Source organism: Oncorhynchus gorbuscha, linkage group LG08, assembly GCF_021184085.1.
Source record: "Oncorhynchus gorbuscha isolate QuinsamMale2020 ecotype Even-year linkage group LG08, OgorEven_v1.0, whole genome shotgun sequence".
Lineage (NCBI taxonomy): Eukaryota > Metazoa > Chordata > Actinopteri > Salmoniformes > Salmonidae > Oncorhynchus > Oncorhynchus gorbuscha.
In genome coordinates this window covers 45297256-45404708 of record NC_060180.1, presented here as the reverse complement: position 1 = coordinate 45404708, position 107453 = coordinate 45297256, and the positions used below count along the sequence as shown (strand labels likewise).

At 42.0% G+C, this 107453-nt stretch overlaps 4 protein-coding genes, 1 long non-coding RNA gene and 1 pseudogene across 10 annotated transcripts; 3 read left to right on the top strand and 3 right to left on the bottom strand.

The window, feature by feature from the left end:
• Window positions 1–1269: 1269 nt before the first annotated feature.
• mcoln3a (mucolipin TRP cation channel 3a) lies at window positions 1270–7633 on the bottom strand. 3 transcript variants are annotated; one of them, XM_046359618.1, is made up of 13 exons: window positions 7344–7633; window positions 6325–6596; window positions 5862–6029; window positions 5297–5450; window positions 4218–4299; window positions 4021–4117; window positions 3623–3722; window positions 3117–3226; window positions 2780–2929; window positions 2583–2696; window positions 2305–2427; window positions 1878–2084; window positions 1270–1643 (listed from the first exon to the last, which is right to left on the bottom strand). In XM_046359618.1, exons 2-13 carry the CDS (start codon window positions 6559–6561, stop codon window positions 1515–1517), a joined length of 1671 nt encoding a protein of 556 aa, XP_046215574.1. In that variant the 5' UTR covers window positions 6562–6596; window positions 7344–7633; the 3' UTR covers window positions 1270–1514. The 3 variants fall into 3 exon arrangements, with proteins under 3 accessions (XP_046215574.1, XP_046215576.1, XP_046215577.1); XM_046359620.1 differs by having other exon boundaries at window positions 2595–2696; window positions 7344–7628; XM_046359621.1 differs by lacking the exon at window positions 2583–2696 and having other exon boundaries at window positions 7344–7632.
• Window positions 7634–9850: 2217 nt separating this feature from the next.
• Window positions 9851–12444, bottom strand: LOC124040882 (B-cell lymphoma/leukemia 10-like). 2 transcript variants are annotated; one of them, XM_046357992.1, is made up of 4 exons: window positions 12156–12444; window positions 11530–11659; window positions 10981–11269; window positions 9851–10778 (listed from the first exon to the last, which is right to left on the bottom strand). In XM_046357992.1, exons 2-4 carry the CDS (start codon window positions 11530–11532, stop codon window positions 10318–10320), a joined length of 753 nt encoding a protein of 250 aa, XP_046213948.1. In that variant the 5' UTR covers window positions 11533–11659; window positions 12156–12444; the 3' UTR covers window positions 9851–10317. The 2 variants fall into 2 exon arrangements, with proteins under 2 accessions (XP_046213948.1, XP_046213947.1); XM_046357991.1 differs by lacking the exon at window positions 11530–11659.
• A 26359-nt stretch (window positions 12445–38803) lies between these two features.
• LOC124040881 lies at window positions 38804–42202 on the top strand (annotated as a pseudogene).
• An 8165-nt stretch (window positions 42203–50367) lies between these two features.
• Window positions 50368–53354, top strand: LOC124041714. Its single transcript, XR_006839980.1, has 2 exons — window positions 50368–50514; window positions 53041–53354. It is a non-coding gene; the product is annotated as an uncharacterized LOC124041714 (long non-coding RNA).
• On the bottom strand, window positions 50527–68200 carry LOC124041712 (outer dense fiber protein 2-like). Of its 3 annotated transcripts, XM_046359615.1 has the most exons (17): window positions 67562–68200; window positions 66840–66968; window positions 66612–66741; window positions 66335–66466; window positions 66027–66101; window positions 65412–65483; window positions 63887–64003; window positions 63333–63518; window positions 59112–59221; window positions 58807–58942; window positions 57356–57466; window positions 57117–57221; window positions 54783–54941; window positions 54067–54167; window positions 53675–53837; window positions 53011–53136; window positions 50527–50925 (listed from the first exon to the last, which is right to left on the bottom strand). In XM_046359615.1, the coding sequence occupies exons 2-17, from the start codon at window positions 66962–66964 to the stop codon at window positions 50746–50748; spliced, it is 2028 nt and encodes a 675-aa protein (XP_046215571.1). In that variant the 5' UTR covers window positions 66965–66968; window positions 67562–68200; the 3' UTR covers window positions 50527–50745. The 3 variants fall into 3 exon arrangements, with proteins under 3 accessions (XP_046215571.1, XP_046215572.1, XP_046215573.1); XM_046359616.1 differs by lacking the exon at window positions 54783–54941 and having other exon boundaries at window positions 67562–68155; XM_046359617.1 differs by lacking the exons at window positions 66840–66968; window positions 67562–68200 and having other exon boundaries at window positions 66607–66742.
• Window positions 68201–75448: 7248 nt separating this feature from the next.
• On the top strand, window positions 75449–79368 carry LOC124040658 (protein BCAP-like). The gene is made up of 3 exons (XM_046357738.1): window positions 75449–75463; window positions 75670–75855; window positions 79252–79368. The coding sequence occupies exons 1-3, from the start codon at window positions 75449–75451 to the stop codon at window positions 79348–79350; spliced, it is 300 nt and encodes a 99-aa protein (XP_046213694.1). The 3' UTR covers window positions 79351–79368.
• Window positions 79369–107453: the final 28085 nt, after the last annotated feature.

Here is a 107453-nt window from a genome sequence, read left to right as displayed (position 1 = left end):
TTTCCAATACCATTCGGATGCATTTTTTTACCTACTGCTGCAAAGACAAATTGTTACACCTTTCCCATAGTCAAGTCATTTGAAACATATTCAAAAAACAAATGTTAAGTGGGAAAAAATGAAAACTAGAACGAGAACGTTCTAAGTGCATAAACCCATTTGAACTTGGCGCTGTAAGGTGTGGTATAGTCTAGCCAGCAATAATGGCACGCAAGCAAAAAAAAACAACACTGTCAGACGTCTTAAAGTAAATTATGTTGTCACATCATTGTTCAGTGAGTATAGTCATTTGTCTGATGATCATAATACATGTATTTGATGATGTGTTCTGACTCAATCTTGGTAAAATAGTATTATTCTATCATGAGTGTATTCAAATAGCTACAGTTTTCTTAAAATTGAATTCAGAAGTGTTAGATATAACCTTACTGCTGAACTCAATCTGGGTTCAGCAGTAAGGTTATATCTAACACTTCTGAATTCAATTTTAAGAAAACTGTAGCTATTTGAATACACTCATGATAGAATAATTTCAGAGCCACAAGTTTATACTGTATCTGAGATTGTACCCCCCTAAATAAACTGATTTACAAATGTCTCAGGATTTTGATACTTGGCACTTTAGGTATCTTTAAGGTGTGGACCTTAATGGGATATGAAAGAAGAATTCACTACAACACAGTGCTGAGATCTGGGATGTGAGAATGTTGATCATCTTTATTTCAGAACTATGCTTTGCGTAGACAGACCTTTATAGTCCCACGGTCACGATCTCTAAATACATAATGTCTATTTGTTTGGCCCGTGACCCACCATATTATATATTGGCCCACCAAGCCCAAAAGTTTGAGAACACCTGCTCTAGTGTAATTGTGTTTCCATCAGGAGTGTGACACTAAAGACTTGGGGCGAGCAGAATCAACAACCTCTGCATCATTCAAGACAGTTGCTTTGTGAGAAGGTGTTGAAGTTCACTGTTAGCCATTGTTATGTAAATTAAAGCCGAAAAGTACACAGGGCCTGGGCTTGGCCCCAAGTCTGGGCATGTCCCTCGGAGCCATGACCCAGTGAGATCCGGGTGCCGGGCCCATGTAGTCGGAAACCGAAAAATCTGTCTTTTGGGTGAAACACCAGGATAAACCCTAATTGGAAACTCGCCATTAGCCCACTGATTTAGCCTACCTATGAGTGATATGAGTGAATGCATACGTTTACTCTACTATGTTACCTAGTAAATGCAAGCACAAACAATATCACGTTACATTAAAATACCACCCATTGTGCAATTTAATTGTTCATACATAATTACATAATACAATCAAATATAAAAAAGTATACTATTGATCAACATATACAAACTTTAAACAATTTTCAAAATACATTTCAAAATACATTTCCCAACACATGAATAGAGCTTTAATGCCTACTAACATATGACTCACACACACACAGACACACACACGCACGCACACGCACACACGCACACACGCACACACACACACACTTTATAGGGTCTATCCAAAGCAGTAGCAGCAGCAGGTGGGTTCCTTGTCTATCTTGTACTTCCCAGAGTCAGGCTGGTCTCTACACTCAGCCACAAAGGCCTTCAGCTGGGACACCAGGACTCTGTCCTTCTGGTGTTGCTGAAAATAAACAGTATGGCAGTAAACTTTTTGAACATTTACATACAGTACTATACTATCACCATGTTACATAACCACTGTTTTGTGTGCTGTAACATTAAATATACCAGGAAGGAGATGCAACATTATACCAGATCATTGAATTACCATCTTTTCTCATTGAACAGGCATGCAGAAGATAAACAGGGACGGTTACTTTTGAATATGTCATGCCATGTTAATTCAAAAGCTGACCTTGATGGTCTCGTATGTGTCTGTGATGAGGGCAATGAACAGACTGAGCACCATGTAAATGAAGAGAGAGAGGAAGGAGTAGAGGTAGAGCCTGCTGAACAGCCACACCATGTATCTCTTCTCTCTCATCTTCTGGAAAGTGGAGTACAAGTCATCACCGTTGATCAGAGAGAACAGGCACTCCGTCACCTTGTCCAAGGTCCGGAACTGGCAGAAAATCAATTGGTAACACTTTGCATTAAGGTATGTTGTGCTATAAAGGATTATAAACTTGTATTAGTTATACGTAATAAACCCTTGTAACACGTTGGTTCAAATTGTAGCCCTTCATATACTAGACTGACTTTATATATGTGGATTCTAAAATATTTTGGGCCTACATATACAGGTACCGTATACCTTTTTGGTTTTTAGTGTACCTACTTACTTTCTCATGATACGGCCCCAGAACAATCCAGCCACAGAAACAGTAGCCCAGGTAGATCAAGCCAGCGCAGCAGGAGAAGCGGATCACATTTGGAAACGCTGCCCGTAGGGCCAGAATTAGGATCTAGGAGGAACAAGGAACCTTACTCATCTATGTTTCACTATTTGAATATGTGCTGTCCTTTATGAATGCCATGTACTGTAATGTTCCTATTCAAAGAACAAATCATTGCTGGTGTGCTGATGGAGCATTGCTGTTAAATTGAGCTCATTTCTTACGTTAGTCCTTACGTTATATTTCTTAAAGAAACCCAGGTAGCGGATAACTCCAACCCAGACAAGCATTGTGGATGTCCCAAGCAAAATACTGCAGACATCATAGTTTGTAAGGTCCTGACAAATACAGAAATATGAATGTCATATTGGACATACAGACACATGAACAAAAGTTATGTGCTCAGGTGTAGTCACTACACCTTAGTCTGTATTCCTATTTTGAGGGCGGATCCAGCGATGGTCAGTGTATCGCTGACGATGATCAGAATATACCAGCCGTTCACAAACTCCATGCGCTCAGACCAGGACACAGTTTTACCAAAGTATGTGTGGAAGAATGCAGTGTAATGCTGAATGAGAGAAACACACACCATAAGCAAAAACACATCAATATTAACGCTATTGTTACAGTGAGTAGGCGATCATGAGATGGGTATGCTTCTACTTGTATATTGTATGAATGCCTGACCGTATTCATGGTATGTACAATCCTAATATTTAACCTATTACCCTTATAGAATGGTCTTCATAACTTACAAACTGGAGCTGAGATCCTTTGCAGACTGAGCGTGTGCACAAGATGAGAGAGGTAAAGCAGGCGAGGATGACGAGGGAATCAAACAGCAAGAGGTGGTTGTTCTTCCCAGCTGCAAATTCAATCAATCAGTAAATTAGATAGTGACACTTTTTCCCCATGCATATAGGATGGAGGCTGACAGATTACTGCCACTGCAAATGGTAGGATCTCTACTGTAAATGTATGAAATATGCACTGTAGTAATGAACATGCTGAGCAACCGATTATGAACATTTCCTAAATGTTTTAAATTGTGCCTCCTTCTGGCATTGAGAGGCACAGCCCATGTTAGAACTACAGTATGTTACAAATAAGGAGACGTGACAGTCTGACTCAGCTCACTAAACACTCTAAATCTTAACTACTGAGGTCACAAAGAATGTAGCTATTACTCAGACAAATCATATGCTGACTGAACATTATTTTACTTTTTTAACATACTGGGATGATCTTATCATATACTTACAAGTGCTTTCAACATTCCAGTCTTTACATTCATTGATTCCAACATTATTTTCTAAGTTAATCTTTATCCTCCCACTGTGTGCACGATTGTCAAACATTATCTGCCAAAAATAAAGTCAGACAGAGACATCATTTGCTTGTGAGTTCTAGCAAGGATGACTGAATCCAGGTTTCAGCAGCTGGATTTCTACTGGTTTAAGTAACATTTTAAATGCACCATTACTAGAAAATGGAGAATTGACTAGTTATTCCATGACACAAATGAATCCGTTAACTTTGTTGACTCGCTACTGGTTTCCATTTGTCTTCTCCATTGACACAGAGGACATCTGCATCACACTTAAAAGCCTAAAAGAGCTTGAAGAAGTTGTTTCCTGAGTCATACAACCCACCACCTACAATTATACTAAAGGCATAACAGTCTGGGAGCTCGTGGTGGCGCACTGTCTGCAGGTTGATGGCTTTCAACGTGAGGTAGATGTTTACTGACAACAGCCTGAGTGAGAGACAAAGAAACATTTGTGATTATAGACTACAACAAAAGAAACCTAGTGTAGGGGGCCAACTGTAGTTTGACTGTTGGTCTGGTCAGTCACCTTTTCAAATCCAGAGAAAAGTTAATGTCTCTTGACAAAGTTTTATCCTCCAATGGCTCCAGAGGATATACGGAAATACATTCTGTGAGGAAAAAACAGAAAGGTCTTCATAATATACCTTCATCCAGTGGAAACCCTTGTAATGGTTGCAAGCAATTCCCAAACTTCCTGTTTCTGCAGTCACACGAATGAACTGACAATGTGATAAATACTATACACTGAGTGTACATAACATTAGGAACACCTGCTCTTTCCATGACATAGACTGACCAGGTGAATCCAGGTGAAAGCTATGATCGCTTATTGATGCCACCTGTCAAATCCACTTCAAACAGTGTAGATGAAGGGGAGGAGACAGGTTAAAAAATATTTTTAAGCCTTGAGACAATTGAGACATGTATTGTGTATGTGTGCCATTCAGAGGGTGAATTGGCAAGACAACATTTTTAAGTGCCTTTGAATGGTAGTAGATGCCAGGCGCACCAGTTTGAGGGTGTCAAGAACTGCAATGCTGCTGGGTTTTTCATGCTCAACAGTTTTCCGTGTGTATCAAGAATGGTCCACCACCCAAAGGACATTCAGCCAACTTGACAACAGCTGTGGGAAACATTGGAGTCAACATGGGCCAGCAAACCTGTGGAAAACTTTCAACACCTTCTAGAGACCATGTCCTGACAAATTGAGGCTGTTCTGAGGGCATAAGAGTGTGCAACTCAAAATTAGGGGGTTGTTCCTAATTTTTTGTACACTCAGTGTAAATCTACTACAACAACAACACACAATCTGGGCACTGACAGCTGTGAGAAGCCAGATATCTGTAAATAGGACAAACAGTCCACGGTCAGTGTTTAGTTGAGCATGTAAGCAGATATCTAACAGCTGGAATGGATTCATCTAACAAAATGACTTACATACTGTTTATTCCCAGTCAATGTGGGCACATACATTAAAACTTAACATTATTCTCCCTTATCATATTTATTTTAAAGATATCTAAACCATGTTATTATCCTCTCTTATAGAACACTTGAAGCTATCACAAAAAAATAAATACATAATGAAATGGTGTGCTCTTGTACCTTTGTCTACATGTGGGTCTATATCAAAGGTGTCGTTGCCAGGGGAGATGCTGCCTTTCCTGAAGAACTCCTGACAAAGGGTCAGAGGGGTGTACTCGCCCTCTATCTTCTCATACGCATGGTTCCCTACCGTCAGGTTCTGCAGGTTTATAAACTGAAACAAGGAAAATATAGTGAGACATGATATACAACCGTGTTCTTGGCCAGATTTGTCACAGGTGGTGCAAATGAGGAAATTGACTAAATTGTTGGGTTGTCAACATGTTTAGGGTAGCTATAGTTTCACTATAATAATAATAATAATATATGCCATTTAGCAGACGCTTTTATCCAAAGCGACTTACAGTCATGTGTGCATACATTCTACGTACTATAAACAACACCGTGCTCCACTGTTTGATAAGTCTCATATGACTGTGTAAAAATGTTAGATGACACGCCGGGAATCAGCTACTGTATCCTTTAAATACTGTGCTGTAATCTACATGACATATCATTTACACTGGTAGCGAACAAGCAGTGAGAAAGACTTTGCTCTTTTTAGGCCATTTGAAGTCTACATTACCCTATCGATGACGTAATAGATGTGGTCGTACACATCTGTTTTGGTGTACACTGCGTATCTGTCCACACGTTGGTCCTTATATTCTTTCAGGAAGAGGTGTTTAAACACCATCAGGTTTTCCTCTTTAAAGGTCACCATCATCTCGTTACTCAATCCAAAAGACACCAACTGAGGAAAACAAACATGTAATAGATACATACATCAATTATGCGTAACACAAAGCATTTGAGATTTTTTTTTCATTTTATTAAAGTGAATAAAATATTTGGGATTTTAGACATGGTCTTTCTAGGGACTTCCATTATTGTGTAATGCCACTTTGGCTCACAGTCATGGTTTAATGGGGAAATGGTTAAATCTATGGGTATTTCACTTCTCTAGGCGGGTATATTGTACCTATATTTTACATGACCGACAGTAGTAGCCTAATTCTCCTCCTACACTGTATTCTACAGTAGCCTACCTGGAACGTGATGATGGCAATTTTCAGAATCTGTAACATTAGTTTCCATGGTTTCCGGCCCCTGGCTCTATATTTTTCACAGGGGTTCATAAAGAAGTACTTGAGCCTCCTCCTGAAGTGTTCCACCACTTTGGAATCACCGGGGCTCTGGCTGGAGATGGGGCACCGGGTGCAGTGGCCATTTGGGCTCCTCTCCTCTGCTGGCCCCTGGGGCACAAGGGGCTCCACGTCATCCATCGGGGCAAGGAGATCCTTCTATACTGTAGACTATACTGTAGATACCACTCGATTAGTCACACACAGATTTGACATGACAGCCAAAGTCAAGGGAAGAAGTGGCAGTGGTTAAAATGAATCAGCATTCTGATTGTCATTTCAGCTGGTGTTTAGTCAAACACAGGATTTCACCATCTTGGAATTATGAACGAGTACTGGGCTACTGAAACTAATATAGAGAGAGTCAGGCAGAGTCAAACAGACATGTTTCTGAAAGCGCAGAGTAATGTGATGAAAGAGAAAGAGTTCAGCCATTCCTTTCATTTTGATCTTCATCTAAACAGGTTGGACTGCATTCAATGACTTCTGTCGCTGTCACTTTTTATGCTCCCATGGGCTCCATAAATGACACTAAAACAGGATAAATTACACTGGTCTGTGACATCTACGAACACTTCTTATTTTCCATTACTCATTAACATGAAGATGTAGGCCTACAGCAGAGCAAACACATAAACAACTTTAAAAATACCTTTCTATTGGTAATACGTAGGAAAATGTCATGTGGTCCACATAAAGTTGCTGTTCAACGACAATTGATACAGTTCTGTCTAACACAAGTGGCAAAAAAACAAACATTTACTGTCCCAAATCACCAAATATAAATCAAGATACAACCTCGTTATTTGATCTAACTATTTAAATGTCTTCATCTTTGTCTTTGTCATCATCATCAACAATTTGCTAGGTTATTCCTACTAAAAGTTGGAACATAAATGGAACGGCGACGGTTTATAATTTACCTGTGATCCAGAGATGCACCTGCCGCGCTCTACTGAGCAGATTTAGTGCGTGAACAAGCACGTTTTTTTTCTGTCAACATCGGATAGAACAGACACGGAGACACTCGATCACTGTGACTGCCATTCTCTCGCGTCATTCTGCGGTTTTCCTCTTTTTCCATAGTAGCGGGAAGATGTTTGGGGGGGATAAAAAAGATCCCCGTGCTAAAGACGGCAATAGGTCCGCAAATAAAGAACTAGAAAAGGCCCAGTGCACTACTTTTGTGGAAAAGAAGGATGTTCTAACTAAAAAATGTTTTGCCCGTGCTTACAGATGACTATATTGGTCCGCTAACACAGGATTAGTAAAGGCCCAACACCACTTGTGGGAAAAATTTAACCGCATTTTTTAAAAATATATATTTTTTATATTTCATTTTAATCACCCTCAGCACCCCCCCACCTCCAAAAAAAACGAGTTCCCAAATACAGAAGGCCTACATTTACAAAAATAACTGAGTTTTGAAGTATGACTGAAAAGCTCAAGTTTCATGCATGTAATTGCCTAATTTACTTCTCAGGATTATACAATCATAATTAAAGTTGGGCAATCAAAAAATAAGGATAGCATGTATTTCTATGAGCCATTAGATCTTTAACAAACATGAACACATTTGACCGGAAATGAGAAATGTCTCCTGTGTCTCATATTCCTTTGATTTATTTATAGTTCTAAATGATCAAGATCTTCAACCTGAAAAGTACAGACACATCAATTATCAAAATGATTAAAATGACAATCTTTTTGATCATAAGTAACACCATTGTACCATGACTCATTAATGCCCTATCACAATAAGAAAATGTATCATTAATAATATAAGTAAAAACAAACCATTTCAATGTAGGCCTACCACATTTTGTAACTATAGTTTGGTGTGCCTAAATGCATATGATGAACAACTTATTCCAGTGTTTTGTGTAAATGCAGAGAAGTTGTCTTCTGATGATCTGTGATCCTTACAAGGACAAATCCCTACTGTAGCTGGCATGGTGTGGCATGTTGATGCTAGCATAGATATATCATGACAGTTAATCATGAACTCACACACCCATAATTCATAGGAAAGGAGCAGTGTTGGAGAATGACGACATACTTCGACCTTAGTCCAAGTCCAGAATAAAGTGAACCTAGTGCCTTCAGAAACTATTCACACCACTTTACTTTTTACACATTTTGTTTTGATACAGCCTGCATTTAAAATGGATTAAATTGAGATTTCTTCTGTCATTGGCATACACACAATACCCCATAATGTCAGTGTTTTCGAAATGTTTACAAATGTATTAAAAATGAAAAGATGAAATGTCTTGAGTCAATAAGTATTAAACCCCTTTATTATGGCACGCCTAAATCAATTCAGGAGTAAAAATTGCATAATAAGTTGCACGGGCTCTGTGTGAAATAATAGTGCTTAACATGATTTTTGAATAACTACCTCATGACTTGAATGACTGTACCTAACACATACAATTCTCTGTAAGGTCCCTCAGTCAATGTTGTGGGGTTGTGGGGACCAGTATGACCCCCCCACCCCCCCAAAAAAAACAATGTAAGCACAAAATACTGTAAGTCGCTATGGCTAAGAGCATCTACTGAAATGTAAAAAATGTAAACCACAAAGAGCAGGGAGGTTTTCCAATGCCTTGCAAAGAAGGACACCTACTGACAGATGGGTAAAAGAAAAGCAGACATTGAATATCACTTTCAGCATAATTACACTTTGTATGGTATATCAATACACCCAGTCACTACAAAGATACAGGCATCCTTCCTAACGCAGTTGCCGGAGAGGAAAGAAACTGCTCAGGGGTTTCACCATGAGTTTAATGACTGTGATAGGAGAGAACTGGGGATGGATCAACATTGTAGTTACTCCACAATATTAATATAATTGACAGAATACATACATTCCAAAACATGCATCCTGTTTGCAACAAGGCACAGAAAAATGTGGCAAAGCAATTAACTTTTTGTCCAGAATACAAAGTGTTATGTTTGGGTCAAATCCAATACAACACATTACTGAGTGCCACTCTCCAAATTTTCAAGCAGAGTGGTGGCTGCATGTTATGGGTATGCTTGTAATTGTTAAGGACTCGTTATTCGTTAAGGACAATAAACAGAATGTAGCTAAGCACAGGCAAATCCTATAGTTAAACCTGGTTATCAAGAAGACAGTGAAAGTTCCTGACTGGCAGAGTTACAGCTTAGACTTAAATCTACTTGCAAATCTAGGGCAAAACTGAAAATGGTAAGTCTAGCAAAGATCAACAACAAATTTGACAGAGCTCGAAGAATTCTGAAAACAATAATGGCCAAATGTTGCACAATCCAAGTGTGGAAAGCTCTTAGAGACTTACCCAGAAAGACTCACTGCCAAAGATGCTTCTATAAAGTATTGACTCGGGGGTGTGAATAATTATGTAAATGGAATATTTCTATATTTGATTTTCAATAAATTTGCAAAAACTGTCATTGTGGGGTATTGTGTGTAAACAGGCAAGATTTTTATTTGATTTAATATATTTTGAATTCAGGCTGTACCACAATAAGTCAAGGGGTATGAATACTTTCTGAAGGCACTGTTATGTCTCAACCCAACTCTCTATGCGTAAGGAAGGGGCATTTTACAAATGAGGACTTGATAGAAGCAGAGTAAAATTCATGAGGGTACAGCTTATGATTGAGGCATCATTAGTAAGCACTTACTTATTTCATATTGAACCCAAAACAGGTTTGTCCAGCTTTCGGTTTGACCCAGTGGATAATGTAAGGCATGGAACATACTTTACAAGTTGATATTTGATTAAAGTTACACTCAACTAAAACCATTGATAAAACACATACACTGATACGTACAACACATTTGAAGAGTGAATGTTTGTTATGAGTAATGCTGGGAAGTAGTCCAGGGCGGGGGGGGGGGTCTCATTAAGATTTTGGTGGGAGCTGAGGTGAAGGGTCCCTGTATGACATGAAAGTGGGTGTGGAGCGTGACCTCAGGGGCTGGAAGTTGACATCCCCTCCGCTGATCGCCGTGCTCCTGTGTGGTCCAGCGTCCATGTTAGATGAGGCCTCTGGCAGTAGTAGCACTTCCTGCGGTAGGGGGGGAGCCCCTGGGTCTCCAGGCCTAGGCAGTGTGGAAGAGACCTGGGATGAAGACACAGCCATGCTACCCCCTCGCATGGATGACAACACGTCCTTCCCATGGCAGGAGGCAACAGGCTGGTTGAGGAACCTTAGGGCGTCAGAGGTGGATGGGCTCCCTTCTCCGTTGTATAACATGGTGGATGCCAGGTTGGACTCATATGACAGTGTCTTGGAGAGGTCTTTATTGACCCCTGATGTGTCCTGAGTTGGCAGGAAGCCCGAGGTGGAACTGGATGCCCCTGCTGTAGAGGGCCAATGGGAGATGGTCATGATAATGGTACTAAGACAGTGAAAGACCACTGAGCTAAAGCCTATTAGCTCGGGGAGCTAACACACATCGTCAGGTCTCAGGCAAGGTTACTCGTCACTCAAGTGTGGTTCACCGAACCTCCTCTATTAAATAATACAAATAAAAAACAACACTTGAACACACACACAACGTACCTCTGAGAGATTCTATCTTCTCGTTCTTCACCTTCTGCACTTCATCAGTGATCTTGGTAATCAGGAAGTTGAGCGTACGTCCTTGTTGGATGGACTCGATCAGGGCATCCAGCCCCCGAGGGTTCTCAGCCAGGTAGTCCAGGAGCAAGCCCGTTTTCTTGGTCTGCGTGATCCTGCAGCTGATCTCCTCTGTGTCGTCTCGCGTCAGGATCTTCCGCGAGCGCAGGTAGTCAAAATGACGGTCAGCCCGGATCTTTTCACAAAGGTACGGCCGCAGCCTCGTCAGGACCTAGACAGAGAACAGCAAGATGGAAACTGTGGGGTGTTGAAGGATGCTTTCTCGACCATCTGTATGTTATATAGGGCCAGTATTAATTGATATATGTTTTATCAAGTGTGTGTGACCAGAGGACTGACTACTGATGGCTATAATGTAAATGCACTGAAGGACAGGTAAACATGTGTGGGAAAATAATTATTAGAGTATGGACATGCCTTTGTTAATCATTAATATTAATGGGTTATGTAGTGGCTTCCTTTTCTCTTTACCATAGCCACTGCCCTAGCCTGAAGAGGGGTTGTTTCGTACACATACAGTCCACACTATGTTTCCAAATGGCCAAAACATTCAATGAGATCCAGGGATATGGTGCAACAAAAAGGTTTATTCTTCTAATATCTAACAAAAACAAAAAAGATTATCCAATCAACTTAAATCAGATATTACTTGACATGGAAATACATAATGTGACCTGTTTGTAATGTCTGTATGGTCAAAAAACTATACCGCTCCCGCATCTAGCAAGGACTCCTTGCAAAAACTTACCACAGTACAATGAATGAGCATAATATTTCATCATATACATTCATATTTAATATATTTACACAAATGTACATGGAGCTCTGTATGTTCTGTCTTTTATACAAATATGTCCAAATCGGCTCTAATAGGTTAGGTATAATACGAGAAGGAAGAATTTTATTTACACTATACATACACACATAGGCTTCTGTGAAAATGGGGTAGCCTATAGAGGGTGCGGCATAAATAGGTTACTTTCACTTCTTTATTATGCGCAATTCAACATTTTAAGTGAATAACTTTATGGTAAATAATTCTTGTAAAACCAATTCACTAACAGTTGAATTGACAGTCAGACAAATAGGCCACTTACTTCCTTTTTTATATCGGCCATTTCATCTTCTGTCAGGTGAGGAACATCCATCCTACTCACCCTACCTAAAGTGTCAAATTCAAGTCTTCCGGGTACTTTACGAGATTAAAATGGCACACTAAAAATATTTAAACCAAAAGATAGGCTCCGGTACACGGATATTGTATTTTCCAGTGCGTAACTCTTGTCTAATATCCTATAGTCTAGTTATTTGCTGATACAAAACAGAAGCTTCCAGAGCCTCGGTAAATATAAGTTTCTCATGAGTGAACCGCTGCCAATTATTACTTCCTGATTGCATGGATGAGTTTACGCAAGTCATGTATGGGCAAGTGAATGATGAGTGTTTTTTAAATATTTTTTTTTATGATGCGTGTTTTTCATTCAGTTGTGCTATACTATTCAGCTACTATCGCATCACCACTGTTTTTTTCCATTAGGGGATTTAACAACATATTCCAGTGTTCAAATAATCTATTGTTATTCTCTGATTTTTTTTTTTTGCTTGACATGGTCAAATGACTGAAGCATAAAGTGGGACCTGTTTTTCTAATTTGGCGAACAGAAACTAGATGTGAAGCTAGCCACAATAGAATTTGGAGAGAGCTGAGGCGACACAGCCTCGCCTGCCCAAATTGACGACGTTGTCGCGCAGCTCAGAGTCGATTGGAGACGAATGGGTTCAGTCAGTAGTCCTGATGAGACCTTCCTAGCTAGCTAGTTTATGCTGGCTAGCTATCAACATCAACAGCATGGCTTAATTAAAAGTCGATGGGCGAGGGGAGAGAGAATATTGGACACCATCTGGAATCTGGACGTCACCATGAAAGGCCAATTAGCTAACATAACGAAAGAAAACGGTGTTAATAACCAAGTGTTGTGTTGCAACCTGGTCTCAGTACATTTCGTATTATTCTGTATGTAAATTCGAGAAAGGTTTGAGTATGATATGTTACTTTTCGTAAGGTATGTATTAATTTGTGGATGTCCATCACTCATTTCGTATGATATGTTACAAATGACAATTTGCATTATATGTTACGAATTTTCAAAATGTACAATATGGTACAGATTTGCCAAAGGTATGATATGTTACGAATTCTAACTAGGTGGCTAACGTTAGCTAGGCTAGGAGTTAGGGGTAAGGTTAGGTTGAAGGGTTAGCTAAAAGAGTTAACCTTTTCACACATACCAACAGAAGGGTGTGATCATTCTACAGTGCTCCCTGCAGCATATATTCAAACAGGTGTGATTAGAATGCTTATTTAGAACATCCAGTTTTGATTGACAGCATTTGAGCTGGCTACACAAATTTTTCAAACGTTTTGCACACACACAGTCCTTATTTCCTGAATGTGACCAGTTTATTTTTGGAATCAATGTTCAGACATTCACAGAAGTAGCAACAGCATAACACAATTCTCATCCAAACCGGAATATGTAGGCTACATTTGTCCTAGTGTGAAATGGCTAGCTAGTTAACGGGGTGCGCGCTAATAGAGTTTCAATCGGTGATGTCACTTGCTCTGAGACCTTGAAGTAGTTGTTTCCCTTTTGTGGAGCAATGGGTAACGATGCTTCGAGGGTGACTGTTGTCTATGTGTGCAGAGGGTCCCTGGTTTGAGGCGAGGAGAGGGACGGAAGCTATACTGTTACATTGCAATAAGCATTCGAATCACACCGGTTTGAGTGTACGCTGCAGGGACCACTGCATAATGATCACACCCGTTTGTTGGTACGTGTGAAAAGGTTAACCCCCCTTTTGACCTCTTCATTCTAACATCTTTGGTCTGGCAGATGTTTACGTGACACCCAGAATGCATTGTAACAAAGTTGGCGCCACACATGGCTGGCAAATAGCTTAGCATTAGCTCATTGTAATCAGTACAACCTTCAAAAAAATATTTTACACACATCATGGGTGTCCATTACAGTCTATGCAATAATCAGAATGCATTATTTGACACCAGTACTTAAAAACATGTTAATAAAACTGTAAATACATTATGCTCCATACATATGCTACAATAGAAACAACAACACGATATACAGAAAATAAGGCACTTACTTTGATAGGAACGCACACATGTCCAAAGTTATTATTTGTAAGGAAACCAATGAAGGCAATGCAAGTGCCAGCCAGAAAATGTGCCAGTTCGTGCAAGACTGCGCAAATGTCTGCATACTTTATCTGCGGAAACACTGGAATTAGTGCTTGAGCTCTCCTGGAAGAGTGTCCGGCTCAGTAAAGCCTCAAACATAAATTGTTCTCAACACTGAAATGGCCTACTTCAATGTGAATCAATGAGGAGACAGAACACACCTCAATTAAAACTGTCAGAAAATAATAATAATTAGAAATGTACAAGTTAGTACAACTAGCCTATAGATAATTAGCATGCAGCACACATTAACTGTCCTGTTGTGTAACAATCAAATTTTGGAACAGTGAGTGCATTCTGACATCACGTGAATAAAACAACTCACGCTGGGGTGACCGTTAGAGATATTTGGAACTGACACGTGAAAAGGTTAAGGTAAGGGGAAGGGTTAGCTAACATGCTAAGTAGTTGCAAAGTAGCTAAAAAGGAGCAAGTAGTTGAAAAGTTTCTAACTAGCTAAAATTGTCTGTGATGAGATTCGAACAGGCAACATTTGGGTTGCTAGACATTCGAGTTATACGTCAAATCAAATCAAATCAATTTTTATTTGTCACATACACATGGTTAGCAGATGTTAATGCGAGTGTAGCGAAATGCTTGTGCTTCTAGTTCCGACAATGCAGTGATAACCAACAAGTAATCTAACTAACAATTCCAAAACTACTGTCTTATACACAGTGTAAGGGGATAAAGAATATGTACATAAGGATATATGAATGAGTGATGGTACAGAGCAGCATACAGTAGATGGTATCGAGTACAGTATATACATATGAGATGAGTATGTAGACAAAGTAAACAAAGTGGCATAGTTAAAGTGGCTAGTGATACATGTATTACATAAGGATGCAGTCGATGATGTAGAGTACAGTATATACGTATGCATATGAGATGAATAATGTAGGGTAAGTAACATTATATAAGGTAGCATTGTTTAAAGTGGCTAGTGATATATTTACATCATTTCCCATCAATTCCCATTATTAGAGTGGCTGGAGTTGGGTCACCCCTACCAACCACCATCTTTTAGTTTTTGGCTTAAGTAACAAGCTGTCTTCAGTAACCATACCACATGTAACACATCTACTAATGAGTGTCCTGGAGATCTCTTTACTACGTTACATCTAGTGAGACCAGGCTGGTATATTGGGTTGCTCATCATTAGCCAGACTAGATGTTTCTAGCCACAACCAGGAACTAACTAGCTGGGGATTCCTGGCAATGTAAATAGTTTGTATGTATGCTTGTTCTTTGTGACTATTCCTCTTCTGTTTGATATTTGTTTATTAATCATAAAAATGAATTTGATTAAAAAAGGAGAAAAAAAAGGAGGCTGGGGTAGGCTCATTATCAAGACCCCATTCAACTCTCGCGGTGCGACATCAATTTTGGGCACCAGGCGTGCCCACATAGCGTCCACCTGGAATGTGCGGTTCACCTTCAAAATAAAAGCCCCTAATTGAAACCGATGCAAATGGTAACAAATAGTGGAATCATGCCATTTTTGCATTAGATCATGCTAATCACGGTTGGAATGTTGTTATAGAAATTAAATAAAACACAATTATTAGTTCATTTGTAGAAATCAGTTGAAATCGCACTGTGGATGTAGTAGACTTCAGAATTGCATTCATTGTACGGTCTTACCTATGGATTGTGGATCAATGAAATGGGGTATCAGTATACTCATTGATACCCACAGAACACAACTGTGAAGAGATTACACAAATATTAGCATCATAGCTCATATTGTGGGACTCTGAAACCACTGTGAAATGAGACACATTAAGCGTATCAATCAACTTACTATGTGTATTGGACATTCACATTGCACTGTACAGCCTTACCTATGAATTGTGGATAAATTGGGTATCAGTCTTCTCAGTGACAACCACAGAACACAACAGTGAAGATTACACACATATTAGCATCATGGCTGATATTGTGGGACTTTGACTAGCATTACTCTACTATTTGTAGCCATTTGCATAACTTTTGATATGTGACTTTTAATTTGAAGACAAACAGCAAATTCCACTATTGTGGCGAGCTTCACATAGGTGAAACTAGAGGCCATGAGTAACTTGGTCAAAAAGAATGGCACCAAATTGGCCTATATGTAACACTGTTATAAACAGTCTCACTTAAACCCTCATATCTGCTGCCCCCTTTGAACTAGAGACTTGAAACTTTGTTTGTATGTGTCTTTCCTCATGCTGAACAAATTTGCCTCAAGAAGCCATAAGGTCTGTTAGGATTGATTTTCCTCCATCTTGGACATTTTTGAAAACCTTTGAAAACGTCTTCTCATGAACCAGTCCAAATAACACCAATTCGTTATGTAGGCATTTGGCACACCTCTTCAGGGGTGTAGGAATGGGTGGGGAGCCAGGCCCACCCAATCAGATTGAGCAAAAACCTAAACTGTATACATTATTAAAATACCCAGTACTTCAGTCTTTTAATGGTGTTGAGAAACAAATGTTGCTGCATTCAAATATGGCTGGACTGTACTTATAGATGCACGTCAGCGCATATGCTTATGCTAAGAATACTTTTAAAATATTCTTCTCACGAACCATAACTCAGATTGACTCCAATGAATTAGTCTCTAATGAATTTGACAATGATAAGTTGCTGCATTCAAAGTTGTCCACGCTACACCACTAGATGGCACCATATCACACCAGGGCTATAAGAACTGAACAGATGGACATGGGGCCATGAAACTTGGTATGTAAACCTAGTGGTGGAAAATGTATCAAATTGTCATACCTGAGTAAAAGTAAAGATACCTTAATAGAAAATGACTCAAGTAAAAGTCACCCAGTAAAATACTACTTGAGTAAAAGTCTAAAAGTATTTGGTTTTAAATATACTTAAGTGTCAAAAGTAAATGTAATTGCTAAAATATACTTAATTATCAAAAGTTAAAGTATAAATCACTTCACATTCCTTATATTAAGCAAACCAGACAGCACCATTTTCTTTTTTTAAGGATAGCCAGGGGCACACTCCAACACTCAGATATAATTTACAAACAAAGCATTTGTGTTTAGTGAGTCTGTCAGATTAGACGCAGTAGGGAGGTCCAGGGATGTTCTCTTGAGAAGTGCGAGAATTTGACTATTTTCCTGTCCTGCTAAGCATTCGAAATGTAATGAGTACTTTTGGGTGTCAGGGAAAATGAATGGAGTAAACAGTAAATTATTTTCTTTAGGAATGTACTGAAGTAAAAGTAAAAGTTTTTCAAATATTAATAGTAAAGTAAAGTACAGATACCCCCCAAAAACTACTTAAGTAGTACTTTAAAGTATTTTTACTTAAGTATTTTACACCGGTGTAAACCTTGTGTATGTCCTTAGAAGTTGTGTGAATATAAAGTCACCGCAACCTTAGAAGGCACCCCAAGACCAGTTGGTGGCACTTTAGATATCATTGGCACCAGTGGCACAATAGGATACTGTAGGGCTGGCACAAAGTGCTTCTTCTTGTCAACTGTATGCAATAATTTCCTCTGTGTTGTCTTAGGAATTCAGCATTCTCTGTTTTATCTCTCCAACCCCCATTGTGTCACCTCTGAGAAGCAGAGGTTACATCATGTAGGGTTGATATCTGATGTAGGGTTGATATCTGATTGGAGGAACTTTACAGTAACACTATTGATCAACAACTCAGATTTAGAATCCAAGCAACTCAGATGCTTATAAAAGGGTCTTAGATTCATTGTTCTTTCTCCACTTTGTTCCTGAACTGCTGTGGTGAGATCTCTTTCTTTCGCGCTCAGTCCCATGGACTTTTGGGGCATGGCCTTTCAGGCTATGATTTCTCTCTTTCTCTCTCATCATGCTTAGAATAATGCTTTGTTAATGTCGGTATTGCCATGCAACTTAAGCTTTATGTCGTGCATGGGAATCCTTTCATTTGACAAAGTAATTAAATAATACTTGTATTTAAAAATTTCCATTCTCAGACATTCCTTACTTGCCTATTACTTTAACCCAATAGTGTTCTTGCATATTTCTCAATCATCTTTATGAAGTCAGATAAATATTTTAATAGGCTAATTACTTCGTCTTATTATGAGTCGCATGTGAGGTGTTTATAATATCATACAGTATACACATGTCAGAAATTGCTGCCCACTACAATACTATAGCAATAACTATTGATCAAGTGGACTTTGTCTCGTGCAAATTAATGTTAGATTTAAACGATGCAAACGGACAGTGTGAAATATCATGATTACTATATTTGTTTAATCACATAATGTTGCCCTTATTGTAGAACCTGGAAGTCCTGCTGCTTGAGCAGTCAGCGTATTGCAGCTGTGAGAGTGTATTGAGGTATTTTAGAACACCGATGTGAACTGTACCAACTGAGATTTAAATAATTTACAAAAAAAACACATTTTGATCTAATAAAGTCCCAGAATTCAAAGATGACTGTAACAAACCAAGACACAAATGGTCACGACTCCCACTGAAGGTGGCTCCCCTTCCCATTCGGGTGGAGCTCGGCGGTCGTCGTCACCGGCCTATTAGCTGCCACTGATTTTTTTTCTTCTCCTCCCCCTCCTTGTCTGTTTATTAGTTACACCTGTTATCAATTAGGTTATTAGTTGGGCTTTATTAGCCAGCCGGCCCGCCTGCTGGGTGTGCGGGATTGTTTCATGTGTACTCGTTGTACACGCATGTATGTCACGGTTGTTCATGAACGTGAGCTGTTTTTGATACTGTTTAGTTGCCCTGTGTTTTGGGGTATTTGTTTTGAGTGGCGTCTGTTTTCACATGGTCGGTGTATAAAGAAATCGCCTACTCTGAACTCTCTGTCTCCTGCGTCTGACTCCTTCCTCCACTACACCCCGGGCATTACACTAATGCTGAAAAAATTTCACAAATCTTAACATAAACGTTAGTCAAATTGACCCGAGAATTGGTATATAAACTCAGTACATTAAGTAATGACTTTAAGATTGATTACCTGTTGCAATGCGAAGATGCATGCAAACCAACCTACAGCATTAGACTACACTTCACTAGCATCATCCTTATGGCATTGCAAGATAAACATGGTAATCTTTTCACTGCACATAACGGAAGATACTGTAGTTCCTACGTGATAAGAGTGCTTGCTTTGTTATCCAACTGATTGTGTCTGTGCTGTCATCCTGTCAACCCCTTTCATTGCTACTTGTAACTATATTTTCATTGTCATATTTTTTTACAAAACATTTTTAAAATACAGGATTACTTGATATGGAGGCTATGGGATGGGGCTATAACAGTAAATAATAGTCATTCTGAGCTACAGTTAACCGCCAAAATAACGAAACACTTGAGTAAATGAGGGATACTAAGTATATTGAAAACAAAGTATATCTCAACATGCTTAGGGTCATGTATTAAAATGCTGTGCAGGCCATTATTTTGGCAACCATGGCCATGCCCCTATAGGATGACAATGCCCCTATCTACAGGGCACGAGTGGTCACTGAATGGTTTGGATGAGCATGAAAGTGATGTAAACCATGGTTGGTGTTTCCTTTATTTTGTCAGTTACCTGTATATGCACTGAGTGTACAAAACATTAAGAACACCTGCTCTTTCCGTGACATAGACGGAACAGGTGAAAGCTATGATCCCTTATTGATGTCACGTGTTAAATCCACTCCAATCAAGTGTAGATGAAGTGTAGGAGACCGTTTTAAAGAATGATTTTTAAGCCTTAAGGTAAATGAGACATGGATTGTATATGTGTGCCATTCAGAAGGTGAATGGTCAAGACAAAATATTAAATTGCTTTTGAACGGGGTATGGTGGTAGGTGCCAGGCGCACCGGTTTGAGTGTGTCAAGAACTGCAGCGCTGTTTAGTTTTTCACGCTCAACACTTTCCCGTGTGTATCAGGAATAGTCCACCACCCAAAAGCCAACTTGACACAACTGTGGGAAGCATTGGAGTCAAAATGGGCCAGCATCCCTGTGGAACGCTTTCGACACCTTGCAAAGTCCATGACCCGACGAATTGAGGCTGTTTTGAGGGTAAAATGGGTTGCAAACTCAGTATTAGGAAGGTGTTCTTAATGTTTGTATACTCAGTGTATATTAGTACTGGTATCTTTACTGTAGAGTAGTCTGCTGCACCTTGACATGACCAGGTAATATTGCAGTCATCACATCACCATTATACTTCTACTTATGTAATGCATATTCATGTGTAATGCATAATTCATTAAGTCTTAGTAAATGTGTACTTGATAAATGTATATTTACTCCTGTTGGGTTCAGTTGCTGAGAGGGTGTCTGCCTTTATTACTGTTGATGTAGTTAGGATGACACAGTGTGCCTGAGGTCTAATATCAAAAAGGCTGCTCTACATGTTATGAGGAGATTATACATTTTCTGAGGCTGTCCTAGGGCTATGAGGACACGTCTAGGCTAAGTATATTTGTAATTTGCCTTGGCAACCTGAAAACACATGTCATGTTGAATAAGGAGTCGTGTAGAAGATATAATTTGTGTTCAAGTATCCATAACAGTACATAATGAAAAAGTGATATAATTGTTTACTATAGGTCCCACAAAGAGTGGGTAAGGTACAGCTCTGACCAGGTTAAAGTAAGCCAACAAGAGCAAGTATTGGCGGAGGATGGTGAAGTTTCCTCTACTCTTATTGCCAGTTTAACCGCTTTGCATGAGAAGGCAAACATAGCATTCCAGAAGGCAGAAAATACATTCAAAATTGGTACAACTTCTGCCTTCTCAGTTTTCAGTTTAATCATGATATTACAGGACTCCCCTGAAGACTGATTGCTTCCCTGAAGTTATTGTTGCTATGCTTGTTGTGTCATACTGTGCCCTGAAATGTAAAAATGGTGTTGTTTGGGAGGAGTGCAAGGGCGAATTGAGTTATTGCACACACGCACTTCACAGAGTAGGTGTTCCCTAATGGAAATATGGAAATACATGCTAGGACGTGCCAATAGCCTCACGCTAGCTCGTGCTTTGCTCTGCCCTGCTCCCTGCTTGTTCTGAATGCTAGGATTAGTTTGCTCCCATTGGAAACAACAGACCATGGTCTATCTTGGGTTAGTTATCAAAAATGATTTGGTTGAGCCATTCCTATAGTGAAAATAAATGGGGAAAAGAATAGTGCTTTGGGATAAAAGCTGATTTTGATTTATTTTAATGAATCTTTATTTAAACTCTGAAAATAAGGTCTGAGGTTAACACAGGCTTAGGAGATCTTATACATTTTGTTCTATGACATATCAGTCAGTTAACATGACCTTTATGAATTATGGAGCCTTTATATGCTTTGTGAGGTTAGCTGATGAAGATTATCTCAAAGAACAAAATGTATAAGATCTCCTAAGCCTGTGTTTACCAGAAACCTTATTTTTGGCGTTTATAGAAAAACCCTACAAAAACTCAATTTTCCCATAGGCTTTTCCCAATGAACCATGGCGCAGAGTTAGTGTACAAAGGGACGCCATTACTATTGATCTCTATTGCTTCAAGTAGGCCTATAGATAATCTACCATTTAAAAAATGAAACAATTCAAATAATTAAACATGACGTAGAAAGTTAAGCAACGTTGCCATAGACCTAATATGTTGACCTTTAGGTTATTGGTTAGGCTACATTGAAATGCGTGAGCTTTTAGATATAAGCCTAATAGATATGAAAATTGAAGTGGCTCAGATGTAGCCTAATGGCTTAATTGTAGGTAGGTCTATTGATTGTGCATACAGTGCCTTCAGAAAGTATTCACACTCCTTTACTTTTCCCAAATGCTGTTGTGTTACAGCCTGCATTTAAAATGGATTAAAGAGAATTGTATTGTCACTGGTCTACACACAGTACCCCATAATGTCAAAGTGGAATTATGTTGTTAGAAATGTTTACAAAGCTGGAATGTCTTGAGTCAATACGTATTCAACCCAATAACACTTGAAACTTAAAACTCTAGGTACAATAAAGGCCTGTACAGTAAGTCCCAGATGCTTAGGTATGAGAATGTGTTCCTCCATGACATGACAGCGGTAGAATTTACAGACCAGTCCTTGTAGGAACAGTCCAGGCAATGGTTATAAAACATGAACAAAATCAACTCCCTCGAAACACAGCTAGTTCTCTTCTCAGTGTTAGGAAACAGCCAAAAGACCGGACTGTATTGTGATTAGCAGCATGTGTTTAGCAGCAGGTCATACAGTGTTTAATGCCGAGTCAGCAACGGGGAATGCCAGACGAACACTATGTTCCTGTTCTGAGTGCCCATGGCATGCAGCAAAAGGAAAGGGACCCAAAATGAGGAAAACAAATGTATAGAAATTGTGTACGAACTAGATTTGCAATCACATCTTGAAAATGTACACTACAGACATTCCTGTGTACCTCATAAAACCTGTCAGTCAGACCCATAAAAACACACAGTATGTTCAAACCACCTTCTCACTAGATGTGCTACTGTACAACATTAATAAATCATGTGCATTTTGGTGGGATACTAAACGGTCTACCAATTACACAGTGAATATCCTACAAGAAAATGGAATTGATTGACTTCAATCCTGTTTACGAAACACACAACACAGAAAAATGACGGTCACACAGAGACTGTGTGTGTGTGTGTGTGTGGGGTTTACTGGTACAATATTAATGTAAATTTAAACAGTTTATACCACATGTATATTCGTAGGCTCACACGAAATTAAATAATAATACATGCATACATACTGAGAAATTATCATATTAATCGCACAGGATTTTGTAATTATACCTATGTTATGTAGAGAAATGAAAAACAAAACATGTCTCAGTCTAATACCCACGCATCCTCCCCCCACCCGGAAACCACGTTTTCCACCCCTCAGCCAAGGTTTCTTATCAACCGAGGATACTTTTACATCCACCCTCCTGCCCCCCTGTCCTGGCGACTAGAGAAAACCCTCCTCATACCACCCCTTCCCTGTGGGCAAGAAAGTGAAAAAAGTAAATATATACGGTGCATTCGGTAAGTATTCAGACTTTTTCCACATTTTGTTATGTTACAGTCTTATTCTAGAATTGATTAAATCGCTTTTTCCCTCACATCAATATGCACACAATACCCCATAATGACAAAGCAAAAACTGGTTTTTAGAAATGTTTGCAAATGTATTAAAAATATAAACCTTAAGTGGCACATTTACATAAGTATTCAGACCCTTTACTCTACTTTGTTGAAGCGATTACAGCCTCAAGTCTTCTTGGGTATGACGCTAAAAGCTTGGCACACCTGTATTTGGGGAGTTTGTCCCATTCTTCTCTGCATATCGTCCCAAGCTCTGTCAGGTTGGATGGGAGAGCATTGCTACATGTTCGATCGGGTTCAAGTCCTGGCTCTGGCTGGGCCACTCAAGGACATTTAGAGACTTGTCCTGAAGCAGCTCCTGCATTGGCTTGGCTGTGTGCTTAGGGTCATTGTCCTGTTGGAAGGTGAACATTTGCCCCCAGTCTGAGGTCCTGAGCGCTCTGTATGATCTCTCTGTAATTTGCTCTGTTCATCTTTGCCTCGATCCTGACTAGTCTCCCAGTCCCTGCCGCTAAAAAACATCCCCACAGCATGATGCTGCCATCACCATGCTTCACTGTAGGGATGGTATTGGCCAGGTGATGAGCGGTGCCTGGTTTCCTCCAGATGGGACGCTTGTCATATAGGCCAAAGAGTTCAATCTTGATTTCATCAGACCAGAGAATCTTGTTTTTCATTGTCTGAGAGTCTTTTAGGTGTCATTTGGTAAACTCCAAGAGGGCTGTCATGTGCCTTTTACTGAGGAGTGACTTCCGTCTGGCCAATCTACCATAAAGGCCGGATTGGTGGAGTGCTGCAGAGATTGTGGTCCTTCTGGAAGGTTCTCCCATCTCCACAGAGTAGACCAAGGCCCTTCTCTACCCTGACCAAGGCCCTTCTCCACCTATTGCTCAGTTTGGCCGGGCGGCCAGCTCTAGGAAGACGCTTAGTGGTTCCAAACTTCTTCCATTTAAGAATGATGGAGGCCACTGTGTTCTTGTGGATCTTCAATGCTGCAGAAATGTTTTGGTACCCTTCCCCAGATATGTGCCTCGACACAATCCTGTCTCGGAGCTCTACGGACAATTCCTTTGACGTCATGGCTTGGTTTTTGCTCTGACATGGACTGTCAACTGTGGGACCTTCTATAGAGAGTTGGGTGTCTTTCCTAATCATGTCCAATCAATTGAATTTACCATAGCATGACTTTAATCAAGTTGTAGAAACATCTCAAGGATGATGAATGGAAATAGGATGCACCTGAGCTCAATTTCGAGTCTCATAGCAAAGGGTCTGATTTATGTAAATAAGTTATTACATTTTTGCAAAAATGTAATCTATTTCAGAATAAAGTTGTAACTTAAGGAACTGTGGAAAAGGTGAAGGGGTCTGAATCCTTTCTGAATGCATTGCACATAAAGTGGGTAAAACAGTATGTTATAATATTTAAGTGACCACTGTTATATTACTGCTGTTATGACCAGTGTTTCATGTCTATGTACCTAAGCAGCAGCCTCTAAGGTGCAGGGTTCAGTAACCGGGTGGTAGCCCGCAAGTGACAGTGATGAAAGTTCATGGCAGGTTACTGGGCGGAGGCCGGCTAGTGGTGACTATGTAACAGTCTGATGGCCTTGAGATGGAAGCTGTTTTTCAGTATCTTGTCTCAACTTTGACGCATTGGGGTGAACAGGCTGTGGCTCGGGTGGCTAAGGTCCTGGATGATCTTTTTAGCCTTCCTGTGACACCGGTGCTATAGATGTCCTGGAGGGAAGGCAGTGTGCCCCCATTGGAGAGCGGTTGCGGATGGTGCTTTTACCGTACCAGGCGGTGATACAGCTCGACAGGATGCTCTCAATGGTGAATCTGTAAAAGTTTGTGAGGGTCTTAGGTGCCAAGCTGAATTTCTTTAGCTTCCTGAGTTTGAAGAGGTGCATTTGCATCTTCTTCACCACTGTCTGTGTGGGTGGACCATTTCAGATTGCCAGTGATGTGTACGCTTAGGAACTTTAAGCTTTTCACCTTCTCCAATGCGGCCCAATTGATGTGGATGGGGGCGTGCTCCCTCTGCTGTCTCCGGAAGTCCACAATCAGCTCCTTCATTTTGTTGACATTGAGGGAGAGCTTATTTTCCTGGCACCACCCCGCCAGGGCCCTCACCTCCTCCCTGTAGTCTTTCTTGTCGTTGTTGGGAATCAAGCCTCCACTGTCTGCAAACTTGATGATTGAGTTGGAGACATGCGTGGCCACGCAGTCATGGGTGAATAGGGAGTACAGGAGGGGGCTGAGCATGCACCCTTGTGGGGCTCCTATGTTGAGGATTAGCGTAGTGTAGGTGTTGTTGCCTACCGTCACCACCTGGGGAGGCCTGTCATGAAGTCCAGTACTCAGTTGCACAAGGCAGGGTTCAGATCCAGGTTCATAGACTAATGCTGAGTTATAGTCGATGAACAACATTCTTACATAGGTATTCCTCTTGTCCAGATGGGAGAGGGCAGTGTGGTGGCAATTGCAACTTCCGTGGCGCTATTGCAGTGGGTCTAGGTTGTCGGGTAAGGTGGAGATGATATGGTCCTTAACTAACTTCTCAAAGCACTTCATGATGACACTTGTGAGTGCTACGAGGCGATAGTCATTTATACTGAATACAAATATAAACGCAACATGCAACAATTTCAATGATTTTATTGACTTACGGAAATCATAAGGAAATCAGTCAATTGAAACAAATTAATTAAGCCCGAATATATGGATTTCACATGACAGGGCTTAGGCACAGCCATGGGTGGGCCTGAGAGGATATAGGCCCAGCCGCTTGGGAGCCAGGCCCACCCACTGGGGAGCCAGGCCAGCCAATCAGAATTGGTTTTTCCCCACAAAATCACTTTATTACAGACATAAATGCTCTTCAGTTTCATCAGCTGTCCGTGTGGCTGGTCTCGGATGATCCCGCAGGTGAAGAAGCCGGATGTGGAGGTCCTGAGCTAGCGTGGTTACTTGTGGTCTGAAGTTTAGAGGCCGATTGGACGTACTGCCAATTGACTTTGGATGCGGCTTATGGTAGAGAAATTAACATTAAATTCTCTGGCAACAGCCATGGTGGACATTCCTGCAATCAGCATGCCAATTGCACACTCCTTCAAAACTTTACACATCTGTGGCATTGTGTTGTGTGACAAAACTTTACATTTTAGAGTGGTCTTTTATTGTCCCCAGTACAAGTTACACCTGTGTAATGATCATGCTGTTTAATCAGCTTACTGATATGCCACACTTGTCAGTTGGATGGATTATCTTGGCAAAGGAGAAATGCTCACTAACATTTAACATTTGAGAGAAATAAGCTTATTGTGCTTACAGAACATTTCTGGGAACTTTAATTTCAGCTTATGAAACATGGGACCAACACTTAGCATGTTGCGTTTATATTTTTGTTCGGTATAGTTCAGTTACCTTCGCTTTCTTGGGTACAGGAACAATGGTGGATATCTTGAAGCAAGTGGGGACAGAAGATGGTGTCCTTTGGTTGTGTATCTGACTCCTCAATTGTATACCTGTTTACGAATGTTGTATAACTTGAATTCCTGGCTCCGGTTGGAGATTGAACAACCACATTGTTTCCTTCTTTATTGATCACAGTGTGAGGTATCTTGTTGAAAGTTGTTGTCAACTTGTCTGTTTTGTCCTGTTTTAGGAGAACCTGGTCTCCTCAGAGTGTTTGGCTCTGCGATGGTTGTAGATCTTGGATTTCCCTTTCTGCTCAGCATCATAGTGTCTCCAGGTCACTCTGTGGTGTAGCTACAGTTTACATACACTTAGGTTGGAGTCATTAAAACATGTTTTTCAACCACTCCACAAATGTCTTGCAAACAAACTATAGTTTTGGCAAGTCGGTTAGGACATCTGCTTTGTGCATGACACAAGTCATTTTTCCAACAATTGTTTACAGACAGATTATTTCACTTATAATTCACTGTATCACAATTCCAGTGTGTCAGAAGTGTACATACACGAAGTTGACTGTGCCTTTAAACAGCTTGGAAAATTCCAGAAAATGCTGTTTGCAACTGCACATGGGGACAAAGATCGTACTTTTTGGAGAAATGTCCTCTGGTCTGATGAAACAAAAATAGAACTGTTTCGTTATGTTTGGAGGAAAAAGGGGGAGGCTTGCAAGCCAAAGAACACCATCCCAACTGTGAAGCACGGGGTGGCAGCATAATGTTGTGGGGGTGCTTTACTGCAGGAGGAACTGGTGCACTTTACAAAATAGATGGCATCATGAGGTTGGACAATGATGTGAATATATTGAAGCAACATTTCAAGACATCAGTCAGGAAGTTAAAGCTTGGTCGCAAATAAGTCTTCCAAATGGACAATCAAGCATACATCCAAAGTTGTGGCAAAATGACTTAAGGACAACAAAGTCAACGTATTGGAGTGGCCATCACAAAGCCCTGACCTCAATCACATTGAACATTTGTGGGCAGAACTGAAAAAGTGTGTGCGAGCAAGGAGGCCTTCAAACCTGACTCAGTTACACCAGCTCTGTCAAGAGGAATGGGCCAAAATTCACCCAATTTATTGTGGGAAGCTTGTGGAAGGCTACCTGAAAGGTTTGACCCAAGTTAAACAATTTAAAGAAAATGCTACCAAATACTAATTGAGTGTATGTAAACCTCTGACCCACTGGGAATGTGATGAAAGAAATAAAAGCTGAAACAAATCACTCTCTCTGCTATTATTCATATTTCACATTCTTAAAACATTCTTAAAATAAAGTGGTGATCCTAACTAATCTAAGACAGGGAATTTTTACTGGGATTAAATGTCAGGAATTGTGAAAAACGGAGTTTGAATGTATTTGGCTAAGGTGTATGTAAACTTCCGACTTCCAACTGTATATCCAGATGCGAGTGCAATGCTTTGAGCGAGGACTGTAAAAATGCCTCTCAAGTCTTATGATCAGGGGTTAGATCAAATTCCCTGCCATATACAAAAGGGTGCATCATGCTCAGTTTGTGAATATTTTCTTCACACTGACAGACTCCTGCTCACATAAAAGACTGGAACCATTTCTCTGTATTGTTCTTGCACGAGCACAGTTCCTAGGACCCACAGGACCTGCATCTGCTATTGCTTTTGTGGAAGTGTCTTTGTCAAAGTACGCCAATGTCACGACTTCAGACAGTTTCTCTTTTAATGTCTGAAATGCCTTCTGTTTCAGTCCGAGGTGGAATGTTGTATCCTTCTTGGTCAATTTCCACAGAGACTCTGAGAGTGTAGAGAACTGGGGAACGAACCTACTGCTATAGCACACTGAGCCTTGAAAGCTACAACCCTCTGATGCCGCCCCAGGCTCCGTCCTCAACCACTGCTCTCACTCTTTCAGCTATTGGCTCAATGCCCTTCTGTGAGAGTAACATGCCCATAAACACCAATTTGTCTATGTTGAACTGACATTTCTTTGAGTTGAGAGTCAGCCCACAGTTCTCCAGCCTATTGGGGACAGCATGTAGCCACTGGTCATGGGTCTCCTTGTCCGGGGCGTGGACGTTGATGTCATCCGATATGTTCTCCACCCCCTCGATGCCTGCCAGTGCTGTTGCGATTTCATGTTGATACTGCTCACTCGCCGATTAAACTCCAAATATGAGTCTTTTATATCTGTATATCCCATTATGCACGGAAAACGTTGTTATGCCTCCCGACTCTGGTGTTGGCTCCAATTGATAATAGCCCCATTTAAGATCCAGTTTACTGAACATGACAGACCCATTCATTCCTTGCAAAAGTTCATCTACTGTGGGGATTTGGTACCTGCCACGTATGATTGCTGTGTTCGCTTGTCTCATTCCCAGACACAGTCTTATGTCGCCGTCCGGTTTTGGCACTACCACTACCGGATTCACCCATGGTGTGGCACCATCCACTCTCTCCATTAAGTTTTGTAGTTCCTCTGTCTTTTTCACCATAGCTTCTCTCAGGCGGTATGGTTTACTCCTAAGGGCCTGTGCTACTGCTGTCACATTTTTTATCAACATGTAGGCTGATCTGCTTTGTGTTTAGCTTACCCACCCCTTCAAACAACTTGGGGTATTGGTGATTTATCTGTGTTTTCACATTTGTCACTGCTGCTATGTCAACACCGACTTTTAGCACACCCAATTTGATGGCAGTCTCTTTACCTAGCAACGGTTACCTTACAATTAACTCAGCCTGTGTGCTGCGCTTGCTCGCCTGTCTTTATTTGGCATGTGAAAACCCCTTTTACTGGTAATGAAATGCTTGATGAGTATGCATTAGCTTTTTATCAGTCAGTGATGAACGGCACCTGATCTCCTTGGCTTTCAACATTTCCCATGTGCTCTCATCTACTATGTTACTGGTGGCCCCAGAGTCATTTAACATGAATAAATTGACCCCTCCCACTGAGGACGTGATCCCATCTGTGTTACTGTTCTCATTTACCACAAATGCATAGTCTCGGTTTTGTTCCTCTGAAATAACATATTTCACAGTCTGTGTCGAGTAACCTTTGGTCTTGCACATTTTTGCAAAATGGTCCTTCCCATTACATTTCTTGCAGGTCTGCCCAGGTGCTGGACAAGAAAGGTCCTTTGCAAAACGATCTGCATGTCCACAATGATATCACTTCTTTTCGTCTTTTCCTTCTGCATTCTGTCTCCGCCTCTTTTTGTGTTATTTCCCCTCCTTTTTGAAAAAATCTTTAGCATCTGTACTCACATGCATTGCGGACATTTGCACTTCAATTCTTTCATTGTGCGACTAGCTCTAATGACCGCGCTAATGTTAGCCCATCGCCCTCCTCCAATAGTTTTCAGCGCACACATTCCGTATTACACTTGCTCAGTATAGCATCTCTAATCTGATTGTCCTTATCTCCAGCAAAGACACAGTCTTTAGCTGCTTGTCTAAGACGAGTAACAAATTGCTAAATTTCTCAGCAGTTTTCTGTGTCAGTTGATAAAAGGTCTGTCTCGCGAACACTGTGTTCACCTGTGGCACGAAGTATGCATTTAACACAGCCACAGCCCTGACCTTGTCAGTTGGTTCTCCGGTGTCTGCGAGTGTGGAGAAAATGTCCTGCACATCTGTCCCAGCATGATGTAGATGCAAAGCTCTCCTCCGTTGTTTTGTAACCGCATCAACGTCACCGGGTGGTATTAATCCTTTTACCATCCGTGAACAGCTCAAACGCCATCATCCACTTGGTCCAGCGTGGACCTAGGGTAGCAGGCTCACTGTAGCAGTCAAACTTTGGTACAGTGTTTTTCATCTTGACGACACAAACTCACTTTTCAGATTTAACTATAATTTTCAAACGTTATCCTCGTCGCCATTGTTCAATCCTATACTTACAACTTGTGCGAAGTACTGAATTAAATCAACCAGACTCAAGTGGTAAACGTCAATATGTCTTTACTCCATCACTGTCCGTGTAACAAACCCCACATTCCTTTACTGATTTGGTGACTTCCTATATCTGTACGTCACATCAAAACACTAATCCACTGTTCAAAATCCACAGTAATTCAGTTTTGACTTATTACCTAATATGGTTCCATAAATATCATTCAACAATGCGTGGGAAGTGGGGCTATGTAGGAAAAAGTTCTACTCAAAACCCCAAATTCAGCAATTTTATTGTTCAGAGCTTTGTGATGCATGCTCCTCAAATATTAGGTCTGCTGTTTGCCTGGATTTGACTCGACTGACCCATATGCACTCTCAAGTTAGACAAGGACTAAATTAAAAGGTATGCCAGTCTGTTTTGCTAAGTTCCCTACTCACGCAAATCATCCTGAAGTAAAGGACAGGAATGAAGGGTGGAAAGTATTTTCCCACCTCATAATTGCTGTTGTTCTTTGATGTGGGTATAAGGGTATATTTCCAAAGGCACCTGCCAGGTTCATCCTGAATGGAATGTTCCTTCAGGCATTCCTCAAGCACATTCTGTAATCTCCTTTAGTCTTCTCTCAATCCGGACTCACTCTGGCTGAACAAAAAATTCCAGGAGGGGTCAAACATTCCAAACTCTCTTAGGCAAAGTACTCCTCTTGTTAAGAAAGACATTTGGGTTAGACATACATTTACTTATCCACCCACACCCAGATGGGTGACTGACAGGCATTTCAAATATGATTAGAGATAATAATAATAATTGTAATAACTTTTCAATTCAGTTAAAAATATATATATTTTTTAAGTACTAACAAAGAAAAAAGACAGTAAGAAGGAGAATTAAAATAAAATATCTGAGATATAAGATGAGGCTAAACCAGGCCTTAATAAACGTGATTAATAACATTTTGAAATATATTCTAAAGTGACTGGTAGCCAGTGTAGAGAAGCTAAATAGGTGTGATATGGTTGCATTTTCTGGTGCCGAGCTGCAGCATTTTGAACTAACTGTAGACGACGGAGTGATTTATGACTGAGACATATACAAAGAGTTACAGTAATATAGGTGTGAGGAAATAAAAACACAACTTTCTTTAGATCAGTGACTGAAATAAAATACATGACTTTAGATATATAGGACTGGGCAACCTTCTTTACAAGGTTTAGGTCAAAGTCAACAAAATCGGCAAGATTTTTGGCCATAGCCTTTACATTGGTGGACAAATGTCCAAGGTTATTCACAATCTGTGTTCTAGCAAGGTGGGGGCCAAATAATAAAAAACGGATATAATTGAGCTCGAAAACTTGTGAAGGCTAGCTACGCTAGCGTGGTCGCTGAGTCTGATCGGTAAATAAAGCTGTGTGTCATCCGCATAGCAGTGAAACTGAATGTTATGCTTGCGGATGATGTCACCAAGGGGAAGCATTTACAGGGAAAAAAAGGAAGGGGCCCAGAATTTACCCCTGAGGGACACCATAGTGAATAGTTGCTGGGGACAATACTGAACCACCCATGCTCACTGAGAAACACCAGCCACATGAATATGACCTGAACTAGTCAATACTATTGATCATAACATCCTCGTTGACCGACTGGAGAGGTGGTTGGGAATCTTGCCCGGAGATTCCCAACCACCTCTCCAGTCGGTCAACGAGGATGTTATGATCAATAGTATCACATGTGGAAATGAGATCCAAAAGAACTAGAATAGAGCATTCACTGGCATCAGCAGCCAACTGGAGGTCATTACTGTCTTTCAATAAAGCAGTTTCCGTACTGTGAAGTTTGCAGAAGCCTGACTGGAATTTTTCAAATACGTTGTTTTTGTTCAAATAAGCCACCAATTGCTTGAAAACAACTTTTTTTTTAAAAGTTTAGAGATCGTGCCTTCAGAAGCCAGCAGCATACTCCCCTGCATCCCAGTGCTGGCCTGCTTCTGAAACTAAGCAGGGTTGGTACTGCTCGGTCCCTGGATGGGAGACCAGATGCTGCTGGAAGTGGTGTTGGAGGGCCAGTAGGAGGCCCTTTCCTCTGGTCTAAAAAAATATCCCAATGATTGGGGTAAACTGAACCAGGGTGTCTGTAGTGACGCCTCTAGCACTGAGATGCAGTGCCTTAGACCACTGCACCACTCGGGTGCCCTGTGTAGGGTGCTGTCTTTCAGATGGGACGTTAAATGTGTGTCCTGACTCTCTGTGGTCACTTATTGCAAGAGTAGGGATGTTAACCCCCGGTGTCCTGGCTAAATTCACAATCTGGCCCTCATACAATCACCTAATCATCCCCAGATTACAATTGGCTCATTCATCCCCCTCTTCCCTGTAAAAATTCCCCAGGTCGTTGCTGTGAATGTGTTCTCAGTCAACTTACCTGGTTAAAGAAAATATAATTACCCATTTTGTCATGTTACAGCAAGGTGAGACTCTGGCAAACAGTTTATTCTTGGTTTTAACTGGTGCCACCGAGTCTAAAGTAGCCTGACATATGTCATGAAAACTGTTCAGCAACTCATCGGTGTGATGACAAAGAACAAGAACATCAGTAGAGGATACTAAAAGCCTTCACGAATGTTCTAGCAGTTGTGGAGAAAAGGATGTGTGGGCGAGTGGTGACAGATATTTGTAGGAGGAGGAGAAAGCATTTTAATAGTTCTAAGCCCTTAGATCGCAATATCTATTTACTAAGCTAAGATGGTCGCAAAATGGATCCTTTAGCCACTTGATTTTGAACTTTAGGACCCCATAGGTATACAAAGTATTTGATGAAACATTAAATTTGGCCCCTTCTGCTTTAGCCCATAGAAATGCATTGAATAACACATTCATACATGGAAAAACAGAAAGTCCAAAAATAAATAATAAGGAACAAGGTTTTGAACTGTCTGTCCTATATCTGAGATATAAGTAAAAGGAATATTGAAAAATATATAATAATGTACAGCCCGGTACTGGGTTGGTTACCTTCAATTGACTCCCCTGAAGCTGGTAGGCGTCATAGAGCAGAACAATCGACACATTTACGCACATGAGCGTCTCCTGTGTCGATATTGGTGTCATATGGTTCATTCCTAACGGTCAATTTTGTGAGAAGACCTCTTCGAAATGAGGACGTTCAAGATAGAGAGTTCAGACAACTGCCATAAAGCTTGTGGATGTCATAGAGCCAAACAACTGTGAGAGTCTCCCCTTTCGATATTGGTGACATATTCATTTGTGGCTCACACCGTTCTGGTTTTACAGACAATTTCGTGAATATTTTCTTGTCCGGATCCTCTCATGTGTAGAAAAAGGCAGCTCTCACAAGCCCCATGTTATGGAATAGGTGCAAACTTTAAATCAGCGGAAACAGTGGATTGGGCTGCAGGGACCAAAGTAAGTCTCTAGCATAAACACGTGTCAATCGACTCAAAATATTGTTTTTACTATACTGAGATGGTCATAGACACACACATCAATAGTTTACAAATTATCAGTATTCAGACCATAGGACAGCACGAGATCAATAGTATAGCCTTTGTTGTGTATAGGCCCTGTGGCATGTAGAATAAAGTTAAAGGACTCGAACAGGTTAAGAAACTCCCCAACAAGTGCATTATTTGGATAACACACATTGTTAAGATCTCCAAGAATAATAAGCCTGTCATATTTAGCGTAGCAAAAGATAGCAGGTCAGAGAATTCTGCAATGAACAAACTATTTGGTTTAGGAGGCCAGTACACTAAAATATACAAAGTGGGCTGTTTCTTGTTCAAGCTAAAGATAAGGATCTAAAACTAGGAAAATTTGACACATGACACAGGGCTACATACAGTACATTCCGAAAGTATTCAGACCCATTCCTTTTTTCCACATTTTAACATGGATAAAATATTTTTTCCCTCCAGAATCTACACACCATACCCCATAATCACAAAGCGTAAACAGTTTTTAGACATTTTTACAATTGCATAAAACATTTAAAAACGATACCTTATTTACATAAGTATTCAGACCCTTTACTATGAGACTCTAAATTGAGCTCAGGTACATCCTGTCTCCATTGATCATCCTTGAGATGTTTCAACGACTTGATTGGACTCCACCTGTGGTAAATTCAATTGATTGGACTTGATTTGGAAAGGCACACACCTGTCTATATAAGGTCCCAGAGTTGACAAGGCATGTCAGAGCAAAACCCAACTCATGAGGTCCAAGGAATTGTTCGAAAGAGCTCTGAGACAGGATTCTGTCGAGGCACAGATCTGGGGAAGGGTAACAAAAAATGTCTGCGGTATTGAAGGTCCCAAAGAACACAGTGGCCTCCATCGTTCTTTAATGGTAGAAGTTTGGAACCACCAAGACTCTTCCTAGAGCTGGCCCCCTGGCCAAACTGTACAATTAGGGGAGAAGGGCCTTGGTCAGGGAGGTTACGAAGAACTCGAGGGTGACTCTAACAGAGCTCTACAGTTCCTCTGCGGACAAGGGAGAACCTTCCAGAAGGACCACCATTTCTGCAGCACCCCACCAATCAGGCCTTTATGGTAGAGTGGCCAGATGGAAGCCACTCCTCAGTAAAAGGCACATGACAGCCCACTTGGAGTTTGCCAAAAGGCACCCAATGACTCTCAGAGCATAAGAAACAAGATTCTCTGGTTTGATGAAACCAAGATTGAACTATGAAAACGGATTTCTTATAATTGAGCTCAAAAACTTGTGAAGGCTAGCTACGCTAGCTTGGTCGCTGAGTCTGATCGGTAAATAAAGCTGTGTGTCATCCGCATAGCAGTGAAACTGAATGTTATGCTTGCGGATGATGACACCAAGGGGAAGCATTTACAGGGAAAAAAGGAAGGGGCCCAGAATTTACCCCTGAGGGACACCATAGTGAATAGGTGCTAGGGACAATACTGAACCACCCATGCTCACTGAGAAACACCAGCCACATGAATATGACCTGAATTAGTCAATACTATTGATCATAACATCCTCGTTGACTGACTGGAGAGGTGGTTGGGAATCTTGCCCGGAGATTCCCAACCACCTCTCCAGTCGGTCAACGAGGATGTTATGATCAATAGTATCACATGCGGAAATGAGATCCAAAAGAACTAGAATAGAGCATTCACTGGCATCAGCAGCCAACTGGAGGTCATTACTGTCTTTCAATAAAGCAGTTTCCGTACTGTGAAGTTTGCAGAAGCCTGACTGGAATTTTTCAAATAAATTGTTTATATTCAAATAAGCCACCAATTGCTTGAAAACAACTTTTTTTTAAGTTTAGAGATCGTGCCTTCAGAAGCCAGCAGCATACTCCCCTGCATCCCAGTGCTGGCCTGCTTCTGAAACTAAGCAGGGTTGGTACTGGTCGGTCCCTGGATGGGAGACCAGATGCTGCTGGAAGTGGTGTTGGAGGGCCAGTAGGAGGCCCTTTCCTCTGGTCTAAAAAAAATTGATAAAATATTTTTTTCCCTCCTGAAACTACACACCATACCCCATAATCATAAAGCGTAAACAGTTTTTAGAAATGTTTACAAATGCATAAAAAATAAAAAAGATACCTTATTTACATAAGTATTCAGACCCTTTACTATGAGACTCTAAATTGAGCTCAGGTACATCCTGTCTCCATTGATCATCCTTGAGATGTTTCAACGACTTGATTGGACTCCACCTGTGGTAAATTCAATTGATTGGACTTGATTTGGAAAGGCACACACCTGTCTATATAAGGTCCCAGAGTTGACAAGGCATGTCAGAGCAAAAAACAACTCATGAGGTCCAAGGAATTGTTCGAAAGAGCTCTGAGACAGGATTCTGTCGAGGCACAGATCTGGGGAAGGGTAACAAAAAATGTTTGCGGTATCGAAGGTCCCAAAGAACACAGTGGCCTCCATCGTTCTTTAATGGTAGAAGTTTGGAACCACCAAGACTCTTCCTAGAGCTGGCCGCCCGGCCAAACTGTACAATCAGGGGAGAAGGGCCTTGGTCAGGGAGGTTACGAAGAACTCGAGGGTCACTCTGACAGAGCTCTACAGTTCCTCTGCGGACAAGGGAGAACCTTCCAGAAGGACCACCATTTCTGCAGCACCCCACCAATCAGGCCTTTATGGTAGAGTGGCCAGATGGAAGCCACTCCTCAGTAAAAGGCACAATGACAGCCCACTTGGAGTTTGCCAAAAGGCACCCAATGACTCTCAGAGCATAAGAAACAAGATTATCTGGTTTGATGAAACCAAGATTGAACTCTTTGGCCTGAATGCCAAGCAACGCATCTGGAGGAGACCTGGCACCATCCCTACGGTGAAGCATGGTGGTGGCAGCATCATGCTGTGGGGATGTTTTTCAGCGGCAGGGACTGGGAGACTAGTCAGGATCGAGGCAATGATGAACGAAGCAAAGTACAGAGAGAGCCTTGATGAAAACCTGTTCTAGAGCGCCCAGGACCTCAGACTGGGGCAACGACCAGAAGCACACAGCCAAGACAATACATGAGTGGTTTTGGGACAAGTCTCTGAATGTCCTTGAGTGGCCCAGCCAGAGCCCGGACTTGAACCTGATCGAACATCTCTGAAGAGACCTGAAAATAGCTGTGCAGCGACGCTCCCCATCCAACCTGACAGAGCTTGAGAGGATCTACAGAGAAGAATGGGAGAAACTCCACAAATACAGGTGTGCCAAGCTTGTAGCTTCATGCCCAAGAAGAGTCGAAGCTGTAATCGCTGCCAAAAGGGTTTCAACAAAGTACTGAGTAAAGGGTCTGAATACACTTTTTTTTGTTTTTCTATTTGCACAAAAAAAAAAGTTAATATGGGTGTGTGTAGATTGGTGAGGGGAAAAAACGATTTAATCCATTTTAGAATAAGGCTGTAACTTAATTTTTTTTTTAACTTAAAAAAAAAGTCTAGGGGCCTGAATACTTGTCTCTATGAATACACTTGTCTCTATGAATGAAGGCTACCCCACCACCTTATCCAGACGGCCTGAATTGCTGTAGATAAGTAAAGGCTGGAGGAGTAGTTTCATTAAGACAACTAAAATCCTCGGGTTTAACTCAGGCTTCAGTAAAGCATGAAAATATCAATGTCATTGGAAATAATAAGATCACTGAACAACTTATTATTCAGATATCTTACATTCACTAAACCGATCGAGACATGAATAGCTTGCCGGATTAACAGAGGCATTCAGGGGAAACATAAATTAGGTCACTTACATTAACCGCACTACGGGACATAGTATGCTATCTCGGTTGCTAATTATGACAGGAAGGACTGGAGCAACACCAGACCAAGACAGCAATAATAAGATAATTAATTTGAAAACAAACAGTGACCACAGCTTGAGGGCAATATTCTAAACACCTGGGCTGACCTAACCCTAGGGAGACCGATTTCTTCCATTCAGTTAGCCATAGAAATATGTCGCTCATCTTGTAATATTTAGGCTTACTTTCATCCTAGCTCTCTAAGGAAATGGTTAAGAGTGCTGATCCATCACATTTAGCCCCTCCCAGGGCATCTCATATTCTCATAGTATCATCTGATGAGCTGTTTTCATCACGAATATGAACAGATAAAAAGTACCAGTTCCCCAGGGATCACAGGTATCTTTATACAGGTATTTTGATACCAATTGTGCATTTATTCCTTGTCATTATCTTTCTATAATCTTTCTTTCTGCATTTGTTGGAAAGTGTCCAAGCATTTCACTGTTAGTCTACACCATGTTGTTTACAAGGCATGTGACAATTACAATTTGGGGCCCACTTTAGGACAGGAAAGACAACACATAAATATCTTAAAATAAATAGCCTAGTTTCCGACATGAAATAGCCTGTAACATGGTCATGGAAACCCTGTAAGAATTAAAGTAGACAGGGTGGTATTTGGCTTGAATGGAGGAAGCATTGGGAGACATTTCTCGCATAGCTTTGGAACAGTTCACCCGTCAGCTAACGCACACGTCAGATCTTTTTCGGATATAAAAGAGGAGAGGGGGACACCAGAGAACCCAGTAAGTCTGTAGGTAGTTTACATTGCGTATTCCGTGTGCAAACGCGTGGATTGATCCATCTAAATTAGCCTCTATCTTTGCTAAAATTGTACCAATACTATGTCAGTAGACATGAAGATTTTGGCGCTTTCCTTTGTTGTTTTCCTCTATGGGAGATTAAATTCGGTAAGAAAACATATAGCCTAATTCATGATCATTCATAGCCTACAAGAATATGCGTGATTGATTGCCAATGCCCAGGGTGGGTGGTGCTTGATGGCGATTAAGATCCCCACTCCATCCTACAGTCGAATATATTTTTTTTAGGAGAAATCACAAATTAAGTCAACATTTCTCTTATAACATGTTTCTGGTATTTTAGGCATCAGCATCTTGTCCCTCCGAATGTTCGTGTCCTCGTGAGGTAGGCCTACCCAGGTGCGAACCAGGAATCAGCTTTGTGTCAGACGGCTGTGGATGCTGCAAAGTCTGCGCTCGGCAGCTCAATGAAGACTGCAGCAAGACAGAGCCATGCGACGACATCAAGGGACTGGAGTGCAATCTTGGGGCTGCTTCTGGCACAGCTAAAGGCATCTGTCGTGGTATGATACAGTTGTATAGGAAACCATAATTCTGATACCCTGCTGCGGTCATTGATAGTCCATTACTTCTACAAATCTAGCTCCTATGGGTTTTGATGTAGAGATGTAGTTTAAAAAAACCGTGTTTATTGTTTTAAATAAGGAATTATGCTTCTGGTTTATTTACGGAGCATTCTCTATCATTAGAATATTACACTTGACTAGGGTTGCAAAGCTACCGGTAATTTACCAAAATTAGCAGAATCTTCAGTAATTCGGTAATTAAAAGGTAATATACTCGAATAACTTATAAAATATATATTCATATATAGCATTCATTTTTATATCTGTGTCCATATTGTCGATGTTTCTTGTGGATAGACCATATGGTTCAAGAGAAAATAGCCTAATTGATGAAAAAAGCATATATTCAACAATGGCATTATTTTTTACTTAACTTTTCAACTATTGACTATTTTCACAACTGCCACAAATTTAGCGCCAAAACAAAGACATTAAAATAAATACAAATGTGTAAAAACCCTCATTAAACACCAATGGTATTCACTAAGTTGATGGTTTATATTGAGGATAATTTTTAAAGCTTTGTCATTTTTATTTATATTTTAAAATATTATTTTTTAATTTGATATATTATACATGTAAAAGACTACACAGAGGGCCAGAGATAATTACAGACACCTGTGATAATCTGAAGGACCCCAAAAAAGGCCACTAGATCTCATCTGATACAATTCCCCCAAATATTTGAAAGTTAACACAATTCTGGTTATTTTCCTGGTAATGTTCGAAAGTTTCCAGTAATATACGCTGCCTTTGTAACCCTGCTCTTGACTCACATAGTAACAGTCTCCCCATCTGATTCTCCAAACAGCCAAAACAGATGGAAGACCCTGCGAGTACAACAGCAAGATCTACCAGAATGGAGAGAGCTTCCTTTCCAACTGCAAGCACCAGTGTACGTGCATGGATGGTGCCGTGGGGTGTATGCCCCTGTGCCCCCAGCAGCTCTCCCTGACCAAACTGGGCTGTGCCAAACCCAAGCTGGTCAAAGTACCTGGTCGCTACTGTGAGGAGCTAGTCTGCCCTGAGGAGGGGAACGTGTTGGGCTCAGCCTCAGCAGACAAGGTCAGAAAAGATGGCCGCCAGGATAAACATTCCGAAGATGACCTCACAAACAAGAACGAGCTGGTGTCTGTCGACAGAGGAGGACTCAAGTCTTTACCTGGTGAGTCAATTGAACTCTGTTTATTCCAGTGATTAGGTTAGTGGATTTATTGAGCTCCAATTAATGTCCAGCCTCAGTTAACATCCAGACGGAGTTAAATGCAAATTCCATTTATCAACAATCGATGTGTCATCCAGGGGTGTAGCCAGAAATTTGTTGGGGGTGGGCCTGCATAAATTTGGATGGGCCAAGTAGTATTTTTGTAATAATAATGTATCATTGTTTTGCTTTTTCTCAATCTGATTGGGTGGGCCTGGCTCCCCAGTGGGCAGGCTTGTGCCCACCCATGCCTTCGCCCCTGTTATCATCTCACATTAGATTTAAACCAGTAGAGGATGCTGAGGGGAGGACGGTTCATAGTAATGGCTGGAACAGAGTGAATGGAATGGCATCAAACCATGTGTGTGATGTATTTGTTTCCATTCAACTTATTCTGTTCCAGCCAATACCACGAGCCTGTCCTCCCCAATTAAGGTGCCACCAACCTCCTGTGATTTAAACTCATGTCCAATTTGCTTGAAGTTTTGTGGGACCTGGCCTCCATTGCACATTGAATAATTGTCTGGCCATCTTTTCCCCACAGCTTTCAGAAGTAAGCCTGAGAGTCGCCTGATGTCCAAGGGGAACAAGAGGTGTGTGACTCAGACCACAGCCTGGTCCCCCTGTGCCAAGTCCCATGGCACAGGAGTATCCTCCCGGCTCACCAACAACAACAGCCAGTGCAAGCTGGTGAAGGAGACTCGTCTCTGTGAGTTCCGCCTTGCTCCCAGTCAGCCTACTCCAGCCTCAAGGTATACATCAAATCAAACCGACAATGCCATGCCATGCCATCACCTGGGTGACACTGAATCATAAGGACATGTATGTCTAGTCCATCAACATTCGGATCACACATTGTTCTTCTTCTCCTCTCACCAACAGAAGGGTAAGGGGTGCAGTCGTATTGAAAAGGCCAGCCCTCCATTGAAACAGACCTACGCAGATTGCAGCAGTGTGAATAAGTTCCGTCCCAGGTACTGTGATTCCTGTCTGGACGGGCGCTGCTGCACCTCTCAGCAGACCCAGACTATGACGGTCTGCTTTGAGGACGGAGACACCTTCAGCAAGGATGTCATAGTCAGAGTCCTGTCCATGTGACTTCAACTGTTCCCATTGCAATGAGAGGCCCTGTATGTTCTACAGACTCTCCAATGATATCCACAAGTCCAGAGACTGAAGGGAAGGTTGAGGGAATAAAAGTGTGGGAGATGAGAATTAGGATAACTCCAGATGTGCACCGTTATGTTGGAGACATTTATTCAGAGGATTTTTTAAATGAATTGCTTCGTAATATTGGAGCGTTACTTGTTGCTTCGATATGGAGCGTAATGCTATGTTGAAATATTTCACTTCATTGACAACTTATGTTGTGTTTATTCAAACAAGGAATGAGATGCACTAGAGTTTTGAATGCATGCCTATGTTTTTGTGTATCTATTCAAAAAAAAGTACATTCAACATGAAAACTTTGAAAAGACAGTAGTAATATTTAGTAATAAATAGTAATATTTATCTATAACATTTTTACGTTTTATTAAGATGTGATAGGCCATAATGGAAAATTATATTTGAGCATTTATTTTGTTTTATGTATGTAATTAATAAAATATGTATTTATGGAACCTGATGCTCTGTCGTGAATGAGTAGATATCACATAATCCTATTGTGGCGCCGGAGGAGATGGCTGCCGTTTTACGGGCTTTTAACCAATTGTGCATGTTTTTTCTGCATTATTTGTAACTTATTTTGTACATAATTTTTCTGCCACCATCTTTTATGACCAAAAATAACTTCAGGATATCAGAACAGCGATTTCCCGCCTCGTACTGGACGGAGATTTACTTTAACGAGTCGGACGCAAAAGATTTACTTCAGACACTGGACAAGGCCCAAATCCCCGTCATTCGCATTAAGAAGAGATGGAGATATAAGGGTCATAGGTTGGGGTGCATTTTAAGAATCCGACAGCGAGTGGGTAACCCACCTCTACCATCAGGTCTATTAGCCAACATGCAATCACTGGATAATAAACGTGATGAGCTCCGATCAAGACTATCCTACCAACGGGACATTAAAAACTGTAATATCTTATGTTTCACTGAGTCGTGGCTGAACGACGACATGGATGACATTCAGCTGAATGGGTTTATGCTGCATCGGCAAGATAGAACATCTGCCTCCGGTAGGACAAGGGGTGGCGGTCTGTGTCTATTTGTCAATCACAGCTGGTGCACAAAATCAAATATTAATGAAGTTTCGAGGTTTGCTAGCCTGAGGTTTAGTATCTCATGATAAGCTGTAGAACACACTATTTACCAAGAGAGTTTTCATCTATATTTTAGCTGTCTATTTACCACCACAAACCGATGCTGGCACTAAGACCGCACTCAACAAGCTGTAAAAGGCCATAAGCAAACATGGAAATGTTCATCCAGAGGCGGTGCTCCTAGTGGCCGGGGACTTTAATACAGGAATCTTAAATCCATGTTTCCTCATTTCTACCAGCATGTTACATGTACAACCAGAAAAAAATCTATACCGCCTTTACTCCACACACAGAGACGTGTACAAAGCTCTCCTTCACCCTCCATTTGGCAAATCTGACCATAACTCTATCCTCCTGATTCCTGCTAACAAGCAAAAACTAAAGCAGGAATTACCAGTGACTCGCTCAAAACGGAAGTGGTCAGATGACACAGATGCTAAGCTACAGGACTGTTTTGCAAGCACAGACAGGAATATGTTCAGGGATTCTTCCGATGGCACTGTGGAGTTCACCGCATTGGTCACTGGCTTCATCAATAAGTGCATCGATGACGTCGTCCCACAGTGACCGTATGTACCCCAACCAGAAGCCATGGATTACAGGCAACATCCGGACTGAGCTAAAGGGTAGAGTTTCCACTTTCAAGAAGCGGGACTCTAACCCAGACGCTTATAAGAAATCCCGCTATGTCCTCCAATGAACCATCAAACAGGCAAAGCATCAATAAAGGTATAAGATTGAATCCTACCACACCGGCTCTGACACTTGTCGGATGTGGCAGGGATTGCAAACTATTATGGATTACAAAGGGAAGCACAGCCGTGAGCTTCCCAGTGACACAAGCCTACCAGACGAGCTAAATTACTTCTATACTTGCTTCGTGGCAAGTAACACTGAAACATGCATGAGAGTATCAACTGTTCCAGACGACTGTGTGATCATGCTCTCCGTAGCCGATGTGAGTAAAACCTTTAAATAGGTCAACATTCACAAGGCCGCAGGACCAGACAGATTACCAGGACATGTACTCCGAGCATGCGCTGACCAACTGGCAAGTGTCTTCACTGACATCTTCAACCTCTCCCTGACTTGAGTCTGTAATACCAACACGTTTCAAGCAGACCACCATAGTCCCTGTGCCCAAGAACACCAAGGCAACCTGCCTAAATGACTACCGACCTGTAGCACTCACGTCTGTTGTCATGAAGTACTTTGAAATGCGGGTCACATCAACACCATTATCCCAGGAACCCTAGACCCACTCCAATTTGCATACAGCCCCAACAAATCCAGAGATGATACGATCTCGATAGCACTCCACACTGCCCTTTCCCACCTGGACAAAAGGAACACCTACATGAGAATGCTATTCATTGACTACAACTCAGTATTCAACACCATAGTTCCCTCAAAGCTCATCACTAAGCTAAGGACCCTGTGATTAAACACCTCTCTCTGCAAGTGGATCATAGACTTCCTAACGGGCCGCCCCCCAGGTGGCAAGGGTCGGTAACAACACATCTGCCATGCTGATCCTCAAAACAGGGGTCCCTCAGGGGTTCATGCTCAGTCCCCTCCTGTTCACCCATGACTGCATGGCCAAGCACGACACCAACACAATCATTAAACTTGCTGATGACACAACAGTGGCCTGCTCACTGACAATGATGAAACAATGAAACAGCCTATAGGGAAGAGGTCAGAGACCTGGCAGTGTGGTGCCAGGATAACAACCTCTACCACAATGTGATCAAGACAAAGGAGATGATCATGGACTACATGAAAAGGAGGGCCGAGCACATCACCATTCTCATTGAAGGGGCTGTGGTGGACCAGGTTGAGAGCTTCAAGTTCATTGGTGTCCACATCACCAACAAACTGTCATGGTCCAAACACACACAGTTGTGAAGAGGGCACGACAAAGCCTATTCCCCCTCAGGAGACAGGAGAAAGATTTGGCATGGGCCCTCAGATCCTCAAAAAGTTATACAACTGCTCCTCCGAGAACTGGTTGCATCACCGCCTGGTATGGCAAGTGCTCAGCCGCTGACCGCAATGCACTACAGAGGGCATCCAGTACCTCTATACCAGGCGATGTAAGATAAAAATTGCCAAAGACTACAGCCACCCAAGTCATAGACTGTTCTCTCTGCCACTGCATGGCAAGCGGTACCAGAGCATCAAGTCTAGGTCCAAAATGCTTCTATCCTCAGGCCATAAGATTCCTGAACATCTAACCAAATGGCTACACTGACTATTTGCATTGTCCCCCGCACCCGATTTTTACGCTGCTGCTACTCTGTTTATTATCTATGCATAGTCACTTTACCTACATGTACACATTACCTCAATGAACCGGTGCCCCTGCCCCTGTAGCCTCGTTATTGTTATTTTATTGTTGTTCTTTAATTATTTTTTATTTGTCTATTTTCTTATTTTTTCATTTATTTATTGTTTTCTTCTGTTTATTTAGTGAATACTTTAACACTTATTTTTTTCTTATAACTGCATCACTGGTTAAGGGCTTGTAAGTAAGCATTTTACTGTAAGGCCTACCTACACCTGTTGTATTTGACGCATGTGACAAATTCAATGTGATTTGATCAAAGTGGTTTAGTGTTTGGTACCCCGTTGTACAGTAGTTCTAACTTAGGTCTATTGGCATGGATTTCCCTAGTTTAATCTATCCCCTATCCAGTTATTTTAGAATATGGTTTCCAATAGCTTGTCCGACTCCATACTTAGGCAAGGGATACCTGCCCTGCTGTGTTTCTGGCTGACCCACTTCTGAGGCGATCTAGATTTGAATGGATGGATCAAATGTGTACATTTCTTTCATTTAGTAGTTTATTGTGTTGGTAAATCACATAGTACCATCTAATCCAGCTCCTACATTACACTCAGTGCCCACAAACATCAAACCCTCATAAAACCTCTATATACATCCATAACTGACATCAAGTCTATTTTCATACAGCAGGTGTCTATAAACAGATATGTGGGTCAGAATCCAACTGCTGAGGAGACTGGTAGACACATAAGATGAGGGACTGCCAAATCTGATGTACTGTGTGTGTGTGTGTGTGTGTGTGTGTGTGTGTGTGTGTGTGTGTGTGTGTGTGTGTGTGTGTGTGTGTGTGTGTGTGTGTGTGTGTGTGTGTGTGTGTGTGTGTGTGTGTGTGTGTGTGTGTGTGTGTGTGTGTGTGTGTCAGTACAATACCTTCCCTTCTGCTCAACATGTCAGGCATCAGCATGAAAGCGAGAATATATTCCAGTAAATAGATGGGTGTGTGAGAGTGTGTGTGTGTGAGTGAGAGATGCATACACCCAAGCATGACTGACAGTATTAAATATACAAGTTCTGACTTGGACCGGGGGGGGGGGGATTAGGGCATTGACGCACACAGAAGTGAAATACGTCCATCTCGTGTTTGTGGAGTACAATGGAGCTTTGTCTGTGAAAACTTGAGGAGGGATGCCTGCTTTGTGGAAGAGGTCCACATCTAAGCTTTGCAGAATTCCATACTCCTTGGACAGCCTCCAAGGTCTATTCCAAGTTCACGTCTACTGATCCTAACAGCATATTCATTAGCTAAGAGCTGACTCGTGAGGTTTTGGTCAATTTAATTTCAATCAATTCAAAAATAAAACAAATTGGAATTTGATATTTATTTCCAAAATTGAAATGGAACTGACCCCAACCCTGTGAGGCAGAGAACTTGACTGACATTATTAGCCTCTTCCCTATACCCTAGGGTTTAATGAGTTTACATAATATCAACTCACCGCCAGACAAATCCAGGCAGGATGATGACTCAAACCAACACTTAACAGTCCCATAATCATGACATAACCAAACGGTGGCCCAGTACACTGAGTATTCTGTACAACTAATCAATTGCAGTTTTTCTTCTCTTCATGGTCAAGGCAGTCAAAGCGTAAGCATTGACGTGTTTCCTATACCCACCACAAAACCTTCTCTTCTGTGAATGCTGTAAAAGAGAGGTTAGAAACCTCTAAATTACAGCCTCTCCAGTCTCTGGCTGTAATTTAGAAATCCTGGATCTGTGCCTTTAACGATGAATGGCAAAGACAAATAGAATGAAGTCATCATCACACTCTTTGGTCCAACTTATGACTTCCAGCTAATACACCCTAACAAAGAATGTATGGCTATCTAATAATCAGTGAAAGGCAACACTGGACAACAGTAATTAGTGATTAGGCCCAATGGGAATGACACTGTCCATCTCTGACTCTCACAAGGAGGAACAAATGTTCCTGGATGTCATCACACATGTCAAGTCAAGCTTATGTAACAAAGCAATGAGATGTGCCAAGGTTCCTGTTGGTAGGCCAGTCTAGTTGAGTGCAAGTTATTTAGACTGGAATCCTTTCAGTATACCCCAAAAACCTTTACAACTCAACACATCAAAAGTGAAACAGAAAGAGGCCAAGAGGGGAAGTAAAGAAGCATCCTGTGGTTCACGTTGCAGCTACTTTTTAAATGTATTTTTATTTATTGTCTTTTACATACAGTACCAGTCAAAAGTTTGGATACACCTACTTATTCAAGGGTTTTTCTTTATTTTCACTATTTCTACAATGTAAAATAATAGTGAAGACATCAAAACTATGAAATAACACATATGGAATCATGTAGTATCCAAAAAAGGTGTTCATATATTTAAGATTCTTCAAAGTAGCCACCCTTTGCCTCGATGACAGCTTTTCAAACTCTTGTCATTCTCTCAACCAGCTTCACCTGGAATGATTTTCCAACAGTCTTGAAGGAGTTCCCACATATGCTGAGCACTTGTCCAACTCATCCCAAACAATTTCAATTGGGTTGAGGTCGGGTGATTGTGGAGGCCAGGTCATCTGATGCAGCACTCGGACGCAATCATTCTCCTTCTTGGTCAAATAGCCCTTACACAGCCTGGGTGTGTGTTGGGTCATTTTTCTGTTGAAAAAAATGATAGTCCCACTAGCCGCAAACCAGATGGGATGGCGTATTGCTGCAGATTGCTGTGGTAGCCATGCTGGTTAAGTGTGCCTTGAATTCTAAATAAATCAGTGTCACCAGCAAATCACCCCAACACCATCACACCTCCTCCTCCATGCTTCACCATCGAAACCACACATGCGGAGATTATCCGTTCACCTACTCTGCGTCTCACAAAGACACAGAGTTTGGAACCAAAAATCTCAAATTTGGTCTGAGCCTAAATTTGGACTCAGACGAAAGGACAGATTTCCACTAGTGTAATGTCCATTGCTCGTGTTTCTTGACCCAAGCAAGTCACCTCTTATTGGTGTCCTTTAGTAGTAGTTTGCAGCAATTCGACTATGAAGGCCTGATACCTGCAGTCTCCTCCGAACAGTTGATGTTGCGATGTGTCTGTTACTTGAACTCTGAAGCATTTATTTGGGCTGCAATCTGAGGTGCAATTAACTCTAATGAACGTATCCTCTGTAGCAGAGGTAACTCTGGGTTTTCCTTCCCCGTGGCCGTTCCCATGAGAGCCAGTTTTGTCATAGCGCTTGGTTTTTGCGACTGTACTTTCAAAGTCTTGTCATTTTCCGTACTGACTGACCTTCATGTCTTAAAGTAATGATGGACAGTAGTTTCTCTTTGCTTATTTGAGTTGTTCTTGCCATAATATGGACTTGGCCTTTTACCAAATAAGGCTGTTCTGTATACCACCCCTACCTTGGCACACCACAACTGATTGGCTCAAACGCATTAAGAAAATAAATTCCACAAATTAAGTTAGGGCCCACCTGCTAATTGAAATACATTCCAGGTGACTACCTCGTGAGGCTGGTTGAGAGAGTGTGCAAAGCGGTCATTAAGGCAAAGGGTAGCTACTTTAAAGAATCTCAAATATAAAATATACACTGCTCAAAAAAATAAAGGGAACACTTAACAATGTAACTCCAAGTCAATCACAATTTTGTCCACTTAGGAAGCAACACTGATTGACAATAAATTTCACATGCTGTTGTGCAAATGGAATAGACAACAGGTGGAAATTATAGTCAATTAGCAAGACACCCCCAATTAAGTAGTGGTTCTGCAGGTGGTGACCACAGACCACTTCTCAGTTCCTATGCTTCCTGGCTGATGTTTTGGTCACTTTTGAATGCTGGCGGTGCTTTCACTCTAGTGGTAGCATGAGACGGAGTCTACAACCCACACAAGTGGCTCAGGTAGTGCAGCTCATCCAGGATGGCACATCAATGCGAGCTGTGGAAAGAAGGTTTGCTGTGTCTGTCAGCGTATTGTCCAGAGCATGGAGGCGCTACCAGGAGACAGGCCAGTACATCAGGAGATGTGGAGGAGGCCATAGGAGGGCAACAACCCAGCAGCAGGACCGTTAGCTCCGCATTTGTGCAAGGAGGAGCACTGCCAGAGCCCTGCAAAATTACCTCCAGCAGGCCACAAATGTGCATGTGTCTGCTCAAATGATCAGAAACAGACTCCATGAGGGTCGCCAGAGGTAGCCTGACTGCGATTAGGTACCGAGATGAGATCCTCAGACCCCTTGTGAGACCATATGCTGGTGCGGGTGGCCCTGGGTTCCTCCTCATGCAAGACAATGCTAGACCTCATGTGGCTGGAGTGTGTCAGCAGTTCCTGCAAGAGGAAGGCAGTGATGCTATAGACTGGCCCGCCCGTTCCCCAGACATGAATCCAATTGAGCACATCTGGGACATCATGTCTCGCTCCATCCACCAACGCCACATTGCACCAGACTGTCCAGGAGTTGGAGGATGCTTTAGTCCAGGTCTGGGAGGAGATCCCTCAGGAGACCATCCGCCACCACATCAGGAGTATGCCCAGGCGTTGTAGGGAGGTCATACAGGCACGTGGAGGCCACACACACTACTGATCCTCATTTGAACTTGTTTTAAGGACATTACATCAAAGTTGGATCAACCTGTAGTGTGGTTTTCCACTTTAATTTTGAGTGCGACTCCAAATCCAGACCTCCATGGGTTGATAAATTTGATTTCCATTGATAATTTGTGTCAGCACATTCAACTATGTAATGAAAAAAGTATTTCATAAGAATATTTAATTCATTCAGATCTAGGATGTGTTATTTTAGTGTTCCCTTTATTTTTTTGAGCAGTGTATTTTGATTTGTTTAACACTTTTTTGGTTACTACATGACTCCATATGTGATATTTCATAATTTTGATGTCTTCCCTATTATTCTACAATGTAGAAAACAGTAAAAGTAATGAAAAACCCTTGAATGAGTAGGTGTGTCCAAACTTTGACTGGTACTATAACCAAGACTGTTTGTTGGTTCTATATTGGATATCTGGAGATCCTGTGATCCTGACAACTGAAGCAACTGCACCTTGTTTTCAGATGTTGGCATTACATCAGATTGTTTCCTCTCCTCCTAATGTTATGCAAAGTGTTGACAGACAACTCCTGAGCAAAGCCCTGGATACAGTGAGATCCCAAACAGAACATGAAACTGGCTCTCAGAGGCTCCCACGTCCTGCACAGCACGAAGAGTGATATACAAACTTAAGACTAGAGAAAAACACATCGGCTGTGGCGGTTCTGTAATTGGATTCTGTGATGAAAATGGTCTGTACAATATGCCATTATAAACTTTATTGAAATTCTATTTATAAATGGACAAAAAAAAGTATTAGCTGATCTATATAAACATTTACATGGACTTTAGCGAACATAAAATGTATATGTGACGATTCATTGCTTCTCAAACACATTATTCCTAAATAATGCTCATATATTGTACATGATTGAACCTATAATACACATTACACACCACAAACACACATACCGGAGTAATCATCATTTTAAAAAGTAGGATGATCCAAAACTAGACGGTGCCTGTGGTAGTCCCTCGTCAAACATGGTGGCGTAAGAGTTTTTGAGGAAGTCTACGTAGTTCTGAATGCTCTGTTTGTGGCTTTTTGACTGGTCCAGGCTGAGCTGCAGGTCCTTTAGACGCACCTCAAATTGCTTCTCAGCCTGCAGAGCAACACAACCAATCAATCTCTTTATTGTCCAAATTTGCTCATACACATAGGACAATAAGGCTTTACACTCAAACTCAAAACAACAGTTAAACACTTAACATGATTTCATTCACCAAGGAATCAATCCATTGACCTGACAAATGTACAGTATGTACTACTATGCCTTAAAATAGAAAAATGGTCTGATTCATTGCGTATTGTATGGCATCAAAAAGTAATGTAATGTGTTCTCATTAGCTTTGAGGGATATGGGGGAAAATGTCACATGGTTTGCAGTAGGCTATAGTAGCAACAATATCCCCCATCTACACACAATACCCTATAAATGACAAAGTGAAAGCATGTTTTTCGAGATTTTAGCAATTGTATTCAAAATGAAAATCTCATTTACATAAGTATTCACACCCCTGAGTCAATACTTGTAATTCTTCAAGCTCTGTCAAATTGGTTGTTGATCATTGCTAGAGAACCTTTTTCAGGTCTTGCCATAGATTTTCAAGTAGATTTAAGTAAAAACTGTAACTCGGGCACTCAGGAACATTCACAGTCTTCTTGGTAAGTAACACCTTTGTAGATTTGGCCTTGGTATGCAACTCCAATGTAGATTTGGCCTTGTGTTTTAGGTTATTGTCCTGCTGAAATGTGAATTCACCTCCCAGTGTCTGGTGGAATGCAGACAAACAGGTTTTTGCCTGTGCTTAGCTCCATTCAGTTTCTTTTTATCCTGAGAAACTCCCCAGCCCTTAATGATAATTATTTTATTTATCCGTTATTTTACCAGGTAAGTTGACTGAGAACATGTTCTCATTTGCAGCAACGACCTGGGGAATAGTTACAGGGGAGAGGAGGGGGATTAATGAGCCAATTGTAAACTGGGGATTATTAGGTGACCATGATGGTTTTGAGGGCCAGATTGGGAATTTAGCCAGGACACCGGGGTTAACACCCCTACTCTTACGATAAGTGCCATGGGATCTTTAATGACCTCAGAGTGTCAGGACACCCGTTTAACGTCCCATCCGAAAGACTGCACCCTACACAGGGCAGTGTCCCCAATCACTGCCCTGGGGCATTGGGATATTATTTTTTTTAGACCAGAGGAAAGAGTGCCTCCTACTGGCCCTCCAATAACATGATGCAGCCACCACTATGCTTGAAAATATGGAGTGGTACTCAGTAATGTGTTGTGATGGATTTGCCCCAAACATAACACTTTGTGTTCAGGACAAAAAGTGAATTGCTTTGCCACAATTTTTTTGCAGTATTACTTTAATGCCTTGTTGCAAACAGGATGCATTTTTTAAAATATTTTATTCTGTACATGCTTCCTTCTTTTCACCCTGTCAATTAGCTTAGCATTGTGGAGTAACTGGAATGTTTGTTGATCCATCCTCACTTTTCCCCTATCACAGCCATTAAACTCAAAATGTTTTTAAAAATTGCATCATGGTGAAATCACTGAGCGGTTTCCTTCCTCTTTGGCAACTGAATTAGGAAGGAAGCCTGTATCTTTGTAGTGACTGGGTGTATTGATACACCATCCAAAGTGGAATTAATAACTTCACCATACTCAAAGGGATATTCAAGGTCTGCTTTTTTTTTTTTTTTTAAACCAATCTACCAATAGGTTCCCTTCTTTGCGAGGCATTGGAAAACCTCCCTGGTCTTTGGTTGAATCTGTGTTTGAGGGACCTTACAGATAATTGTATGTGTGCGGTCCAGAGATGATGTTGTCATTCAAAAATTACATTAAAAACTATTATTACACAGAGTCCATGCAACTTATTATGGGACTTGTCAAGCCCATTTCTACTCCTTCATTTATTTAGGCTTGCCATTTAAAAAAAGAAGTAAAATACTTAAGACATTTTAGCTTTTCATTTTTTATTACATTTGTCAAAATGTTGAAAAACATAATTCCACTGACAATATGGGGTATTATGTGTAGGCCAGTCACACAAAAAAAAAAAAAAAAACTTAGATTTTAAATTTGTCTGTAACGCAACACAATGTGGAAAAAGTCTAGGGATGTGAATTCTTTCTGAAGGCACTGTATGTGATTGTGTCTGGTACTTACTGACTGCTTGCTTTGTTTCATATGTTTCAGCTCATTCTCTCGTCTGCTCTTCTCAGCCTCCAGCTCCAGGATTCTGGTCTGAAGGGAACTTTCTCTGGAGACGGCTTTGTCTTTGACTTTGGAAACCTCGGCATGAGATAAATAAAGATTATGAGATGTGTCAAAAAGAAAACCACACATATCGACAGGAACTCATCCCCTAAAAACTCTTCAATTCGCTTCTGTGCCTTTCCATTCCCCTTCGGGGAACATTGGTTCCACTTAATATGAACCTTTATTCTGAGCATTTGAATTTGCTTCTATGTACACATACACTGGATTTGAATAAAACCATATGCTGAGTGTATGAGCATTACATACTGTCCACATCCACACATTAAAATATCCTATCCAGGTGCAATCATACAGTAACCTAGGGGTTAAAGTAAAAAATAATCCCACCACTGAAACTTAGGCCGATCTCAGATCCATTGTCTGGGGCCAGGTTAACCTGCATAATGAACATCATTCTTTTAAGGAAATAGGATCATTTTGTACATGTTTTAAAACTTCAAGTTTGACCAATTCCAGTCCTTTTCAATCTAAAACTTAAACAAACAAAAACAACGACAAAAATGACGAGGAAAATCCGTCGCAGTGACGGAGAAATTTAACCCCAGAGTACCTGTTGCCTGACATCGGCCACTGCTGCCTCCAGTTGTCTGTTGAGAGCCTGGCAGTCTGCTGAGCGCTGTTCTAGCTGCCTGCTGCTGTAGTGTAGCGACTCCTCCTGCCCTGCCAGCCTACGGACCAGCTCCTGGTTCTCCCCATGAAGCTCCTCCATCTGCCTGGAATACATCATCGGCAATGCATAAGGAACCCATTCATAACACATTCGTAACCCATACCCAAGTCACAAGCAGTACATTAACATTTCAGAACTCACTCAGGGCAGGCGTAAAAACGTATATAAAAAAACAATACATCTTCAATGTCGCTAATGTACTTTGACATGAGAAATACAGAGTTCTTTCAAAATAAAAATTCCAATTCTTTCAAAAGAAGAAATAATCTTACCTTTGAAGAGCCTCCCATTTTTGCCGTAGCTGTGAGTTGGCCTCGTGGATAGACTCCTTCATGTCCATCGACGACCTCGTCTTCTCCCCCTGTCTCTCCACCTGGACGCACAATAATCATACCTTGGAGGTTAGGCAAAAAAAAAACATGTAGTTGGACTATGACTCAATGATATGACAGATGCTGAATGTATGTTCATTTGAATAGTCTTGACTAACGGGGACTTGAATGGGGGTTCACACATATACAGCGCAACACTAAAGAGTTGCACCACGCAATTACTGAAATTACATTGGCTTATCAAGTCACCAACACAGCACACAACACTGTACAACGGTGATATGAGGAACATTCAAAAAAAGGCAAGCGTTGATTGGACAGCGCCGAAACATTCATAGAAACACATTTTAAAACAGTTGAAGGTGATCATCACAGCTTTACAAAACACACAAAACTACAAAAAGGGGCACATAGGGCTTTCGACCTAACTTTTTTTTTTACTGCAATCCAAGTACATCCAATCACAAACTTCAACACCAACTCAAAGCAGGAACCGAGGGATGCACTAGAATAACATGGAGATGTAATTCTAACAGTATAACGGGAAACCATACATGGGGTTTGACTGACATCTGGTGGTAGATACTGTACTCCACCACCTCAGTGCTTACTTGCCCATCGACAAATGACATTTCGTCATACGGCTATACGCACACCTTAACCTGCAGTTGTCTAATGGCCTCTGCCTTGTCTGCACATCTCTTCTCCGAGCGCCTCAGGTTGTCCTGGCACTCCGCCAGGCTCTGCTCCGCGGTGCCCAGTAACTCGGGGTACTCTTCCAGTTCCCTCACGCGCCCCTCCAGCTCCAACCTCACCTGGGGTCCCGGGGGAGGGGCGTGCAGGCCGGTAAGGCAGGGGAGCAGAGAAATGTTAGTGACTGATTGGCTGCACCTCTCCGAGTAGCTTTCACCGACTGGACCCTGACAGGGAACTGAAGCATAGGTAATGTATGCAGAAGCAGGGCATGGCCATTCACCACAGATGTGTTTTTTTTTTCCCCTCAGAGAGAATATTTTGAAGGCTTTCAGCAAAATGTGGTTTAATCAGAAGCAGCAGTTAAGTTCCAGTCCTGTTAAACTGACGTGTCGATAGTTGAACCATAGATTAGGATGCAGACTAGGGAACCCCAGTGATCACTGAATTCTAAAATGACAGCATACGTTGGTTTTTACGCCGAGGATAAATGTGAAGCTGTGCACTTTGAAATGGTTAACAGCACATGCGTGGGTACGGGAAAGACCAGAAACAACTACAAATGTTAGTAAACAAATATCAAAACATACAGGATATCACATTCATCTTAATTTTACTGAACCAAGTAGTGTTTGTGTCTCAAACTATTTCAAGCAATTTGATATTCTACTCTGTTGAGTGAGCCCTCTCTTGCTTTAATTATGAACGACACAAACCAATTTAAAGAGATACCTTGGGATTTTTGGCAACGAGACCCTTTATCTACTTCCCTAGAGTGAGATGAACTTGTAGATACCATTTTAATGTCTCGGTGTCCAGTATGAAGGAATTTAGAGCTAGTTTTGCGAGAAAATGCTAACTAGCTTTAGCGCAATAACTGAAAGTCTATGGTTATCTACTAGCATGCCAGCTCATTGCCAAAATCCAGAATGATCCCTTTAAGACAAAGCTGCTGCTACTCTCTGTTGACCATATATGCATAGTCACATTAACTATACATTCATGTACATAATACCTCAATCAGCCTGACTAACCGGTGCCTGTATGTAGCCTCGCTACTGTTATAGCCTCGATACTGTATAAAGCCTCACTACTGTTATAGCCTCGATACTGTATAAAGGCTCGCTACTGTTGTAGCCTCGCTACTGTTATAGCCTCGATACTGTATAAAGCCTCGATACTGTATAAAGCCTCGATACTGTATAAAGGCTCGCTACTGTTTATAGCCTCGATACGGTATGTAGGCTCGCTACGGTATGTAGCTCGCTACGGTATGTAGCCTCGATACGGTATGTAGCCTCGATACGGTATGTAGCCTCGATACGGTATGTAGCCTCGCTACGGTATGTAGCCTCGATACGGTATGTAGCCTCGATACGGTATGTAGCCTCGATACGGTATGTAGCCTCGATACGGTATGTAGCCTCGATACGGTATGTAGCCTCGATACGGTATGTAGCCTCGATACGGTATGTAGCCTCGATACGGTATGTAGCCTCGATACGGTATGTAGCCTCGATACGGTATGTAGCCTCGATACGGTATGTAGCCTCGATACGGTATGTAGCCTCGCTACTGTTATAGCCCCGATACTGTATAAAGCCTCGCTACTGTTATTTTTCACTGTCTTTTTACTGTCGTTTTTATTTTTCTACTTACCCATTGTTCACCTAATACCTTTTTTTGCACTGTTGGTTAGAGTCTGTAAGTAAGCATTTCACTGTAAGGTCTACACCGGTTGTATTCGGCATTTCACTGTAAGGTCTACACCGGTTGTATTCGGCATTTCACTGTAAGGTCTACACCGGTTGTATTCGGCATTTCACTGTAAGGTCTACACCGGTTGTATTCGGCATTTCACTGTAAGGTCTACACCGGTTGTATTCGGCATTTCACTGTAAGGTCTACACCGGTTGTATTCGGCATTTCACTGTAAGGTCTACACCGGTTGTATTCGGCATTTCACTGTAAGGTCTACACCGGTTGTATTTTCACTGGGTCATTTCACTGTAAGGTCTACACCGGTTGTATTCGGCATTTCACTGTAAGGTCTACACCGGTTGTATTCGGCATTTCACTGTAAGGTCTACACCGGTTGTATTCGGCATTTCACTGTAAGGTCTACACCGGTTGTATTCGGCATTTCACTGTAAGGTCTACACCGGTTGTATTCGGCATTTCACTGTAAGGTCTACACCGGTTGTATTCGGCATTTCACTGTAAGGTCTACACCGGTTGTATTCGGCGCACGTGACAAAGAAAACTTTGATTTGAATGTAGCCAACAGAAGACTTCACCTTTTTCACTTCCGCATCTCTTCCTTCGCTGGTGTTCTCTGCTTCCCTCAGAAAACCATCCAACTTCATCTTCAGATCCTCCACCTCCAGTTGAAGCTCTGCCACCTGAGAGATGTGAGGCAATAGGAGGCGAATAAAACAGACAGCTGCTGCCTTACCCTTTTAGTCTCTCAATAGATTCCTATAGGATTCAGTGGGTATGGGAACTTGGGAAGTGTGATGGGGTGCGGGATCCCTGCCTGACTCTGATGCTGTTCTGCTTGGTCTTTCCTCTCCTGTGAGACGGCGCTCTCCTCTTTCAGCGCCGCTTTAGAATGGACCAGCTGCAGCTCCAACTCAACGATGGACGCCTGGAACCGGAGATAAATACACAAATAGAATCCTAAACATGGTGGGAACAAACCACACACTAATAACCATAAATACACCCCCCCTCCATAGGTGTTCGGACAGTGACGCTAACATTTTAAAAATGTGGCTCTGGGCTCCAGCGTTTTAGATTCGAGATCAGGCGACGTTTTATTTTGAGGGTATATTCATACAAATCTGTTTGACTGTTTGGAAATGGAATCACTTTATGTATCTAGTCCCCCCAGTTGAAGAAGTCATAAGTATTTGGACAAATTCCCTCAAAGTGTATTAAAGTGATCAAAAGTGTAGTGTTTGGTCCGGCATTCCTGCCACACAATGACTACGTCAAGCTTGTGAGACTGTTGTAGTTGTGTTTTAGATCATGTTTTGCCTAATAGGAACTGCACGATAAGTAATTCTTTCTAAGTGAGTAGGTAAAATGTTTCTGAACACATGTAAATGAATCCTGATAATGCCGTGATTAGGAAAAATCATGAATGAATCATGAATAATGATGAGTGAGAAGATTACAGAGGATACAACAAAACATGCTAACCGCTCATCATTACCAATAACAGGGAAGGTTAGCATTTTCAGAGGGTATGCTATTTCTACCACTGTAAGCCTTACTACTCGTGATTATCCGCGATTCATTCATGATTATCCATGATCATAGTAGCATACACATTAATGTAGAAGTGTTCAGAAACTATTCTTACTTTCACCATTCAGTTCCTTTTGGGTAAAAATATAACCCGAAACACAACCAAAACAAACTGCAAATGCATGCAACAAGTTTGTAGTCACAAGCTTGAGGTAGTCATTGAGTGCAAGGAATATGGGACCAAATACCAAACTTTTAACCACTTTAATACACTATATGTGAATTTGGCCAAATGGGTGGACTAGACATATAAAGTGTTTTCATTTCTAAATGATAAAACATGCATGGAAAAACCCTCAAATAAAAAAAGGTGAGATTCTGTACTGTCGCCTCATATGAAACATTTGACCTCAAATCCAAAATGCTGGAGTATAGAGCCAAATGTAAAATGTTAGCGTGACTGTCCAAATACATATAGAGGGAAGTGTAGAAACAAATCATCCTGCTTTAAGGTGGGAAGACGTTTTACATGTTAGAATAAACAGAAAAGGTACACAAATTCAAAAGCAGTAGAGCTAGGTTTGTTATCTAAGCAATTAGATGTAAAGGTTTACAAAATGTGTATATAGATGTGGTAGTTGGGGCTAATCCATGGCTCAAGGTGAAGTAAATCAATCATTTTTGGTTGGTGCATACACAACTTAAAAGGTCTATATTGGTGTTTAATTGTCCTACCTTGAGGGTTGCGTTCTCAAGGCCAATGTCTCCGTTTTCAGCGTAGAGTTTTTCCACTTTTAGCAGTAAGACCTCGTTTGCAGCAGTGAATTCGTCACTCTCCTTCTGTAGCTTTGCAGTAATGTCGGCTATTTGGCTGTAATGAAACATCAATAAGCAATTGCCACTTGCCCACTTCTACTTTCTGTGAGGAGAAAATGTGAAAAGCTTTGCAAATGAAAAGAACAACATTGATTGCCTCAAAGACCTGGATTAACAATATGCCAGCCTTTTTTGTGTCCAGGTCAAAATGAGAAACGACATACCCTTTCAGTAGTCCTATCTGTGCATCAAGCAGAATTCTCGCGTTTGTCTTCTGCTCCTGTTGTCTCCTCCACGTGTCCCTCTCTGAACAAGCCTCCGCCAGCTGAACATCCTACATGTCATCATGCCACATAACATAAATCAGTTTACTGTCACTGGCAAGGAACAACGGAATACCTGGGTCGCGTTCAGTAGGGAACACCGTAACAAAAGTTATAAAAAGCCTTCCATCTTCATTTTAAGGATGGAACCGTTAGACGAAAATACAATGAGTGCACAAAACATTAGGAACTCACTCGGCTCTTTCTATGACAGACTGCCCAGGTGAATGCTATGATAACTTAATGTCACCTGTTAAATTCACTTCAAATCAGTGTAGATGAAGGACAGGTTAAAGAAGGAGTTTTAAGCCTTGAGACATGGATTGTGTATGTGTGCCAATCAGAGGGTGAATGGTCAAGACAAAATATTTCAGTGCCTTTGAATGGGGTATCGTAGCAGTTGCCAGACGCACCGGTTTGAGTGCGTCAAGAACTACAACACTGCTGGGTTTTTCATGCTCAACAGTTTCCCTTGTGTATCAAGAATGGTCCACCACCCAAAGGACATCCAGCCAACTTAACAACTGTGGGAAGCATTGGAGTCAACATGGGCCAGCATCCCTGTGGAACGCTTTTGATACCTTATAGAGTCCATGCCCTGACGAATTGAGGCCGTTCTGAGGGCAAAAGGGGGTGCAACTCAATATCAGGAAGGTGTTCCTAATGTTTTGTACACTCAGTGTATAACAAACAATCAGAAAATACAACGTCTACACATCGATCAGGAAGAACACAACTTAGCAATATATGCAGACGATGAGATTCTCTACTGAGCAAACCGACCAGTCAGTTCCCACCACTATGGATGAAGCACAACAAGTGTCGTAGCTCAGTACAGACTAAATACAGTGAAATCAGACAGAATGATGGTGGGTTAACCAATATCCCAAGACATCAAAACAAAGTTTAAACTTAAATGGGATCAAAACAAACTCAAATACTAAGATCTGATGAAACTGCATCAGTATAAGTTAGGAACACTGGAAATTCAGCATAAACAGGACCTACAAAAGATGGAAATTAGTACCTTTAACAAGAACAGGAAGAATGGAAAACGATTCAAATTAACATTCTCCCAAGAAGTGTATTCCTGTTCCAGAATCAACCAATAACTATTACTCCAAATACTTTTAAAAAGGTGGGACACATTCCTGAGGAAATTCATCTGGGGAGCAAGAAAAGCCCGTGTCAAGCTTAAAACAATTAAACATAAAACAAGCCCAGGCCGACCAACTAAAATCCATTATTGAATGGATGAATCCAGCATCAACCGCTACATGTAGACAGACGGATAAGCAAACTGTGCCAGTGGAGAAAAAGTTGTGAGTGGCAGTGAAGAGGAACGTCGGGGGGGATGAATTCAAATGGAGCCCTTAGAAAGTTTATACCCAAAATTATTATTTTCGGATATAAAGACGATGCTGTATCAACAAAAAAAAAAACCCGTAATTTCTCAGAACAAGAATAGACTGACACGTTTCAGAATAAAGTTCTAAAGAAGGCCAGTTGTATTTAAGCAGGACAACCGTTTTCAGCTGTGCTAACATAATTGCAAAAGGGTTTTCTAATGATCAATTAGCCTTTTAAAATGATCAACTTGGATTAGCTAACACAACTTGCCATTAGAACACAGGAGTGGTGGTTGCTGATAATGGGCCTCTGTATGCCTGTGTAGATATTCATATTTTTGTTAAATGAGCCGTTTCCAGCTACAATAGTCATTTACAACATTAACGATGTCTACACTGCATTTCTGATCAATTTGATGTTATTTTAATTCATGGACAAAAAAAAACGTGCCTTTCTTTCAAAAACAAGGACCTTTCCAAGTGACCCCAAACTTTTGAACGGTAGTGTACGCAAATGCCAACAAAATAACTTTTTGGTCAGTGTGTGTGTGTGTCTCAAAAATGTAACTGTACTATAATACTTTTCCCCCTTCTGATGACCAGGTGGCGAATCGCATCTCTGCATGTCTGGCAGACATATCAGTGTGGATGACGGATCACCACCTCAAGCTGAACTTCGGCAAGACGGAGCTGCTCTTCCTCCCGGGGAAGGACTGCCCGTTCCATGATCTCGCCATCACGGTTGACAACTCCATTGTGTCCTCCTCCCAGAGCGCTAAGAACCGTGGCGTGATCCTGGACAGCACCCTGTCGTTCTCAACTAACATCAAGGCGGTGGCCCATTCCTGTAGGTTCATGCTCTACAACATCCGCAGAGTACGACCCTGCCTCACACAGGAAGCGGCGCAGGTCCTAATCCAGGCACTTGTCATCTCCCGTCTGGATTACTGCAACTCGCTGTTGGCTGGGCTCCCTGCCTGTGCCATTAAACCCCTACAACTCATCCAGAACGCCGCAGCCCGTCTAGTGTTCAACCTTCCCAAGTTCTCTCACGTCACCCCGCTCCTCCGCTCTCTCCACTGGCTTCCAGTTGAAGCTCGCATCCGCTACAAGACCATGGTGCTTGCCTACGGAGCTGTGAGGGGAACGGCACCTCAGTACCTCCAGGCTCTGATCAGGCCCTACACCCAAATAAGGGCACTGCGTTCATCCATCTCTGGCCTGCTCGCCTCCCTACCACTGAGGAAGTACAGTTCCCGCTCAGCTCAGTCAAAACGGTTCGCTGCTCTGGCTCCCCAATGTTGGAACAAACTCCCTCATGACACCAGGACAGCGGAGTCAATCACCACCTTCCGGAGACACCTGAAACCCCACCTCTTTAAGGAATACTTAGGATAGGATAAAGTAATCCTTCTCACCCCCCCTTAAAATATTTAGATGCACTATTGTAAAGTGGCTGTTCCACTGGATGTCATAAGGTGAATGCACCAATTTGTAAGTCGCTCTGGATAAGAGCATCTGCTAAATGACTTAAATGTAATGTAATGTACTTAAAAGGCCTTTCTTTTATTATATTGGTATTGTTTTTTTTTTGGCTGTAATGTAACAAAATGTGGCAAACGTCAAGGGGTCTGAAAACATTCCAAAGCCACTGTACATCCTTTAATTAGATGGAAAAGACATCTGAGAAAGTAAATGCCAAGAATGTGCTGGGGCACAGAATTATCGGAGAAGAAACAAAAGATGAGAACATTATAGTGAAAACCAATTGGTTAGACGAGCTGCAAATAGTAACAACCGCAGAGGAATGGGAGGACATATCTAGAAGAACAAGTCCAAGACAACTAACTCTACTCTGTAGGGAATTCGCTTGGGAAATTCAGTCAAGATGTTTCATAACTCCTATAATACAACAACAATACAACTGTGACATCACACCAAATTGCTGGCGTAACTGTGGGGAGAGCAGGGCTAATCACATCCACATACTATTTTCCTGCCCAGTCCTCAATAATTTCTGGACCGAAGTATATAAAGTACTGGATGATACGCTTGAACACTCACGTTCTCTAAATCCAGAACACATGTTCCTTGGGAGAACCCTTCATACACTGGTCCTCCAAAATGATAAGTACCTTTTCAGAATTCTGAGAATAACAGCACTTAAACAGATGACTAGAAAATGGTTAAACCCCTGGCACCACAAATAAGCAATTGAAAAGAAACAATTAATGAAATCTACAGTATGGTAAATGATAACTCATAGAATAAGAAACCAAATAACTCTGAGATACGATGGGAAAAAAAGTATAGAAAACTGACATTATATTGTCAAACATTTATAGGCCCTAACAGGAGATAAGATGTACATGTTTGAAAGAGATGGGTGTTTGTGTGTCGGTGGATGTGTGTGAGAATGGGTGCATGTATGCGACTGTAGAAGTGCAGATGTGTGTAAGCATGTGTGGGTGTGTGTCCGCGTACCATTATATTGTTTTATGAAATGCTGACTGTCGGTGTGTTGAGATTAATTATTTCCTTTTCATGTTGGGAGGGGGGGGGTAAATGTGTATATCTCTTGTTGGGATTCTGTTGTGATCTAAAACCAATAAATAAAAAGTATTACAAAAATACAACTAAAAAAGCTGTGGTGTTATTGGACAAGTACATGTAGTATCTCCTGGTTTCAAAACATGTTCTCCAGCCTGAACTAAACCCTGGGGACGAGAAAATGATGACCACCAAACTGACTCCCAACATTACCCATACATACCTTCTCCCTCAGCTGAGTGTAACATTTATCCACAGCAGCTTCGAACCTCTCTGCCCTCTGTTTCTGGGCACGGGTCGCCTTCTTCAGGCCCTCTTTCTCCTGTTCTGCCTTCTCAGACACACTGGAGATCTCCCCCCTCAGACCATCTATCTCCAGCTTCTGCTCAGTTAGCTGCCTCTCCAAACCCTGGGAGAAAGAAAGACAGGGAACAAACACTGACTGTTTAACCTTTCAACATATCTAAATAATTATCTCTAGCCTGGTGAAAACAAGATAGGATTTCACTCATGGACGACGTCCGTCTTGAATGGGTTGTAGAAGACTATTCTTTGTGAAACAGAAATGTCTACTTTTTACTGTCTTTCTTCCCAACAGTCCCAGACATCACACACACAGGCTGGAAGCATAATACTGACTGCAAACTACCTCCTTTACTTTACCGGTGTCTTATTCTACAGACAGAATGGTTAAGGCTTAGAAATACCTTTCCCAACTCAGACAATATAGTGATTGATTGACTGACTAATAGACTGATGCCTGAACTTGTGTGTTACCCGGAGCTGCACGGTGAGACGGTTGTTGTCGGCCTCTTTGCTGTGTAGCTGGCCCTGCAGGTGAGCACGTGTGGTCTCCACAGACTTGGTGGCATGGACCGCATTCTCGGTGTTCTCCTGTGGAGCATCAAAGCAGAAAGAGCTGGTGTGAGGGCACTGCTTTCGAACAGTATGATTTATTCCTTTGTCAATGTGTTTTATCGTTGTACAAAATGTAGTTACATCCAAAATGATTGGCACGCTTGATGAAGATGAGCAAACAAACACTGTATAAAATAAATACAAATAATGAGATACTATATATTGTAGGCTCAAACAACATTTTTTATTAGATTATTTTACATTAATAGAATTGCTTGCAAGGATAAGGGTGGTTGGCCTTTTTCTATAATGTCTTATGATATTGAAGAACACATTGGGTAGGGATCTTAGACCAACCATTCCGTCATATAGAATCTTTCCAGTTCCTCGATATCCTTCATTCTGCGCTTATGCACAGCCTTCAATTCAAACCACAGGTTTCCAATGAAAATGACCACTGCAAAATGTTGATTTTCTGGTAAGAGAGGCAACCAGGTGTTCTTGTAAATGACCTACTACTTGGTAGAGTTCATGATGCCGTTGACAAGGGCCCCAGAACCATTGGAAGCAAAACAGCACCATAACATCAAAGATCCACCACCATATCCTGCAGAAGGAATGAGGTTATTTTCTGCATATGCATCCTTCTTTAGAGGCCAAACCCACCACCGGTGTGAAAGTCCAAAGAGCTTGATTTTCATCTGACCATAACACTGGTTCCAATCCAAGTGCCAATGACCTTTAGCAAACTCCAGGCATTGAAATTGGTTGGTTTCTCTCAATGAAGGCTCTTTTTATGGCAACCCTTCCAGACTATTGGCATGGAAGTGGTGTCTAATTGTAGATTTGGAGACTTTGTGACTCCACAATGCGTTCTGTAATTTTCCAATACTGGCCCTTGGACTTCTTTTGCCTCCCGAACCATCTTCCCTACTGTGCGTTGGGACAAGATGCACTTAGGTCCTCTAGAAGGCAAATTTACCACTGTTCCAGTGGTTTTGAACTTCTTAATTGTTGCCCTAATAGTGATATATTTGTTTTTTCAGTCATTGTTTTGTACCCATTGCCTGATTTAACAATAATTTTTCTCTTTTCATTCCTGAGTGCTTTGCCTTTCCCCTTGGTGATGGATGACAAATGGATTTCACATGCGTGTTACCTCATTTTTATACCCCAGTGAAACAGGAAGCCATGAAAGGCCACAATACAGTTCCTTAAGCTGAGATTGACTTAAAAAGTAGAATGTTAATAAATATGATAATAATTAATTTTTTTGTATTGTATTGCAATTGTATAAAATAATATAATTTCCCAATTTTTTGGAGCATAAAATATAACTTGGTATTATTTATTTTATACAGTAATTTTTTGCTAATCTTTATCAAGGGTGCCAATAATTTCAGATGTGACTGTATTTCATGTGAAATTAAAGGCCAAAGCTCACCATTTCTTTCTTCCGCATACCCATCAGTTCATCCACCATTTTGTCTTTATCGTTCAAATTTCTTTTCAAATGCTGGTGGAAACAAAAGAACAAGAACTTTTATCTTACTTACAGTACAACAGTAAGATGACATATGTGTATAGTGAACAGGAGCAGATGCTTTTCTATCCCAAGTGTCTTACAAAGGTAGCACACAAGTTCAGTACATGTGGCCCATGCAGGATTGAATCAAATCCCCAAGCTTAATCTTTCAAGCACCATGTTTCAACCCATTGAGCCATCTGAACTACTGCACTGAATTACCCTACCCTCTAGGCGGCAGGTAGCACAGCAGTCAAGAGAGTTGGGCCAGTAACCGAAAGGTTGCTGGATAGAATCCCAGAGTCGACTAGGTGAAAGATCTGTCCTTGAACAAGGCACTTAACCCTAATTGCTCCTGTAAATCACTCTGGATAAGAGTGTCTGCTAAATGACTAAAATGTAAAATGTATAACATGTTGGCAGACCATATAAAATCTTCAGCCTTGGCACCGCTATGTTAATTTTTCACTGTTTAAATACAGGTCTGGAGTGTCTGAAGTTCTCTTTTTTTTACCCAAATGAGGAGCAATTTACCAGATTATCACATTCAGCCTGCGTAAGCTTCTTTAGTAAGAGATCAATGTGTTTGTCTGTCTCTATTCGAGATGCCTAATAAAAAAGGAGACAAAAAGAGGTAGTCAAAACATGTTATTTCACACAACAGATAAAAAGACAAAGTTGCAGTTGACTTTAGTCCACAAGTACAGTTTAATGCATTATGTTGCAGTTATAATGCATTGTAAAAATTGTCATAAGCATGACCCCCTTGTAAATTGCAACCTGACAGGTCCCCAAAGTAGTAGTCATTAGCCATCAGATTATAACTGGTTGATAAGACCAACCTCTGCATCCTGCAGGTCTTGGAGTTGCTGTCGAACAGACTTGTTAATCCGTTTAAAGACCTCCAACTTCTCCAGCAGAAGGCCTCTCTGCCTTGACATCCGCCGGTTATCAGAGGCAGAGTGTCTTGAGTCCTTTAAAATAGAAGGATGAATTCAATTTGACTTTGGACACATTAACAAGTTGTTAATGAATTGAACATTTTGATATCGGGTTGTGCATCTCAAAATAAAGACAGGTACACTGTAAGCACATCAATTACAAAGGACTTCACATTACGGCAAAATCATCCTCCAGGATCTCCTTGAACGACATGAGCTGTACGGCTGCAGAGTTGGCCGCTGCTTCTGCATTCATCAATGTTTTCATCAGGGGACTTTTGCCGCCGGTGGCTCCATAGTCTCCATAACTAAGTATAACGACAAAAGAGAGCGGATTAGAAATCCGTTGGATCCACACTGAAAGCTGTTTGTGGGCTAGTGTGCGTATGTGTCTCATGGACCTCACCAGTTACTCTCCATCTCTGGGGTTTTGGTGTAGACACTGCTGCGTATCCTGCTCCCTCTCCCAGGCTCTGAGAAGCAGTCTAGATCGTCATCTAGAGAGTCCTGGAAGGGATCCTCAGAAGACATGGCTCTGGTGGATCAGAGGACTGGCTATATGGTTAGGGTTACATGACTGCTTGCCTATAATAATCCCATTCTCATTTTCTAGTAAAATACACTAGACAACTATAATGACAAGGAAATTATGAAAAATATTGGTGCATAGACAGCATACGATAAAATAGACAGTCAACAATATAATGCACGTATAGCTACAGTATAATTTTATTTAACTAACCGGTCCAAGACAACATTTAACTGTTCCATTTCATCTCAATCAATGACTAGCTATTTCCTTTAATATTATGTATTGTCAGGCTACAAACAGTGCGTGCTCTTTTTACCATTAGCTTCTAGCTGAGCTGATCCATTCTGACCTTGATTTCAGAGTTAAAGAACAGTAGCTAGCTAACATTAGCAACACAACCTTTGGTATCTACAGTATGCTAGCAAGCTGAATAGAACAAGTTCAAGTTAGCTACTGTACCTAGCTAATTTGGCCAGTTAGTTAGAATTGCGAAGATGGAAAGCAAATTCAAACCGAAGACACATATCCTACGATCAAGAAGTATCTAGCTAGATTGGTATGGTGAGATTTCGAATTAAATGTTGTTGTTTTTTTACCTTCATTCACTACCGTGCCTTTTGTTTTGTGCTACTGCTATTCAACAGTTGATGCTCTCTGTAGAAAACGGTTGTCACGAGTTACCACAGCCACAAAGTTGCTAAATCGTACAATTTTATGAAAATAAAAATGAGCTTTTTGGTCTTAATTAAAGTTAGGGTTAGGCATACAGTTAGCAGTGTGGTTAAGGTTAGGTTTAAAATCTGATTTTAATAAGATACATTGTAGAAATAGGCGGAGTTTATGACTTTCTGTTTGTGGTAATTAGTGACGACCGTAGGAAACGAATGTCGTTCGTTGCATCCATTGGTTGATTTGAGTCCCGCCTATTTGTTCTGCGATTTGTGATTGGCTAAGGCATTGGACGTATGGACCTAACGTAAACAAACACAACTAGACTAGAGCGTGATTGTTGTTAGCAAACCAAATGAACGTTGGAGGTTGATTTAATCCATCCATATGGATTTACTGTGTTAAAATATTTGGAGTCAAACCGAATGAATGCTGCACGGGATTCAAATGCTAGTACCAAAGACAGTTTGAGTACTCTGTGCTAGTACAGTGAAGTCAAGTGGCATCCAAGTTTGGAGGTGACCATAGAGGACTCATCTTTGTATAGGTGCCATTATAGGGTCCAAAACAGCATGGGCAGCGCCATTAAGGCTATCTCCTTTTTGAAGTTGTCCATTTTCTTCACGATTGGCTGAACCCTCCTGATGACCTGGTTGGACATGACTCCACTTAGTTCCACTCATTTGACTACATTAAAATTGTGTAAGCCGTCAATGGTAGTCTGGGTACCAGTCTTATTAGCTAACATCCCACTCCTGCCATTTGCCAAAGTAAATAGCCTTTATGCAATCACAACATTCGATATGCAGCTGGATTTATGGTGCAGTTTCTAATTAGTAGCTAGAAATAACATTAATATATTCCATTCCAACGTTATGGAACATAGGGTGTAAAGCAACCGTTAGGTTACCTGCTGCGGTCATTCTCCTGTGAGATGGTAGTGTCAATGCAATATCATGTTGTTCAAAGATGCTCGAGAGGAATCTGTAACGAGAGAGAAATAATGATATGGAAAATATTACCCTACAAGATTCAATCGAGCTAAGATTTCTTCAGTTGCATCCCATTAATGAGAGAAAAGAAATGCAAAACTGGCATTCCTTGCCAGTGGTGATTTTAGCATGTACATCTTGGTGGGGCATTTTTATTTATTTATTATATATAAAAAATTATGCATGCCAGCAAAGCCACTACACAACACTAAACAATACATTAATTGCACTTTAATGGTGGCAAACGGTGCCTACAAACTGTTAAGGCCTACACAAAGCTGTCTCAACAGCAGTCCCAACACCTTACCACTGCTAAGCCTTGTCTGACAGCAAAACGGTTCATTCAGCCTAATTTACTTCCTTTTTAAAAACATAGCTGACATGGCTGACTTGTTTAAACAAATGTGGTTTCTACTGACAATTGAGCAGTGGTGGAAAAAGTACCCAATTGTCATACTTGAGTAAAAGTAAAGATACATTAATAGAAAAGGACTGTCACCCATAAAAGTGAATGTCACCCATAAAATACTATTTGAGTAAAAGTCCAAAAGTATTTGGTTTTAAATATACTTAAGTGTTAAAAGTCCATTTAATTGTAAACATATACTTAAGTATCAAAAGTAAAAGTATAAATAATTTCAAGTTACTTCTATTAGGCAATCCAAACCGCACAATTTACAATTTAAAATGTACATATAGTTAAGGGCACACTCCGACATAATTTATAAATTAAGCATTTGTGCTTAGTGAGTCTGCCAGATAAGAGGCAGTAGGGTGACCAGGGATGTTCTCTTTTCCTGTCCTGTTAAGCATTCAAAATATAACGAGTACTTTTGGGTGTCAGGGGAAATGTATGGAGTAATAAGTACATTATTTTATTCAGGAATGTAGTGGAGTAAAAGTAGAAGTTGTCAAAAAAATATAAATAGTAAAGTACAGGTACCCAAAAAAACTACTTAAGTAGTACTTTAAAGTATTTTTACTTGAATACTTTACACAACTGCAATTGAGATGTACAAACTATGGCATAAGGGAACAACGAGTGGATAAGAGGCAATCCGTAATTCCGATTAAGACATTAATGAGCAAGCTAGGATGGACGTGTCAATATAACCATTTGTGCTTCACTTTTGAAATGTACAGTGACAGAAATCAGAACATGGGCCGTTCTTACAGTATTCTCCCTGTACACCAAGTCAGAACCATAGGATAAATAACGGGGGCATATAAGCAGACTATGAAAGCGCTTACATTATTCGTTGATTACATTTCTCTAAAGCAGGCTATAGGCTACACGTGCACATGCACCACCAAGTCAGAACAGTAGGCGAAATTAAGAGGGTAAAAGAGACCAAATTATTAACGTGAGGCTCATGGGCTACTAACAGCTTACTACACAACATACACTTAGTATTATTTTCTTAGCTACAGTATACATATCTCCCTGGTATATTACACAATTTATGCAGCAGCATACAAAACATTTTTGGACTCACCTTGTTGTGCTGTGCTCACTTCCTTCCAAACCACTCATTGTTGAATTTGCGATTTCCAAATTGTTGTGTAATGTTTATGTCCAATGGCTGATGAGCACTGATACGTTGTATCTATAATTTCTGTTAATTATTTATCTTCATATGACAAGGATTGAAAATAATTTGCCATTTTGACATCATTTTATCTATGGCCAATGACCTTGAGGCTTCATGGATGGGCACTTCAAATCAATTCATCATCACATTTTATTGGTCACATAGACATGGTTAAAAGGTGTTAATGAGAGTGTAGCGAAATACTTGTGCTTCTAGTTTCGACAGTGCAGTAATATCTAACAAGTAATCTCACAATTTCACAACAACTACCTACACAAATGTAAAGGGATGGAATAAGAATATGTACATTTCAATATATGGATGAGAGATGGCCGAGTGGCATAGGCAAAACGTAATAGATGGTATAAAATACTCATATATGGATGAGAGATGGCCGAGTGGCATAGGCAAAACGTAATAGATGGTATAAAATACAGTATATATATATGAGATATGTAAGATATGTAAACATTATTAGTGGCATTTTTAAAAGTGACTAGTGATCCATTTATTAAAGTGGCTAATGATTTGATTCTGTATGTAGGCAGCAGCCTCTCTGTGTTAGTGATGGCTGTTTAACAGTCTGATGGCCTTGAGATAGAAGCTTTTCAGTCTCTTGGTCCCAGCTATCATGCACCTGTACTGGCCTTGTCTTCTGGATGGTAAGCGGGGTGAACAGGCTTGGGTGGTTGTTGTCCTTTATGAACTTTTTGGCCTTCCTGTGACATTGAGTGCTATAGGTGTCCTGGAGGGCAGTTAGTTTGCCCCCGGTGATGCGTTGGGCAGACCGCACCACCCTCTGGAGAGCCGACAAGATCCTCTCAATTGTGCATCTAAAAGTTTGTGAGGGTTTTAGGGGATAATTTCAGTTCATCCGTGATGTGTACGCCAAGGAATTTAAAACATTCCACCTTCTCCACTACTGTCCCGTAGATGTGGATAGGTGGGTTCTCCCTCTGCTGTTTCCTGAAGTCCACGATCATCTCCTTTGTTTTGTTGAAGTTGAGTGAGAGGTTGTTTTCCTGACACCACACTCCGAGTGCCCTCACCTCCTCCGTGAACACTGTCTCGTAGTTGTTGGTAATCAAGTCCACTACTGTTGTGTCATCTGCAAACTTGATGATTGAGTTGGAGGCATGCATGGCCGTGCAGTCATGGGTGAACAGAGAGTACAGGAGGGGGCTGAGCACGCACCCTTGTGGGTCCCCAGTGTTAAGGATCAGCGAAGTGGAGATGTTGTTTCCTACCTTCACCACCTGGGGGCGGTCCGTCAGAAAGTCCAGGACCCAGGGCCTCAAGCGTCATGATGAGCTTTGAGGGTACTATGGTGTTGAATGGTGAGCTGTAGTCAATGAACAGCATTCTGACATAGGTATGTTCCCCGGGTTCCTCTCTTACTATAGCAGCTGAAGTGGGGACCTGGATCTCCCCTTTATGGGAGTACCATCTCGCATTGCTCCTTGTTGCAACTTTGGTTGAAGGCCTCAGGTTGGGTTCTTCCTGCTTGGTCAGGGCCTGTAGTGGATTTAGGTCATCAAATACAATTCTTCCTGGTGATGTTGTCCTAACCAAACAAAAAAACAAAAAAAAACTCCTCTTGTCCAGATGGGATAGGGCAGTGTGCAGTGTGATGGCAATTATATCGTCTGCGGACCTGTTGGTGCGGTATGCAAACCGAAGTGGGTCTAGGGTGGCAGGTAAGTTGGAGCTGATTTGATCCTTTACTAGTCTCTCAAAGCACTTCATGATGACAAAAGTGAGTGCTACGGGGCGATAGTCATTTAGTTCAGTTATCATTTAGTTGCTTTCTTGGGTACTGGAACAATGGTGGCCATCTTGAAGCATGTGGCGACAGCAGACTGAGGTAGGGAGTGATTGAATATGTCTGTAAACACACTAGCCAGCTGGTCTGTGCACGCTCTGAGGATGCAGCTAGGGATGCCGTCTTGGCCAGCAGCCTTGAGAGGGTTAACACTTTTAAATATCTTAGGTTGGCCACGGAGAAGGAGAGAGGGGGTCCGCAGTCCTTGGTAGCGGGCCGCGTCGGTGGCACTGTATTATCCTCAAAACGGGCAAAGAAGGTGTTTAGTTTGTCTGGAAGCAAGGCGTGTACAAGGGAGGGTGGGGTAGTGATGCCTTGTATGCATCGCAGAAGTTAGAGAAGCAGTGGCCCAGTGTATTTCCTGCGTGCGTGCCACAGTCAATGTGCTGATAGTATTTAGGTAGCCTTGTTCTCAAATTAGCTTGTTTTAAAATCCCCAGGTAAAATAAAAGCAGCTCAGGATATTTGGTTTCCAGTTTAGATTGAGTCCAGTGAAGTTCCTTGAGGGCCATCATGGTATCTGCTAGGAGGGTTATATACACGGCTGTGACTATAATCTAGGAGAATTATCTTGGGAGCTAATGTGGTTGGCATTTGATGGTAAGGAATTCTAGATCAGGTGAACAAAAATACTTGAGTTCATGTATGTTATGATTACACCATGAATCATGAAGCATCCACCTCCACCCTTCTTCTTCCCAGAGAGATGTTTATTTCCGTTGGTGCAATGCATGAAGAAACCTGGTGGCTGTACCGACTCCGACAACATATCCCGAGAGAGCCATGTTTCCGTGAAACAGAGAATGTTACAATCTCCAATGTCTCTCTGGAAGGCAACCCTTGCCCTAATTTCGTCCACCTTGTTGTCTAGAGACTAGACATTGGGGAGTAATATACTCTGAAGTGGTGGGTGGTGTGCATGCCTCCGAAGTCTGACCAAGAGGCCGCTCTGTCTACCCCTTCTGCGGGTACATTGTTTTGGGTCAGCCTCTGGGATTAGATCCAATGTCCTGGGTGGTTGTCCGAACAAAGGAAAGTCTTATTCCTGGTCGTAATGTTGGTAAGTTGACGTCGCTCCTATATCCAATAGTTATTCCTGGATGTACACTCAGCAAAAAAAGAAACGTCCTCTTACTGTCAAATGTATTTATTTTCAACAAACTTAACATGTGTAAATATTTGTAAGAACATAACAAGATTCAACAACTGAGCCATAAACTGAACAAGTTCCAAAGACATGTGACTAACAGAAATGGTATAATGTGTCCCTGAACAAAGGGGGGGTCAAAATCAAATTAACAGTCAGTATCTGGTGTGGCCACCAGCTGCATTAAGTACTGCAGTGCATCTCCTCCTCATGGACTGCACCAGATTTTCCAGTTATTGCTGTCAGATGTTACCCCACTCTTCCACCAAGGCACCTGCAAGTTCCCGGACATTTCTGAGGGGAATAGCCCTAGCCCTCACCCACCAATCCAAAAGGTCCTAACCGTGCTCAATGGGATTGAGATCCGGGCTCTTCGCTGGTCATGGCAGAACACTGACATTCCTGATTGCAAGAAATCACGCACAGAACGAGCAGTATGGCTGGTGGCATTGTCATGCTGGAGGGTCATGTCAGGATGAGCCTGCAGGAAGGGTACCACATGAGGTAGGAGGATGTCTTCCTGTAATGCACAGCGGTGAGATGACCTGCAATGACAACAAGCTTAGTCCGATGATGCTGTGACACACCGCCCCAGACCATGACGGACCCTCCACCTCCAAATCGACCCAGAGTACAGACCTCGGTGTAATGCTCATTCCTTCGACGATAAACGGGAATCCGACCATCACTGTTGGTGACAGAAAACCGTGATTCGTCAGTGAAGAACACTTTTTGCCAGTCCTGTCTGGTCCAGTGACGGTGGGTTTGTTCCCATAGGCGATGTTGTGCCGGTGAAGTCTGGTGAGGACCTGCCTTACAACAGGCCTACAAGCCCTCAGTCTAGCCTCTCTCAGCACTGATGGAGGGATTGTGCGTTCCTGGTGTAACTCGGGCAGTTGTTGTTGCCTTCCTGTACCTGTCCCGCAGGTGTGATGTTCGGATGCACCGATCCTGTGCAGGTGTTGTTACACATGGTCTGCCACTGCGAGGACCATCAGCTGTCCATCCTATCACCCTGTAGCGCTGTCTTAGGCGTCTCACAGTACGGACATTGCAATTTATTGCCCTGGCCACATTTCCAGTCCTCATGTCTCCTTGCAGCATGCCTAAGGCACGTTCATGGAGATGATCAGGGACCCTGGTGCTCTTTCTTTTGGTGTTTTTCAGAGTCAGTAGAAAGGCCTCTTGAGTGTCCTTTTTCATAACTGTGACCTTAATTGCCTACTGTCTGTAAGCTGTTAGTGTCTTAACGACCGTTCCACAGGTGCATGTTCATGAATTGTTTATGGTTCATTGAACAAGCATGGGAAACTGCGTTTAAACCCTTCACAATGACGATCTGTGAAATTATTTGGATTTTTACGAATCATCTTTGAAAGACAGGGTCCTGAAAAAGGGCCATTTTGCTTTTTGCTGAGTTTATGTTATAACACTTAAGATTTTCTGGGCTAACAATGTAAGAAATAATATATTTAAAAAAATAAATACTGCATAGTTTCCTAAGCACTCAAAGCGAGGCGACCATCTCTGTCTGCGCCACCTTGCTAATGTAATTCTGTGTCAGCACCCAAAGGGCTAGTAACTTTGAGCTCTCCCCTTAGACTTCGCTGTGACGTAGTTTCCCCATGAGTGACAAAACACTGAGCCAATCACGGCGCAACGCTCCGTATTTTCTGCTATCTTGCCACACCACCACAGAAAGCTCTGAGCTGGTATGAAATACCTGCATTTTGGAGCTCCTTACTCAAGAAAACAAAAAAGAGACCATGTTTGTATGGAGCTTTATTAACTCAATGATATACACTACTGTTCAAAAGTTTGGAGTCACTTAGAAATGTCCTTGTTTTTGAAAGAAGAGCACATTTTTCTCCATTAAAATAACATCAGATTGATCAGTAACACAGTGTAGATACTGTTAACGTTGTAAATGACTATTGTAGCTGGAAACGGCTGATTTACTATGGAATATCTACATAGGCGTACGGAGGCCCACAGGAGAACACCGAGAATGCGGTCCATGCCACCAAGTCTGTGGAGACCACACACGCTCACCTGCAGGGCCAGCTACACAGCAAAGTGGCCGACAACAACCATCTCACCGTGCAGCTCCGGGTAACACATAAGTTCAGGCATCAGTCTATTAGTCAGTCAATCAATCACTACATTGTCTGAGTTGGGAAAGGTGTATTTCTAAGCCTTAACCATTCTGTCTGTAGAATAAGACACCGGTAAAGTAAAGGAGGTAGTTTGCAGTCAGTATTATGCTTCCAGCCTGTGTGTGTGATGTCTGGGACTGTTGGGAAGAAAGACAGTAAAAAGTAGACATTTCTGTTTCACAAAGAATAGTCTTCTACAACCCATTCAAGACGGACGTCGTCCATGAGTGAAATCCTATCTTGTTTTCACCAGGCTAGAGATAATTATTTAGATATGTTGAAAGGTTAAACAGTCAGTGTTTGTTCCCTGTCTTTCTTTCTCCCAGGGTTTGGAGAGGCAGCTGACTGAGCAGAAGCTGGAGATAGATGGTGTGAGGGGGGAGATCTCCAGTGTGTCTGAGAAGGCAGAACAGGAGAAAGAGGGCCTGAAGAAGGCGACCCGTGTCCAGAAACAGAGGGCCGAGAGTTTCGAAGCTGCTGTGTATAAATGTTACTCTCAGCTGAGGGAGAAGGTATGTATGGGTAATGTTGGGAGTCAGTTTGGTGGTCATCATTTTCTCGTCCCCAGGGTTTAGTTCAGGCTGGAGAACATGTTTTGAAACCAGGAGATACTACATGTACTTGTCCAATAACACCACAGCTTTTTTAGTTGTATTTTTGTAATACATTTTATTTATTGGTTTTAGATAACAACAGAATCCCAACAAGATATATACACATTTACCCCCCCCCCCCTCCCAACATGAAAAGGAAATAATTAATCTCAACACACCGACAGTCAGCATTTCATAAAACAATATAATGGTACGCGGACACGCACCCACACATGCTTACACACATCTGCACTTCTACAGTCGCATACATGCACCCATTCTCACACACATCCACCGACACACAAACACCCATCTCTTTCAAACATGTACATCTTATCTCCTGTTAGGGCCTATAAATGTTTGACAATATAATGTCAGTTTTCTATACTTTTTTCCCATCGTATCTCAGAGTTATTTGGTTTCTTATTCTATGAGTTATCATTTACCATACTGTAGATTTCATTAATTGTTTCTTTCCAATTGCTTATTTGTGGTGCCAGGGGTTTAACCATTTTCTAGTCATCTGTTTAAGTGCTGTTATTGTCAGAATTCTGAAAAGGTACTTATCATTTTGGAGGACCAGTATATGAGGGGTTCTCCCAAGGAACATGTGTTCTGGATTTAGAGAACGTGAGTGTTCAAGCATATCATCCAGTACTTTATATACTTCGGTCCAGAAATGATTGAGGACTGGGCAGGAAAATAGTATGTGGATGTGATTAGCCCTGCTCTCCCCACAGTTACGCCAGCAATTTGGTGTGATGTCACAGTTGTATTGTTGTTGTATTATAGGAGTTATGAAACATCTTGACTGAATTTCCCAAGAGAATTCCCTACAGAGTAGAGTTAGTTGTCTTGGACTTGTTCTTAAAGATATGTCCTCCCATTCCTCTGCGGTTGTTACTATTTGCAGCTCGTCTAACCAATTGGTTTTCACTATAATGTTCTCATCTTTTGTTTCTTCTCTGATAATTCTGTGCCCCAGCACATTCTTGGCATTTACTTTCTTAGATGTCTTTTCTATCTAATTAAATGATGTATGTTTTCAGACCCCTTGATGTTTTCCACATTTTGTTACATTACAGCCTTATTCTACAATTGATTAAATTAGGGATGTGTCAGGATTTGGCCAGGGTTGTTCCGGTTTTTGGTCACTAGATGCCCCCATTGTGCCTTTTGACCTTTTGTTTTCCCTTGATTCCCCATTATTATTTGCACCTGTGCCTCTTTTCCCCTGATTGTATTTAAACCCTTTGTTTTCATCTGTTCTTTGCTCTGTGTTTGTATGTTAGCACCCAGCCCTAGTACTCTGTAAACTCTTGTTGATCCCGGTGGACTCTCTTGTGGAATTCTGTTTTTTGTTCTTGTTTGTTTGTTTGTTTTTGAGTATCTTTTGAGGCTTTTTGTGCTTTACCTTCCACCTTGTGGATTTACCTTTTTGTCTTGGAGGATTACCTTTGTTCTTGTGGAATTCCTTTTGAGGTTGTGGAGTTACATGTTTTCCTGAAGAACTTCACTTTTTACTTCATTAAATACACCGTCTCAAGTACTGCTGTTTCTGCCTCATCTTCTGGCACAGCCAGAAGAGGACTGGCCACCCCACATAGCCCGGTTCCTCTCTAGGTTTCTTCCTAGGTTTTGGCCTTTCTAGGGAGTTTTTCCTAGCCACCGTGCTTTTACACCTGCATTGTTTGCTGTTTGGGGTTTTAGGCTGGGTTTCTGTACAGCACTTTGAGATATCAGCTGATGTACGAAGGGCTATATAAATAAATTTGATTTGATTTGATTTGATTCTGGGTTCTGCCGACTATTCGTGGCTCAGTTGGTTAAGTGACTGTTTCTCACTCCGGAGACCCGGGTTCGTAACCGGGTCCTGACAGGATCCACCAATATGATATATTTGCCTGATACCGATATCCAATATTTTCCTTGTTAAAAAACCCGATACCGATATTAACATTTTTAACAGCTTTTTAAGTATTATAGTACAGTTAAATATTTGAGACACACACACACACAGTTATTGCAGTTATACACAGTTATACACACAGTTATTTTGTTGGCATTGGCATACACTACCGTTCAAAAGTTTGGGGTCACTTAGAAATGTCCTTGTTTTTGAAAGAAAAGCATATTTTTTTGTCCATTAAAAGAACATTAAATTGATCAGAAACACAGTATAGACATTGTTAATGTTGTAAATGACTATTGTAGCTGGAAACAGCTGATTTAATGGAATATCTACGTAGGTGTACAGAGGCCCATTATCAGCAACCATCACTCCTGTGCTCCAATGGCACGTTGTGTTAGCTAATCCAAGTTGATCATTTTAAAAGGCTAATTGATCATTAGAAAACCCCTTTGCAATTATGTTAGCACAGCTGAAAACTGTTGTCCTGATTAAAGAACCAATCAAACTGGCCTTCTTCAGAACTTTCTTTTGAAACATGTCAGTCTATTCTTGTTCTGAGAAATGAAGGCTATTCCATGTGAGAAATTGCCAAGAAACTGAAGATCTCGAACAACACTGTGTACTACTCCCTTCACAGACCAGCTCAAACTGACTCTAACCAGAATAGAGAGAAGAGTGGGAGACCCCGGTGCAGAACTGAGCAAGAGGACAAGTACATTAGAGGTTCTAGTTTGAGAAACAGATGCCTCACAAGTCCTCAACTGGCAGCGTCATTAAATAGTACCTGCAAAACACCAGTCTCAACGTCAACAGTGAAGAGGCGACTCCGGGATGCTGGCCTTCTAGGTAGAGTTGCAAAGAATAAGCCATATCTCAGACTGGCCAATAATTTGTATTTATTAAGATGGGCAAAAGAACAAAGACATTGGACAGAGGGACTCTGCCTAGATTGCCAGCATCCCAGAGTCGCCTCTTCGAAGACCCCGCTTTTACGATGCTGCTACTCTTAGGTTTATTATCTATGGATAGTCACTTTAATTCTACCTACATGTACATATTACCTCAATTACCTTGACTAACCGGTGCCCCCGCACATTGACTCTGTACTGATACCCCTGTATATAGCCTTGCTATTGTTATTTTACTGCTGCTCTTTAATGATTTGTTTACTTGTATTTTTTTATTTCTTACTTATCTATTTTCTACTGAACAGTTATTTTTCTTAAAACTGCATTGTTGGTTGTAAGTGAGCATTTCACTGTAAGGTCTACCTTACCTTTTGTATTAAGAGCATGTGACAAATACAATTTTATTTGTTATAATAAACCTGAGCTGATATGGCACTATAAGGCTGTGACTGGATGGTTCCATTGTAACTAATGATAGGCTGTTCCACGACCTAGAAAACCATCACTGGCCCAGGGAGGTATGACATCCAGGATTTCACTGAGAACCGGGAGAAGAAGCCATGCACTGTGAGACGTGACATCAGTAAGGTTTAAAGACTTCATGAAGGTACTGCAGTAACCTACCACTAGAGGGAGACACATACTCATATACAAGGCATTGTTTACCTCTGTGAAAGGAGGCATGTGATCATTGGGAATGGTCATCAAATTTTAATCAAACTAATCAAATATTTACAGTATTTAGTACCCTTTTACTAGAACATTTGCAGGCTTGGGGAGTAACGGATTACAACAAACTGCAATAGTTACATTACCAGCAAAAATATTGTAATCAGATTACAGATACTTTTGAAAAAGTAGATGATTACCTCGAGGATTACTTTTAAATTCAGAAAAACAATCTTTGACACTTCCAATCAGCGTTGAAAAAAAGCTCAAGTTTATGTTTGTTCCACCTGAGCGAGTCTGACCACAGGTCAGTAACCACTATGATGACACACCAACTGTGTTTGATGCATCTCAGGAAAAGGGCAGGAATAGGCTTTTGTAGGCTACAGTCCAAGCTATTTCTTCCAATGGTGCGACTGCTCTCGTCATCCAAAGATTATCCAACTTGAATAAACGCTTGGAGTTAAGGATGACAGCAGTAGCTAAGTCTGTAGCTCAGTTGGTAGAGCATGGCGCTTGTAACGCCAGGGTATTGGGTTCGATCCCCGGGACCACCCATACGTAGAATGTATGCACACATGACTGTAAGTCGCTTTGGATAAAAGCGTCTGCTAAATGGCATATATTATATTATTATCTACGGTGATACGGGTATCACTTATTACTGATATCTACATAGCGCATTGATGTGAATCACACTCCTGCTCTCTCATTTAGTTATGGGCGCCTTATGGATTGTGGATGTTGTTGATGGCTTTTCACAAATCTAAATGTGTATTTTAACTCAATAATGGTTGAATTCAAGAAGTTTTAAGCTGCCTTTTCAATCATTGTTTTTGAAATCAGTGGACCGCCAGTGAAAAATGCATCGCTTCTTAGTGCGGATCCAAGCCTATGGAATACATTTTTTTCTTCTTCAATAGTGCTCAAAGCATGCCATTCCATGAGCGCAGCATTTATTTTTCAACTCGAATCAATGAGCCCAATTAGTCCTCCATGACAACAAAATCATAAACAACAGAGTAGGGCTGGCTAATAAGTCCTTAGTATTGGGGTCATGCTCAGGTAAAATAATTTGGCTAATCTATACTTATTTATATTATCTTATGGCTAATTTATACTTATATACCATATTTCCAAGTCCTATTTTTGAAGATCAAGGGGTATAACATTTATTGGAATGACTGGAATTTTTTATGTAAAGATATAATTTAATCGTATTTTTATATGTAGTAGAAATCAATGGGTTAGAAGAAGCCTCCATAACCAACCCATAAAGTAACATTTAACATCCATATATGACCAGCTATGTAAACTTTAACATAGATTTATCCTGCAATAGATGTTGTTCAATTGGTAACATTCATTTTGGTCTTCTTCTAATGCCTCTTAAAGGGAAATTAATCTAAAAGTAACTGAATGTAATCAGATTACGTTACTGAGTCTGGGTAATCCAAAAGTTACGTTACTGATGATGACAATTTTGGACAGGTAACTAGTAACTGTAACTGATTACATTTAGAATGTAACCTACCCAACCCTGAACATTTGTCAAGTGCTTTACAGTAACCCAGCCTAGACCCCAAAGAAGGGAGCAGTAGTACAGTGGCATGGAAAAACTCCCTAGAAGAAAGAAAACTTGAGAGGAACCAGTTTCCATTTGCGTCACCGGTCAGAAGATTGTTGATTATTATAGTAATGCTATTTTTGTACTTTCTCAATTGACAGAAGCAGACTACTCCAGGCCCAGGGGCTTATGGGAATGGGGGCATCCCGTCTCGGCTGCTGGATGAGAGTATCACAATTCCAGTGTGTCAGAAGTTTACATACACTAAGTTGACTGTGCCTTTAGCCTTTAAACAGCTTGGAAAATTTCAGAAAATGAAGCTTCTTATATGCTAATTGACATCATTTGAGTCAATTGGAGGTGTACCTGTGGATGTATTTCAAGGCCTACCTTCAAACTCAGTGCCTCTTTGCTTGACATCATGGGAAAATCCAAATAAATCAGCCAAGACCTCAGAATTTATTTTAGATCTCCACAAGTATGGTTCATCCTTGGGAGCAATTTCCAAATGCGTGAAGGTACCACGTTCATCTGTACAAACAATAGTACACAAGTATAAGCACCATGGGACCACGCAGCCATCATACCACTCAGGAAGGAGACGTGCTCTGTCTCCTAGAGATGATTGCACTTTGGTACAAATCAATCCCAGAACAACAGCAATGCTGGAGGAAAATGCTGGAGGAATCAGGTACAAAAGTATCTATATCCACAGTAAAACAAGTCCTATGGGTCTCGACCCCACCCTGTGCAACTGGGTACTGGACTTCCTGACGGGCCGCCCCCAGGTGGTGAGGGTAGGCAACAACATCTCCACCCCGCTGATCCTCAACACACAAGGGTGCGTTCTGAGCCCTCTCCTGTACTCCCTGTTCACCCACGACTGCGTGGCCACGCACGCCTCCAACTCAATCATCAAGTTTGCGGACGACACAACAGTGATAGGCTTGATTACCAACAACGACGAGACGGCCTACAGGGAGGAGGTGAGGGCCCTCGGAGTGTGGTGTCAGGAAAATAACCTCACACACAACGTCAACAAAACTAAGGAGATGATTGTGGACTTCAGGAAACAGCAGAGGGAACACCCCCCTATCCACATCGATGGAACAGTAGTGGAGAGGGTAGTAAGTTTTAAGTTCCTCGGCATACACATCACAGACAAACTGAATTGGTCCACTCACACAGACAGCATCCTGAAGAAGGCGCAGCAGCGCCTCTTCAACCTCAGGAGGCTGAAGAAATTTGGCTTGTCACCAAAAGCACTCACAAACTTCTACAGATGCACAATCGAGAGCATCCTGGCGGGCTGTATCACCACCTGGTACGGCAACTGCTCCGCCCACAACAGTAAGGCTCTCCAGAGGGTAGTGAGGTCTGCACAACGCATCACCGGGGGCAAACTACCTGCCCTCCAGGACACGTACACCACCCGATGTTACAGGAAGGCCATAAAGATCATCAAGGACAAAAACCACCCGAGCCACTGCCTGTTCACCCCGCTATCATCCAGAAGGCGAGGTCAGTACAGGTGCATCAAAACTGGGACCGAGAGACTGAAAAACAGCTTCTATCTCAAGGCCATCACATCAGACTGTTAAACAGCCACCACTAACATTGAGTGGCTGCTGCCAACACACTGACACTGACTCAACTCCAGCCACTTTAATAATGGGAATTGATGGGAAATGATGTAAAATATATCACTAGCCACTTTAAACAATGCTACTCGATACCATCTACTGTATCTTGCCTATGCTGCTCTGTACCATCACTCATTCATATATCTTTATGTACATATTCTTTATCCCCTTACACTGTGTATAAGACAGTAGTTTTGGAATTGTTAGTTAGATTACTTATTGGTTATTACTGCATTGTCGGAACTAGAAGCACAAGCATTTCGCTACACTCGCATTAACATCTGCTAACCATGTGTATGTGACAAATACATTTGATTTGATTTGATTTGAATAAATAAGCCAGACTACGGTTTGCAACTGCATGTGGGGACAAAGATCGTACTTTTTGGAGAAATGTCCTCTGGTCTGATGAAATGACCATCGTTATTTTTGGAAGAAAAATGCATGTGAAGCATGGGGGTGGCAGCATCATGTTGTGGGGGTGCTTTGCTGCAGGAGGGACTGGTGCACTTCACAAAATAGATGCCATCATGAGGTAGGAAAATTGTGGATATATTGAAGCAACATCTCAAGACATGTTAAAGCTTGGTCGCAAATGGGTCTTCCAAATGGACAATGACCCCAAGCATACTTCCAAAGTTGTGGCAAAATGGCTTAAGGACAACAAAGTCAAGGTATTGGAGTGGCCATCACAAATCCCTGATCTTTGTGGGCTATACTCGGCCTTGTCTCAGGATGGTAAGTTGGTGGTTGAAGATATCCCTCTAGTGGTGTGGGGGCTGTGCTTTGGCAAAGTGGGTGGGGTTATATCCTTCCTGTTTGGTATCATCGGATGGGGCCACTGTGTTTCCTGACCCCTCCTGTCTCAGCCTCCAGGATTTATGCTGCAGTAGTTTATGTGTCGGGGGGCTAGGGTCAGTTTGTTATATCTGGAGTACTTCTTCTGTCTTATCTGGTGTCCTGTGTGAATTTAAGTATGCTCTCTCTAATTCTCTCTTTCTCTCTTTTTTTCTCTCTCTCAGAGGACCTGAGCCCTAGGACCATGCCTCAGGGCTACCTGGCATGATGACTCCTTGCTGTCCCCAGTCCACCTGGCCTTGCTGCTGCTCCAGTTTCAACTGTTCTGCCTGTGATTATTATTATTTGCTGGTCATTTATGAACATTTGAACACCGTGGCCATGTTCTGTTATAATCTCCACTCGGCACAGCCAGAAGAGGAGAGGCCACCCCACATAGCCTGGTCCCTCTCTAGGTTTCTTCCTAGGTTTTGGGCTTTCTAGGGAGTTTTTCCTAGCCACCGTGTTTCTACACCTGTACTGCATTGTTTGGGGTTTTAGGCTGGGTTTCTGTATAGCACTTTGAGATATCAGCTGATGTACGAAGGGCTATATGAATACATTTGTGGAACTGGAAAAGTGTGTGCGAGCAAGGAGGCCTTCAAACCTGACTCAGTTACACCAGCTCTGTCAAGAGGAATGGGCCAAAATTCACCCACCCTATTGTGGGAAGCTGTGGAAGGCTACCCGAAATGTTTGACCCAAGTTAAACAATTTAAAGGCAATGTTACCAAATACTAATTGAGTGTATGTAAACTTCTGACCCACTGGGAATGTGATGAAAGAAATATAAGCTGAAATAAATCATTCTCTCTACTATTATTCTGACATTTCACATTTTTTAAATAAAGTGGTGATCCTAACTGACCTAAAACAGGGCATTTTTACTCGGATTAACTGTCAGGAATTGTGAAACTGAGTTTAAATGTATTTGACTTCAACTGTATATGATTAGCTACAAACAGGGAGGCATAACTTATGAATGAATGAATTAATGTTATTGATCCCTATAACAGGACATATGGTTGATTGACTTTTCCCTCTCTCCGTGTTCAGGATTCTGGTTTGTGCCCTGGTACCTAGAACCTTCACTGAGGTGCTCCTCAGATGACGGTTCTCCACGTCAGTAAGCAAGGACCCTACGACCTCTTCACTGGCTGACGAGAAAAGCCAATCACCTTCGGATATTTTGCTGCCCCGGTAACTGCACCATTAATTAAATTACCCTTACGGGAAAAGATTGCAGTCAGTGTGCATTATAACTGCAGTACACTGCAGTGTAATTGCAGTTAGAGTGCAGTCTAACTGCAGTTATAATGCACGCTGACTGCAATCTTTTTTCGTAAGTGTAAGTACACTACAGTTATTCTGCAATTACTGCATCCAAAATACCACAGTCGACTGCAGTTACTGCAGTTTTCCTGCAGTTTCAAAACTGCAATATTTTTTTGTAAGGGGAGATTTTATGTAAATGAGAATAACCCCTTGTAAAAAAAAGGTTAAATGAAGAAATATAAATGAAAAATAAGAACTGTCAGATTTGGATAATTGAGATTTCATAGAGTGTCATCATAACCCACTGTGAAGATTGATAATTGATTTTCTTCCATCATGAACGTTTAAATGATCCTTTTTTTGCTACATTTTGTTCAACCATTTTCTTTCCTTTCTGATAAGCAGCTGAAAAGGAAACTGGATGATACATAATTAGCTATGCACTTTAAGGCATGTTTGATGTGTAATTCAACCTAACACCCTGCTTGCATCCGTGCCTCAAGGACATCCTTTCACATGCTATTTCGTAATAACTGGGTTGTTTTGCTTCCTTCCTGCCCTAGAAAAAAAGCAAATCTGAATCTTGGTACGTTCATCAAGCCGGCTAAGGTCTGGTATGAGGGCCTTCTGGGGCCAGAGAAAAGACACCCCGGCACGATTGGCCACTACCCTTCCCTCCCTTCGGAACGCTTATATGTGGGTTCCCTGCCCCAATACCCACGCCAAGAGGTTAGTATTACGGTTTAATAGAGGTAACCGGGTTACAGAGATTTACAGAGCACCCCCCCCCCCACATTTTGTTGAGTTAAAGCCTGAATTCAAAATGGATGACATAGATTGTTTTTCTTACCCATTTACACACAATACTCCATAATGACAAAGTGAAAACAAGCTTTTGGAGATTTTTGCAAATGTATTAAAAATTAAATATGGAAATATATAATTGACATAAATATTCACACCCCTGAGTGTACCTTGTACACCTTTGGCAGCGATTTCAGATTTGAGCAATTTTGGGTATGTCTGTATCAGCTTTGCACATCTGGATTTGGGGATTTTTCTCCCATTCTTCCTTGCTGATTTTCTCAAGCTCTGTTAAATCTTTCCACAGATTTTCAATGGGATTCACATCTGGGCATTGGCTGGGCCATTCAAGGACTTTCACATTCTTATTCTAACACCATTCCAGCGTTGCTTTGGTTGTATGCTTCGGGTCATTGTCCTGTTGGAATGTAAATCTTTGCCCCATTTTAAGGTTGTTTTCAGTCTGAAACTTGTTCTCATCAAGGATTTGCCTATATTTGGCTCCATTCATTGTCACCTCTGTCCTTACCAGTCTCCCAGTCCCTGCCACTGAAAAGCATCCCCATAGCATGTTGCTGCCACCACCATGCTTCACAGTAGAGATGGTGTTAGATGGATGATGAGCTCTGCCTGTTTTTTTCCCCAGACATAGCGCTTTGCATTCAGGACAAGATAATTGTGTAGTCTAGAGTGTGTAGTCTTAGAGTGATTATCTTAATTTACCGAGGTTAGCTAGCCAGCTATTTGTCGTCCTTAACGTAGGAGACTCTGCTAGCTAGCCAACAGCTAGCTAACAGCTAGCCAACAGCTAGCCGACAGCTAGCCAACAGCTAGCCAACGTCTTCTGAATAGACTCAACAACCCGGTCGCATTCACAGGTAGTATCACATTTTCATTTTATTTCATTACAGTATAACGGTTTGATTTGTTTGATCGTAGCTAGCTACATAGCTAGCTACATAGCCGTCTTTGTATCAAAGATAATTGTGTAGTCTAGAGCGATTTTCTAGGTTAGCTAGCCAGCTATTGTCGTTCTTTTAACGCAACGTAACGTAAACAACACTACTAGCTAGCCAGTTAGCCCCCGAATAGCAGCACTGTCGAAACTATTACACTCAACGGAACGACTTGATTAGTGTAGTGTCAACAACGCACCCACTGCCAGCTAGCCTACTTCAGCAGTACTGTATCATTTTAATCATTTTAGTCAATAAGATTCTTGCTACGTAAGCTTAACTTTCTGAACATTCAAGACGTGTAGTCCACTTGTCATTCCAATCTCCTTTGCATTAGCGTAGCCTCTTCTGTAGCCTGTCAACTATGTGTCTGTCTATCCCTGTTCTCTCCTCTCTGCACAGACCATACAAACGCTCCACACCGCGTGGCTGCGGCCACCCTAATCTGGTGGTCCCAGCCCGCACGACCCACGTGGAGTTCCAGGTCTCCGGTAGCCTCTGGAACTGCCGATCTGCGGCCAACAAGGCAGAGTTCATCTCAGCCTATGTCTCCCTCCAGTCCCTCGACTTCTTGGCACTGACGGAAACATGGATCACCACAGACAACACTGCTACTCCTACTGCTCTCTCTTCGTCCGCCCACGTGTTCTGGCACACCCCGAGAGCTTCTGGTCAGCGGGGTGGTGGCACCGGGATCCTCATCTCTCCCAAGTGGTCATTCTCTCTTTCTCCCCTTACCCATCTGTCTATCGCCTCCTTTGAATTCCATGCTGTCACAGTTACCAGCCCTTTCAAGGTTAACATCCTTATCATTTATCGCCCTCCAGGTTCCCTCGGAGAGTTCATCAATGAGCTTGATGCCTTGATAAGCTCCTTTCCTGAGGACGGCTCACCTCTCACAGTTCTGGGCGACTTTAACCTCCCCACGTCTACCTTTGACTCATTCCTCTCTGCCTCCTTCTTTCCACTCCTCTCCTCTTTTGACCTCACCCTCTCACCTTCCCCCCTACTCACAAGGCAGGCAATACGCTCGACCTCATCTTTACTAGATGCTGTTCTTCCACTAACCTCATTGCAACTCCCCTCCAAGTCTCCGACCACTACCTTGTATCCTTTTCCCTCTCGCTCTCATCCAACACCTCCCACACTGCCCCTACTCGGATGGTATCGCGCCGTCCCAACCTTCGCTCCCTCTCCCCCGCTACTCTCTCCTCTTCCATCCTATCATCTCTTCCCTCTGCTCAAACCTTCTCCAACCTATCTCCTGATTCTGCCTCCTCAACCCTCCTCTCCTCCCTCTCTGCATCCTTTGACTCTCTATGTCCCCTATCCTCCAGGCCGGCTCGGTCCTCCCCTCCCGCTCCGTGGCTCGATGACTCATTGCGAGCTCACAGAACAGGGCTCCGGGCAGCAGAGCGGAAATGGAGGAAAACTCGCCTCCCTGCGGACCTGGCATCCTTTCACTCCCTCCTCTCTACATTTTCCTCCTCTGTCTCTGCTGCTAAAGCCACTTTCTACCACTCTAAATTCCAAGCATCTGCCTCTAACCCTAGGAAGCTCTTTGCCACCTTCTCCTCCCTCCTGAATCCTCCTCCCCCCCCTCCTCCCTCTCTGCAGATGACTTCGTCAACCATTTTGAAAAGAAGGTCGACGACATCCGATCCTCATTTGCTAAGTCAAACGACACCGCTGGTTCTGCTCACACTGCCCTACCCTGTGCTCTGACCTCTTTCTCCCCTCTCTCTCCAGATGAAATCTCGCGTCTTGTGACGGCCTTCCAATGGTGGAACAAACTCCCTCACGACGCCAGGACAGCGGAGTCAATCACCACCTTCCGGAGACACCTGAAACCCCACCTCTTTAAGGAATACCTAGGATAGGATAAGTAATCCCTCTCACCCCCCTTTAAGATTTAGATGCACTATTGTAAAGTGACTGTTCCACTCGATGTCATAAGGTGAATGCACCAATTTGTAAGTCGCTCTGGATAAGAGCGTCTGCTAAATGACTTAAATGTAAATGTAAATGTTAATTTTTTTATCTCATCAGACCACAGAATATTTTGCCTTGTGCTCTGAGTCTTTTATGTGCCTTTTTGCAAACTCAAGGCATGCTCTCATGTGCCTTATTCTTAGGAGTGGCTTCCGTCTGGCCACTCTCCAATAAAGCCCAGATTAGTGTGTAGAGTGCTGTAGAGACTGTTGTCCTTCTGGCAGGTTCTCCCATCTCAGCCAAGGAACTATGTAGTAATGTCAGTGGTAATTGTGTTCTTGGTCACCTCCCTGACCAAGGTCCTTCTTGCCCGGTTGTTCAGTTTGGTCGGACGGACAGCTCTTGGCAGAGTCTGGTTCGTTCCTTATTTTTTAAATGTCCCAATGATGGAGACCACTGTGCTCTTGAAATTGTTTCAAACCGTTCCTCGGATATACAGTATGCTTCATCACAATTCTATCTCAGATATCTACGGCCAGTTCCTTGGACTTCATGGTATAGTTTCTGACTTGACATGCACTTTCAACTGTGGGACCTTATATAGACAGGTGTGTTTCTTTATAAATCATGTCCAATCAACTGAATTTACCACAGGTGGACTCCAATCAAGGATGATCAAAGGAAATTGGATGCACCTGAGCTCAATTTGGAGTGTCATAGCAAAGGGGTGTGAATACTTATGTAAATGAGATATTTCTGCATTTCATTTTCAATACAATATCAAACATTTACAAAAACAAGTTTTCACTTTGTCATTATTGGGTATTGTGTGTAGATCCATTTTGAACTCAGGCTGTAACACAAAATATTTGGAATAAGTCAAGGGGTGTGAATACTTTCTGAAGGCACTGCGCATATGAGCAGAAAGCTGAAGTCTACCTATCCATTGATGTAAATATATCCACTGTCTGATTCCCAATTTGTCCACTGGATAGCAGTAGCAGATCACATGACGTATCTTGGTAACTTGAAACCAGTTTAGTTTGGTTTGGGTAGTGAGTCACTGTGCCAAAACGGCTGAATGGATCTATATATGACCGTAGCAATCAGGGCTTTCAAGGTATGGAATTTATTATTTTGAAATAAGACACAGACATGTGAGAAAATTCTTAGATTCTTGTGACATTGCCTGGAGTAAGATTTTTGAGGTAGCTTTTCAAGAAGACAAGGGCAAGCCTCCCGAGTGGCGCAGTGGTCTAAGGCACTACATTGCAGTGCTAGCTGTGCCACCAGAGATCCTGGTTCGAGTCCAGGCTCTGTCGTAGCCAACCGCGACCGGGAGGCCCATGGGGTGGCACAGAATTTGCCCAGCATCATCTGGGTTAAGGGAGGGTTTGGCCGGCAGGGATGTCCTTATCGCACTCTAGCGACTCCTGTGGCGGGCTGGGCGCATGCATGCTGTCACGGCTGTCACGGCTGTCACGGCTGTCAGGTGTATGGTATTTCCTCTGACACATTGGTGTGGCATTGTGTCAAGAAGCAGTGCAGCTTGGTTGGGTTGTGTTTCGGAGGACGCACGGCTCTCGAACTTGTCCGTATGGGATTTGCAGCAATGAGACAAGACTGTAACTACCAATTGGGAAGAAATAGGGTTGTCGTATGAAGGAGAAGAGGAGGACCAAGGTGCAGCGTGGTATGTGTCCATATTTATTAAATGAACATGGAAATAACAAAACTAACAAAGATAACGACCGAAAACAGTTCTGGCTGGTGCAGACACACAACATAAAACAGAAAATAATCACCCACGAAACACAATAGAAAACAGGCTACCTAAATATGGTTCTCAATCAGGGACAACAATTGACAGGCCAAACACAGAAATAGCAAATCATAGAAAAACTAACATAGACAACCCACCCAACTCACGCCCTGACCCTACTAAAACAAAGACATAACAAAAGAACTCGGGTCAGAACGTGACAAAGGGTTAAAAAAAATATCTAATTTTCTGACCCAAATTTTTTTTGGGTGGGGGCCCTCAAACTCGCCGGACCATGTAAAGGGTCCAAAACAATAGGTTAAAGTACATGATATGGGAAATTATATGGATATGAGGAAGCACTGTTCTTCCCTGTTTATTGGCTTATCGAAGGCTTTAGACAGACCACTCTTTATTGATTCAAAGATTGTCTGCAATTGGTATGGATCAGGCGTCATGTAATTAGTTTGAAAATTACTTGACAGACAGGACACAATTCGTTGTCAACCGGAAAAGAATTGTGTCGTCTGCATAGAGGTGGATCAGAGAATCACCCGCAGCAAGAGCGACATCGTTGATATATACAGAGAAAATAGTCGGCCCAAGAATTTAACCCTGTGGTATCCCCATGGAGACTGCCAGAGGTCTGGACAACAAGCCCTCCGATTTGACACACTGAACTCTGTCTGCAAAGTAGTTGGTGAACCAGGCAAGGCAGTCATTTGAGAAACCATGAGGTGGATTGAGATGCAGCCCATGAAAGAAAACATATCTAATTTAAACAGTTGGATTTTGTTGGGGATTTTCTTTATAATGCTGATTAGAAATATAGCTAGTTCTCTCACTTTCTTGCGTCTCCTTAATTTTTAAAGAAATGAATTTGTTCCAAACTGTTCAACTATTGTCTTTCTCTCTCTTTGAGTCAACTACTCATCACATTTTATGCACTGCAGTGCTAGCTAGTTGTAGCTTATGCTTTCAGTACTAGATTCCTTCTCTGATCCTTTGATTTGGTGGACAACATGTCCGTTCATGCTACAAGAGCTCTGATAGGTTGGAGGACATCCTCCAGAAGTTGTAATATTTACTGTGTAAGTGTATGGAAAGGGTTGATAACAATGAGCCTCCTAGGTTTGAAGTCAATGTATCCAGAGAAGGATGGAAACTAGCTGTCCTCCGGGTAACCTATGGTGCTACCCTACAGAGTGCTGTTGAGGCTACTGTAGACCTTCATTGCAACTCAGTGTGTTTTATTAAATTATTTGGTGATTTGAAGATATTTAGGATAGTTTAATCTAAAAAGGATTACTTTTTTAATGTTTCACTATTTACATTTTTCAGAAATTCACTGAGGAGGAAGGTCCTCCCCTTCCTCCTTCGAGGAGCCTCCACTGATTTGAAATCAATTTCATGGTAATTCAATTTAGTTTTATATAGCTATTTGTACGTTAGCCTTCTGTCTATAATTTTTGTATTCATATATTTCATGATGTGTAACGTGCCAAATCTTATGGGATAAGCATTAGAATAAGCCGCCTATTTGTAGCCATAGGTGATGATATTGGTCTAGGTGCTGATCTGTGGTCAGTATTGTGGAATAATTCTAATGTTAAGGTAAGATGTAGATCCTATCAATATCAATACAGGCCTCAACGAACGTGTGTTATGATTCGGGAAAGGCATGTTACAACTTTGGCTGTTGTAGGAAAGCGGCATCGTTAAAACACTTGTAAGCCTAAGTTTCATCGCTATCGGGAAACCGGGCCCAGGTCAACCATGGGGGCAATAGCAAACACAACCGTGTCATTTGCACATAGGTCAGTGGGTGCTGCTGAGGGGAGGATGACTCCTAATAATGGCTAGAATGGAGTCAATGTAGTGGTATCAACCACATGGAAACCACTTCTTTGATGTATTTGATACAATTTCAGTGACTCTATCTGACAGCCTTTATTATGAGCCGTCCTCCCCTCATGAGCCTCCACTGATACAGGTGTATGTAAAGAAAAAATGCAAAAAAAGATCCCTATTGTTTATAGACAGTAAAAAGTATAGGCCTTAAATCGATCCCTATGGGACACCTTTCGTAATATCAAGGAAACCTTGATCAAGAAAAACACTATATCACGAAGGATGCTTTTCAACCGTTCGCTGCCCGCACCCGCCCGACTAGCATCACTACTCTGGACGGTTCTGACCTAGAATACGTGGACAACTACAAATACCTAGGTGTCTGGCTAGACTGTAAACTCTCCTTCCAGACTCATATCAAACATCTCCAATCCTATTTCGCAACAAAGCCTCTTTCACTCACGCCACCAAGCTTACCCTGGTAAAACTGACTATCCTACTGATCCTCGACTTTGGCGATGTCATCTACAAAATAGCTTCCAATACTCTACTCAGCAATACTCTATCATAGTCCCATCCGTTTTGTTACCAAAGCGCCCTATACCATCCACCACTGCGACCTGTATGCTCTAGTCGGCTGGCCCTTGCTACATATTCGTGGCCAGACACACTGGCTCCAGGTCATCTTTAAGTCTATGCTAGGTAATGCTCCATCTTATCTTATCTCAGCTCACTGGTCACGATAACAACACCCATCCGTAGCACGCGCTCCAGCAGGTATATCACACCCGGCCAAACTGAGCAATCAGGGGAGAAGAGCCTTGGTCAGGGAGGTGACCATGATCCCGATGGGAACTCTGACAGAGCTCCAAAGTATCTCTCTGTGGAGATGGGAGAACCTTCCAGAAGGACAATAATCTCTGCAGCACTCCACCAATCAGGCCTTTATGGTAGTGTCCAGGCGGAAGCCAATCCTTAGTAAAAGACACAACAGCCCGCTTGGAGTTTGCCAAAAGGCACCTAAAGGACTCTCAGAACATGAGAAACAAGCTTTTCTGGTCTGATGAAACCAAGATTAAACTCTTTGGCCTGAATGCCAAGCGCCACGTCTGGAGGAAACCTGGCACCATCTCTACGGTGAAGCATGGTGGTGGCAGCATCATGCTGTGGGGATGTTTTCAACTCCAGGGACTGGGACTGGGAGACTAGTCAGGATTGTGGGAAAGATGAACGGAGCAAAGTACAGAGATCCTTGATGAAAACCTGCTCCAGTGCACACAGGACCTTAGACTGGGATGAAGGTTTTACCTTACATCAGGATAACGACCCTAAGCACACAGCCAAGACAATGCAGGAGTGGCTTCAGGACAGGGCTCTGAATGTCCTGGAGTGGCACACCCAAAAGCCAGAATTGAAACCGATGGAACATCTCTGGAGAGACCTGAAAATAGCTGTGCAGAAACATTCCCCATCCAACCTGACAGAGCTTGAGAGGATCTGCTGAGAAGAATGGGAGAAACTCCCCAAATACAGGTGTGCCAAGCTTGTAGCGTCATACTCAAGAAGGCTCAAGGCTGTAATCGCTGCCAAAGGTGCTTCAATAAAGTACTGAGGAAAGGGTCTGAATACTTTTGTAACATTTTTTACATCTTTTTGTTATAAATTTGCCAAAAAAAACTAAATACCATTTTTTTCTTATAGGGTATTATTTTGTGTAGATTGAGGTTAATAAAGCATTTTTTTTTAGAATAAGGCTGTAACATAACCAAATGTGGAAAAAGTCAAGGGGTCTGAATACTTTTCCAAATGCACAGTATTTAGTTTAGTTTTATCTTAAAAGGATAACTTTTTTAATGTCTCGCTATTTACATTTTTTTGAAATTCACTGAGGAGGATGGTCCTCCCCTTTCTCCTCTGAGGGGCCTCCACTGATAGATTTTTGAACATTCATTTGATATTGGAGTCATAGGCAATGTTACTGTATGTAACAGAAATATGGATCTCTCTCTCCCTCATAAAAATACGGTTACTTTTTATACCTATTTGTTGACCTGTGGTAAATTCATCATGAATTTTACCCCACTCGGCATCATCTGTAACCATTCGACCCATGCTGACACATTTTAAATCCCAATCCTAATTGATCTTACAAGGGGAGTCTGAAACGCATCAATATTCCCCCACATAGGATGTCCTATTAGCAGCCTCCAGGTGAGGTTTTGGCCATCGCAGCTCCACACTCCTCAGGTTGAGAATAAGGAAAACATAGTTAGATGACTACTTGCGGTCGCACAGCAACGTGTGGGCACAACATTCTTCAAAGATTGAGAGAAAAAGGAGGTTAGTCAGGAGTGGAGTTAGTGGATATACAAATGAGGTTACTAACGCTACAGGGGTTAGTAAAATATTAGCCTCTCCTTAGGGTCAGCATTACATGAGGTAGATGGTGTCCAGTAAAATATTAGCCTCTCCTTAGGGTCAGCATTACATGAGGTAGATGGTGTCCAGTAAAATATTAGCCTCTCCTTAGGGTCAGCATTACATGAGGTAGATGGTGTCCAGTAAAATATTAGCCTCTCCTTAGGGTCAGCATTACATGAGGTAGATGGTGTCCAGTAAAATATTAGCCTCTCCTTAGGGTCAGCATTACATGAGGTAGATGGTGTCCAGTAAAATATTAGCCTCTCCTTAGGGTCAGCATTACATGAGGTAGATGGTGTCCAGTAAAATATTAGCCTCTCCTTAGGGTCAGCATTACATGAGGTAGATGGTGTCCAGTAAAATATTAGCCTCTCCTTAGGGTCAGCATTACATGAGGTAGATGGTGTCCAGTAAAATATTGCACACAGAAAAGGTTATGTTGATTTTTTACGACTCCGGCAGCTGACTTCAACTTTAAGGGAAATCGTTAAGTTAAACAAACAGCAGAAATGCGGTCTAGATGTGGATGTCATTGAAAGGCCACCATTATAAGCAGATAAGGTTTTACTATAGCTGTCAGTGCAATTGACTCTGATTTATTATTTATGAATCATAAAATGGGTGTGTGGGCTATTTGGGGAGTAACCCTGGTTTTCTGCCAACCCAGTTGAGGCATAAAGCAGTGAACTGCTCTGAGAAATGGATATACAATAAAACCATAACCAGAGAGACTCATACCAGTAGGAAGATTAAGATCAGATCTGTTTGGCCTGGACTGGATGCTCTCGCTCTCACACACACATCCTCGCACACACACACGTTTGTTTGAATAGATAGAGGAAAAATATTTTGATCCGTGTCCTGTTGAGTCCAAGATGATGTCAAAGCGTGCCATTTTAAGTTTATGTGTTTGCGAGCGGTGAGTCGAGGGTCAGAAAAACACTGTTACAAACGAGGCCACTGGGAAAGGAAGGAAATCCTCCTGGGTCACAGGATTTGTGGAAGGGCCTCGACCACTGAGGTATGCACTTGCAAACAAAAGCCAGTTGGGGGTGGGTGAGAGAGCTTTATGGACTTTTATAGCACAGAATTAGTCAAGAAAACACTTTTTTAAAACTCTACAGGCAGTTTAAGTTTCTTGGAGAAAAAAATAAAAACTCAAGTGTTGAGGTCTCTACATATCCATGTCAGAAACTACAGTATCCACAAGGAATTTGAGAATTGCTCAATTCTCCTCAGGGGAAGTCTGGTACACAACTTTAACTGAGGCATAATGGGGAAAGAGGGAAAAATTCAGAGGAGGAAATCAGCAAGGAAAAACATTGTTTATACATACTGTAGCTCTGCCTCATGCATACTTATTTGGATGACTCAGGCCAGGACCATACAGCTGGTTTCAGTCAGGAGCCTACAGAGAGATTTAAGTGATAGTAAAACCTTAATGGATCACATGTGTAGAGAGAACCTCACATTTGTAATTGTGTTGCGTTTTGAGTCTTTCGCTGTATCATACCATAAAGAGCAGTGGAGCCAGCTGATAGACACTCCCCAAACAAGATAATTGAGAGGCGAGGTGAGATATGAAAAAGAAGACATGCACTAGTAAATATTTACAGTGGAACGTACCCAAGATATACCCATGTCCTCCTGAATCTCTAACAAGACATGAGTGCAAGAGCAAAACAATAACCCAAAGACAGCGTGACCATTTTTTGGGTCATCATCAGTTTGCAACAACATCAATGTTAGCCCACCATCTATTCTAGAGCCTTTGATGAGATCTGATGATGTTATGGACAAAGGCATAAAACTATAACGACCATGCCCCTGTCAAACAACCGTCATTCAGACAGACTGCACCATAACAGAATCATTTTGCGTCAATGATGTTGGTTAAATAGAAGGACCCCAACCAGAGAGACGGTACTTCGCATCGGCTGCCTAATAGGAAAGCCCTCCTCCATGTCAGGCCACAATAAGGGCCATGAATGCAGATTCTAAGCACATTAACATTCCTGATGAAATAACCCCAGGGAATGTAACTCCGTATGAGATATCTACAGTCCAGTTCAAAGCCCAAGGTTAGGCGCTAGGGCCAGGGGTGAATTCAGATTGGAGACAGACATTGCAGATATATATATATATAACAAATATAATAAACTCACAATGCCATATTCATCTTCAGGCCAGCTTATATGTTCTACCCAATGCATTTCTATCCGAATGTTCTGTAACATCGCTGAACAGGAGAGCCGTTAGACAATAGCATTAGCAAACCCTTGCAATTTGAGATGTTTTGTTTTTTTCATTTTCTGATGGAGAAATGTTGCAATAACTCAACTCAGCCATGTTCAGTTTGAGGTGCAGAGGGTGCAGAGAAGAGCAGTGACAGAATTCTGCTGGATCAGATAGGGATTCTGATAGTACAGCTTGGTCCTCTCTAGATAGGAGGACATCTCTTTTCTTTCAGCAGCCAAGTCCCCCTCCCATCGCCCTATGACTCACACATTCCTGGTGGTGCAAGTCAGTGCCATGGGACCGCTCATGTTTCACAGAGGAGCTCCATGATGAATAGATGAAATATGGCCATAGATGATTGGTCTTTCCCCTCGGCCCTATAAAGTTTGCGTGTGTATGTTTGAGCTTTTCAATATTTGATGAGACTCCAGGGGCTCATTGCCTAGGGAACAGTGTTACAGCTTGCTGAATGATGCTCCAGAGAAAAGTGAATGAGGTCACATACCTGTGGGCGTTAGCCAAGAAAAAAACAATGTTTCAGGAGAGAATGAGAGTGGTACTTGAAACTAAAAGTAATCTACGCACTGGGGATATTTTCCCTGTCTTTTCCCTTTCCTTTCCCATTTGTCTGCCTCGGGTCTCTTGTTTCACCCCACTCTGTGCTCTGGTTTCGGGTTCAGAACAATGACGGGCCCAACCAGGGGTCATGGTCTCCAAATGTTTAGGGTCTACCAGTCTTCATTACATAGTCGAGGATGTTATTTAAATGTTTCTCAACTTTTGTAACCTTCAAACCTTGTTGTGTACTGAATTCTACATCTGTTGGTGTTTTACTCTCCCTTTGTTTTCTGCTTTGTTAAAGACATTGTTCCCCCACAGCGTTCTAAAGAAACCCACATTGACATACCGATCGATGTGTAACTGGAGTCACTGACAACACACATCAACCTCCCTCAACCTGGTCTCAGAGCATTTTGTATTATTTTATATGTAAATCCGAAACACTCTATTTGGTATGATATGTTAAGAATTACAATTCGTATCATATGTTATGAATTTGCAAAACGTACAATATTATACACATTTGCAAAAACGTATGATATGTTACGAATTCTAGCTTGGTGGCTAGCTGGATAACATTAGCTAGGCTAGAGGTTAGGGTTAGGGGTTAGGCTTAATGTTATGCTTAAGTTTAGGAGTTAGGTTAAAGGGTTAAGGTTAGGGTTAGGGGCAGCTAACCTGTAGATGCAAAGTAGCTAAAAAGTAGGAAATAGCTTAAGTTGCTAATTAGCTAAAATTATAAAGTTGTCGGTGATGAGATTTGAACTCACAACATTTGGGTTGCCAGACATTTGCATTATATGCCCACCCGTCTATCCAGACCAACCAACCTACTTTCATTTTTGCCTTAAGTTGCTAGCTATTTGTCTTAAGTAACCATACCAAACATGACATATCATATCAATTTATTTTTTGGGTTTATGTTTACTATGTTAAGTCTAGTCTATGAGACCAGTCTAGTAGGCTATGTACAGTTGAAGTCGGAAGTTTACATACACTTAGGTTCTAACAAATTTCTTGTTAACAAACTATAGTTTTGGCAAGTCGGTTAGGACATCTAGTGCTTGACACAAGTAATTTTTCAAACAATTGTTTACAGACAGATTATTTCACTTATAATTCACTGTATCACAATTCCAGTGGGTCAGAAGTTTACTTACACTAAGTTGACTGTGCCTTTAAACAGCTTGGACACTTCCAGAAAATGATGTCATGGCTTTAGAAGCTTCTGATAATTTGAGTCAATTGGAGGTGTACCTGTGGATGTATTTCAAAGCCTACCTTCAAACTCCGTGCCTCTTTGCTTGACATCATGGGAAAATCTAAAAACAATCAGCCAAGACCTCAGAAACAAAGACCACAAGTCTGGTTCATCCTTGGGAGCAATTTCCAAATGCCTAAAGGTACCACGTGCATCTGTACAAACAATAGTACGCAGGTATAAACACCATGGGACCACGCAGCCGTCATACCGCTCAGGAAGGAGACACATTCCACGTTTCCTAAAGATAGTGCGAAAAGTGAAAATCAATCCCAGAACAACAGCAAAGGACCTTGTGAAGATGCTAGAGGAAACAGGTACAAAAGTATCTATATCCACAGTAAAACGAGTCCTATATCGACATAACCTGAATGACCACTCAGCAAGGAAGAAGCCACTGCTCCAAAACAGCCATAAAAAAGCTAGACTACGGTTTGCAACTGCACATGGGGACAAAGATTGTACTTTTTGGAGAAATGTCCTTTGGTGAAACAAAAATATAACGATTTGGCCATAATGACCATTGTTATGTTTGGAGGAGAAAAGGGGATGCTTGCAAACCAAAGAACACCATCTCAACCGGGAAGCACTGGGGTGCAGCATCATGTTGTGGGGATGCTTTGCTGCACAAGGAACTGGTGCACTTCACAAAATAGATGGCATCATGAGGTAGGAAAATGATGTGGATATATTGAAGCAACATCTCAAGACATCAGTCAGGAAGTTAAAGCTTGGTCGCAAATGGGTCTTCCAAATGAACAATGACCCCAAGCATACTTCCAATGTTGTGGCAAAATGGCTTAAGGACAACAAAGTCAAGTTATTGGAGTGGCCATCACATAGCCCTGACCTCAATCCCATAGAACATTTGTGGGCAGAACTGGAAAAGCGTGTGCGAGCAAGGAGGCCTACAAACCTGACTCAGTTACACCAGCTCTGCCAGGAGGAATGGGCCAAAATTCACCCAACTTATTGTGGGAAACTTGTGGAAGGCTACCCGAAAACGTTTGACCCAAGTTTAAATTATTTAAAGGCAATACTACCAAATACCAATTGAGTGTTTGTGAACTTCTGACCCCCTGAGAATGTGACGAAAGAAATAAAAGCTGAAATAAATAATTATCTCTACTATTCAGACATTTCACATTCTTAAAATAAAGTGGTGATCTTAACTGACCTAAAACAGGGAATTTTTACTCTGATTAAATGTCAGGATGTCACGAACGTCGTAGTAAGGAGACCAAAGCGCAGCGTGATGTGAATCCATTCTTTTAATGTAAGATGAAAATAACACGAAGTACACTAAACAAACAAAACAGAATATCAAAACAAACATGACCGCTATAAACACTGAGTGCAAACATGCAATATCACATAACCCACCAAGTACCCCAAAAAGATGGGAACTATATTTAGGCAGCCAATCAGAGACAACAATAAACAGCTGCCTCTAATTGAGAACCAATCTAGGCAACCATAGACATACATAAAAACCTAGATGGTAAACAACCCCATAAACCTACAAAACCCCTAGACAGTACAAAAACACATACATCACCCATGTCACACCCTGACCTAACCAAAATATATAAAGGAAACAAAGAATACTCAGTTCAGGGTGTGACAGAACCCCCCCCCCCCATAAAGGTGCCGATTCTGGTCGCAAAAGGGGAGGGTCCGGGTGGGCCTTTTTCACGGCGGCGGCTCGGGTGTGGCCCACTTAGGTGGCGCCTCTGGAGCTGGGACCCTCGCAGCGGGCCTCGGACTGAAGATCATCATAGAGGGCGCCACTGGACGGGAACGCACCTCTGGACCGAGGATCGGCTCTGGCAGTTCCGGACAGGAGGGAGATTCCAGCATCGCCGGCGTGACAGGCGGCTCTGGCGGCTCCTGGTTGGCTGACGGCTCTGGCGGCTCCTGGCTGGCTGGCGGCTCTGGCTGCTCCTGGCTGCCTGGCTGGCGGCTCTGGCGGCTCCTGGCTGGCTGGCGGCTCTGGCGGCCCCGGGCTGGCGGGAGACTCTGGCAGATCCGGGCTGGAGGGAGACTCTGGCGGATCCGGAATGGAGGGAGACTCTGGCAGATCCGGACTGGAGGGAGACTCTGATGGATCCGGACTGGTAGGTTCCGGACTGCGACCCGTTGTTCGGAGGTTCCGGTCTGCGGCCCGTCGTAGGAGGTTCTGGTCTGCGGCCCGTCGTAGGAGGTTCCGGTCTGCGGCCCGTCGTAGGAGGTTCCGGTCTGTAGACTGTAGCCGGACACTCTGGACTGGGTACTGTAGCCGGACGCTCTGGACTGGGTACTGTAGCTGGACGCTCTGGACTGGGTACTGTAGCCGGACGCTCTGGACTGGGTACTGTAGCCGGACGCTCTGGACTGGGTACTGTCGCCGGACACTCTGGACTGGCGAGGCGCACTGGAGGCCCGGTGCGTGGTGCTGGCGCTGGTGGTACTGGGCCGAGGACACGCACCTCAGGGCGGGTGCGGGGAGGAGGAACAGGGCGTACTGGACTGCCGAGGCGCACTATAGGTCTGGTGCGTGGTGCCGGCACTGGTGGTACTGGGCTGGGGACACGCACCTCAGGGTGAGTGCGAGGAGCAGGAACAGGGAGTACTGGACCCTGGAGGTGCACTGGTGGCCTGGTGCGTGGTGCCGGCACTGGTGGTACCGGGCTGGAGACACGTACCTCAGGGTGAGTGCGGGGAGGAGGAACAGGGCATACAGGGCTCTGGAGATGCACAGGAAGCCTGGTGCGTGGTGTTGGCACTGGTGGTACTGGGTCGACGACACGCACCTCAGGATGAGTGCAAGAAGCAGGAACAAGACACACTGGGTTGTGAAGGTGTACTGGAGACCTGGTGTGTATAGCCGGCATCAAATCTTCCGGAACTTTAACACAAGTTTCAGGCTGAGTACGAGGAACTGACACAGATGGCATCGGACAGCTAGCATGCCCTCAGGGCGAATGCCGTGCATACTACGCCAAACCAACAGCTCTCTCTTCACTCTCTCTCCTCGAATGTCTCATAATCTCCCCTCTGTTCACTCTCCTCCGATCTGTCCAATAACTCCTTGACAATCTCAGACTCACCCCTCAACTTCGCCGACTGCTCCAAGTCCCCCCCCCCCCCAATACATTTTTGGGGCTGCTTCTCGGGCTTCCAGCCGTGCTGCTGTGCTGCCTCCTCATACCAGCGCCTCTCTGCTTTCGCTGCCTCCAACTCTGCCTTGGGGCGGCAAAATTCCCCTGGTTGTGCCCAGGATCCTCCGCCGTCCAGAATTCCCACGAGTCCTGCGATCGCTGCTGCTGCCTTTTACCACGCTGCTTGGTCCTTTGTTGGTAGGTTATTCTGTCACGAACATCGTAGTAAGGAGACCAAAGTGCAGCGTGATGTGAATCCATTCTTTTAATGTAAGATGAAAATAACACGAAGTACACTAAACATTCAGTCAGCAATATATTCTTCTTGGCTCCTTCCTTGGGGCTTCTTCACACACCTATGGAGGTCATTTGGGACTTTTAGAAGTCTCCTAGAGGGGCTAGGGGGAGGTTTGTGTCTTTGGAAGGGTGAGGGGTGTACTGTGTGAAATAGTTTCAAAAGGTTAAGTGTGAAATGTTATAGTATACATAGTGAAAGCCGATATAGCTGTTACGGAATGAATAGACTGCATCATCCAATGAAGGGAAAAGTACAACACTGACCAGCACGTATAGTAATGTATCTACTGACATTTATACAGTCATGGTGACCGTATAGAAACCAATGGTGGTCAGGATGGTGACAACCCACCACGATACATCTGTAGCCAAGCTGTGACATGTGCTTAGTTGGTTTTAGTCACAGTGGTGATTAGTGACAGACAAACCATATGGGGCAGATGGTTGAGAGGTACAGTGTACATTTAATTAGACCTATGGACGGCTCCCCTCCCAACATCTTCCAAGTGTGGTAAAGAATGTTTACCATTACAATCAAACCATCTTGATCATGGTTATTCTTCGCTCTCATTGCTCTTTTGGCAGTTTGGCTTTTGAGTACTGGCCTGGGTTAACAATGGGCCTGGAGAGTTCAGATTGAAATATATGGTGTAGAACAGATATGATTGTCTGTCATGTAGCCTTCCTACGTTTTTGAGTTAATGCCTAACTTAACCCTAACCTTACACATTTGGAGTTAATGCCCCACAACTTGACCTTAAACACTTAGAAATTTGACATTTGGAAGAACTTCAAAAATGTGATGTATGAGAAAAATGGATGAATGTCTAATTGTGATGTGACTGTGAGAGCTGGTTGGACTTACAGCTGTGGTCCTCAATCCGCAAGTCCTCCTTGATTTAGAGCTTTAGGACGGCACAAATGAATAATCATGCTGTGCATTGGAGTGAGTACACAATGCATGATTATTCATTTGTGCCGTCCTAAAGCTCTAAATCAAGGAGGACTTGCGGATTGAGGACCACAGCTGTAAGTCCAACCAGCTCTCACAGTCACATCACAATTAGACATTCATCCATTTTTCTCATACATCACATTTTTGAAGTTCTTCTTGTGTGTGTGTGTGTGTGTGTGTATGTACTGTACGTGTGTGTGCATGTGCGTGTGTAGATCTGTGAGGGACAGTAAAGACTCTTACATAACTACTTGATCCTTGATTCTCCTCACCCACGTGCCCAGTGTGTGTTCCAGACCTTTCAAATAAAACATTAACGAGGAACAAATGCTCTTGTTAAAACAAGAAGGTTATGAAGATGGAAAGAAGTGTAAGTGTGTGTGTGTGTTGTGTGTGTTGTGTGTGTTGTGTGTGTTGTGTGTGTGTGTGTGTGTGTGTGTGTGTGTGTGTGTGTGTGTGTGTGTGTGTGTGTGTGTGTGTGTGTGTGTGTGTGTGTGTGTGTGTGTGTGTGTGTGTGTGTGTGTGTGTGTGTGTGAGATAACACATACTGACTATCCTCTCATAGTCTGGTGATGGTTGGTGTCTCATGGGTGAAGGCCTGTGATTCGTGCCAAGTGAAGGACGTGTTTAGTAAAGACCCATGTTGTAATGAGGCCCCTTATCAGCTGTGTGTGTGCGTGTCTGCGTACGGTCGCGCACCATGCCTGAGCGAGGGAGTGTGGGTGTGCCTCGTTTCCTATCAACCCCCAATCTGGGGTGGAGGGATGACTTTGCAGGTTGACGTTTATTGGGATGAGACTTGTCCTTCAGGTAGAGCTGAGCGATTTCCTCTGCGAAGCCAAAAGTTTGTTTTGCTCACTATCAGTGGACATGTTACTTCTTCTAATGGTTGCCATATGTTTTTCCCCATTTCCACATTTATAAGACCTCACATCAAAAACACAGCCAAAACAACAGCTCAAGTGTTGTAAAAACCAGATCAGAAAAATTGTAGCAGAGCCCCCTCAGCAAATCTCCTAATTTGTTTGTGTGATAAAAACAAGCTACTTCAGTCATTTTAATTGATAACATTTCTCATTTGGCTCAATGTTGACGTTTCTAGAGCAGAGAGGGCCCTTTTGAATAAACAAACAAGACAAAGAATATGTTCAAATAGGACAACCACAACAGTTCCACAGAGCTAACTGCGTGTGGAGAATGCAGTAAGGACAACCACAACAGTTCCACAGAGCTAACTGCGTGTGGAGAATGCAGTAAGGACAACCACAACAGTTCCACAGAGCTAACTGCGTGTGGAGAATGCAGTAAGGACAACACATAAATGCAACCCTGCACCTGATAAGGGTTCAATTGCTGTGGGAAAATAAAAACAACAGATTGATGTTTCAAGACCACGTGTCAGTATTAGTATGCAGTACCGATGATGAAGAAATCGTTCTTTCTCTCAATGAAAAAAAAACATGGCTCCAAATGAGAATTCCCAGTAATGGCATCTGTCGTTGCAATATATCGGTCTAAAGAGCACTGTGTATACAACCTCAAACCAAACATTTCATTCCCAATCATTGCAACACATTTTACAAGAAAACATTCACCAAAAAAAGGCTTTTATTTATCTTAACTGAAACAATAAAAACAATTGGTCAAAAAAAAGGAAAACCTTTTCTATACAACCTCAAGCCAAACATTTCACTCCAAATCATTTCAACACATACATGTTTATCAAACTGGCACACAGAATGATTTCTGAAACATCTCCACAGGCCTTACAAAGTTGTAGACTGCTCAACGTAGGGGCTCATAATAAAACCTTTATCATCTGACCACAACCAAGGGGTGCAAGAATGTTTCACATCTCATTTCTGAATATCTATTAGACTTGGCCACTGTCTTCATCAGACAAGGACATTTCTTCATGGAGAAATAGAGTCCAGACTTACTGTAAATGTCCTCAGAATCTTCCTCTAACTAAAAATATAAGATGAACATGTGACCATGTTGTGCGTCAATAGTGTTTCAACTCTCAGAAGTAAAAAAATCCATGTTTGGTTTGTGAAACTTTTCACCAGCGTTGTTTATCGGAGGACAAAACTGGCTTTTAGGTTTTCAGACACTGTTAGTGCTCAGGCCTCTCCGCCCTCTGGTGTGCCAAGTATCTACTCAGGAGGACGATGGGAGGGTAAATACCGTAACTGGTAAAGAGGACAGAAATTCCAAACCATGTACACACCAGACTTCTTTAGGGAGTTCTCTCTTTGATACGGGCTTGCTAGACAAGGAAAAAGTCAGGAAATAGTTGTGGTTGAGTCATGCCTAGAGTAAGCAAGTTTTCCAGCTTATAAGCTCCTTGCTGACACACTGCCAAATCTACAGTTACAGTTTTTTTTCTCTCAGACATATACAGTACTGTGCAAAAGTTTTAGCCAGGTGTGAAAAAATGCTGTGAAGTAAGAAAGATTTCAAAAATAGAAAGACACATCTAAATCAAATCCATATTTGGTGTGACCACACACAGCATCGATCCTTGTAGGTACACTGGCACAAAGTCAGGGATTTTGTAGGCATATAGTCAGGTGAATGATTAAACAATTAAACCAAACAGGTGCTAATGATCATCAATCCAATCCATCTAGGTTGAAACACAATCATTAACTGAAACAGAAACGGCTGTGTAGGAGGAATAGAAACTGGTTGAGGAACAGCCAAACTCAGCTAACAAGGTGAGGTTGCTGAAGACAGTTTACTGTCAAAAGTCCTACACCATGGCAAGACTTATACTGCATCAGCAAGGTCTCTCCCAGGCAGAAATGTCAAGGCAGACAGGGGTTTACAGATGTGCTGTCCAAGCTCTTTTGAAGAAGCACAAAGAAACAGGCAAGGTTGAGGACCGTAGAGGCAGTGGTCTGCCAAGGAATCTTACTGCAGCAGATGAAAGACGCATCAAGCTCACTTGTCTTTGCAATCAGAAGATGTCCAGCAGTGCCATCAGCTCAGAATTGGCAGAAAACAGTGGGACCCTGGTACACCCATCTACTGTCCGGAGAAGTCTGGTCAGAAGTGGCCTTCATGGAAGACTTGTGGCCAAAAAGCCCCCGATGTGGAAACAAGACCAAGCGACTCAACTATGCACGAAAACACAGGAACTGGGGGGCAGAAAAATGGCAGCACGCGCTCTGGACTGATGAGTCCAATATTTGGCTGTAGCAGAAGGCAGTTTGTTCGCTGGAGAGTGGTACATGAATGAGTGTGTGCAGGCAACAGTGAAGCATAGTGGAGGTTCCTTGCAAGTTTGGAGCTACATTTCTGCAAATGGAGTTGGGGATTTGGTCAGAATTAATGGTCTCCTCAATGTTGAGAAATACAGGCAGATACTTATCCATCATGCATTACCATCAGGGAGGCATCTGATTGGCCCCAAATGTATTCTGCAGAATGACAACCTCAAACATACAGCGAAAGACATTAAGAACTATCTTCAGCGTAAAGAAGAACAAGGAGTCCTGGAAGTGATGGTTCGGCCCCCACAGAGCCCTGATCACAACACCATCGAGTCTGTCTGGGATTACATGGAGAGAAGAGAAGCACCTGAGGCTGCCTAAATCCACAGAAGAACTGTAGTTAGGTTGGCCCAAACATCTTGGAGAACTATCTGCCGAATTCCTTCAAAAAATGTGTGCAAGTGTACCTAAAAGAATTGATGCTGTTATGAAGGCAAAGAGTGGACACACCAAATATTGATTTGATGTAGATTTTTCTTCTGTTCACTCACTTTGCATTTTGTAAGTAGATAAATATAAACTATTAACATGTCTATTTTTGAAAGCATTCTTACTTCACAGCATTTTTTCACACCTGTCTAAAACTTTTGCACAGTAGTGTATATACATTACCAGTCAAAAGTTTGGACACCTACTCATTCAATGGTTTTTCTTTATTTGGACTATTTTCTACATTGTAGATTAATAGTGAAGACATCACAATGGTGAAATAACACATATGGAATCATGTAGTAACCAAAAGAGTGTTAAACGGTTTTCCACACCCTTGGCATTCTCACAACCAGCTTCATGAGGTTGTCACCTGAAATACATTTCAATTAACAGGTGTGCTTTGTTAACAGTTCATTTGTGTTATTTCTTTCCTTGTTAATGTGTTTGAGCCAGTCAGTTGTGTTGTGACAAGGTAGGGGTGGTATACAGAAGAAAGGCACCCTAAAAAAATTACTTTTCACTATTCATGATTCAATCAGGATTATCATGTTAGCATCCACATCAATGTAGAAGTGCTTATAAACATATTATATTCTTATTTACATTATAAGTGACTCCAAAATGACACAATACATTATTTAGCATTAACTTCTATTGGGCACAAAATAATCTGAAACAAAACCAAAACAAACAGGAAATGCATCCAACAAATATATAGAGTCACATGCTTGATGTAGTCATTGAATGCTATGAATATGGGACAAATTCTTAACTTTTTACTACTTTAATACAAATATAAGTTAATTTGTCCCAATACC

Excerpts from the sequence above, each read along its gene's own strand:
- mcoln3a (XM_046359618.1), bottom strand. The coding sequence starts at position 6,561 with ATGGATGACGTGGAGCCCCTTGTGCCCCAGGGGCCAGCAGAGGAGAGG. Across the intron at positions 2,428-2,582 it reads AATATAACGTAAGGACTAAC|ATCCTAATTCTGGCCCTACG; the intron begins GTAAGAAATGAG and ends TGTTCCTCCTAG. Across the intron at positions 1,644-1,877 it reads ACACATACGAGACCATCAAG|CAACACCAGAAGGACAGAGT; the intron begins GTCAGCTTTTGA and ends GTTTATTTTCAG.
- LOC124040882 (XM_046357991.1), bottom strand. The coding sequence starts at position 12,206 with ATGGATGTTCCTCACCTGACAGAAGATGAAATGGCCGATATAAAAAAG. Across the intron at positions 11,270-12,155 it reads TGGCCGATATAAAAAAGGAA|GTCCTGACGAGGCTGCGGCC; the intron begins GTAAGTGGCCTA and ends TTCTCTGTCTAG. Across the intron at positions 10,779-10,980 it reads GAAGATAGAATCTCTCAGAG|CAGGGGCATCCAGTTCCACC; the intron begins GTACGTTGTGTG and ends GGCCCTCTACAG.
- LOC124041712 (XM_046359615.1), bottom strand. The coding sequence starts at position 66,964 with ATGTCTTCTGAGGATCCCTTCCAGGACTCTCTAGATGACGATCTAGAC. Across the intron at positions 66,467-66,611 it reads TCCTGGAGGATGATTTTGCC|GACTCAAGACACTCTGCCTC; the intron begins GTAATGTGAAGT and ends TCTATTTTAAAG. Across the intron at positions 66,102-66,334 it reads AAGACCTGCAGGATGCAGAG|GCATCTCGAATAGAGACAGA; the intron begins GTTGGTCTTATC and ends CTTTTTTATTAG.
- LOC124040658 (XM_046357738.1), top strand. Across the intron at positions 75,856-79,251 it reads ACTCTCAGCTGAGGGAGAAG|AAAACCATCACTGGCCCAGG; the intron begins GTATGTATGGGT and ends TCCACGACCTAG.